Source organism: Mytilus galloprovincialis, chromosome 13 (genome assembly GCF_965363235.1).
Source record: "Mytilus galloprovincialis chromosome 13, xbMytGall1.hap1.1, whole genome shotgun sequence".
In the NCBI taxonomy this organism is placed as follows: Eukaryota; Metazoa; Mollusca; class Bivalvia; order Mytilida; family Mytilidae; genus Mytilus; species Mytilus galloprovincialis.
Window position 1 is genome coordinate 16,117,598 of NC_134850.1, and position 144,179 is coordinate 16,261,776.

General features: G+C 31.8%; 1 protein-coding gene across 1 annotated transcript; it reads right to left on the bottom strand.

Moving 5' to 3' along the window:
* Nucleotides 1-62,715: 62,715 nt before the first annotated feature.
* On the bottom strand, nucleotides 62,716-108,900 carry LOC143056366 (QRFP-like peptide receptor). The gene is made up of 3 exons (XM_076229454.1): nucleotides 108,788-108,900; nucleotides 88,616-88,677; nucleotides 62,716-64,100 (listed from the first exon to the last, which is right to left on the bottom strand). Exon 3 carries the CDS (start codon nucleotides 64,073-64,075, stop codon nucleotides 62,894-62,896), a length of 1,182 nt encoding a protein of 393 aa, XP_076085569.1. The 5' UTR covers nucleotides 64,076-64,100; nucleotides 88,616-88,677; nucleotides 108,788-108,900; the 3' UTR covers nucleotides 62,716-62,893.
* Nucleotides 108,901-144,179: the final 35,279 nt, after the last annotated feature.

The window sequence follows — 144,179 nt, forward strand, 5'->3', positions numbered from 1 at the left end:
ACCAGGGAATAAATTGTCAGAAAATAACTGTACATGTTTGTTGAAATTATTTCAATCCGTTAATTATGAGAATGAAAATTAACGAAAACCGTATCAAGACACTGAATTGTCCCTAAAAACGTTTAACTTCTAACGGAATGCATCAATCAAAATTTCTGAAATCATATGTCAAGTTACTTGTCAGCCAATGACAGGCCAAGAAAAGAGATGTAAACGCAAACATGAAATTGTAGAAAAGTTTATAACTAGATCTTTTTGACGTTTGACACCAATGGAGCTCGAATTTTGTTCAGTTAAATGGAGAGTTTGTCCAAGACGTTTATAGGTCATAAATCACCTTGAGATGTTACTTTGTTGACAAACAGCCGATCTATTGTCTAGATCAAAGTAAAGTGACGATGATTGAAATATTAAATGTAAGCCCCCAAGCCCCGGATGACAGCTAAATCAAAAAAGTAAAATATCGTGCAAAACACGTGTTTTGTAGTGTAATTACATATTTATACATATTCGTATTTGTCTTTCAAAAAGCAAAATCATTAAATTTCATGTCGTTTAAAAGGCCATATACATCTGTTTAAAAGTTATTTTTGGATTGTTACGCAAAAATAATAATTTTCGAAAGAATTGCTGTCTTGCAGATTTTTTTTTTATTATTGAAAATTGTTATTTCAAAGAATTTAACTGGGATACTGATAATTAACGACTTGGATACAAACGTAACAAACAAGTAAATATTGTGCAAAACATATGTTTTTTTTTTAAGTAACAACATATTTAGACAATGAGTTATCATGATGTAATATTCATAATTTTCATGTTGTTTTAAAAGTCAATAAATCTGTTTAATGTTTGATTCAAACTGTTTAAAATGCTGTCTTTCATAGAAAATTTGATTAAACATTTTTAAAACAGTAAATAAACTGTTTTCAAATAGTTTGAAATTTAACATTGTTTAAGTTTAATGTTTGTCAAAGTTTTCTCTGATGAAAGAAGGGAATGGTCAGTCATGTTTCTGTGTATACACAAGACACCAATTCAGTACATGCATCGATGCAGGTCCAGGCCCTGTATTAGCCTGGTTTCTTTTAGACGAATAACCACAATTGACCGAAACAATCGTTACCACTCGGCCATACTCGCTGCAAAATTATCGTAGGCAAAGCGAGAATGTCCGAACAATTTCGAATTTGAATTTGAAGTTGAAGATCAACGATTAGTAAATAATAATGCGACGTTGTATCTTTGTATTTTTTTTTCATATATAACATTGAATATGGAAATTGGGAATGTGTCAAAGAGACAACAAACCGATCATGCACAGAGCAAACAACAGCCGAAGGCCACCAATGGGTCTTCCATAAAATTTAAGCGTGTCTCACTGTGTCTTGCTTATTTTTCAGTCGATGAATAACCTCAGTGTTGTATAAGGCCTTTTTATTCAAAGAATGAGTCTCACATTTACTGGTTTCAATCTCCATTAAGGATGTAATGACATTTTTGTTTCTCATCGATTGATGAAATTGAGAGACGAAAGGTTGATGATTGTTGGTTGCTTAACGTCTAGTGGCAAATAGTTCATTCATGGTCAGGACGATAAGAAAGACTTAGGGACTCTGTTGGATAATTCTCTCATTGTTAAGCATTCCACGTACGTACAATGTACATGACCTTTTGTATATGAATATTCAGAATATATTATTTTTTGAAGATATTAAAACAACCTAAACATATCACACTAAAATGAAATAAATCAATTATTATAAATTAAAAAGATTCTAATGAAGAAGTTTACGTTTTAAAAATTATATAAATAAGAAGCTCGTGTGTTTGCCAAATTTGAACACGTGTCTTGTTAAAATGAAGGATGTACGTATACATGTATCTACTAAAATAAAAAGGACCCGTGAAACTTAAGTTATAACTTAAAGGAAATATTACACAACCAAAATAAAAATATTATGAGATTTGTATGTAAACATCCATCTCATTTCTAACACCGATTAATTGTTTGGTATCTGCCATAAAATATTGAAAAGAAATATATGTCTTCTGATTTAAATTGTAGTCTCGTCCGCTTAATAAAAAAGTATTTTTTATAATATTTAAAAATTTTCAACACTCTAAAATAATATAAAAAAAAAATTTATATGGTCATATATTGCGGAAGTTTGTTGCTTGCTAAAATTTATATGGTTTTCTACTTTTCTAGACACTTGACATTTGTTTTACTTCGGCAGGTCTGGCAATAAAATTGACAAAAGAAATGGGGAATGTGTCAAAGCGACAACAACCCGACCATAGAGTAAACAACAACAGAAGGCCACCAATGGGCAATGTCTACTTAGCTTAAGTAATTTTGTGTGAATCAATTTAGACAGCTACATGTATAATGTCATTGGTACTATAATGCTAATACCATGTGTGCCATACTGTGGATATTTTTGATACTGTGATATACTGTGAATACTGCAGAGTTTTGAATACATAATAGGTCATCTGAGAACCAGGCTCAAACTAGCAATCAGTTTTTAGATATGTGTACAAAACCAATTTGTTTTTAAACAACTTCAAAATTGGGATGGAACATCCTACTCTCCCTTACGAAATTATGAGGTCTATTTGAGAAAAAAAATTAAGGGTGTGGTTCGGTTAACTGGTAAATTTTTAAAAAATTAAAAATACTTAATTCCATCTCGGATGCTTTCGACATTACTCGTTACCTTTCGACATTACTCGTTACCTGTTTGTACAAAATTTATCGTTCGTAATTTAACCGCATTTGATTGGTTAATAGAAATACCTGTTCACTTCAGGTAATTTTTCATACAAATATTTCCTGGTCATTTCGAATTGTGTACTGGTCAATTCAACACGTTAAATCAACACGTCGCTGTTTGGTATATAAAGCGAATGATGTTGTCTTTAAATTAATGAATAGGAAATGAAACTTTAAAATTCAATTAATAGTGTTTCTGACTGCTGAATTAATGGTTATAATATTAATAAAAGCATTTCAAGTAAGTTTAGATCTTATGCAACCTTTGGGATTATAGAAATTTCTGAACACTGGCTGCTAGTGAGTGGCTGCTATCTTGAGCCTGGTCATCCGAGATAAAAAAAAAAAAAATTATGTTATTTCGAATAGACAGAACAAATTTTACAGTTATTTCTTGTAATTTCCAGTATAAACCGGAGAAAATTATGAAGTCACGGGTCACTTGACTAAATTATGTCTATGAGCAAAACAACGTCAGCCAATCAGAAAGCGCGTTACATCCAAAATTAAAGTATTTGCAAAGAGAAACACTCAAAGACAATGTAGGAAATGTGTAATTGATTGGTGTGTTAAATATTCGGAGAAAGTTGTATTTAATTCTGTTGATTTGTTTCGGACAAGGCGTAAATACGAATGTGTAAAAACTGTAGTGTTTGGGAGTGTTCAACCCTTAAAGTTTCCTAACCTGGGACAGTTGTGCAACAACGCAATACTAGAACAAAGTGTAAAACACAGATGGAAATATAGCTTGACTCATCAGATCGGTACAAAACAGCAAGTTAACACTACTATGACTTATATTGGCGACTTTCTAATTATTTTACTGTATTATTTTGCGTGTGAGCCATTATTACTATTTATGGCTCGTTATATTTCCCAAAAACTTGTTAGTTGACAGAAAACTGTTATTCGTTTTGATGAAAAAAGTGACGTATACACAAAAACAACAAATGTCTTGTGATGGGCACCATTCAATCTCCTTAATTAACCTTGACGATTTCACGCATAACATAGACCGCATTCACGTATAATAAGGAGTTAACACCGTCACTATAAATAAACAACAAAAAAATAAATGTATGCGGTGTTTCATCATAATAAATCAAGAACATATGTTTTCCTTGTAGATTTTCTTTCCTTTAAAATTGGTCTATAGCCATGTGATATTAGGTGCACCAGGTCCTTTTTTGTCACTGTTTATGATCATGAAGTGCACGTGTTTTAACCAAATCTGTTGGATGTGTGACAATTGATACTTTAGTCAAAAAGAACATGGTTAGTTTGTTTTATGTAACGATATATAAGAAACAACAAGTACTCTTGGATGAGTACTAAGTGTTCTTTTCGTTCGTTAGTTGATTTTTATTCTTCAAAAATTGGCAAAAAGCATACCGCGTAGTCAGCTATAAAAGGAAGCCATTTTCAACTGATTTTTTGTTGTTCTTATGTTGTGCTGTCACATCACTGCCCCAAAGTATGGGCGGGTTGATCGTTCATAAACACGTTACATCCTGCCTCATTTTCTTAGTGCAATTCATAAGTCAGTAGTCTGATGTCGTCGGTTGCTGTTTGTCACACATTTTTTTTTATATTGTAATTTCATTTATGGTTTGTCCTAAATCATGCCACTTGTATTTCGTTTGAACTGCTACACATATTTTAGCTTACTATACGGTAGGCGATTGGTCATTGTTAGTGACCTACCGTTGCGTACATCCTCTTCATTGGGATTTTTGCTGTCTCATTGCCATAGTACCACATCTCAATATTTTTATAAAAGTTCGAAGGTCATAGACACTAAAAAAAATATCTTTATTTGACGTCACATACATATAAAACAGACATGTACATGTATGCACAAAGTAGTATAGTAGTATATAATAATATATAATTCCTTTCAGAACAAACAAAGGCATACCCAGTACAGCCATGCAATACCTAAGTATATTAAGTCTGAATTTGACTTACTTTAAAACAAATAAGAAGATTGGTTATCAATTACGGATAAAGATAAGCTAAAAATATTGATAGGTCATGGACCTCCTTTTCGAGATATTTGAATTTTAAAATATGGCGGGAAAAGGCTGACTCGGACTTTTACCTTACATTTGCATTGGTATTATTTGGGTCTCAAAACAAAAGAAAGAAAATCAAGAATCTTCTAAATTTTGGAAAATGACCTTTCATGAGCTATGGAGTCTTATATGAAAAAATAAATGGGTGATATGTGGCAAACTATTTTACATTGTATTGTATGGAAAAACACCAAGGAGTCCGAACATTTGACACAAATTCCAAAACCTTGACATGAGTTAAATATAGTTTCGTTTTCATTTTGTATCAGTGGTTCAACTGAACCTTAAAGTTTGTTGAATGTAACGGAAAGCCTTCAAGGCAAACATCACACACTTCGCTATTGTTTTTTGTTTGCCAATTATCTAACACTAATATAGTTATACGTCATTATTACTCGCTGCTGCTATATTTAACCCAATCAGGGTTCACTAATGATGATGATCCGATGTATATTACCCATTACCGAAAGATGATCGCATTAACCATACTCGATGAAATTGATTAGGTGTCTTCTGCAGTAAATTCTTGAAAACGATTATTGTCGGGAGGGTTCATTAAATTTCACTGATATTTTACATTATAGAGACACATAAAGTTCCCTATTGTATTAAGCTTCTAATGAGGAACTAAACTATAGTAAATGGGATTTTGACAACCATTAATATGTATAATAAGGGTTATTAGTGTAAGGTTAACCTTGAAGGTTATTTTTTAAATACATTGCGTACAGACAATGACTGAAGATGGTATAATATGATGGTATATGATGATAATATGATGGTATATGATGATAATATAATGGTATATGATGATAATATGATGGCAATTTTTGCGGTCTTTGAATTTTGAAGAAAATTGTCAAATTGCATCTGTATGATATCCACAAAATTGAAATCTGTCATGTTACAGTAAATATTTGCTTCAAAATTTTACAAAAACATTTTCAAAATGAGGAGATGTTATTTAGCCTCATTTTGAGTTCAGATATCTATCTAAGATATTTTTATATAAGACAAAATACATACACATGTATATTGGCAACAAGGCATCGTATACAAAGATCCCAGTGTGAATACTGCCTGCCTGAGTTATGCTGTTAATATCAAATTTTTCCACTTCTTTTTGTTAAATTATCATTTTTGGTCACTTTTGACATGTAAATAACGTCACCAGGACAATCGGATATTATTATGTACCAAGTGACCACACTGTCAGACTATCTTCCTTTTCATTCATCAGTAAACAAATTATTGTTATGATTGAAAAATACTGTCTGGTAATTTCAAATGCTTTTATTATACATGATTATTTTGTACTTCCGCCTTTATTATACGTTTCACTGTCTTAATATTCATATATACATACATTCATTAGTTTAATAATGGTCGTTGGTATTTGATATATATTGAAATGTACGTAGGGACCTTGAATAGATTACTTTCCAGTATAGGTGTTGCTTAATGCTGAAGGCCGTACGGAAATCTATATATTAGTTTTTTCCATCATCATCGTTTGGTCTCTGGTGTAGCGGTATATTTAGCAATCATACCACATCATCTAGACCTGTGTTTTATATAGGTATAGACGCATTGAACTAGATACATTTCTATAATTCAAGACGGTGCATTTGATCGACAAACTATGTTCCCGGCTAAGTGTTTTGTTTATGCTTTTCATGTAGTTGGTGTCTTACTGACGTATGCTCAGCCAACTATGATCAATTAATCCAATCTTAATGTGTTTCTTTCTTTTGCCAGCTATATTAATATGTGAAAGGGAAAACACTTCTTGAAGTTGATTGGTCAAATACAAGAACTACGAGCCTTAAGGAAAGTATGATACATTATGAAAATTTAGATCAGGCTAAATTATCAGCGAATAGTGGACAAAAAGTCAAGAATATTTTAGGCAAAATAAATGAAAAATAGAGGAAATATAAAGAAAAGAGATCAATCGGTCAAAAAACAACAGAATACTGAAAAATGGCTAAAAAACTTTAAACTAAAGACTAAAAACTAAACAGAAATGAAGACTCTGTCTCTTTTTATGCAAAATCTCTCATTATTCATGTACATATTCTGTTACATTTATAGTTAAACCATCTTTTCTTATGTCTTCAAAACAGTAAAAAATCAATTTCGTGAGTAACATTGGTGAATGCTAGTGTATCTCTGTCATATTTTCTACTTATAAAAAGCAACACAAAGCACAAATATATTTCATAAAAGTAACGGTTTGCGCTTTATAATTTTAAACCACAGACAGCTTTTGTTTGTTTCAGAAAACAAAAGTTCTTGAACAAAAGTTTTACAAGTTTTGCTAGTATGATTAAATATAAATTATGAATATTTAGGAACGAATCAGGACTTGGGTTTGTTTGAAATATTGTATCTGTAGGTACACAGTTTTTAAAGAACTAATGTAATAGTGGAGTGACAAATCAGGAAAAGTCGCTTAGTTAAGGAGTTTAATGCACCGAAATACCTCACGGCTGAAAATGCACATGAAGATAGAGTTAACATTATACTTTCATTTTAGCCCTGTCGTAGAGTTTTCCCGCGGTGCTGTTTTTTGTAAAATTGCGATAAAGTGTGACTTTCCGATTTTTTTCTTTTTCATTTTCAAAAACGGGAACGTTTATAACTAATTCCCGAATGAAGATATCATCACAAAAGTTGTTATCAGATGAAAGAGTAATGTATCAGCTTTAATTTGATATCAAAATTTCTTATCATATGAACATATAAATTATGTGAATTGAATGATTTTCAAATGTTTATGTCATTTTTTTCAATGTTACCGTCTGACAAAGTATATAACATTTCTAATATATATCATCAGTGGTACGTTTTGACAAAAAACAATATAATAATCAATATGCAAGAAGTTTTAATGCATACAATTTCGAAAAAGCATGCAAATTAAGTTGTTCGGGCCGTTTTATAATTCTTATCATTTAGCAGTTTTCCTATTTGATTTTCACCTTATTAAGTCTTGTTGCTTTCCCTTTTCCTATTTTCCCCTCACTTATGATTTGCTGTTTTTCCTCAGAAAATAAAACTGTGTATTTTCTTTAATTTCATCTATAGTAAGACATATTTATATCATTGTCAATGTATAGTTTTTGACTGAGTATACAGATTTTATGTGTTAGTGTTTTTTAGTTGTTTTATTTCTTGTTGATTTTGTTGAATAAACTAATTTTAAACCACATTGGTACACCCCCGAAATAACCCGGAAAATAATGGGCACGAGTCCTGTTAAGTTTGCTCACTCAGTTCCAAAACGGAGTAGGCTTAAGAGTAATTGGGAATTATGCGTTATTTGCCAAATATCTAGTTATGAAAATTTGTCAAATGCAACAGAAAAAGGAAAGACTACTCTTTTAGACGCAATAGATGTCAGACAGGGTATTGTTTATCGCCGCCTTTATAATGAATTTGAGTCAACGAAAGTGATTCCATTAGAACAAATAAAATATCATAGGTCGTGTTATAAAGCATATACAAGTAAAAAAAACTTGGAAACATTTCAAATAGGGAAAGAAGTATGCTCAACATCGAGTGCAAACCATTCTGTGTTTGAACCAACTTGTGTTAAAACACGCTCAACGGTATTACAATCAGACTGGTCTAAATGTTTGTTCTGTAAACAAAAGTCCTATAAGCGAGATAAGCAATTACGGCGAGTCGAGTCTGTTGAACGTGCTGATAATATATTAAATGCAGCAAAAGACAAGTTTGACTATCAAATGGTAAGTTTACTCTCTATGGAGAACTTCAAGGACAAGGCACTGTATCATTCAACATGCATTGCTAACTATATGCTAAACTGGAAAAGGGAACCTTCTGATGATGTTCCAAATGAGTCGGAGCATGATATTGCTTTCAAGAACCTGACGGAAGTTCTACACGATGATCTGTTTTTTAATAAGAAAGCATTTGCGTTGTCGAATTTGTTAGACACATATTGTTCCTTTCTTCCAAAAGAAATTAGAAGTAGATATACAACTGATAAACTGCAACACAAATTGGAAAATCACTACGGTGATCGCATTGTTGTTCAGTCTCAAAGAGGACAGGGTAAATCAAATATGATTTTCAGTAGCTCTATCAGTGTTTCTGAGGCTATTCGCGCTGCCAGTAGTTTAAAAGCGGAATTAAAATTTTCTGAGATGAAAACCAGTTTTGTTAATGATTCCATACGTCAAGAAGATCAGACCCTACATGATGCGGCAAAAATTTTGAGAAGCAGTTTACAATCCTTCAAAATTTCGGCTGAATTTTATCCATCTCCTTCTGAAGTTTCTATCCCTACGGCTTTACAATTCATACCTACCTCTTTGATAAACTTTCTTGCCAGATTAATAGATGATAACTATTTTCATATGGAGAATGATTTCAATTCACTCTCAGGTGATACGGTACGGAAATGTATTGCTTTAGCCGAGTGTGTGATATCTCTGCATAAAAAACAGTTCACCCCTTTTAGTTTATCATTGGCTCTTCAGTTGCATCATGAATATGGTTCTAAAAATCTTATTGAAACTTTACATTCACATGGCTTTTGTGCGTCTTATACTGAGGTTAGACAATTTCTGACTAGTTCAGCAAACCATGAAATTATAAGTTCCCAAAATGAAACATACATCCCCAATGGCATATGTCCTAAAATTTCAGGTGGAGACTTCATTCAAGAAGGGTCTGACAACGTTGATATCAATGCAGAAACTATTGATGGTAAAAACACATTCCATTCTATGGCTCGTGCAGTTTTTCAGGTTGTGAATCATCCGACTTTTCAGACAGACTTAGCTAACGTGAAAATAAAACGCGGCCAAGAAAGATCCCTCGCTCTGGATGAAAACACTTTTAGTCTCATGTCATGTTTGCCTTTCTGTAAGCCTAAAGAAAGATTCGGCCCACCTAGATGTACCGAGCCATACGGCAGAATCGAATCATGTGCAACCAATAAATCTGACGTGTCTGATATGGCTTGGGTATTGCTCCGATCACTTACACGCGACATTGCTGAACTACCTTCGTTTCAAAATGATAAAAAACAAATAATACCTTTTTGGACAGGCTTCCACAAAAGACTTTCCGACCGAAAAAACATTCATGTCGTCGTTGCATATCCTCCAATCATAGACGCAAAACCTGCTGACATGGCGACAGTGTATACGACAATGGTGAAATGCCTAGAAATGTCAAAGGCCGCAGGTCAGAATAACCCAGTACAGACCTTCGACCAACAGCTTTATGCCATAGCTCAACAAGTAAAGTGGTCTATGCCTCAGATTTTTCACCCACACGTTGTTAGATTAGGTGGGTTTCACATGGTTTCGTGTTACCTTTCAGCAATAGGCAAAATATGGGCATCAGCTGGGCTTCGGGATTTATTGGTCGATTCGGGTGCATATGCAGGATGTACTGTAGATCAGATTCTCCAAGGCAAGCAGTTTAATCGCGGTGTTAGAGCTTACACATTAGCATATGAAACTGTGATGGCACTATGGTTCAAGAAATTTTTTCAATGGTGTTCAAACCAACGAAAAATTGCTGACATAGACGAAAAGTTCTGGCAAACAATGCTTTCTTGTCATGATGCATTCAGTGACCTTAATACAAAGGTATTAGATCTCTCTGAATTTTTAATTCTTTTCCGGGAACAGTTATCCCCGTTGATTTCGGAGTTCAGAGAGTTTTCTTATAGAGCATCTCCAACTTTTAAATTTTGGGAAATGTTTTTACGAGCCGTTGAAGTTATGCTTATGAATGTCAAAGCAGAACGTGATGGAGATTGGACTTTACACCTCCAATCCGTGTCTTCTATGTTGCCATATTTCTTTATTGCAAACAAGACAAATTATGCTAGGTGGACACCAGCTTATTTAATTGACATGCTGAATCTCCCAGAAGAAACTTATTCAGCTTTCATGTCCGGAAAGTTTGCAGTCAGACAAAAGCCTGGTGTTTTCAATGGCATATGGAGTGATATGGCAACAGAGAAGACTATAATCAAAGATTCGAAGGGAAACGGCGGTATAGTCGGATTAACTACGCAAAAATCTGCTCTTCTTCGTTGGACTTTTACTAGGCACATTCTTGCAAGGTACGCTTCTGAAATGAGGAAAAGGTCTGGAATTGCTATTGACTCTGACGAAAATCACGAAGAGAGTAGACCGACAGCGATGAAACGCGATGAACAGCAAGTGAAGGATCTTATTGAGCATGTTCAAAATAATATGACAGATCCATTCGACATTGAAGAATGTCCCAAATCGCTAATAAACATTGCAACAGGTTTGCATGCCAGTAGAGAAGTTGAAGATTCGCTGCTGAATTCTGTAGATCGAGGACAAAAATCGATGAAATCTTTTGTAGATGGTTGTTTCAGAGACAACGAAACTCGCGACTTTTTTTCCCCAATTTCTAAATCTGCACTCAAAACCTTTGACGACATGACAAAGCCATGCAATCTAAAATGTCGATCTGGCGATATTGTAAAAACTCATATTAATCCCGAGCTTGTCTTTCGAAGAGCTTTAGCCCTTGCAAATGTCCGAGACGAAGTTACCGTTGAAAAGGTTTTGGCTTACCCCATCGGTAGAATACCAACATCCATTTTCCATGACGATGGGTTGATGAGGAAATCATGCAAAGCAGATTTCATTCATCTATTGGAAAAAGAGGTGTGCACCTCTTTCACACTTCCACCGTATGATAAGAATCGATCAATCCTTATCAGAGATGGCATGGGTATTGTTCAAAGTCTTTTTGTAAAAAGGTACAATAGTTTTGGAGATTTGGCCAAGGACTACTTTAGAACTTTAATATCAAGTTTTGAAAATTTCGGGTGTGTCGTAGACGTGTTTGATCGGTATGACGTAGAACATTCTACAAAATCAGCAGAAAGAATGAGGCGGTCTATTTCAAATGGTGGTAAGATTTTTCAGGTCATTGAAGGCAGGTCAATTCCAGATTGGAAGAAATTTCTATGTGCATCGGAAAATAAACAAGCATTATTAAGATTTTTGGGTGACTATGCGCTCGCACACTTCAATGAATTCGATTTGAATGAGCATGACGAACTATTCTTAGCTGGATGTTTTCAAAACCCAGAGACTGTTAAACAAATTTGTGCCGGAACTGTTACTGATTGTATTCAGTTGTTCAGTACACAGGAAGAGGCAGATACAAGAATCATTCTACAGTCTCTGTTTGCTAATGAACAGCTAATAAAAAGTAATTCCAGAGGTCGCATTGTAATAAAATCATCGGACACTGATGTTTTACTTCTGTGTATAAGGTATTTTCCCAAAATGACAAACATTGATGAATTGTGGTTCCAGACAGGATGCGTTTCTTCAACCAAAGACGCCCGACGGTTTATACCTGTACACGAAATATACAATGCCATTGGACCAGTGGTTTCCAGTACTTTACCAGCTGTTCACGCTCTAACGGGATGCGACACGACGTCTTCTTTCTTTGGAATAGGCAAAAAGACAGTATACAAGACATTAAAACAACACCCATTAAGATATCAAAGTTTGATCAATCTAGCTAGTTCTGATATCGAAACATCTGTGACAGTGGGAAGACAATTTATCGCTGATCTATATGACCCCAAAGGCAAGGCTCAATCTGTACATGGTGATCTAAATAAACTGCGAGTGAAGTCAGCGCTATCTAAGGATGCTTCCTTAGTGAGACTTCCTCCTTCAGAAGCATCTTTCAGACAACACATATTTAGAGTATCCCTACAAGTGTACGTCTGGATGAATGCCCATATCGCAAAACCACCACCTAGATCACCTCTTGAATATGGATGGACAATGGGGAATAGCTCAATAGTTCCACTATATTTTGAGGGGCCAATGTCTTCTGACTTTTTACAAGACCTTGTTTGCACATGCAAAGGCAAATCTATTTGTGGTAAATCATGTGTATGTTATGAACAACACTTGTCATGCACAAGCATTTGTGGTTGTCAGGGCAGTGATGATTGTAGAAACCAGCTTACTCATCAGACTGTTTTAGAAGATTGCAACGACGCGGATGATGATTAGTATGAACCCCGATGCCCAATATTTCATGTGTTAGATGCTAGAAGCCTTTTAGCTGTTGAAAATTTTTAGAAAAAAAAAAAAAAAAAAAAAAAAATAATAAATAAATAAAAAAAAAATATTAAAAAAAAACCTGCCAGTGGTCTCCGACCTTGACGTGGTTGGTAGGCTTGTAAACCAACAGGAGACTTTATCGAATATTTTATAAGTATAACATGTACTTTTTTGTGTTAGTTTTTCGTAACCACTTCAAATCATCGGATGTGCATAATAATGTCAAGTGTAATTGAAATATACAAAAATATCTTCATTTGTATCAAAATTTCTGTAAATCGTGTTTGTGTGATATATATAGTGCTTTAAAACGGTAAAAGTCAAAAGTCTACTCTTGATTTTTTGTTGTTTGCGTTGGTTTATAAAAAAGGAGGATGCACAGCGTCATGCATTTTCAAAATGATATTACTCTTGCACTGGTCGACCTATTGTCATCAATAAAACTTCATATACTATCGTGTTTATGCTGACATTTATGCATCAAGACTATTTTGATAATTTCAACATTATTTTTTATTTAAAAAGGGAATAATGAATTTGATCATTTTTTCATTGAATCATGGACCGGGTCTAAACTTTCCAGTTCTAACTTCTCCTTTATTCTTTATATTATCTTAACAAAACTTTCCCAAAAATATCTTTATATATTGTAATACATTATTAAAAAGCTGAATATTGAATATAAATATTTTTTATCGATAATTTTTGTAAATAAAGATAATCTTTATCATTTTCTTCCATGTTGGCTGCGGGGGTGAACATCACTAATCTATGTCAATCTGGCATAAATATTAGAAGCTGCATTTGTACAGCACCCCTAGAGCTTGCTTCCATTGAAATTTTTTCTCAGTTATCATGAGCGAATACCGAGAAATTGTCCAAAATGTCCAAAAATGTCGATTTTTTAAAATCCCCCCTTTTTACCTTTAATCGCAATTATCAAAAATCTGCACCATTTTGGCATTCTACGACATGCCTTAATAGAAGGGTATTATATTTATCTTCAAAATAAGACCAAAATTAGCCGTGAGGTATTTCGGTGCATTAAATTTTTAAATTTACCTTAATTGTCACCGTACTATAAGCTTCCTTGGTTTGTTTTAATTATAAATTCGCCACGTTTTTTCCAAGTGGACCAACTTTGCAGAAACTACCTAAGTATTGAATTAATTTGTAGGTTATTTTCCTGATTATGTATCTTAAATTTGCCACTAGACGCTAATCAATTAATGACCTATCTAAGTAGGTCTTAAAACTTTTGAATTACTGTCTTCCTCAATCTCTAAACACATATACATATTGGAAATTTTACAACTTCCTGCAGTGTTTGAATCACTTCAATTTGTCTTCTAACTTCAAATAATTTTATATAAAACTCAAAGTCTGCGTAATTATTTACTTTCATCGGGTGCATTTGTTACAGCGTTAGATAATAACATGATAGGATCTGCTTAGAAAATGAATTTTAAGTGAAAAGCTGGATTAGTAAGAATAAAGTTCCAGAAGAAAATAGTTTCAATTAACAGAAAACGGTTTATTTATTGTGACAATGTTCAGACTTCAACCGTATTTGGATTGCGTAATGAGACCATGTATAGAAAACGATATCTAATTTCAATCAATTTCGGAGAAGATATTGCTCATTTCCGGAATATTTGTAATCAGGAGAATGTTTGAATTATACCAGTATCTATGCTATGGTAAATGCGTATTAACAATAGTTGATTTATATCAATATAAACGACGTCTTACAGAGAACGTACCGGTACTGGGAATATCTATAAATCTGTACATCCGTTTAATGTAAAAGAAATGTCAATATAAATCTTAAGCTGGGAATGTCACATTATATACCCCGTCTGACCGTTGAATAACATTTAAAAGTATGATAGTTGCGCTGAAAGGTGGCCGAATGTAACTTTAACGGAAACTGTTAAAATATTATATAAATAAAAATGTGTCTCTACGCGACAAAAAAAAATATACATTATTTCCGATTTAAGAATAGCATATAATTATGCTGTGCATGTATTTCGGCCTCCTATGGGTTGCCATAGTTGCATTACTATCTGTCCAGTCATACCTATACTAATTAAATTTTATTAAAAAATAATCCATGAAATGCCCTCCTGAAGTATCTGGGGAAATATGGTCATAATGATTGACTTCCGATCGGCCGTAATATTACCCTTGTCAATGGGGATTTTGTTGGCATAGGCAGGTTGTACAAGTAAGCAGCCACGTCCGGTCAAAATGAGGACATAAGATTGGACGCTTCGTGTAAAGAGATTGCCATGCGGTCTACACGTTAAGAAACCTTGCAACAACTCTTTGGGGTCTGTATGTGGCTTGTTGTAAAACAAAATTTCTGTTCCTATCCAATACACCGTCATTTTCCAGTGGCAGTCTAAAGTCCCTTGATATATGTATATGCACGGGGATCTAATCAACCAACTATCAATTAATCCAATCTTAATAAAATTGAGAAAGGAAATGGTGAATGTGTCAAAGCGACAACAACCCGACCATAGAGCAGACAACAGCCGAAGGCCACCAATGGGTCTTCAATGTAGCGAGAAACTCGCGCACCCGTAGGCGTCCATCAGCTGGCCCCTTAAAAATATGTATACAGTGATAATGGACGTCATACTAAACTCCGAATTATACACAAGAAACTAAAATTAAAAATCATGCAAGACTAACAAAGGCCAGAGGCTCCTGACTTGGGACAGGCGCAAAATTGCGGCGGGGTAAACATGTTTATGAGATCTTAACACTCCCCCTATACCTCTAGCCAATTTAGAAAAGTAAACGCATAACAATACGCACATTAAAATTCAGTTCAATAGAGGTCCGAGTCCGATGTCAGAAGATGTAACAAAAGAAATTAAATAAAATGACAATAACACACAAATAACAACAGACTACTAGCAGGTAACTGGCATGCCAGCTCCAGACCTCAATTAAACTGATTGAAAGATTATTTCTTCATCATATGAATATCAGGCACAATCCCTCCCGTTAGGAGTTGAGTATCATACTATCATAAAATATATGAGAAGAACATAACCCGTGTCATGCCAACAACTGTTTTTTTTTTTAATAAATGTGTTTAGTTCCGATGCAAAGACCCTATAAGTGAATCAATATTAAAGCCAACATATGCAATCTTTTAATGACCTGACAACAGTATCGTAACTATATCCCTTCTTAATAAGTCTGTTTAAAGGTTTTGTAAGCTTTTGAGGTGAATACTGACATTTTTGTGCTTTGTAAAGAATATTATCATAAAAGATTGGATGGGAAACACCTGAACGTATAAGATGTCTGCATGTTGAATTTTATTTACGAATTATTTCCTTATACCGATGATAAAATTTAGTAAATGTATTGACTAGTTTGTGATATCGAAAACCCTGTTGTTTTAATTTTTCAGTAAGATATAGCCAGACTATTTGCTGGGTATTAAAATGAAGATTCAAGTCGGTATAAAGTTTAACAATTTAATAAACGATCCAACAAGAATATAAACGATGTTACAATATTGATTCCGGTGTTGACGGTTTAAGAACCTATCCAAAACTGAATATAAATTATTTTTGAGAAGTATATAAAACAGAATAGTTTAGAAATACATGTAACAACGGATTAGGCAATTATTGTCCATTGTTCAGATAATCTGCTAAAAACTGTCTTTGACACGTAGATACGAAGTCCATTATTGGATTAGTAGAAACATACAGTTTAAACCAAAGATAATTGTGTGGGAATATTTGAGCTAAAAATGACAATTGAAAGATATAGTAATTAAAGTCAGAAAGATGATAGTCCAGATAATTAGCATGCATTTCGTCCGGTCATATTTGCCCCTCTCGTCCAGAATCACGTCCACGGGATTTGAATTTTCATAACTAATATCTTCTTCCACGGTATTGATAGTTACGTCTGTTTTGATGATTATTTCCTGAATTTGTTCGAGTGTTGTTTTTTAATTGTTCTAGTTCATGTTCGTAATTTTGCAAATTGCCTTTAAATCAAGTTCACTTTTTCTAACTACATTGTACATTTCTGAAACATCACTACAATGTAATTTCCAATTTTCTTTTTCTTCTTTTATCTCAGTGATATAGTCTGTTATTTTGTCGTGTCCTTACTCATATCTTTGTACGGTGTTCTCCAGTTCGATAATTTTAGCGTCTCGAATTTTAATTGTTTCTCGAAGATTTCGAGTATTTTCTAGTTCTCTTGTCAATTCCATTAATGTAGACGTATGGATTAAATTTTCGTCTTCCAATTGGGTTTTTAAAGTTTCAATTTGGTCCCTTAGAAAACAATCACTATTGATAGTTGAAATGAAGACAGCATTCCCGGTTTTGTTAAATGGAAGTTCCTGAAGTGTCCGTTTTCGATCAAAATAATCTTGAAGTCTTTTAGAATCTCTTTCCTTTTTCTTAATTGATTTCTTATTGTTACAATTTTCCGTTTGTGTCGAAATTGAAACAGATTTAAGTTCATTCTTATGAATTTTAACTCGGCCAACAGGAGTGAAGCACTGTCGAGCAAAATGTCCTGGTTTTTGACATTTGAAGCATTTTGAATTTCTAGCGGCACACAAACTCTTGTTGGTATGTTGCTTTCCACATTTTCCACACATTCTGATAAACTCTCTTCTTTCTGGATTAACTCGATACGGCATATAATTCCACATCCATGCTGGTCTTAAGGAATATCCGTAATAATCCATTGTATTGATATTACTGTCCAAATATAGTTCGTCCGAAATATAATAATTCCGGGGTAAACTAGTCACTTGTCTGTAATTTGTCCTTGGGGAAATTTCGCTTGGCTGCGGAGGTAACGGAATCTTGTGTTGATCTATAAAAGATAACACTCACGAGTCTCTAAACACCATGTATAGCCAGACTATTTGCTGGGTATTAAAATGAAGATTCAAGTCGGTATAAAGTTTAACAATTTAATAAACGATCCAACAAGAATATAAACGATGTTACAATATTGAGTCCGGTGTTGACGGTTTAAGAACCTATCCAAAACTGAATATAAATTATTTTTGAGAAGTATATAAAACAGAATAATTTAGAAATACATGTAACAACGGATTAGGCAATTATTGTCCATTGTTCAGATAATCTGCTAAAAACTGTCTTTGACACGTAGATACGAAGTCCATTATTGGATTAGTAGAAACATACAGTTTAAACCAAAGATAATTGTGTGGGAATATTTGAGCTAAAAATGACAATTGAAAGATATAGTAATTAAAGTCAGAAAGATGATAGTCCAGATAATTAGCATGCTTTCCGTCCGGTCATAAAGACATAAATTTCTCTCGCTTAAATCGAATACGTTGTTACATACACGAGCGAATCGTACAATTTGAGATATATAAACACCATAAGATGGTGACAAGGGAACGTCACCATCTAAAAATGGATAATTAACGATATGAAATGAAAAATCATTTCTTATATCATAATTTGTTGTATTAAGCTTCCCGTTAATGATGTAGATATCAAGATCTAGGAAAAGGCAATGGTCATTGTTAGTATTAGCTTTATTTAAAGTAAGTTCAACAGGATAAATTTCTTTAGTATACATACTGAAGTCGTCATTATTGAGAGCTAATATATCATCCAAATGTTTCAAATGTTGTTTCGATGGGTCTTTGCTAATTTTAGTCATAACTTGTAACTCATAAAACAGGTCCGCAATAAGTGACGCACAGTTAGTCCCCATTGGAATTCCAATAACTTGACGATATACGGAATCTCCAAAGCGAACAAAGATGTTATCAAGTAAAAATTCAAGCGCATAATTATATAGTATCAAAGAATGTCCAATTGACATAGTTCTTTTGTTTTTTGCTACTAAAAATGACCTAAAAGAGTTTGAACATATGTACTCGCATTGTGTCAAGTTAATTAGGTCATATATATGTTAATATATGTTTCTTTCTTATGCCAGCTATATTAATATGTGTAATAGGGAAAACACTTCTTGCAGTTGATTGGTCAAATACAAGCACTACGAAACTTAAGGAAAGTATGATATATTATGAGAATTAAGATCGGGTTATAGTGGAAAAAAATTACAGAATATTAGGCAAAACAAAAATGAAAAATATTGGAAACATAAATAAAGAGATCACAAGGTAAAAAACAGCAGAATACAGAAAAATGGCAAAAAAAAATGCAAACTAAAGAAACATAAATAAAGACTCTGTCTTTTCCCCAATCCAGACCCTCATATTTTGTCAAAATGAGTGCCGAAGTACTTATGTTTTTACTTGTTCGTATAGATTCAACCTTTAAAATCGGAAGTTGTACAAGAAACTTCAGTTATTTGTACATTAGAAACAACCATTAACATTACTGACCACGTGTTTTATGAAAATACCAGGATGATGTAGTATAAATTCAAACGGGACTTCCTTAACATAAATGTATAATAGTCATTTAAGTATGTTGCAGATCATGCGTTTCTCGACAAATCTTCCTCTGGCACACTCGAGATCAAAAACTTTTGAAAGCTTAAATATGTAAACATTTGATGGCTTAAAACGAAAAGGGCATAAACCAACCATTCAACTTTTATGAACTGGTAATGTATATTATGTACGGCTAGAATGTATAACTGTATTATATAAAACGATTCCAACACCGAAGCACTGTCTAAGTACATATGTACTTGTCTTTAATTATGCTAACCGAATTGTGGATTTTCATGACAAAACCCGGAAATATATATGATGAATACAATGCATAATGTTCAAGACTTTTGTAACTCTCGGGAATGCATAATTTGGGCACTCTATTTTAGAAATGACTTTTTGATTTTATCAATTGCATTTAGTTACAGTTGATAAAGATTTAATTTCTTACATATCTTCCTTTTTTGAAATCATATTGTGCATTTGCATTGTTTCTACTTCTATCTGTTTTATCATGATTTTGTTTTTCATAAGAACGAAATAATAATAAAACATTCATGACATTTTGTAAATAAAAATCTTGATTTGAATTGATAAGGATTTGTGAAATATGATGTCTGGATGCATGCATTTTACATGTCATGTTATAATTAATGATATTTAATATTTCCAATGTTATTTGTATCCTATCAGGTAATAAAAAAAATGTTATGTCATTGAAGCCATCATGCAGCAGCATATTCCAATAGTAAGTATCGACACTAAAATGACTTAAACATAGTTTGATATGGTTCATAAGTATTTCTCTATTCTTTTTGTTATATAGATTACACCGTTGGTTATTGCGTTTGAATGGTTTTACGCTAGTGAGTTTTTTGGGCCCTTTAGAGCTTGCTGTTGGATGTGAGCCAAGGCTCCGTGTTAAAGACCGTACTTTGACCTTTAATGGTTAACTTTTATAAATTGTGACATGGATTGAGAGTTGTGTCATTGGCACTTAAACCACATCTTCGTATATCTATCTGTGAAAAATGTCATTCTCTCTTATAAAAGTCAAGAACATTATTCTTACAGATCTATCATAGACCAGTTTTGGACAGTTCTATATCATATATAGTTTTGAACAGTTCTACCATCATAATATGTCAAACTGAGTGCCGAAGTACTTATTTTTTTACTTGTTCTTATAGATTCAACCTTTAAAATCGGAAGTTGTACAAGAAACTTCAGTTATTTGTACATTAGAAACAACCATTAACATTACTGGCCACGTGTTTTATGAAAATACCAGGATGATGTAGTATAAATTCAAACGGGACTTCCTTAACATAAATGTATAATAGTCATTTTTAAGTATGTTGCAGATCATGCGTTTCTCGAAAAATCTTCCTCTGGCACACTCGAGATCAAAAACTTTTGAAAGCTTAAATATGTAAACGTTTGATGATTTAAAACGAAAAGGGCATAAACCAAGCATTCAACTTTTATGAACTGGTAATGTATATTATGTACGGCCAGAATGTATAACTGTATTATATAAAACGATTCCAACACCGAAGCACTGTCTAAGTACATATGTACTTGTCTTTATTTATGCTAACCGAATTGTGGATTTTCATGACAAAACCCGGACATAAATGTGATGAATACAATGCATAATGTTTAAGACTTGGGGAATGCATAATTTGGGCACTCTATTTAAGAAATGACTTTTTGATTTTATCAATTGCATTTAGTAACAGTTGATAAAGATTAAATTTCTTACATATCTTCCTTATTTGAAATCATATTGTGCATTTGCATTTTGTCTGCTTCTATCTGTTTTATCATGATTTTGTTTTTCATTAGAACGAAATAATAATAAAACATTCATGACATTTTGTAAATAAAAATCTTGATTTGAATTGATAAGGATTTATGAAATATAATGTCTGAATGCATGCATTTTACATGTCATGTTATAATTAATGATATTTAATATTTCCAATGTTATTTGAATCCGATCAGGTAATAACAAAAATGTTATGTCATTGAAGCCATCATGCAGCAGCATATTCCAATAGTAAGTATCGACACTAAAATGACTTAAACATGATAGTTTGATGTGGTTCATAAGTATTTCTCGATTCTTTTTGTTATATAGATTACACCGTTGGTTATTGCGTTTGAATGGTTTTACGCTAGTGAGTTTTGGGGCCCTTTATAGCTTGCTGTTGGGTGTGAGCCAAGGCTCCGTGTTGAAGACCGTACTTTGACCTTTAATGGTTAACTTTTATAAATTGTGACATGGATTGAGAGTTGTCTTCTTCTTCTTCCGAATACGGGAGTAGACTCCTAGGTAGGAGTGTAAAACTTCCCGGACTTGTGTGTTATGTACATATGGACTTAATTTAAAAATAATATGACAAGAAAAATCGTTATCAATAACATATATACATTATGTACAGTGGCTTTAAAGTTTAATAAGTTGCTGTGGATCTTTCAAATGTTAGAGTGGATATGCCACTTTTGAAGGATTCCAGGGTGTCTGACATACCTATTGCTTCAGGTAGCGAGTTCCAGTCCGAAATAGTGCGAGGATAAAATGAAAATTTATAGAAGTCTTTATTTGTTGATATTTGCCTAAATTTATATTTGTCTCATTGGCACTTAAACCACATCTTCTTATATCTATCTATGAAAAGTTATAATCTCTCTTATAAAAGTCAAGAACATATTCTAAAAGATCTATCATAGACCAGTTTTGGACAGTTGTATACCATATATAGTTTTGAACAGTTCTACCCTCATAGTATGTCAAACTGAGTGCCGGAGTACAATTTTTTTTTAATTGTTCCTTTAAATTAGAACTATACAAGAAACTTCAGTTATTTGTTACATAAACAAAACCATTAACATTACTGACCACGTGTTCAATAAAAATACCAGGATGTTACAGTCTAAAATTTAAAGACTACTTCCTTAACATAAATGTAGAAAAGTCATTTTAGTCCGTAGAAAAACATGCGTTTCTCGAATAATCTTCGTCAGACACACTCGAGATCAGAAAAGCTATACAATTAAAACGTTTGCTGACCTTTAACAAAAAGACATTAACAAAACATTAACTTTTATGAACTGAAAATGTTTGTCATGTACGGACAGTTTGTATAACCTCTATCTCTAAAAAAATTGAATCTAAAAAATACTGAACTCCGAGGAAAATTGAATAAAGAAAAGTACCTAATCAAATGGCAAAATAAAAAAGCTAAAACACATCAAACTAATGGATATCAACTGTCATATTTCTGACTTGGTACAGGCATTTTCTTATGTAGAAAATGGTGGATTGAACCTGGGTTTTTTTATATCTAACTGAACCTCTTACTTGCATGGCAGTCGCATCAAATTCCATTATATTGACAACGATGCGTGAATAAAACAAACAGACACAATAGGTACAAATGTTTAAAATGTTAAAAACGATCACAACACCAAATCACTAACTTCTAAACTAATGCTAACCTAAGTATAGATTTTCCTGACAAATATGTATGATGAACACAATGTATAATGGTAAAGACTTTTGTGCCTTAGGGAAATACATAATTCGGGTACCGCATTTTAGAAATGACTTTATTATTCTATAATTTTACATTTGTTTAATTTTGTTAAGATTTAATTTGTTTCATTTTGCTTTTCGAATTCATATTGATATATCATATTTGATTACATTTGCATGTTTCTTCTTCTGTCTGTTTTATCATGATTTTTTCATTATAACAAATTAATAATAAAACTGTCATGACATTTTGTAAATAAAAAATTGATTTGAAAAGGATTTTTGAAATATAATATCTGGATGCATGCATTTTACATGTCATGTTATAATAAATAAAATATGATATTTCCAATTTTATCTTTTTTCGATCAAGTAATCGAACACTGTTATGTCATTGAAGCCATCATGCAGCAGCGTATTCCATTAGTAAGTATCGACACTAAAATGACTTAAACATAGTTTGATTTGGTTCATAAGTGTTTATCGTTTCTTGTTTTTTCTATGGATTAGACCGTTGGTTTTCCCGTTTGAATGGTTTCACACTAGTAAATTTTTGGGGCCCTTTATAGCTTGATTTTCGATATGAGCCAAGGCTCCATGTTGAAAACCGTACTTTGACCTATAATGGTAAACTTTTATAAATTGTGACTTGGATGGAGGGTTGCCTTATTGGCACTCATACCACATCTTTGTATATATATTGATGAATCTCTCTTATAACAGTCAAGAACAGATTCTAACAGATCTATCGTAGACCAGTTTTAGACAATTCTATGCCATAAATAGTTTTGAACAGTTCTACCCTCAAAGGATGTCAAACTGAGAGTCGTAGTACTTATTTCTTTTAATTGTTCCTATAGGTGATTCCTTCTAAATCTGAAGCTATACAAGAAACTATAGTTATTTGTAACATTAAAAAAACCATTTAAACGTGACTTCCTTATTATGATTGTATAATAGCCATTCTAGGCATAGAGCAATATGCGTTACTTGAAGAAGAAAAAATGGCATCAACAAAACATTTAACTTTTGTGAACTGGAAATGAAAGTCAATGTATGACCAGAATGTATCACTGTGTAGTGTTAAACGATGCCAACCCTGAATAATATTGTCGTGATATTCCACTTGTCTAATATTCCAAGTAATAGAGATGTTTACTAGTAAGATATATAGATATTCTATTTTTCAAAGTTGTGAATAGAGAAAATAATAAGTTTAAGTAGTTCTACTCATGGAGAAGATTTTGACAGTTATGTCCTAGTACAGATTTGAAAAGGTCTGCTCTTGTTAAGCTTTACAGTTTTATCCTATTACATATTTGGACGTATCTACGCTTTAACCGATCCTGGCAGTTCTACCATAGAACAATGAGTTCTATGACATATAATTGGCATGACAGTTATAAACAAATATTGGGCGGGTTGTTGTCTCTTTGACATATTCCCCATTTCCATTCTCAATTTTATTGGAACTTATCCCAACTGTATATTATTCATGAAACTAGATCCCTGTGTAGTATACGTGTTCATCAAATTTAGATTTCTGCATATCGTTTTGATAATGTTTTTTTTTTGTATTTTCGTCACTTTTCGTTTTGGCCATGGTGTTTTTTGTTTTTGTTTTTACTAATGACATTTTAATTGCTCCCTTGATTTGAAAATTGAATGATTTTAAGATAAACGAATATGAGCCTAAAAGATATAATTAGATCTACTCAATCCAAGAAAGTGATTTCCGATGTGACTGTGGTTTAAAAATTCTGTTTACTGCTGTTTGTCTTTTGTGGTTTTTTTTGCCATGGAAAATGTCAGTTTGTCATCAATTTATGAGTTAGAATATCCTTTTGGTATCGTTAGCCTCAATTGTACAACCTGTTCTCCTTGGGTCACCGCAGCATCAATAAAAATTGAATCCTATCATTGTTTTTGTGCAATTATTTGAGTATAAAATTGCATAGTTAAGATTTTAACTCCTTTAAATAATAAATTATAAGTTTTTGACTACCTATTTTTTGGCCAAAAAGCAAAAAATAATGATTATCGCAATTTTCGTGTTTCTTATAATTTAAGAAGGTGTTGAAAATATCAAAAGGAAAATAACTCTTTGTAAATTGCTTTGCTCAGAGATTTTCATTGATACACACAGAAAAGCTTCAACAAAAAAAAATAAAACTCACCGGAAATCAAGACCGTATAAAAACGTGAACTATAAGGTAGTATATTATGCTTAAATATCGTTTCACTATGTAAACACATTTAAAAAAAAAGGATTTTTAACGCAGAGTACAATGTTTGAATATATATTTATATATTAATTACACCTAATGTAAGAACCCTGGGTTTTGATTGGTTGATAGCCAGTGTATTTTAACCAATTTACTGTTATCAAATGAATATCGTTCATTTTTTAACGCCGCCGGGGTATATGTAAAAAGGATATGGCTGTGTTACCCTCTCTGTCGTGGTATTTGCCAAAAAACACTCTATCCGACTGGACGCTTGTAACGTCACGATCATCAATGCGTTTTTGAACGTTAACATTCGGTGTAATTAAACAGATATAACATGTTCTTAACATTCTCTCGACTGGTATTTTTCGCAAATATCCCTCCTTAACATGGTATATCTGTTTTAAATGATGCATCTACTCAACTTTGTTTGAGATATTTTTGAAAGTTTGAACATGAATTGTATGCAGACCTCGGTTATTTCATTTATGTCTAATATAACTGCTAACATTGTAAATGTATGGCTCCTGACTGTTTCACTACAGTAATGTGTACTTTTGTTTTATATGCATTTCGCACTTAATTACGGTGGAAGCCATTAAACCGTGGGCTCAAACAGATTTTGCTTTTATGTAGATGGCATATTTATAGAAGTGTTGACACTATTCATCTGATTTTGGTGCAGAGAAACGCAGTATATGTTTCCTGTTGGCAGAAGCAAAATTGACCCTGTCTAGAATATATTTCTGATAATATATCAAGAAGTTGAATTGTGTCAATACACTGTTCCTTCTTTGTTTTTATTATTCAATTAAATAAGAAATTCAATGTGTTTTCTAGTATTTACTTTTTGTCTTCTTTTTGTTTTCTTAATTTCAAATTATTTTTTATTAGATTTAACCCTCTCATCAAGTGTATATTCGTTCCGTGAATCATGGATACAAAAAGCGGATATGTATTATGACAACTGTGTCCGTTCACAAGCCTAGTAGTCAACGCTTTTGTGTGGAAATGAAATATCATTCATATGGTAATATCTATAAAATTAACTGCTTACAAAATGAGACAGGAGTTTTCGACAGGATCACATAGTTACAAATGTATAGACATGTTAGACACAGTGGCAGTCATTTTATATACCTGACTTATAATTTTATTCTGAGTAAAAACTCCAAACTGTTATATTCATGAATAAACACTTGGCTAGCATGTTGTAACAATAGCCACGTAATATCGGGAAAAAAATATCTGACAGATCTACAAAGCCCAAATACGTGATAACTCTTTAAAGTTGTTTTTCTCTAGGGTTTGTAATAACCAATCAAAGATGAATTAATTACACCAGACGCGCGTTTCGTCTATATGAGACTTACAAAATGTATCAGTGACTCTCGAATCAAAGCAGTTGGAATAGCAAATCAAAACAGTAAGAATGGCAAATCAAAACAGTATGAAAAGCAAATCAAAACTGTTAGAATGGCAACTCCAAAACGGAGTTAAGGAAAAGTAGTAATCTCAGGACTGGTCTTTTGGTTATAATTCAACATTTATTCTTTAAAATACAAAACAATATAAATGATTTCTTATAGTTTATTTTCCAATTTGATATTATAATAATTAATTATACGCACATTTCACGTTAAAGCAAAGGTAAAACATTTGCAGCCTTAAAAAAAATATTAATATTTTATGGACTGGAATTGACAAGAGTGATTTTTTGAAAAGCTGTGTTAAAAAAGACACAAACGACTCGATCCATGTTTTTGTTGGAATTGGGCTTTGAACTCTTAACTTTTAGTAACTGCAAGTAATCTCAGATCGGTATGTTGTGTTCGAATTCTGTACTGATACATTACGGTTTGAAATTGTGTGCGTTTTTGAGCGCTCACACACTTTTTCGACCCGCCATATTAACTAAATGAATATCCAGAGTCAAGAGTTTATTGTCTGTCCTATCTATGTTTGGTTCATTGATACATCGTTAAATCAGCCAGTGACATGTAGTTTATTTCAATGTCCTTTGAGAAACATTTGTTCCGTCGTTATCCCATAACACCTCCAGAGACAACAGTTGTTTACAGATGTTCAAACCTAGTAAATACATTTATAGAATTTCATCAAATTCCGTTATATTTACAACGATGTGTGAACAAAACAGACATATGAGATATGTCTCATTGGCACTCATACCACATCTTTCTATACCTATATAATAAATAAAATAGTCAAAATATGAGTACAGCATCTATCAAATTAAAAACACATTCATTGCTTCGCGTGTCAGACGTCAGAAAATTTAGACGTCACTTAGGAAGAAATTTTGTCGTTCAATGTTTACACAAAACAATTTTATAATTTCACATGGGAAATTTTTGCATTCAGGGTAAAAAAATTAAAATTATGTTAGAATTAATTTCAGAAATAGACCGAAATTTAAAATTGTCCAGAAGTTCTGTAGAATTATCAACAACGTGGTCATTTTTGTATATTCCTTGTTTGCAGAACTTTCAATTTTCTACAAACTAAGGATTTTCTTATCCCAGGCATAGATTACCTTAGCTTTATTTGGCACAACTTTTTTTTAATTTTGGAACCTCAATGTTCTTCAACTTTGTACTTGTTTGGCTTTGTAAATAATTTGATATGAGCGTCGCTGGTGGGTCTTGTGTGGACGAGGCGCGCGTCTGGCGTACTAAATTATAATCCTGGTACCATTGATAACTATTTACACGACTGGGTCGATGCCATTGAAGTTGGACGTTTCGTCCCCGAGAGTATCGCCAGCCCAGTGCTCAACACTTCGGTGTTGACATGAATATCGATAACGTGGTCATTGTTGTGGATTCCCTGTTTGCAGAACTTTGAATATTTCGACAAACTAAGGATTTTCTTATCCCAGGCATAGATTACCTTAGCTGTATTTGGCGCAACTTTTTTTAATTTTGGAACCTCAATGCTCTTCAACTTTGTACTTGTTTGGCTTTGTAAATATTTTTATATGAGCGTCGCTGGTGAGTCTTGTGTGGACGAGGCGCGCGTCTGGCGTACTAAATTATAATTCTGGTACCATTGATAACTATTTAGTTTAGTTTAATTTTTTTTTTAGTTTAAACAATATTTTATTCAAATAAATTGAATTGGATTGGCGCCAGGCATAGCCTATGTAAGCCCTCTCCACCTTTTTGGAATTTTGGAACCTCAATGCTCTTCAACTTTGTACTTGTTTAGATTTGTAAATGTTTCGATATATGCGTCGCTGGTGGGTATTGTGAGAACAAGGCGCTCGTCTGGCATACTAAATTGTAATCCTGATACCTTTGATAACTATTCTAAGAAACCAAAAAAGGTTAATACCACTACTCGATTAAAATAATTTTGTCGTTTGTCGTTCAACGTATTTTCTAATTTATAATAGAACTATAACATAATGACATTTAATAGAAGAAAAACATAATGACGGGAACTTTTAAAGTACAGAGTCACGTTATAAGAACCAATTAAACACAAAAAGTTGCATACACAAACCACACCTGCAAAAATGAAAGATTATACAAACACATTGACGGAGTGTATGAGTTCCGAGCCACGTCAAATTGATATCACAGAAAACAATACAAACAGTAAAGTAATAATAATAATAGAACAAAAAAATAAACAAGACTTAGTACGTCGATATGATAAATGTCTCCTGTTCTGTTATCGGCAACAACCAAGGGAAAACATACTCACTCAAAATGGAATAATTAAAATTTAGCGTAATTATTAAACTAACAGTTCAGACAATTGCGACTACTTGTCTAAGTATCCCTGTGTTAAACTATCGATGACAACAAAACATGTCTTATGTGATCATGAGTTGAGATAAAGATACATTTTTACGGTCAACCATCTATTGATAATGACCGCAAAATTTGTGAAGTGTCATTTCAAATTCTTAGTCCTTATAACCCAGCTGGATCAATTCTCAATTCAAATTATTTTCCACTTGCGTTATATATTCTTTGAGATATATAAAAGAGGGACGAAAGATACCAAAGGGACAGTCAAACTCATAAATCTAAAACAAACTGACAACGCCATGGCTAAAAATAAAAAAGACAAACAGAAAAACAATAGTACACACGACACAACATAGAAAACTAAAGAATAAACAACACGAACCCCACCAAAAACTAGGGGTGATCTCAGGTGCTCCGGAAGGGTAAGCAGATCCTGCTCCACATGTGGCACCCGTCGTGTTGCTTAAGTGATTACAAATCCGGTAAATAGTCTAATTCGGTAGGTCATATTCATGAAAGGGAAGGGGATTGTAGTTACGACGTAAGGAACATATCCGATATCATTTGTGAAACGGTTATTCCATAACGGTCAACCAACTCGTGATGGCGTCCGTAAAATTTACGAAGGGATGATTTCAACTTCACCATTTGGAACTCTTGGTTTAATAGCTTCCTTGTGAGCAGCAAACCTCTATCAAGAAAATCATGATAGGAAATGCAAGCACGGGAATATCGTATCAATTGGGAGATATATACCCCGTATGCAGGTGCTGCTGGAATGTTGCTACTTAGAAATGGAAAGTTCACAATTGGAAAGCTGAAATCATCTCTTTTGTCGTAAAGTTTTGTTTTCAACCGACCCTCATTGTCAATTTCTAGATGTAAGTCAAGATATGAAGCCGACTTAACTGTATCTGTAGTATCCTTTATCTCTAGTTCGATTGGATAGATGCGTTCCACATAGTCACCAAATTTTGAATTGTTTAGTGAAAGAACATCATCTATATAGCGGAAAGTAGAGTTAAAGGATATTGCTAACTTCTTATCTTTCTTCCTAAGAAGTTCCTGCATGAAGTCAGCCTCATAATAATAAAGAAACAAGTCGGCGAGTAGAGGGGCACAGTTTGTTCCCATTGGAATGCCGACAGTCTGTTGAAAAACACGTCCTCCGAACGTAACAAATATGTTGTCAATCAAAAAATCAAGCATCTTGATAATATCAGTTTCAGAGAATTTTTTGTTTGAATCAGAGTGATTCTTTACAAAGTAGGATTTATCCCTCCCTAAGACAAGATACTTGTATCTACGTTGGCCATTCTTTTTTATGAAGCAAAGTAATATCAACTCTTTCAATTTGTCTTTTAGTTTGGAATGTGGAATACTTGTGTACAGGGTAGAAAAGTCAAATGTTTTAATACTGTTACAAGATGAAAGAGAGTTAGATTGTATGTACTCTAAAAGATCTTTTGAATTTTTAAGTATCCACATCTGATTCACGCCACCTCTGGAATAGGCAGTTTCACAATAACTTTGAAGCCCGTCTTTGATTGCTGATAAAATAGATGTTAATAATTTAGAAAGAGGTTTCGTGGAGCACTTGGAAGACCCAGCAATATACCGTTGTTTGTAAGGACACTTATGTAGTTTAGGTATCCAATACAGTGATGGAAGATCCAGTTCTTCATCTTTGGTTGAAATTCCAAAGGAACATAGAACAGACCTATGATTATCCAGGATTTCCTCTTTGGTAAGTGTCGTGAGGGTATATGTTGAGTTACCAAGTGAATTGTCAATACCTAATTCGTTTATCAAGCAGTTGATGTAGTGACTTTTACACACAAAAACGATGTTATTTGGGGCTTTATCTGCAGGGACAACAACATATTTGTCATGGAGGTCGGATAGGTGTTTTGCAACATTTGGGTCTTTAATTCAGTGTATATAAAGTGCGAATCCAGCTAGTTCATTTTCACTGTCATATGCGGGTATGTCTATTGTAGAATAAAGGATCATGGGAAAACTGTATTTGTTTACGTTTTGAAAATACCAAATTAATTGATTTGAAGGAAAGTTTTTACATATTTTCATTGTGATATGTCTTTATTATATACAAACATAGCATTAAAGTTCAAATAAGTGTTATAAAAGCAACATAATATAGCATATCGATTTTTGAAAGCGATCCATTTTAACTATAGATGCGATGAATTATCACTGTTAGTGCAGTCATTTCTGATGTGGAATTTTCGAAGATGCGAGGAATTTTTATTGTAGAATTATGTGATAAATGCACTTGAAACAAATGAAAAAACTTAGTTGATGACTTTAGAATTTATGATAAATGTATTTTCAAATTGAAATACAAACTCCTCATTCATTCTTTATCAAATATATAGCTTTTCAAACTTGTAACAAAAAACGCTTCTCAAAATGTCATATTGTATTCTTCAAGTTACGTTTTTCCTTGATTAAAAAAAAATTAAAAGATATTTCTGTATTTTTTTGAAGTCAAAGATTGATATTGCGGAGTTTAAGTGCAGTCTGTGTAAAATAGAGACCAGTACATTTGAGGACGTTATCTTCCACGCAATAAATACACTTGCGAACAGAGAAATATGCATCTTGAAACGCAATGGTGACAGAAAAGCTTATAAAAGATTAACTTTCCCCAGTTGTACCCTCAACTGCTTCAATTTCGATATTCTGAAAAAGACAGTTTTGGTAGAACAAATGTTCTTGACTCGATTGTTGCTTGCATGATTTTAACTGTATAAGGTAAAACGGTATGTGACATAAATTATCCACAGTCATTAAAACATGAAATGTAAGGTGTGGGCGAACTTTTTTGTTTGCATTGGTACGTGAAGGAGAGCACCCTTGATACAAAAAAAATTATCCGTAATGAACAGCTCGATACCAGAGGAGGATTTAGGGGGACAGGGGGTTGCCCCCTTTTTGGGAAAACATTTGGTTACTTTTATATGGAATCACTGGAGCGGGCCCCCTCTTAGGTAGTCATTGGACCCCTACTTATAACAATTTCTAGATCCGCGAGTAGATACTACCACAGAGGTCAAACAATGCACATTTGGGTAATTGTACACAACATGCATGCTACAATTCATGTTTGATGATCTTAGACCCTTTGGACCTCTGTGTGGGCTATTTCGGTAACTTGGTAAAAATCCCCAAACTGGATACAAGGTTAGATTCAGCATGTCAAAGAACCCCAAATATCATAAGGTCTTTTGTCTATAAAAATGCATGCATGGGATACATGTGTTATTGAAGGCATGACTGTAACAATAGGATGAAGATAAAAAAAATATCTTATTCTGGGGTCTCATTGGGGGGGGGATCTGATCCCTGATCCCACTTACTGCTTTATCAGATTCCCGTATTTCGCTTATACTATGCAGTTCTCATTTTTTAAATTTTCCGTGTCCCGCTATACTTTATTTCTCGTTTTCACGACACAATCATTTGACTATCACGTGTCACGCTTACAAAAAAATCGGCAGTTCCGCGTCACGCTTATACCCCAACGCGACCCACTATTATACTTTTTCTGACTCATATTAAGCCCATTATAAATATACTAAAAAGTGTGTTTTTATCCCTTTTTATCGCGTCTCGTTTCGGGTTGAGCCACAGATAGATAAGATGTCATATGTGACAATGAGACAACTCTCAAAACGAGTCACAATTTATAAAAGTATACCTTTATACGTCAAAATACGGTCTTCAACATGAAGTCTTGGCTCACACCGAACAGCAAGTTCTAAAGGGCCCCAGTGTAAAACCTTTTAAACGGGAAAACCAACGATTCAATCTTTATCAAGATGTACGTAATTAGTGGTGAAGTGTCATGGAAATAGATAAAAAAAAACAAGGATTTGGAAATGGATAAAATAAAACAAGGATAAAGATCCCTATACGATTCATAAGAAATTTTAAAAATGGAATACATTTGAAATAAATGTTATTTCTATTGAATTTATTTAGAGTGTTTTAAAACCAAACTTTCCTCCGTAAGTTAAATTTTATCAAATCCGTCTCTTACTTTATCTATTGTTTGAGCAAGTCGGCTAAATTAAGGCTTTACACCTAATTTCCTAATGCATGTAAAGCAAAACTTTGGTTGACTTGATTGCTTAGTTTGTATAATTGTTTATGCAAACTTTGTAAATAAGATTGACATCTTTAAACAATATGTATCGGCATAGTTAAACCTGTATTTATATAATTATTATATTTGAATTAAATTGGGTGTTATCATAATGATTGTACAAAAAAAAAAAGCAAGCACGCTAACTAAAGTCTTGCTTTACATGCTTAAAAAAATACGCTGTAATAGATAAAAAAAAATATATCATACAGTGAAAATGCGCCGCATATACAATACTAATGAATCGCTCTACAGTGAAAATGAAAGAATAGTATCATTATTCGACAGTAAACATGACTCGCATAAAGAACGCATCATAGTGGAATTCAGTTCAATATGAAGAAACTGAATGACAAAACCTATTCTAAGTTATACAACTTTAATAATTGTGTTGAAATGAATATTTTTTCTGCAACAACATCTTACCTGTTAGTTATAAAACACCTGCACGATCTGTTCGTGAAATGTCCTAAATATTCACCTATTTTGGTATATATTTCACAGCTATTTGGATTTAAGGCGCGAAAAAACCCCGTTCGCATCTCTTACTTTGTTTTATTAGTATATGTGTTTCTTAACATATACTTTTTAACTAATTTTCTTCATTTTCTTCAAAAATAAAAAAAAAGTCGTCTTATAATATACTAGATTATGGAGTGTGTGTCCGAGCGAGAACTGCTCTAATCCATTACTTTAGGAATATTATCAAAAAGTAGTATTTCAATATTCAGCCCCATTCTACTATTTAATACTGATAGCGTTTGACATTTTTAGCCGAACAAATTTATCCATTTTATATACTTCAATTATTGTATGCTGGTTCATATTCTGGTCGCCAATCTTTGCTCCTTTATTATATAATTCACTAACAAAACAATTATGAAGCTTAGAAATGGAAAATTACTAAATACTAAACTTGTTCAAAGGGTATCCACACGTCTCAGTCTTCAAAATCGGTTATCTAAAAATACTACCATCGCTAACATTTTTAACAATAAAAATCGTGGTTACTCTTCTATCGATAAGTGTCATGCCAAAAAATGACTTACATGTCCCCGTCTTTCCACCAACAATACGGTAAGGTCCACGTTTAATGGTCGCACATTTTCTTTAAATTTTGAAACTGATATAACTTGAAAAACAAACAGTATTATTTATTTACTCACATGAAACAAACCGGGGTGTGGTATTCAGTACGTAGGAGAAACTGGACGATATTTATCTAAACGCACTCAAGAACATCTGTATCGTTTTAAAAGACCCAATAAATTCAAAAGTATCATTTACCAACACCTTAAGAAGCACAACCATCCTTTTAAATATTTAGCAGTTCAACCTTTAGAAGTAGTAAATAAGCAGCCTGGTGAATCGCATTCAAAGTTTGTACGATCACGGAAAATAATTGAATTAAATTGGATTAAAAAATTACAGACAGTTTACCCTCTCGGTCTAAATGATAATATCATGGGAATTGGTAATATATCTAGAACCAATTCCGTTAACATTTTGGAGATAGTTTCTAAAACTGTTCGTAAAAAACGTTCTCACGGTCGTAGAACAAATCGCAATCAAAGAAAATTTCGTTCCAATCATACCAATATTTCAGACCTAATTTCTATTTCAAAAAACAACGGCAGACATTATCTGTTAACAAAACTCTGTTCGTTACCGGTTAATAAGTTAAATAAAATTTTGGAGGATTGCAACACAATTTCATATAGCAGTCCTAAGTATGAAATTGTTCAAATTATTATGGCATATTGTTATTCTAAATTATTTCCCAAAATTGATCGCCCTGAAGATCATAAAAAACATTTTATTAAAATTAAGTATGTCAATAAAGGCTTTGATTTTGTAAATATTGCCGGTATATTTAACGACCATTCTGTTAAAGAACAAATTCCTGGATATTTTGACAATACTGAGCTACCTCTTATTTGTTATATTTACAAGAAATCTACCCGGAAATTTGTGTTTAATTATAGTCAATTGTGTAAAGATGTTAATATCAGTGAAAATACACCTACTTCATGTAATTGCAGTAATTCCGAATATATTTATGGACCCATTTCCCATGTTATAACAGGAGATCTTAACATCGTTCAAGACCGAGAGTTAAAATCATTCCTCAGTAAAGGACCTAAATATCGTCCCCCGTCAATTATTAATTGGAATGAGTGTCGTAATATCATCCACGACTCAATCCATACTTACTGTATGAAATGGATAAAACGGGAAAAAGCTGACAAAAAATCTTTGGACTCTTTTTTTAATTCAGTAATGAAGATAGTTGATATACGTATTCAACATTTTAAAGAACATTTTACTATAAACAATAACAACAATAAACCTATTTCTCGTATCAAACATAAACTAAAAGAACTAGCCAAGGAATTTGTTTTTGTCCCGGCAGATAAAGCTGCTAATAATATTATTATTGTTTGACGGAAATTTTACATTGAGGTTCTGAAAAAGGAAATCACGAATTCACCAACATTCCAACTTACTCCATTTTCAGAAAACGAAATCTGTAACAAACATAAACTTTTAGGCACCGCTTTACAAGCAGAGCCAAATACAATGAAAGTCCCAACTATGTATTGGCTTCCGAAGCTACACAAAACCCTTTACAAATATAGATTTATTTCGTCTTCAAGCCATTGTTCAACTACTAAATTGTCTATTCTTCTTACCAGCACACTTGGTACAATTAAAAACCTGATAATAAATTGTTCAAATAAGGCCTTCGAAAATAGTGGAATAAATTACTTTTGGAGTGTCAAGAACTCGTTGGAAGTACTTGATAAATTGCATGCTTATATTGGTGATTTTGAATCTGTTCAAAGTTTTGATTTTTCTACCCTGTATACCACATTGCCTCACATTCTCATTAAGAAAAAATTCACACACCTAATTAAATGGGCATTCAAAAAATCAGAATGTGAATATATATGTTCAAACTCTTTTAGGTCATTTTTTGTAGCAATAAACAAAAAAACTATGTTAATTGGACATGCTTTGATACTATATATGCCCTTGAATTTTTACTAGATAACATTTTTGTTCGCTTTGGGGATTCCGTATATCGTCAGATTATCGGAATTCCAATGGGGACTAACTGTGCACCACTTATTGCTGACCTGTTTTTGTATTGTTATGAGTTACAATTTATGACAAAAATAAGCAAAGACCCATCGAAACAACATCTGATAAACAAATTTAATAACACTTTTAGATATTTGGATGATATTTTGGCTCTCAATAATGACGACTTCAGTATGTATATTAATGAAATTTATCCTGTTGAACTTACTTTAAATAAAGCTAATACTAACAATGACCACTGCCCTTTTCTCGATCTTGATATCTATATCACTAATGGAAAGCTGAATACTAAAATTTATGATAAAAGGGATGATTTTTCATTTCCTATCGTTAATTATCCGTTTTTAGATGGTGACGTTCCCTTGTCACCATCTTACGGTGTTTATATATCTCAACTTGTACGATTCGCTCGTGTATGTAACAATGTTTTAGATTTTAACGAGAGAAATTTATGTATTACTGAAAAATTATTACACTAGGGTTTTCGATATCACAAACTAGTCAAAACATTTACTAAATTTTATCATCGGTATAAAGACATCATTCGTAAATATAGCTCAACATGCAGACTTCTAATACGTTCAGGTATTTCACATCCAATTTTTTATGGTAATATTCTTTATAAAGCACAAAGGTGTCAGTATTCACCTCAGAAACTTACAAAACCTTTGAATAGACTTATTAAGAAGGGATATAATTCCGATACTGTTGTCAAGTCATTAAAGATTGCATATTTTGGCGTTAATATTGAGTCACTGATAAGGTCTTTGCATCGGAACTAAACACATTTATTCTAAAAACAGTTGTTGGCATGACACGGGTTATGTTCTTCTCATATAAGTTATGATGGTATGATACTAAACCCCTAACGGGAAGGATTGTGCCTGATGTTCATATGATGAAATCATAATCTTTCAGTCAGTTTAGTTGAAGTCTGGAGCTGGCATGTCAGTTAACTGCTAGTAGTCTGTTGTTATTTATGTATTATTGTCATTTTGTTTATTTTCTTTGGTTACATCTTCTGACATCAGACTCGGATTTCTCTTGAACTAAATTTTAATGTGCGTATTGTTATGCGTTTACTTTACTACATTGGTTAGAGGTATAGGGGGAGGGTTGAGATCTCACAAACATGTTTAACCCCGCCGCATTTTTGCGCCTGTCCCAAGTCAGGAGCCTCTGGCCTTTGTTAGTCTTGTATTATTCTAATTTTAGTTTCTTGTGTACAATTTGGAAATTAGTATGGCGTTCATTATCACTGGACTAGTATAAATTTGTTTAGGGGCCAGCTGAAGGACGCCTCCGGGTGCGGGAATTTCTCGCTACATTGAAGACCTGTTGGTGACCCTCTGCTGTTGTTTTTTAATTGGGCGGGTTGTTGTCTCTTTGACACATTCCCCATTTCCATTCTCAATTTTATTTATCATTCTACATCAAAAATTTCTGGCATATGACAGTGAAAATGATATTTTAGGATCCGCACTTTACATACACTGTATAACTGCCATAACATTATGCTGAGGGTATGTAACTGCTGTGTAATTGAAAGTTGTATAGATAAAACTTGAAATCTACAGGCTTGTCATAGATTCTACTTTGGAGTCGTCAATCTGTTTCAATGTCAAAAAGTTTCTAATATGAAGATGGTCTACTTTTGGTAGTATTCCAAATGTCACATTTCTGAACTAAATGAGATACAAGCCCTTACCGAAACTTAATTTATTGAAAATCTAAGAATTCAACGTTCGTACTTGTTACGTTTTGCTCATAAGAATCAAGGAAAATTAGACAAAAAACCATTTAATATTTATATATTATTAGTTTACAGACATCAAAGTAAATCTGAAGCACATGCTGAGGTGAAATAAATACGGTTGTTACAATGTATAAGATAATGCTCTCACCTTATTTCATGAAAATGCAAAGTATTCAATGATAAGTCAAACTAGACAACAACAAAAAAGATTCGAGGACAATCTTTACACATCTTTGCATATTTAGTTAAAATTAACTTGAAAATCAGAGTATGAAATACTATTTGTTTTCCATTCATTGTATCGGAATCATATTATCAAGTTAAAGCATTATATGCATATACTTGAATATAGAAAAGTTGGTCTAGTTGATGATATACAGTTGGTCCCTTTTGTTAAATTTTATAATGATCTGAATGACAAAACGTATCATACAAACAAGGATTAAAATTGTTTACGCGTAAAATTATCACTGAAACCCATGGTTTCTCACTTCGCAATGTTATAATAACACTCAATTATAGACAGTGATTCGCAATGTGACCGGTTTAAAACTGATTATATTTGCCAACAAATAGTTATTTCAGGTAAAGTCTTTGGAAAAATTCAGTGTAAGCTAAAAGTACATAAAACGGTACCAATTTTACTCCATAAGAATAGCACTTCAAACATAAATGTGTCTTCAGTGATACTTGGTTCAAAATCTTTATTCTTCCCTTTTTAAAATATATCTGATTGATATGTATTATAGAAAAAAATCGTATTTCCTATATGTTTATTAACAATAGTTGTATGCCACGTGTGTTGTAAAAGAGGGACGAAAGATACCAAGGGACAGTCAAACTCATAAATCTAAAACAAACTGACAACGCCATGGCTAAAAATAAAAAAGACAAACAGAAAAACAATAGTACACACGACACAACATAGAAAACTAAAGAATAAACAACACGAACCCCACCAAAAACTGGGGGTGATCTCAGGTGCTCCGGAAGGGTAAGCAGATCCTGCTCCACATGTGGCACCCGTCGTGTTGCTTAAGTGATTACAAATCCGGTAAAAAGTCTAATTCGGTAGGTCATATTCATGAAAGGGAAGGGGATTGTAGTTACGACGTAAGGAACATATCCGATATCATTTGTGAAACGGTTATTCCATAACGGTCAACCAACTCGTGATGGCGTCCGTAAAATTTACGAAGGGATGATTTCAACTTCACCATTTGGAACTCTTGGTTTAATAGCTTCCTTGTGAGCAGCAAACTTCTATCAAGAAAATCATGATAGGAAATGCAAGCACGGGAATATCGTATCAATTGGGAGATATATACCCCGCATGCAGGTGCTGCTGGAAGATCTGTTTACTTTTCTTAAGCAGTTAAGATAACACCTTGTTTTTGCAGGGTTTCTAGTTGCTTAGTTTTAAATGTAAATTTATAATTCAAGACAGTACTGTAATGATAAATAAAAGAAATGTAACACTTTATACATTAATGAGTTCAGAGATACACCGTCTTCAGAAACGCTCCTACCAAAAGAAAAAAAAGAAAGAAAACGAATTGGATTTTTTCATACATCTAAGATGAACAAAGTTTGCATAGCTACGCAATTTTAAATTTTGCAAACTTTTTATCATTTACTTTATTCAGACTTCGCTTATTTCATTTATGTCTAATATAAGTGCTAACATTGTTAATGTATGGCTCCTGTCTGACTTTCGTTACATTAATGTGCACTTTTGTTTTATATGCATTTCGCACTTAATTACGATGGAAGTCATTAAAGCGTGTGCTAAATCAGAGGTTGCTTTTATGTGTATGACATATTTATAGAAGAGTTGACACTTTTATCTGTATTTGGTGCAGAGAAACGCAGTGAATACTTCCTGTTGTCAGAAGCAAAATTGACTCTGTCTAGAATATATTTCTAATAATACATCATGATTTCGAAAATTATCAGAACACTATTCCCTGCTTGGTTTCATTACTTATTTCATAAGTAATATTTTAAGTATTTATGATAAATCTTTTTTTATTTCTATATTCAGTTTTCCCCCCACTTTTTCTTTTTTTTTTTTTATTTAAAATATTTTGCACTCAAACTAATCCTCTCGTCAAGTGTTTGTTCGTTCTCTGAGTATCGATACAATTTATAATACCATCCGTAGCAAAGCGGATATGTATTATGACAATTGTGTCCGTTCTCAAGCTTAGAACTCAGCAATTTTATGTAGAAATGAAATATCATTCATATGGTAATATCTATAAATTAATTGCTTACAACAAAATGAGACCAGATGCGTCGACAGGGTCACATAGTAACAATTGTATAGCCATGTCCTCAAACAGTGTCAGTAACTGTAAATACTTGATTAAGATACTGAGTAAAAGCTCCACGTGAATATGTTGTCCATGTTGGAATGTCAAATCAAATACAATATCGAGGAGCCTGTCATAACCGCCAAGAGTTTAACGTCGTTTATTAAGAATTCAGCATTTGTTTTAACACAATAATTACGAAATCATTCATTCATTCATGTCATGTTCTATGCTAATTTTAACGGATAGGCATTATATTTGTTGATGTTTAAACTCAGCGTTAGCGATCGCGAAGTATAAAATATTGTCAAATTTAATGCCTTCCCATGTTAAAAAGCATTATTTGTTACATAGTGTGCTAGTGACCTAATACGGTATATATGGGGTCAGTAAATTCCATATGGGGTGAGAGCGAATCCCCATATGGAATTTACTGACCCCATATATACCGTATTAGGTCACTAGCACACTATGTAACGAATTTATCTTAACGACTATCTTAACGTGTAAAATTTATACTAGTGACCTATCAAAATGAGCAAATCTTCAATACAGTTAGCATTAACATGATTAAGAAACTACTTCCTTTGATCCTACAAAAGCAGATGCCAACAGTGACAACTTGTTAGATTTAAATGTGTTTTATGAATTTATTTCACTTTATCATCACTTTCTTCGTCTGTTGAAACCTTTAAGATTTTTTCTCAGTACTGTTTAGTTTTTCTAAAGGGACGTAACGTGTATTAGATAAGCCCTGCCTCCTTATTACGTTATATGGAATAAAAAGGGTACGTAACTCCTCTAGTACTAACCGTGTATGAAATAAGCCCCGCCTCCCAACTAACCTAATATTAAATATACACGGTTTTCACGAGGACGCTTTTAACCAATCATATTCCTAGAAATGTATAGGAGGTAAGATAAAGAGCATTACATGAAGGAAATATTTCGATTCTAATAAGACAAATACAGTTTTCTTACAGATCGAAGCATACGAAAATCTCTTAAAATGTGTGGCTGTTCTCGTTTCCTGAGACAAAACGCGCGTCTGGCGTATACACAAAAATTAGTCCTGGTATCTATGATGAGTTTATTTTCCTCCCTGTGGAGTCTGTTTATTGTACTTTCATATTTAATAACTTCAAAAACTAAAAGCAAGGTAAATATGTTCTTTGATAATCAATATATAATTAAAGTTTTTCTAAGCTGCTAAAATGTATATATTTCATTTAAAAAACAATTAAAATAACGAAAATATTAACAGTGAATTTGTGAGCATGTGTCAAACATACTTTGGGCTCATTAGAACAAGGCTTTGTTTACAGAGCATATTGACGACGTCATATTAGAATTATTAAATGATGTCTTATTGTCACTACAACTAAGATACTGTAAACCAACTTAATATCGCGATCAATTTATTTTCGCAACTTTCGCGAGTTGAAAAATAGCTTTTGAATATGTTAAACTTAGAGAATAGACTTATTTAATCGACATCAAATTAATTTGAAAATCGCGAGATCAAATATAATTACAAATTTCCAAAACGTTTAGCTTCAATTTTGGATGAGAATTGCATTGATGAATACAGCTCGGAAACATTTACAATGTAATGACAAATCAACAATTTTGTTTAATGTAAAAATAAGTTCATGTCTGTTTTGAATAATCTTTGACCTTTCCCTTAAATGTTTTCTCACTGTTGTCTTGTTTTGTATCGGTAAATTCACTTTCAAAGACATGAAATGATTACCTTTGTCTCCACAAAAAATCCCGAATTCATATCAAATGAAGGCAACCATCTCAGACAAAATACAAAAAGTAGTCGAAATTATACAATGTTATATTTTAGTGTTTTTTTTAAAGTTTTTTGCGATTAGATTTCATTATTACGATATCGATCTTTACCAACAACATATCTGTGCATAAAAGTCTTACTTCATACAAGACTTTATCAAAAAAAGTAGATAAGTGTTATTCCATATACACAATATATGATAGCCAAAATGTAAATTCATTTAACAGAATTTTCCCTTATTTCTGAAATCAACCCCAATTAAAAAGAAGATAGAAATTGGAAAAAAATGGAAACACAAAAAACGACTATGTACAATACTTTATCTATATAAACAATGAAATTGGAATTGAACTAAATACTCTTAGTAATCTTAGATCTTCAAGTTTTGTTCTTATGATACTGGTACATCACTGTTTGAAGTTGGTGCCAATTTGATCGCCCACAAACATTTTTGACACCGCCAAATCATTTGTGTGTCTATCCAAAGATAATAGCTTGTAGCCTTGTGCTTATATGTCATAATTATTTCTGATCAATGATACAAGCTTTAATGAACCAGTTGGTTGTTAAAGGCCAAATAGTGACATGTAGTTTACATCCATATCCTTTGGTGAATATTTGTCTCGTCGCTATCCCATAACACCTCTAGAGACAACAGTAGATTACCTATATTTAAAACTTGTGACTACATTTATATACTGTGGATTCATTTATTTTCGTGGATACCAATTTTCGTGGATTGAGGAAAACTTGCATTTTCGTGGATATCTAACTTCGTGGTTTCGGCATAGTGTGCATACATTACTTTAGAAAAAAAATGTGATTCGTTGAACATTTAAATTCGTGGTTATCCTGTACCCACGAAATACACGAAAATTGGTATCCAACGAATATTAATGAATCCACAGTAGTGATTTTAGAAAAAAACATCAATGTAATAGACAAAACTGAGGGAATCGCAAACCAAACAAGACCTGGTACGTCGACATGATAAGCGTCTCCTGTTTAACATTCGACAACATCCATTGGATACTCAGTCAAAATGGAAGGATTCCAAAATAGGCATAAACGGTAAATTAACAGTCCAAACTATTTCGACTACTAGTATTCTGGTGTTATAAAAGAGGGACGAAAGATACCAGAGGAACAGGCAAACTCATTAATCGAAAATAAACTGACAACGCCATGGCTAAAAATGAAAAGGACAAACAGACAAACAATAGTACACATGACACAACATAGAAAACTAAAAAATAAACAACACGAACGCCACCAAAAGCTAGGGGTGATCTCAAGTGGCACCCGTCGTGTGGCACCCGTCGTGTTGCTTATGAGATAACAAATCCGGTAAATAGTCTAATTCGGTGGGGTACATTCATGAATGGGAAGGGAATTGTAGTTACGACGTAAGGAACATATTCGATATCATTTGTGAAATGGTTAAACTACCAAAGATTACGAAAACATGTCTTTAGTGAGTTGAGATAAAGATATATTGCATCCGTCAACCATCTATTGATAATGACCGTAAAACTTGTGAAGTGTCATTCCAAATTCTAATGCAACAACGTTTGTAACGTTCATTTTGATTGGATAACATCACTTTCTTACATGGCATTAATTGACAATTGATGCTATGGGACGTACGCGCAAGCGCAGACGGCATATGACAGATTTTAAATACATGTTTTAACGTTGATTTCTGTCAGTTTCATTAGAATGGAGATAACAATATTGTATTTTAAGCTCCGACGGCATCAATTTGGGATTTGATGGTCGCAAATACCCGTTTACTGTCTCCGCTAACGCGTCGCCAGTAAACTTAATTTGCGACAATCAAATCCCCAATTGATGCCGTCGGAGCTTTAAATACAATACAGTTATCTCCTAATTCTAATTCCTTATTACCCAGCTGAATCAATTCAAGAATCAATTATACATACCATGGCGTTATGTTTGAACTGTGATATATAACTACAATAATATCATATACAAAGCTTATGCTGAGAAATTTAAGTTTGAAAAAAGCAACCTGAAATCATCATGTTGTAATAGAAGCTAGTTTGAAGTCGTCTAGCTGTGTCAATGCCAAGAAGAAATCTTGTAATATGAAGATGATCTACTTTGGTAAAGTCATTAATGTCAAGTTCTCTCAAATAAATGAGATACAAACCCTTACTGAAACCTAGTTTATTGAAGATTTAAGAATTCAACCGTCGTACTTGTTACATCCCGCTCGTAAGAATAAAAAAAAGATTTTTAGAAGATTGATCAAGGAAAATCAAATAAAAACATTTAATATCCATATATTATAAGTTTACAGACGAGAGAAGCACTTGTTCAAGTAATGTAAATACGGTTGTTATAAGATAATGCTCTCAAGTTATTTCATGAAAATGCAAAGTTTTTCAATTATAAGTCAAACAAGACAAAAAAATATTCGAGGACGATCTTCATACATCTTTGCATATTTAGTTAAAATTACCTTGAAAATCAGAGTATGAAATAACATTTGTTTTTCATTCGTTGTATTGGATTTATTCATATTGTCAAATTAAAGCATTATAAGAATACTTGATTTAGGAACGAATGATAGTTAGTCCCTATTGTTAATTTGTCTATTGATCGTACTGACAAAACGTATTATACACACCAGGATTAATATTTTATACGCCTATAATTATAACTGCTGTGCATTATCTAAAGGTTCTCACTACGTAAATGTGTTGATAAATTATTTTGTTTTCTTTCTTACTTGTACTAGCTATATCTGTTGTATATATTTTTAAAGTTGATAAATGAAAAAAAGAAAGAGAAAACGTATTTAGTGAAAAGACGTATAACTACATTAAATGTATATATCTCCAACTTTGTGTTCTTGTTACCGTATACGTATTTCTATTTGTGTACATCTGATGAGTTAAGCCTTTTTTATAGTTTGTTTTAATGTTGAACTGTTTCACCACTGTCCCATTTTAAGGATTGGAGTCCCGCTAATATGTATTACTCCGCCACATTATGTATGTATGTGCCTGTCCGAAGCCAGGAGCCTTTAATTCAGTTCTCGTCTGTTGATGTGTTACATATTTGTTTTTCGTTCATGTTTTTGTACATGAATTAGGTCGTTAGTTTTATCGTTTGAATTGTGAAAAAAAAGTAAAATGAAAAAATACCGAACGTCATGGAAATATTCCTGACTTCGTACAGGCACTTTCATTGTTGATTAAAACCTGGTGTTATAGCTAGATTAACCTCTCATTTGTATAACAGTATCATACAATTCATTTATAGTATTGTTCTACATAAGACAATGCATGTACCAAGTCAGGAATATGATAGTTCTTATCAATTCGTTTAGTGTGTTTAAGCTTTTGATTTTGCCGAGTAAATTTCCGTTTAGATTTTCCTTGGAGTTCGGTATTTTTGTTAATTACTTTTGACAACAATGTGTGATCTGTCAAACAGACATTATAGGTAAAATGTCAAAAAGCAAGGGATCAGCAGTCAACATTGATATATAATCTTAATCATATAAAAAAAACATGCCAACAAAGAAAAATATAAAGGTATACAGAAAGCACATTAGCAAATGAAAGACAACGAAGACCATGAAGAGTGAAAAGAATAGACAATTCCCAGGTTCTTATGTAATTAGAAATGTCAATTCGTCTTTTGACAACAGGAAATCGACGTTTCAATTTATGCAATAAAGAAATAAAATGTCGATATGAGTTAAAATTCTTCATTATAAATATTAGCAAAAAACTTATTTTACCCACGCTTTAACGGTTTCCATTTTTGTTCGAGTTAAAATACATTTCAAACAAAAGTACACAATAAAATAGCATGACTTGTGAAGACAATACTTTGTGTGAACCTTGTGATGATTTAAACATACTTTATCATTGCTAGAGACTTTCATAACTAGGTTTTAAGATTTCATAATCCAGTTCAACGTTTTACTTTATGATTTATTTTGACAGTATGATGCCCAACCAAGGAATGAGAAAGGAAATGAAATTCTATATCTCGATTTTCATGGTAGTTTCAACTTTTAGTATAAATGATGTCCTAAAATATACATTTAACTGTAAAGAATTAAAATATATAATTACTTCCCTGTTTAACTCGGTTACTAAGATCATCATTTTGTATACAGTAACTGTTTATGAATAACTGCTTTCTCTCCTCTTTAAACTGATATTGAAGATGTATTTTACATTTGATCTTACTGCCTTATATTTTTTCTGATCACGGAGAGGATTACGGAGAGGACTTGAGACTTTAATATTTATCAATGACGTCATTTAGCAATACATCAACGTCACGTGCTAAAATAAATCCGTGTAAATTAAATAATGAAATAAACGCGGCTATTATACAACTTAATTACTATCCCAACGTTTTTCACATGTAAAACGAGTCTTACCTACTATTCCATTTTCTTCATATTCTCAACCCGAAAACATGAAGTCTTGCCGATAAAAAGAATAATAACATTTTCATTTATATACAGACGTTTTCAGCTTGATATTCAGCTCGCCCTACCGGAATTGCTTGACATCCCAGCTTATGAAGTCAGTGTGAAAAACAAAAATCCCACAATTCTATATGTAAGCACCTTTTAATGATTTTCGACAATTTTTTTGTTACTAGTTACTTGACAGTAGTCTAAATTTATAAACTATCTTAGCACTTCACTAAATAAAGATTTTTGTTATTCTTTGTGATATCTTATTTACCAATGTCGTAGTTGTTTATATCAGTAATTGTCTTAACGCATATCCATTACTTGTTCTGATACATAGATAAAATTTCTCTAAGGAAGAAATAAGTCTCCTGGAAAGCTAGACTACGCCCACTTTATGGTATGGTATAAATCACTCTGATTAGGAATAGCAGGTGCAGTCCGTTGTGTCCTAAAAATATTTTGTAGAAGATAGGCGCAAAATACCAGAGGGACATTAAAACACACACATATATATATTGAAGAAACTAATGTGAGATCTTCAAGTTTTGTTCTTATGATACTGGTACATAGACAATAATAGTGCATTGACTTGACATATCAACGATATAAGGATGAGGCTTAGAAACGGGGAAAGCGAGGCTATGCCGAGCATTTTCCCCGTTTCGTGCCGAATCCTTATATCGTTGATATGTCAAGTCAATGCACTATTATTGTCTTTATACTTCAATCTAAAAAAAAAAAACATTTTCAATTGTTGTTTAATGTACGTGTTAATTCTATTATTTAATTTAAATATTGGGAAACTCCCCCTTTTATAAAAAAAAGGCCCCATATCATGCAGGCGGAGAAATATACAACACAATGAAATGTACATTTCCTTGTGAAACCCTTAATCGATGGTGAAAGAATTGTTTGAGAATGACCTAAAATATCAACAATAAGCATAAAACATAATGCTTTTAGTGAAATATTTTTTTTCTAAAAATTGTAAAAAAATAAGTTTGGGTTGTTGTATACATTGGAAACAAGAACAAGTTGAATAGGTCGCATGAATAATTAATTACAATTTCGGCAATTTCTATTTAAATATTCATGAGGAAAAGTGATATCGGGTCAGTGACTGTGTATGACATAGAAATATACAGTCAACGCATTTTGACTGCTCAAATAGAACGAGTGCAGTATAAATCACTGTTTGAAGTTGGTGCCAATTTGATCGCTCACAAACTTTTTTGACCCCGTCACATCATTTGTGTTTCTATCCAAAGATAATAGCCTTGTGCTTATATGTCATAATTATTTCTGATTAATGATACAAGCTTTCCAGGAGACTTATTTCTTCCTGAGAGAAATTTTATCTATGTATCAGAACAAGTAATGGATATGCATTAATATATTTTATTATATATATGTATATATAATAAACACTGCGCCGCGGCTAAAAAAAACAAACAGACAAACAATATTATAGTACACAAAACACAACATAGAAAAATAAAGACTTAGCAACGCGAGACGTTCCATAAAATTAAATTATGTAGATTATATAATGAGTTGTTGATTTATAGAGTGTAATGGATTTCTGTCAGCTGTTTTCAAGAATTGCGGATTAACAGACTGATATAAGCAGAAATTTGTTTAACTATCTCTTGGCATCACTTAGACCACAAACTTAAATAGCAGGTGTAGCACAGCATGTTCTTAAATCTGTTAAAGTTTGGTTGAATTCGGTCGGCTTTTTTCAAAGAGTTGTTGATGAACAAAGTTTAACGAAGACGATAACAAGAAAACAAAACGGCATTGTAGAAACAAATTCTAGTTCGCTACTGAACAATGCGTTCAAACCGATAAGGCGTATTTATTGTACAATACAATGGCCGTGTTTAATGTCTTTAGTTAGGAGAAAAAGACTTTTATAGCGACTGAATGTATCCTGGTATTTGTGGAATTTCTTTTGCTCGGTCTAAAATTATGTCTATAGTGTATGAAATATTGAGGGTTTCACTAACGCAGTAGTTAGAAATGTGGTTTGACATATGGTAAAGAGGACGATGCAATTTTCAGTAAATTTGTTGTTCACATAATTGTGAAACAAAAAAAGGTTTTTCTACTCCTAGGCATAAATGGTAGTAGCAGTCGTAGCTTGCAAACACTTACAGTATTTCGGTTTCCAATATTCTTTAAATTCATATTTGATTCTTTTAACTGATATGATTTGAGTGCCACTCATGAAGCAAATGAATATTAAACGACCGTATTTGGCGTTACAAATTTAAAGACAAGTATCTATGATGGTTTTTTTAACAATCGTTTTCAGTTTTTCCAATTTACGTCTAGTCCTTTACTTTGTTTGTCAATGATATTGACAGATTATTTGTTTTTTGTGTTCGAGGTCATCAGCTATTTTCTTAAGAAGATTATTTTACAATGTATAATTTGTATCTTATTTAATGATGTGTTTCAGGGCATTTGCTCATTATGGTATATCGCAAATGAACGTGAACTGTTAACCTCAACTACAAGGTTATGAGAAAAAGCATCTGACATCATCACTTATTCAGACCCAGATACAAATTAGTATATCATTAAAGTAACAGTCTCGGTAGCCCATTTCACTACTGGTGTTTATACTTTCGTAAATAAAACATCTTAAATTATCCCTCTATGAATTACATATGTCCTTAAAGCTTTTCTGGAATAACCTTCACCATTTTAACCATTTGAACTTCAGAGATGTATAGATGTGTAAAACAATAAGGAGCATCAATATGTTCATTCACTCACTAAAAGAATATTTGAACCTTGAAATGAAAAATAACAACACACCATTTTGTACATATATTTTTTTTTAAGTACTTCAAAATTTTTTTATAACGGGCTGTTTTCACTATACATGACCGTACTTGTTTAGGGCAGTTGTTTTTCACAACATTTGATTGCCAGCCTTTGCTGTTATTCAGCTTTTATGATCTTCCTCTTTTTGAATTTGCATTTGATTTAGGTATTTCTGTTATATGTTTTTATAAGTAGAAAACATATAGACGCCACTATGAGAAAGACGAAAATAAACAAAAGAATGGAAAAGGCAACAGTATGTAAAACATAACATGAACCAAACCAACACCGGTGTTAACTGAAATGGGTAGCCATCTACTAATTTGATAAGTTAAATCAAGTTATTAGTCATCAGTCAAAGGCGGATATATAATTGACTCTTATGCAAAAGGCAATCAACAGTATGGCGTCTTGATTTTTGTTTTCCATCCAATTATTTGATAAATTAAATCAAGCTATTAGTCATCAGTCAAAGGCGGATATACAATTGACTCTTATCAAGTCAGGAATATGACAGTTGTCCATTTGTTTGATGTGTTTTATCATTTGATTTAGCTATTAGATTAGGGACTTTCCGATTTGAATTTTCCTCTGAGTTCAGTATTTTTGGTGATTTTACTTTTTATCTTACCATATGTACATAGTTATCAAAGGTACCAGGATCCTAATTTAGTACGCCGGACGCGCGTTTCGTCTACATAAGACTCATCAGTGACGCTCATATCAAAATATTTATAATAACACATCATCGTAAACCATCGACCACGTACATATCGTACCCTGATAATTGACCGAGTTTGAAAAATGTTAGTGGTATGAACAAAATAGACATATTTCTCTCTTTTTATTGATCTTTATTTCTTTAACCTATCTTATTTCTTCTTTTTGTCACTGAGACGCATCCGTTTGTGGACGCATTATACATAGTTAAGAAATAATTAAGGAATGACTTTTTTTCTGTCTATGTATGTTGCCTTATAAACTTGCACGTCAACAACATGAACAATGTTCTTAGAGTTAAGGTTTTGGACAAAATGGTTTATAAGAATAATATAACAGTAATTTCATGATATACATGTTACAATGTTAAATCTATTGTGAATTTAAACCATTTGTTAATAATCTTTTTTTTTTTGTGTACTAAAATTATAACTTCTAATTATCATGATTATCCACACATTTTCCTAACGGATCTGAATAATTTGATGCATGATTTCTTTTTAAAAATAAAAAAAATTCTCAGTACATATAATATAAATGAACTACTTCTTATTTATGGTGATTTTCTACCTAATTTCTTTTACAAGAATAAGGAAATGAAATATGGAGCCTTGCAAAAATGAAAGCCAAGTTAATGTAGTTTACAAAAATGATTCTCTTGGATGATAGACCAGATATAATTTTATTATTCGCTTTACAGAAGCTAATACATACACAGGACGATGCGCTAATCAATTATTTAATTTTTTTTAAAATGTGCCAATAAATTGTTTTGACCAGCACAGTCTGATTTCTGATATTAAATGAAAGTCAGATGGTTTACATCATAAAGTTTCAACACCAAAAAGAATGAACAAATAACGATTAAAAAATATCAGAAAATCGCATGAAATGGAGCATGATTGAAGCAATCGGAACCTTTACTCAATCACAATTTTACTGAACTCCAAAGAATGTGCTGTTTCTACATTTAAACCGCCAAAAACTATCGTCAATTCCTAAAAGGTAATATCACAAAAATACTGAACTCCGTAAAAGACAGCTAGCGTTAAACATATGTACGTACAAATAAAATTAAAAACTGAACTCGGAGGAAAATTAAAAATTGAAGGACCCAAATCAAATGGCAAAATCAAGAGCTCAAACACATCTAACGAATAAATAACAACTTGCATCTTCCTGACTCGGTACAGACGTTTTCTGTTGTAGAAATGTTAAATGAAACCTGGTCTTGCGGTCATTAACCTTTCGAGCACGATTTACGTACTGTGACTCGAAAATCAACCAATCAAAATACTGGATTTGGTGTTTCGAGCACTAATTTTGTACTCAAAGTTCTTAGTAAAGTTTTATGACCGAGGACCCTGGTTTTATAGCTAGCTAAACCTCACATGTGTACATGTTGTATACAGTCGAAAAAAAATTCTATTATATTGACAACGATGAGTGAACAAAACAAGCAGTACAAAGAAGCAGTTAATAATATATCCGAATCAGCCCAGATAATCACAGTGTTGAATACAGTGTAATAATCAAACTCAGACGTTAATAATAGACTTAAATGTTTGGATTGATAGTTGATAATCATCTAATTGCCGAATGTTTCAAGGTCGAATGCAGCTTACACGGTATTATTTTGTAATGTTTATAATTAAATGTAAAGAGAGAAGAGTGTGTTTTCGTTATTTGACCTTGTCTGAAAAAAAATTAAAAAAATTGGTACGTAAGCAAGTAAATGTTTTAATCAATTATAAAATTTCCTGCAATGCACATATGTTGCATATAACATTATTTATTTTTTCATTCAAAGTTCGTCGTTTATGAGAATATGATTATATGAATGAGATGAGGAACAAATGTAAATGACACAGCTAGCAACTTACACACACAACCCAAAATAAAGTCTTTTCAGTTGAATTGAAAAATGTTAAGTGATACATTATGTTGCATAATGGCGGTTCCAGACACTGCATTTGAATGAGCTTTGCTTCAATTTCAGTTGATATCATGCACTTCAAGTTAAAATCAAGAGGCTTTTAACAAGTCTGACAGTATTTTAACGCTATATCAAAAATCTAGTTATTAGTCGTCTTCTCAGTTATATTTAGATTTTTTCCCTTCAATGATATGTCGTTGATGGCAATTTTGTCTTTGTTATATCATCTCTTGGTGCATCTTCACTTTATACTTGATTTTTGTTTATTTACAAAAAATAAAACGTACTGTGGATTCATTAGTACTCGTCGTATACCAATTTTCATGGTTTTAGAGGATACAGGTAAACCACGAATTTAAATGTTCAGCAAATAACTTATGTTCTATCAGGTTGTATGCAGACTTTGGCAAAACAAGAAAGTTACATATCCACGAAAAGGCGAGTTTTCCGCAATTCACGAAAGAAAAATAAATGAATCCACAGTATATAAACATATGCATGCATGGTTTTATTTTTTTTAAGCTGAGTTTTCTATCTCGTCATTGAAAAACGTCATCACATGTTAATGATGTTAATTATGCATAGAGTCAAGGTATGAATACTTTGGGATATCCTGTTTCACTTGTTCATGTATTTGGTTTTGATGTTATGTTTGTTAATCTCGCGGGATTTTGTCTGATGCTTGGTCCGTTTCTGTGTGTATAACATTGTGTTGTTGTGTCGTTGTTCTCCTCTTATATTTAATGCGCTTCCCTCAGTTTTAGTTTGTTACCCCGATTTTGTTTTTTGTCCATGGATTTATGAGTTTGAACAGCGGTATACTACTGTTGCCTTTATTTAGTATGTTATATAATGAAGGTTGCAACCTGTGAAGCAAAGCCTGCTTACCCTTCCGGAACACCTGATATCATGCCCTGTTTTTGGTGAAGTTCATTTTGCACATCTTTCTTTATTGCTTTTTTGTGTGTCTTTGTTTGTATTTTTTTTTTATCTGTTTTCTTTTTGCCATACCGTTATTAGTATATTTTAGACTAACAAGTTTGAATGTCCATGTGGTATCTTTCGCCGCCTTATTTCAGACAGCTTCAAAACACTTTTTGTACTCATTAGAAAGACCCTGCATATCTTAATATTCCTTGATTAAACTTCTATCGCAATTTAAGCTAGGTTTTTTTTAGTCAGATTCACGCAACTGAATGTTTTAACTCATGGTTTAATGGACCGTCGTATGTTATGTTGAGTTTGGGGTGAAACTTTTTTGTTTGCATAATTCTCTTTACAATATTTGTTTTAAGGATCGTATCTTTATAAATTGACGGTTTAGCTGAATGTAATGGAACACACAATTTCTGTAGAAAATCTTAGTTCCTTTTAGCTCTCTGTCTGTTTTTTAATAAATAGATTATTAAAGTTACAATATTGTCCTATGATTGCATTTTACAAAATTGTGTAAAATATGCAATGTGATATCAAAATTGTTCAACCGCAATGTAAAGCGCTAAAAAATATGTTTTTACCAAATAGATACTGTATATTACTAAAATTGTTCAAATATTCTTGAATATAAGAATATGTGGCATGAAATAAAAAAAAGGTCTCATTCCCAAATCTTGAAAACATCTGCATCATTTATATAATCACAGGACATTGCCCTGTCAGATAATGCATCGTAGCTAACATTAGCACAAGTGTTTTGAAAGAATTTTAAAAGGATTTTGATTGAATGTTATTGCTTTCCATTTTCATTGAATTGATTTGTTTACACTCGGTAATCTCATTGTAATTATCTGCACTTGCTTCCTTTAAGTCGGTTTTAAGTGTACCCACCGGCCGCGCTATTTATATCGACTTGCGGTATTCCTTGGTAATATTATGTCGTGTTTTGTGATTTGTGGACAATAAGCACATGTATGACAATATTTTGTTAAGTACTTTACCAACCGATCCAAATGGCAGTATCTGGATTTATATCTGGTTTACAGGCACTTATACTATAGTATTTCAACATAAAAATAATGCACTTTTATGTTCACTTTAAAACAATATGGCTACATATTTGTAAATTTGTACGCTTTATGACTGATGATTTATCTTTGAATATTAAAGTTCTTTGTAGAGTTCTGCGGAGACTAACTGCGGACACACTAGTATTAATGTTTGTTCATAGATCGAGTTGGAATCTTTTTTTTTTATCTTTCTTGATCTTATAGCTCTTCAACTGTTTGGCTTTATAACTTTTTTGATCTGAGCGTCACTGACGAGTGTACGGAAGACGAAACGCGCGTCTGGTTTATTAAATTATACCCCTGGAACCATTGATAACTATTTCCTTCTTATACATTTTTGGCTTTCGTTTATTCGACTATGGGCGTGACTTATAAAAGTTATTCCAAAAAAGCGCTTCAGACGTATGACACTTTGAAGAGATGTTTTCGATTTCATTTCTTCACAAGAGCTTTGTCCAGTTTTTAGACTAGGCGAGCACCTAGTATATTCAATTAGTAACAAAGAACAAGTGATAAACAGTACATGATTTGCAAAATTGCTTCTAAATTTCAGGTTTAATAATATCAAAAGTAATAGTATTAGAAAATTATGGTTAAAACTGCCTCCTTGCACTCCTCTGACCTGAACTTATAATATTTGGATTTTAGTAATCCTAATGAGGGGGAATACAGATACTCGCTTCCGACAATACAAAATGATATTGTTTTTCACCGAGCTGGTAAATTTTTTGACCTATAGAATTTAAATATGAAATAAATATTATTACGTGTGTCGGATTTACACAAAGAGTTCCTTTTTGTTAATCGTGTTGCATTTCAACTTCTCGCAACATTCGCGTTATTATAAGATTTTTACCAGATATCATTCATAATACATGTAATATTAAGATATGAACCTAATATTATTTGTTATAAAACGCCTTTTTAAAATGCTAATGGTAATGTTGATAAATATATTTCTGTCGGCAAGACAGTAGCTGATCACTTGTTTTGGCACAATTAATGTGTAAAATGGCAATATATATGACTTTATTTTTAAGCCATAATTATGCTAAATACAACTATTATTTCTGTAAAGTATATTGAATATATATTGCTATTAACCTATCAAAATAACTGACATAGATTTGAAATGCTGTTATGATTGTTAACCTTTTCGAATTTCAAAGGCCAGTTAAACATTCTATGATACCTCTTTGTCTATCTTTAAATTTGTGTTTTAGCGAACACAATAGCTATTTTAAAGTCATTACGTCAATACTGCTTTGCTTTATAATAATCCATTTTACAATGACCAGTTGATTTAAAAATAAAACTAGGCTTGTTGTCTCGTTGACATATTCCGATTTCCATTCTCAAATTAAATTTAAGCTACCATAAGCATTGTTGACATAGAATTTAGAAAACAATTTCTCTAATTTTTTCATATAGCTCCAAACGTTGCCACGTGTACAAAAATTAAGTGTTAAGTGTTCTTGATGAAAATCGATACAGAAAAAAGCGGTGGACGCCTGAAAACAATTCAGAGGTTTTTTATTTGTAAAATTGATTATGGAAATGGGGAATGTGTCAAAGAGACAATAACCCAACCATAGAACAGACAACAACAGAATGTCTCCAATAGGTCTTCAATGCAGCGAGAAACTCCTGCACCCATGGGCGTCCTTCAGCTGGTCCCTAAACAAACATATATATACTAGTACAGTGATAATGGACGTCATACTAAACTCCAAATTATATGTGCTTATTTGAAGACACATTTTTCATCTACTGATTAAGAATAATAGGTATACTTTAATTTGAGTACGTTTCGTATCTGTACGAATACATTTCGATGAAATATGTCAACATATAATGTATGTCAGATTGAGTTTAGGATTTCAATGTAACATGTCTCTCTCCTTTCTGAAGTTCATAAAATTTATTAATTCTCTTTGATTTTCCTCTTCTTTTTTTAAATTATTAGATTTGCACATCGTTAGAGTACATCTAACTCTAGTTAATATGGACGTAAACAAATGTATTTGACTGTAGATAAATGCATGTGTCTGCGTTGCGAATGTTGACTGAAGATAAACATTTAATTTCACAATTTTTCGAAAAATTCTATTAGTCCTATCTGTCATAAATACCAATATGCCTGTAAATTGCAATGATAAAGATTGATTTTGAGTGTACCGTTTATGAATAACGATAAAAGGTTCTAGGAATTAACTGTAAATGTTTCATCAAATATTATTTAAAATGTAGACATAGATTGGTAGATAAAATCAAATTGGAAAACATATCTACAAATGTACTTCGAGACGAAAATAAAACAGTTAAAAGACAATTGATGGATGTGACTCTCTTATCTTTTGAACGCTTTTTTCTCGCAAACTCTACTTAAAAGATCATATTCGTTGAATGAAGAATCCCCGTTCCAGACAACAAGTTACATGTAAATAAACAAATAATTGCGTTTCTCTCGTTTGTTTTATATAGTCTAAGATTAGACCGTTGGTTTTCTCGTTTGAATGGTTTTACACTAGTAGTTTTGGGGCCCTTTAAAGCTTATTGTTCGGTGTGAGCCAAGGCTCCGTGTTGAAGGCCGTACATTGACCTTTAATGGTTTACTTTTATAAATTGTTATTTGAATGGAGAGTTGTCTCATTGGTACTCAAATCACATCTTCCTATACTAGTATCTAAATAAAACGAAATCCAAGAAAAATTCAAATCGACCAGACCCTTATAAAATGGCAGAATTTAAAGCTCAAATACATCAAACAAATAGAAAACAACAGTCATATATCTGACTTTGCACATGCATTTCACCGTTTCGGAATCTAATGAATTTTGTGTAAAACTTTCAAAAGTGGCCAACAAGGTCCCACACACATGATATCCAACCCATGATGTGACATTATTAGGTCTTTCCACCTTTCCGTGGAAAGACCTATTGAATTTGTTCTGATTATTAGGTCTTTCCACCTTTCCGTGGAAAGACCTATTGAATTTGTTCTGATTATTATTATTATTATTTTTTTTTTTTTCTTCCGCCTAATTTTTTTTCTTGCGTATTATTGATGTTTCAAAAGATGTCGCTTAGATATTTGGAATATGGTATCGTATAGTTTATACGCTTTAAAAATTTACAACTGTGTAACAAAATACTTTACGTTGTAAGAGTTATCTCCCCAAACACTGTTTTTCTTGTGGCCACTACTCCTTCGCAACCGTTAAAGATTACGACAAATTTATTTTACCAAATTGCTCGTTACATCTTCAGGATTAGGATATTCATTTGGATCGAAGCTTTACGGAGACTCCATATGAGAGTTATTCCCCCTTTTCCATTTAATTAAGTGATATGCATTTCTAAATGGTAAACCATAAGTGATAAAGACATAGGGTCTTTAGATTTGGGGTCCTTGGTCGAAAATAATAAAAATGAGGTCAAGGTCAAAGGTCAAGGTCATATTCTAAATTTTGATTTTGGCTTATTTTCATTTATTTTCAAATACCTTATGACATATCGACAAATAATTTTTCATAAATTGTTAGTTGCGACATGTCCTTACTTGTATATTTTGATTGAAAGGGTGCGCAGACAATAAATGGGAGTTTTTGCCCATCTTACATTTAGAATTACGCGTAAAGTGATATTACTAATAAACCAAACATATTAAAGACCTTGGGTCTTTTGATTTAAGGTCCTTGGTTTGTGAACTTGAAATTGAGGTCAAGGTCATAGGTTGATATGACGTTCTAGATTTTGACCTTTGCTTTAAATTCATATAAATACATCATAAAGCCATAGGAACTAACATTTTAAACTGATTTTTAATATTTCAATATCAAAATAGATCTTTACTAGTGGAAAGACCTACAATTGTTCTCTGAACAATTGGTTTTTAATTATTATTATTTTTTTTTTTTTTTTCTTCCGCCTAATTTTTTTCTTGCGTAGTATTGATGTTTCAAAAGATGTCGCTTAGATATTTGGAATATGATGTCGTAAAGTGTATGCGCTTTTAAAACTGACAACTGCGTAACCAAATACTTTGCGTTGTAAGAGTTATCTCCCCAAACACTGTTTTTCTTGTGGCCACTACTCCTTCGCAACCGTAAAAGATTACGACAAATTTATTTTACCAAATTGCTCGTTACATCTTCAGAATTAGGCAATTCATTTGGACCGAAGCTTTCCAGAGACTCCATATGAGAGTTATTTCCCCTTATGTAAATGATATAAGTAATATGCATTTCTAACTGGTAAACCATAAGTGATAGAGACCTAGGGTCTTCAGATTTGAGGTCCTTGGTCCAAAAAAATGAAAATGAGGTCAAGGTCAAAGGTCAAGGTCATGTTCTAAATTTTGATTTTTGCTTATTTTCACTGATTTTCAAATACCGTATGACATATTGACAAATAATTTTTCATAAATTGTTATTTGCGACATGTCCTTACTTGTATATTTTGGTTGAAAGGGTGCGCAAATAATAAATGGGAGTTTTTGCCCATCTTATATTTAGGTTTACCCGTAAAGTGATATTACTCTTTAACCAAACATATTAAAGACCTAGGGTCTTTTGATTTAAGATCCTTGGTTTGTGACCTTGAAATTGAGGTCAAGGTCATAGGTTAATAGGACGTTCTAGATATTAATACATCATAAAGCCATAGGAACTAACATTTTAAACTGATTTTTCATATTTCCATATCAAAATAGATCTTTACTAGTGGAAAGACCTTCAATTGTTCTCTGAACAATTGGTTTTTAATTTATATTTGAGTTACGAACAACACAATTACCAATAGTCCTTTATATTACGAAGCAAGAAAGGATTGAATGAGTAAAATGATTTGCTAAAAATGATTCGTGTTCGTTAATTGTACAGTCGCAAATGTGCCATGCATTTTCACAAAGATAAAAGTCAAAAAAATGGTCGGACTTGTAGATAGGTGCAAATTTACGGATATGTTCCTTACGTCGTAACAACAACCCCCTTCCCTTTCATGCATATGACCTACCGAATTAGACTATTTACCGGATTTGTTATCACATAAGCAACACGACGGGTGCCACATGTGGAACAGGATCTGCCTACCCTTTCGGAGCACATGAGATCACCCCTAGTTTTTGGTGGGGTTCGTGTTGCTTATTCTTTAGTTTTCTATGTTGTGTCATGTGCACTATTGTTTGTCTGTTTGTCTTTTTTATTTTTAGCCATGGCGTTGTCAGTTTATTTTCGATTTATGAGTTTGACTGTCCCTCTGGTATCTTCCGTCCCTCTTTTTTCTATGAAAAAAAACAAGATGCTGTTTTGTCGAAGCGAAAGTCATCTTTAAAATGTCCCGAATGGACAAATGTAAAACAAACAAACAAGAAAACTAGCGGCCTGTTTTATGTAGAAATAATGAATAAAAAAAAATATACACAACAACAAACGACTGTCTGACTTTGGACAGACACATGCAGAATCCAATAAAAACTTATATTAATAAAAAAATAATCATTCATTCTTGACTGAAATCATGCATTTTTGACTAAAATCACGTATCTAAGATTAAAATCGTGCATCTAAGAATATGCGTTGCAAAAAGTTCCCCTCAGACAGTTACAAGATTGTTAGTGTGTCTTTTTTAACGTTTAAAATAGTAGGAGAATACAGCCTTTTCCCTATTCGAGATATTGAAATGAACATCACCATTTTGAGCGGAAGTGGTGCATTTTATACACCAATAAGTCAAACGGGATATTATCTTTATTAAAGGTTTTACTACTGATTTGGTGATTCACACGTGACAATATGTATATACCTTAGTGAACTCATGTTGTTAAGTTGAATACATGAGACTTGACCAACATTATCATATGAAAAGCAGGAGCAAAAACAATGTATCAGCAAGGTTTTTTTTATCGATAGAAGGTCAGTAGTAATTAGCAATGTTTGTTTTTTTATCGATAGAAGGTCAGTAGTAATTAGCAAGGTTTGTTTTTGTATCGATAGAAGGTCAGTAGTAATCAGCAAGTCCTTCAATACTTGTGTCCGTCTGCAACTTTAAAAAAAAAACTGGAGTTCAGTATTGTCATTTGACATGGGAGTACACATTACTTAAAGACGTGTCGTATATAGGAGAAAATAAAATCGAACTTAAGCAATATGTCAAACAATCGTTTTCGTTGTAATTTCTTCTTCTTTTAACACTGAAATTGTGTCATGTAAATCGGGGAAACGCGTACATTGATTATCATGGTCAGAATGTGATTTCAATTTAGACATTTTGTGCAAATACACACATCTGCAATTAGTTATCCAGATGCAGCAGACATATCAAACATAAACAGTAAATGATCTCTATATTTTACAATTAATTGAAAGATTTCTACGAAGGTGTTTTAGCTTATTTCACATTTTTTTCATACATTCATTGATTCTCAATTTCTTTGACAAAACCAGTCTGTATCATTCATGTATGTTTCTAGTAATTCTATAAACGATCCTTAGAAATATTTGCTGCTGTTGTCACTTATTACAAAGTTTTTGTGGTGTATAGATTTTTTTATTTTATATGTGTTAACTACAATCCTTGTATATATTTATGGATTGTATACTTACAATACCTGTCTTTTCCTAAATACTAATATTACTCTTTACACAATTTGATTCGTTCATTGATGGCATGTGATAAATAGTATACTCATATACTAAAGATGATAACATATGGTAGAGAAATTCAGTGGTTGTCGTTTGTTTATGTGTAACATATTTGTTTTTCGTTCATTTTTTTTTTCTACATAAATAAGGCCGTTAGTTTTCTCGTTTGAATTGTTTTACATTGTCTTATCGAGGCCTTTTATAGCTGACTATGCGGTATGGGCTTTGTTCATTGTTGAAGGCCGTACGGTGACCTATAGTTGTTAATGTCTGTGTCATTTTGGTCTTTTGTAGATAGTTGTCTCATTGGCAATCATACCACATCTTCTTTTTTAAACATTGGCCTTTCTTGGTTTTTAGCGGACATGCTGATGTTGATATCCAATGTGCTCGCTGGCAGGGAAACAACCTCGAGGAAGACAATTCCCATATACCCGATACAATATTCTATCATCAGCTTAACTTTTGTAAAATTTGTTCTTACTCCTAAATTCTATATGCTTGGCACGAAAGACTTTGTTTTGACCCAAGAAAAGGTCGAAACAGAAGAACTCCTACAATATAGGAAAGCAAGAGGCCATCGAAATCGTTACTTATAAAAAACGTTAATAGAAAGACCATTCAATGTTTCGCCTGGTATAAGTAGCTATTGGTCATATATCTTTTCATTTTTAATTTAATGTTTTAAGATCTGATCACTCTTTTATTTTTCATTTTTAAACCCAAAATTTTATTTTGTTTTCAGAGAAAAGATATTTAGTATTTACAAATTAAACATTGATTTAATTAACAAAGATCAGTTTTCCTCGTAGGATAAAAGTAAAGACCGAAACTATGATTGTTATCAATCAAATATGTTCTCCGTCCGATTGAACATGTAGTATCACTCCAAAAACACCTGGTTTTTTTAGACTAAATTCTCTTTTTTTTGTATGACTTACGTTGCTGCTATTTTTCGCTGTTGTTTGTTTTTAATTTCTTTTATATACCACATTTAAACTTTTAAAGTTTCTATATATCTATTAATCTTCAAGATAAAAGACAAAATTGCAAACAGGAAATGAGATTCGTTATTTAAAGGCAATAACTAAAATAACCCATATTCATGAACGGACGTATTTTTATGAAACTTGCCTCATAGTGATCATTTGGGCTATTTAAGTATCTTTTCAATTTATAAAAAGAAGATGAGGTATGATTGCAAATGAGACAAATCTCCAAAAGAGATAAAATGACACAGAAATTAACAACTATAGGCACCGTACGGCCTTCAACAATGAGCAAAGTCCAAACCGCATAGACAGCTATATATGAGTAAAGTTTACATGAATATAGTCATGTTTGTAAAACAGCAGTCGTTAAATACATGTAGTCATTAAAGTGCAAAGTTGTGACTACTCCACTGACGATTTCGGCCATCTGACTCTTTGTATATCTTGTCATGCTGATATTTTTTTTCTATTTAAAGTGAGTGCTTCTATATTATGATACTCAAACATTAGGCAAAATTCATTAAATAAGGACAATAACTCCTATAAAAAGTCGTCTAATAGGTTTGATGTAAATAGGTAGATCTCATTGTTTCAACATTATTTCCCACGTCAGATTTTTTTTCCATCTGTGGTAGTTTTCAAATGTGAGAACATAACAGTTATCGAATGACAACGATGGACTGAAAAAAAAACGAATGAAATTTTAGTCTGAAACGGTAATTTTGATCTGAACAATTTATAAAAAGTCTGAACAGATCTGAATTGAAGCATATTTTCCATGTCAGTACAGGATTTAATACAGTAACGAAGTCTTCGGATTGCATGAGATACTGAAAATAACTTAATGGTTTATTGTTTCAGAGCGTATAGTTCAAATTGACCGTTTCAGATCAATCTTGGTTGACTTGTGCAAATAGAGTGGTCAAACATAAATAAACTATGATAATGACAGCAATTTGAAAGAAACGGATAAAAACTCTTTAAACTAAATATCATTAATTTTTATTTTTAAATTGAAACCTCTTATTGCGTGACCTACTTTCATTTTCTTTTTACATTATTAGTATCCACACCACTGAAGCGTTTCTATGTATTGTCATTGTCATATTAAATACTGTTTATCTGTTATGAATATCACTACAATAATAAATATTTGGCTTTGTTTTTTTCACTTCTTTTTTAAACATTTTCCAAATACCTTTGTCAGGTCTGTTCGAAACGTTGGATTCATGAACGCGTAAATGAATGGATTGACAACGTTGTATACGAAATACGAATAAAATACAAATTTGACATACTGAACAACCATGAGAGCCATTAGCCAGGGTGGAAGATAAGCTATGACAAACACAACAGCCACTACGAATAGCATCAAAGCAGTTTTTATATTTGCTAATGCATTGTGGTCCCTTTTCTCTCGCACTGACTTCCGCTGTCGTCTCACCTGTTCTTCCTGATGGTCAGGTGGTAGTAAGGTTGTACTGACTCCGTTCTCGTTCACTTCAACCTTTGTAGGATGCGGGTGATCATGACTGTCCTTGGAGTTATCAATTTGTGACGCTTCTGTCTGAACCATTGTGGTTGAAAACTGTTTGGCATTCTTCTGTTTTTGGCGTTTTGCCCTTCGTGATGTGACATATCTATAAATCATTATATAAAGTGTAAACACTAAAAGTAGAGATATCAAAAAGAAGGAAGAATATACTTTTTGATAAAATAAATTAAATTCTACACTGAAAACTCTACTTGTATGCTTGCAAGTTCCTGTGTAAACTGATTCGCATTCAGCAAAACTGATGTTTTTGTGATATGGATATTCGAGATCCAAATCTAGAAGTTCTTCTGGTAGGGCATACACAGAGTGCATCAGAGCTGTTATCAAACCGAGTATTCCAGCAAAGACTAGCTGTAGTAGCAATATAATTTTTGCTCTTGGAACTGTCAAAAGATGCAGGAATGGATGGCATATACAAAGATAACGATCCACGGCTATTGCCACCATAATAAAAGCCGACAGTGGCACATTCGAGGTAACGAGAAAATAAAAGATTTTACATGGTATGTCAAACAGTACCTTTTCTTCTAAAAAGGTAAACACCACAGTATATGGCATAATCAACAATGATGTAGTAAAATCAGTTAATGCTAAACCCATTATAAACACGTTAGATGTCAACTTATCACGTTTTTTAGAGTACACATAAATGACTAATCCATTTCCAAACGTTCCCATGACACTGAATACTGACAGCATACACATCACGCCAATGTTTTCAAAATCAGAACCCGCTTGTGGTATAATTCCAGCTGTGCAATTGCTTTGGTTTTCCATGGTGACGTTTTTATTCATGGTAACTTGTCATTAAAGTTTGAATCTGAAAAAGAAAACTGCATGTCATTAATAAATATCTATTGTGCGAATAATAATAGAGCATTTTAAATCTTCAAAACGAATTTAATGTCCTGATTTGCAAAAGTCAAATTGATGAATGCATGTAGTCCTTTGTAGATGCTTAATATCTAACTTGCTATTACTTTTGAAATTTAAGCTCCTCTTTTAATCTGCAATACTTAACTCCTTATTTGTGTTTGCTGTTTATATGAGTGTCTGGAAAACGTTTCATGAAAGACTTTGAGACCCATTGTTATTTAAGTGATTACAGTCATGTACGTAGTAATGACATTTATTAAGGTAGATATTGTCCGTACAAATCATATATGAAACAATAATATGTTAATTGATTATATTTCAATTTTTGATAAATTTCCCGGAAGTATCTCAACATTATTATAATAATAAAGGAAAGCTCCTATCAGCTATGTATTTTCACAAAATCAGCGGTCTGCAGCTGCAGCCGCAAGGGATATTATTGTATTTTGTCGTCCATCTTATGACAACAAATATTATTTTTCAATTTTTCTAAGGAGCCACACTAAATTGTGGCGAAAAATACATAAGGGATAAAAGCGGAATTATGAATAAATGGTTGCAAAAACTGTTAAAAACACTTATTATTGATCATTTTAACAGTATTATCGCAAAATAATAAGACTTCATCATAACAAATAATGCTTCCAAACGCAAGCGTATCTGTGACATGTTACCATGCATGAATTATATGCTACATGTTCCCAGGTTTTTGAAATAACATTTGGATTTACTTCTTTGCTTAGATTATCACCGTTATTAATATTATGATGTTTTTTTTATATCTACAATTTCGGGTCAAGCGTTGACGGATTTTTCAAATACATTAAAAAAATTTGATAAGAATTTTTAGCAATGTAAATTAAATGTAAAATAGCCCTACAAAAGAGACCAAATTGTTTCTATGATAATATATATTTTATACATCACTGACAAATGAAAAATAAATATCATATATAACTCTATGAACCTCGTGTACTAGATGGATATAAGAAGCTGTAGTATGCGTGCAAATGAGACAATAAACTCTCCATCCAAGTCACAATTTATAAAAGTATAACGATGAATGAAAAAGACCCATGAAACATTTATATTTCGTGTTATTTCTATAAATACATTTTATAAATCAATAAAACTTATTGAATGAACATATATATATATATATTGACAAACCTATCCAAGAACTAGGAAATTCTTTGTTTTATAGTGGAAAATACATTCATTTACCAAGGATAAGATAAACCCTAACATATAAAGACGCAAACGGAATGGTTGCTGCACGTGTACTGGTATATTATTCCCGAGGGTATCAAGAAGTCAGTGATTTAGTACCTACACATGTAATAATTTTCTTTTTTTTATATATAATTTCTCTGTTGGTATATTAATACATCAGTTCCCGGGGTATCAAGAACAGTAGTGCCTATGAACAAACATGTTTAATAAATTGCTACTTATATGAATTCTCTGTTCGTTCACTGTTCTATAAGTCCCCTATGGTATCAAGATCAGAAGACAATGCCCGAGAATTGACATGACCAATAACTTGTTTTCTTATATAACTTTTCTATTGGTGTATTATTAAATTAATCCCATAGGGTATCAACAGCAGAAGACAATGCCCCAAAACCGACATGATTAATAACTTGCTTTTTTCATATAAATTAACTGTTGGGATTCTTATATTTTAGTTTCCGGGGTAGCAATAGCAGTAGACAGTGTCCAAGAACCGGCATGTTTAATAATTTGCCTTTTTATATAAGTTTGATGTTGGTGTTCTATTGTTTTAGTCCCCTTGGGTATCAAGAACAGACGACAGTGCCCAAGTACTGCCATAATTAATCAATTGCTTTTTACAAAAAATGCTCTGTTTGTGTACTTTTAATATAGTCTCCTAGGGTATCATGAGCATTAGCCAGTGTCCCGAAACCGACATAGTTAATAACTTGCTTTTTATATAAGTTATCTGTTGGTTTACTGTTATACGAGTCCCCTATGGTATACAGTGGTCATTAGCCTGTGCTTAAGTATCGATATTTTAAATAATCTTGATGTCCCTAAATTCATTTTCTGTTACATTATTCCCCTCGGGTATTTAGAGCTCAGTAGACAGTGCTTCAGATATTATCAATAACTTGCTTTTCTTATATACAATTATATGTTTGAGTACAGCAATACTAGTCTCCTTGATAACCAAGAGCTCAGGAGACAGTGCCTCAGTCCAAAATGATTAATATCGTGTTTTTCTTATATAAGACATATGTTTGATGTTTGAGTTCTGTGATATTAGTCCCTAGGGTAGCACGAATAGTAAACAGTGCTTCAGTACCAATAAGTTTGATATCTTTTGTATTCTTTGCCGATGAACTGTTATATTAGTCCCATAGGCTATCAACAACTCAATAGACTTTTCGACAGCACCAACATGATTTATAACTTGCTCTTTTTTAATAATTGTTGAAGTTCTACTATACAAGTCCCCTATGGTATCACGAACGCAGTCAACACTGCTTCCGACATTCTATTCTTTGTTGGTGTACTGTTATAACTATCCCCGAGGGTATCATAAGTTAATTGATATGTTTTGATTTAGAGTTATGGACTTCCTTTTTTAATATGCCTTGGAGTTCAGTGGTTTGGTTATAATTTTTCAGCAGTCAGTGCATATAAATATACTGTTTGCAAAAGTATGAATTAATCGAAATACTAAGGATTTTCTTATCCCAGGCATGGATTACCTTGGCCGTAATTGGCACAACTTTTTGAATTTTGGGTCCTGAATGCTCTTCAACTTTATACTTGTTTGACTTTCTAAATATTTTTATCTAAGCGTCACTGATGAGACTTATGTAGACGAAGAGCGCAACAGGTGAATCAAACTATAAGCGTTGTACCTTTGATAACTTCAGTGCTGACATGATTGATAATTTTTTTCTCGTTGGTGAACTATTAAGGAACTAAGATTTCGACTACTTCCTGCGAAATAAACCTTATACGAATTTGGCTAAATTTTGATGTTCCCTTCTTGTCATAAAAAAATGTCACGTCTTTTAGTATTGATACATTTCTTAGCTTTCGAATAGCGTGTTGCTTAAACTGAAAAGCTCGGACGCAGAAATCTATTAAGTTTTGCTTTTCTACCATTTTCTACATTAAGAAATGCCTTCACCAAGTCAGATATATGACAATTGTTTTTTATTCGTTTAATGTATTTGAAGTTTTGATTTTACCATTTGATAAAGGACTTTCAAACTTAAATTGTTCTTTTGTTCTGCATTTTTTATATTTACTTTTTTTCTCTAAACGCTGACATGATTTACTCCCATAGACACAATTGACCAAAGATGAACTTGCTTTAATTCTGGGTCCAATTTGGTCATAAAGCTTCCGTGTATTCGGGTTTTCAAACATATCTATTATTGACCTTTTGATATTTTATTTTGCTGGTTATATTCTACTCTTCGGTCGGGTTACTGTCTGTTTGACAAATTCTCCATTATCATTCCCAATTTTATTTGTATATTACATACTGATGGTAACAAAACCAGTAATTTTGCGTTTTACAAAATCTTAAAAATAAAAAATATAATGGGCATTTCATATTTTTATATTTTTTACACAATGATATACCTATACAAGATATGCAACTTGCGTCCTGATTCAAAGTTACAATCAGTTAACTCATTTTACTATTGTCGTCTGAAGAGCGTTTACCAAACAATTTAGCTAACTCTTAAAATATTCTAACGTCTTTAAGTTAAGGAAGCGTCGTTTTGATCTATATAAATTACATAATTGATCAATGACTGAAAACACATGAATCTTAATATAAACATGTGCCGTGCAATATAAAGTAAATTTCCTTCACTTTAATATCATTCATTTCCTTTTCCCGTTTACTATCGTCACAACTATAAGCATTATCAGTTTAGATCAGATAGTTTCCGCTCACGCAATGTTTACAGTTCAGAATAGGAAACAGTCTCCTATTTCTAAGACATCTTTTATATCTATGTTTACCTTCTCGAACACAAAACTCGGAAACGGCGTCATAACATTAACAGATTTAGTATCAGCATACGTAAGTTGTTTTATTTAAAAATGTAATGAAACTTCTTGATACCCTCGCTGATATGAAAGACAATTGGACAAAACATGCTAAGTTAAGGATGTTGTTACGTTGATAATAATGGAATCGCATAGACACTTTTGTCGAACCCGTTACGATTCATCATATATTCCATATACAGTGAAACTTGTCTAAACCAAATCTCGTATAACGTAAAAGTCTGTCAAAACAAAATGTGTTTTGAAGTCCAGTATTATAAAATTTTAAGCGTTTTGAACCTAATAAACAGAACATCTGCCAAATCCGAAAACAAATCTCAAGTTTCGAAGAAGTTCGGATTCAGACAGGTTTCTCTGTATTCAATTCAATTTTGTCTCCTTGAAAACAAAGAGACAAAAACCTTGTATTGTCTTTCTCAAAAGGTAAAGAAAATAAATTGCAGTAAAATTTATATGATACTTTGACTTCCTAGTTACATAAACAAATGCTAAAAAAGCAAGCAGTATATAATTGTAAAGAAGACTATAACAATTAGGAAGCAGAATGTTATATCATGGTGTTCTCTTATTCTTATTGGAACTATGTTTTAATAGGCTCATTATTGATAGTTTTGTTGCTTTTGTAGATAACTGTAAAAGAAAACATCAATCATTAAAGAAAAGATTCCGTCACCGAATGTCGTGCATTACGCGATCTTTCTCACAATTGATAGCGGTTCTAAGTTTGAAAAGTGTGCTTTTGAACACTTCCAATAACGTTGACAAGAAATATAACATATTGGAACAAAACATGTAGTGGATATAAAGCGACAACACACTTTCACTTTTGATATTCATCGTGCGTCATGGCTGTATTTACGTCATTTTACTTTGTCTGGTCTGTCGCGATAAGCCTTCACAAATGCAATTTAATTTAAGTCACTGCTTTTCCTTTCACCATCTAGCTCTATTTACAATATATCGTTAATGGTGATACAATTCAATTATATAAATGTAACAATTGACTGAATTGTTGGAATAAATGTGGACAAAATTCTTAAAATGATTATAGTGTCTGTAAGAAAGTACAGTGGTTCAAATAAAACAGACGATAAAATCTAAATTGACGCAAATTGATAAAGGAAAACGACATTATTTGCTTTCAAAATGAACTGACGATATATTTTGTTTTAATTTGATCAAGAATATATTCATAAACTACCATAGAAAGTTCATCAATACGCATAACACGAAGTCCTTTTTTTAGAAAATAATAGAAGAAAAACATTAAGGAATACAGATTGTACGTGTGCTACTGAATCACTAGTATGTAGAACTAGTATGTAACCGATATACTATGAAAATATATACATCGCTATGTTTGAAAGAGCACAATTCAATGTTTAACATAAATATTTAGGATATAAGAGGTACAATATATACACCTATGAAAATGAAACTTAACCGAGCAAACAAATCAAAAAACACATCAAGATATCGAGTGCCGACTTTTTTTTCAATTTTTATTTCGCTTAATCGATTTATGACTATTGAACAGCAGTATTCTACTGTTGCCTTTATTGACATACTGAGGTTTGAACAGACTTACATAATGTTTTTAAAATACTTTACTATTTTTTTTTCATATATAAGATTGACGGATTAAAACCACAATATGAAATTTAAAACAAACAGCTTGATTTTAGAAACATGCATTTTGCACATGTCTATGAAGTAATCTGATGTACAGTGGTTGTCCTATGTTTATGTAGTTCATACATGTTTCTCGTTTCTCGTTTTTATATAGATTAGACCGTTGGTTTCCCCGTTTGATTGTTTTTACACTAGGATTTTTTCTAAAATAAAAAGCTATTTTCTTTGGGGGCCCTTTATTGCTTTGCTGTTCGTTGTGAGCCAGGGCTCCATGTTGAAGGCCGTACCTTGACCTATAATGATTTACTTTTATAAATTGTTACTTGGATAGGGAGTTGTCTCATTGGCACTCATACCACAGCTTCCTATATCTATTTATATGTGAAACACTTAGTAGCAGTGAAAGGTAACATGCATTGTATTTATCAATAATTTTCGAGAGAGAAAAGGAGGACATTAGAAGTAATTGCCTTAAGTTATATTCAGGTATGAATCAATACGTGTAATGGATCATCAGTTGAGGATAACATCTTTACGTAAGCCCATTTAAGACTCTTCAAAAAGATATGATTTAAATTCGTAGTTGTTTTCTTAAAAATATGCAATTTCAATGAATGCATATGATGTGTTGTTTGATTTAAGAACCTCCTATATTCAGTGTAAATGAAGCGAGGCGTATCTCTCTTGGACATTTTGTTAATTGTACAAAAAATAGAGTTACTTTCAAAAATTCCTAATGAGCAAGACAGCGTGCGGGTGTCACTCATAAGGAAGACTTTTTAACCCTTCCGCAGCATGGAAATTTATCTTCAACTTTGTACTTGTTTGGCTTTATAAATATTTTGATATGAGCGTCACTGATGAGTCTTATGTAGACGAAACGCGCGTCTGGCGTACAAAATTATAATCCTGGTACCTTTGATAACTAATTATCCTGGAATGTTCGTGTTGCTCCATCTTTGGTTTTAGTGAAGTTTTTTGCGAAAATTTAATTTCTATTGTCCTCTTTTTCTCTCTCTTAAAGTTTTCAATTATGACACATGTCTTTCATTCAGTTATGGTTTGCTTTTGTCGTTTAAGTTTCTTCTTGTAATTTTTATTATCTGGACATATCCTTCATAGATATCAGTTAATATATTGTATAAGACGATGTAGTATAATTGCCAATGAGCAGCACCAATACAGTATAGTCAACTAGAAAATGCACCATTATTGCAAAATATAAACCCATTCAAAGAGAAAAAACAACGGCCTCTTTTATGGCTAAGCAACTAACAAAAACAAATAAGGCAGACAACCACTGATTTGCTAGCTCCTGTATTTTAAACTTGAGCATAATATATTATAACTGTAGATATCGTTAGTCAATCCAGCTTTTTCATCATGATTTCACAATATGAATGGCACCTGAGTTACATGTGTGTACCATATTTAAATGTAAGTACAAATCACCTGTCAGCCCTTGAAAAAAAAATCGCCATTTGTAATTTTTGAAGCTAAGGCAGAATTGATTGCTTTTAATGTTCGTTGCTTAATATGCTCTTACACGTTTCATATTGTTCTTTCAGGATTTTTGCAGATTATCGAAATAATATGAAATATGTGTAAGGAAAACGTTTACCTTGTAGTTATTCTTGGTTTGGTTTATTTTTTGTTTTGTTTTGTTGTTATTTTATAATTTGCAGTTTCTTTTCTTGCTTGGATTTTTATACTGTTATGATACTATATGAAATTTATTTATCTACAATGATTTCTTTTAATCGCTAAAATGGGCAATGGAAATTACACTTAAAGCGCCACTAGTAAAGATTAATGAGCTAAAATGGGTTATACTTAAGCGCATAAACATTCGGTTTTCTCACTCGATGAAATGTCGTATCAATGCACTAAAATGTCCTTCGCCAATACAGAGACCGTGAAATTCAAATACAATTCTAATTTTCAAGTCCAACTTCAATACATGATTTGATTAAAGATCTTGGCCAATATAGGAACATGTGCCGGATTTATTTTTATCCAATGCTAATGAAACGAAATGATTTTGTTTAATTCTTTTTTGAATTGACAGAAAATAGAATAACAGGCGGAAGGTTATTTTTCAATTATTCTTAGCACTAAATCTCATTTGAGGTTTAATTTGTCGGTATAGTGATCTTTTTTAAAGTAATGAGTTTTCAGAATTCGAAAAACAAGGAGTACAATATAATACTATTATTATCTTTAGCTTTTTACAATGAATGCAAATACGACTGAATGCATAGACAATTCAAAAGACCAAACAAGAGTGAAGATTTAATATATTTGATCTAAAGTTTAAGTTCGCAATCCAATATTTTTGATCAAGATGTGCCTTCAACTAGTCCATTATCTTCTTAATTATATTCTTTGTCTGTGATATTCATCTTTAAGCTGTATTAGAAAGTTCAGAGTAAACAGATACTGTTGAAATTGAAAAGACAGAGGTCTTCATTTGTATTAATTATTTATACAAGTTAATATCGTGAGGTTTTTTTTCTATTAAAGAGTTTTGACCTCATTTTGAGGTATCGCATTCGCTGAAGATTAAAATAGGCATGATATCTTAATGAAGCGAACGAGATAATCACACTTTTATAATGTTTAATATATATCCTTAGACGAGATATTATTGGTTTCAATTTATAGTATTTTTTTTGTTTTTGTTTTGATTGAACACATTGTTGTAAACATGATTTTTTTACGCGACTGTTATACAAGTGAGAGGTTTAGCTAGATATCAATCAGGGTCAATCCACCATTTTCAAAATCAGAAAATGTATGTTCCACGTCCAGGAACACAAATGAGGAATACGACATTTGTTTTCCATTCGTTTTATGTCTTTGTGATTTTAATTTTTGGATTTGATAAGGGACTTTCCGTTTTGAATTTTTCTTTTTTCAAATCTGCCTTTAATTTTTTTCAAAATATAAGTAACGTATATTGAAATTTGTTAGTTGTGAGATTACTGTGTGTTTCATGTGTATGAGTGCGTTTGTAACTTTGTTGTTTTCTTGTTGTTTCTACTAGAAAATGATTAACGCTCTGTACTTTTTGACATTCCTAAATTGATGAAATACAGTAATTGCAACATAAGTTTTAACGCTTTACAGTGAATTGAATGATTATCGTTTGATAACGTAATTTAAATTTTAATTTACAAAGCTATGAAAGATATTAAATATCAATTTGATATGCAATAAACCTAGACATTTTAATTAATTTACATAAAAGTACATGAAATATAACATTTTAAAGGAATTAGATTGAAAATAAAAACGGGGAATGCGTCAAAGAGAAAACAACTCGATTAAAGAGCAGAAAACAATCCAAGGCCACCAATTGATTGTCAACACAGTACGGATATCACACATCCTCAGGTTGGATTCAGCTGGCCCCTAGTTCAGCGAAATGGACGTCACACTTAACTCCGACAAAAATGAATGAACCAAAATAAAATTTAAAAAAAAAACAATTATAGCAAATACACATGACTCACAAAAGCCTTGGAAAGGTATGCATCATTCTTTTTATAAGCTTACTTAAGATTTAATTGGTGAGTATGCTTAATGTTCAGATCATTTTCAACGGCATCAAAAAAACATAAATATTTAAGATAATTTGCAACAAAGTTATGTTCCGTTATCAATGTTTTCACAGTTTTAAAAAATAAAGAGGTTCGAATGAAAATGTTTTATGTTTATATGCTTACCATCGTATATAGACATGTATCTATTTTCCTTCCTATTACGCAGTTTCTGCGATTGAGCTGTATTTTTATCAAGAAGGCTTACAATTTGGACAATAAGAAGAGCGTTTAATTTTTTATAGGATTCATCAGTGGCCATCCAATCAAAGTAGTTTGTATGCCAAAGTAATGATTATCTAACTTAATTTATTTATAACGCTGCATCCTACACCTGTACATTAAGACCCAGCCGTAAATATACGTGTATGTATTTCGTTACTCTTACATCCTACACCTATACATTAAGACCCAGCCGTAAATATACGTGTTTGTATTTCGTTACTCTTACTTCGTTTCTGTGGCTCAGCTGTATTTGAAAATAAATAGCTGAACATCAAACATGAATCATAACTTATCAAAGATAGCAGGCTTACAATTTGGTCTACAAGACGCGCGTTTTGTCCTTATAGGAACCATTAGTGACGATTCAATAAAAAAACAGTTTGAAGGCCAAATTCATGGTTTTAGAAATCAAATAACGTATAGCCATGCATCCTTCTCATTTACACGAAGACCCACTGTCAAAGTTTTAAGAAAACTATTCAACTTGTTTGCAAATGTTGTATATATATATATATATATTATTAATTCGTATATTTTAACAAATTTGATTCGTTTAGGGATAGTCAGATGTTAAACTATATTTTCGAAGGTAGAGAGAAAACGGCGGATAGCAAAAAGCATATTGACCTGCAAAAAGCATATTGCACGGTTATTTTTAGAATATCTAAGAACCGATATACTTTGTGACGTCATGTAATGAATTTCAGGATATTGTTTAACGTTTTGAAACAAATGATATCTGTGATCGATCATTTGACGAAAATAAATCTTCAAATACATAAAATGTCCAAAAAAAAAGTTAAGAAATGACAATTAATATGTTGTTATTGTCAAGGAGACAATGTAATATCTATAAAGTTCCAACAAACCTAAATGACGATTTTGATACAAATATGATCGGAAATTAATAATATAACAAATATAGCCTTTGTATGAGGTCAATACAGGATATATCGACCCAAAGAAGTATATCGACCTCGGACTTCGTCCTCAGTCAATATACTTCTTTCAGGTCAATATATCCTTGTATCGACCTCATACAAAGGCTATATTTGTATAATATATATATATATATTTACCATCGTATGTAAACATAAATATATACTCGCTCATGTTACAAAGTTACTGTGGCTGAGCTTTATTTTGAAATAAACAACTAAATATCAAACTTAGAGAAAAATCATCATAGATAACAGGCTGACAATTTGGTTAACAAAAAGTAAAATCACAAAAATACTGAGCTTGTAGGGAAATCTAATCGAAAAGTCCATAATCACATGACAAAATCAAATAATAAAACACATCAAAAACGAATGAACAAGAACTGTCAAATTCCTGACTTGGTACAGGCATTTCCAAATGTAGAAAATGGTGGATTTAACCTGGTTTTATAGCGCTAACCTTCTCACTTTGATTACAGTCTCATCACATTCCGTTATATTTACAATGATGCGTGAACTAAACAGACATCAAAATTTGTAAGGGTTCCGCGGAACCCAGTGTCTCGCCTACTTTTGCTGTTAATTACACACTCAACAAAAATGATGAAAAAAAATAATAAAATTATTCCTCTTGATACTATGTTTTGATTGTCAGAAGCTTCTGTCCAATTTTTGTAAAAATCCAGGCTAGTTTAAGAATCTTAAAAATGTTTTAAAAACTTTAACTGCAGACTGTATGTAATGTTAACTTGAAGAAAAACTAAGTCCATTTATAAGAAAATACGGGAAAAATTGGAATTTTATCTTTACAGAACTTTTCTTCTGAATATTATCTTCTGATCATAAACAAGCTTCTTTCCAAGTTTCGTACAATTCCAGGATAGTTTAAGAAAGTTATTAAAATTCTAAAAACTTTAAACACAGAGTGAATGTAATGTTTCCCCGTAGAAAAACTAAGTCCATTTATAAGTAAAAATCGAAAAAAATGGAATTTTATTTTTACAAAATTTACTTCTGGATACTATCTTATGATCATAAACAAGCTTCTGTCCAAGTTTGGTAGAAATCCAGTATATTATAAGAAAGTTATTAAAATTTCAAAAACTTTAATCACAGAGTGAATATTTGTGGACGCCGACGACGCCGACGCCGACGACGACGGCACCGACGACGACAGAATGTAGGATCGCTTAGTCTCGCTTTTTCGACTAAAGTCGAAGGCTCAACAATAAATAAATTAGTCAAAATATGGGTACAGCAGTCATCATCGTGTAACAATTTTAAAAGGAACAATTTAACAGAACACAAAAACATCTTTCTACAAACACATTCATTGATTCGTGTGTCTGACGTCAGAAAATTTTATACGTCACATATATTTGTCGTTCAATGTATATACAAACAATTTTAAAATTTCACAATTTAAAATGTTAGCACACAGGGTTAAAAATCAAAAGTATGTAAGATGCACGTTTTGTATAGGCTAACCGGTGACGCTCCAATCAAACGAGTTGGAATTAAGGCCAACTAAATATTTTTCGAAATTTATTAATAGGACACCAGATGTACTAGATTGTACCAATGGTTCCATGAAAAACCCGGAATCATAGAAAAAAACAAATAAGCACAGTAGGTCACGATAGTAAGATTACATTTTTGGCTAAATTGATGTTCTTCGTTACATTTAATTTTGTCATTTATGATGGAGTGTTGATGAGGTCACATGTAAAAAAAATGGCTGCCAAACACAAATTGATCAATCATTGACTGAAACGACTTCAGTGCTTCATTTCAATACATCATACTAGTTAAGAATCAATTCTTCATAAAGATCCAAAGTAAACTTTGGTTTTGTCGAAGTGTCACTCTGAATTAGAGAATTCATTCATGTGGAAACCCATTTGCACGAATTTAAGTTTCTATAATTTGGATTTTCTACGTTTCCTATTTCGTTAGCATTACGTAATGTTTTCCTGTCAAAACCATTTCTTAACTCTTCAATGAAGTGATATTTGAATGAATATTTATTCCGATAATAAGGTTTTTGTGTCTGTAGAGCATTACATTTTATACTGTTTTATTGGAGAATAAATCAAAGTTAAGTAGTTATTGTGAATTTATGTTGCTTTCTGATTGATAGTTTTTTTTACAAATTTTTATAAAATTGCATGCTTTGTAAATATACAATACCAAGAAACGACTGATATATGACAAATGATGTCTTGATTTTTGCTAGGGAAAAGTGTGTTTTTATAAATGAATGATACAAACTTGAACTATGAAGACTTTATCAGTACTTATGTTTTTTAATCCGTTTATCTGACGTTAGTGTTTAAAGTTCAGTGTAGATTTATTCAGATTCTACCACTTAACCTACAAAGAGGTTTTGATCGAATATTTAAACTTATTACAGTTTTCCTTGAATAGACATCACACATGGTACTCGTGGCCGCGCGTTATTGCAGTAAAAACAACAAAACAAAACAAATATACTAATTTTATGTTCGTTTTTTTTTTGTCGTATTCCAGATAAGTATTAAAACAAAATTCACATGCTTTAACTTGCTCATCTGGGTGTTGATCAGAAACAAATTGGAAAAGGGTGAGGTACAGGGGAAATGAACAGAGGGAGTAAATAATAGCGGGGAGACCGTAATCGATGATTGCTTTGCTGAATTTGAATAAAAAGTTATCTTGAGGTAAATTTTCTGTCATTAAAAATTAAATGAGAACAAGAAAGTTGCCTGAAATTGTGACAATATTGATACATGTATTTGTCTCATTAGACAGTGACTTTGGTATCGTGAATTCATTGCAACAGACGTATTGTGGTCTCTGTCATCAAATGTACCTGGTTAAATCAACTTTAGAAACCACATTCTTCATAATGGTTAGCTTGTCTTCCTTGGAACGAAATTATTATTAATTCAATGAAGATTTGTGCAATGCCTTTTTTGAAACCATGTACTACTATATCATAATATACTTGTTGTCCTCCTATAAACCAAGTTACTACATTTTGTAATGCCGGTGCAACGCACTGTTGAATCCATATCAACCACGATGCTTCATACTGTTTTACGTGCCTTCCTTGTAACCGAACCTGCTAATCATATTGACTTGTGAAACTTGTGAAACGCGCTGGTGAAACCCAGCACACGTATTTAGCTTTTTGACATGATCTTAACATACGTTTGTTTTAAGTTTCCGATGATAAACCACAACGAATATGTGTACCCAATTCAGACATACATCATTCAGTAGGTTTTCCTTATATGTGTACTGCAAGTCCATAGAGTATCAATAGCCCAGTAGTTTTTGTTTTGCTACTGACATGATTTAATTATAACATAGAAACAGTTCTAACATTATGTATAGTTGATATATTTGTGATCCTAAAGAAACGGATGCCATCTAATCCAGGCAAAGTTGGCATTCAATGTTTTTGAGCTTTTGATTTTGTCATTAAAAATTTTGATAAGGGACTCTCCGTTTTGAAATTTTCTCAGCGTTCATTATTTTTGTGATTTTAATGCTTAGACTATATAATATATTTTAAGATCCATTAAGGTAAAATGAATTTTATGAAAAGAAATACGCTTTGGATGCAACAAATTTAGATTTTTATATTTTGATATGAAACTTGAAGGCCTTTTGGTTCTATTTAAAAAAGAAAAAACCCTTCAATTTCTTCTTTTTTCCCCTTCTCTTGTATAAACGGGAAAAAAATTCAAAAAAAGTTGCAGCCGTTTACGGAAAAATAAAGAAAAGGAGAATTGTGTTTACGGAAGAAAGAAAAAAACATCTGTTTACGAAAAACAAACCTTTAATAATCTTACTTGCAAACACAATACTTTCTATGTTTATTACTTAAATAACTCTTAAATTTCAATGTCGTTAAAGTTTCCTCCATTTGTATTATTTGTTAAAAACAATGAAAACAAATGAAACATAAGTATTGATGAGTCGTTTAGTACAAGTCATACAATGTAACGATATGTCACCATTCAATATAATATGAATTAAGATAAATGAAATACGTGTTGAATAAATAAACTGAAAACAGTAATTTACTGATGTTAAAAACTCATAAATCCATTATTATAAATCATGACCGTACCGAAGATTGAGCTGGTGATACACTCTATGATCAACAGTGCGACGGGAGCCGTGTAGTATTTTTATTTAATTAAGTGTTTTGCTTACTAGTTTTATTAAGGATATTAAGAATATGAAAAAGAAAACATAAACATGTACTTATAGGCGATGTTTGGTAAAAGTCGGTGAGACTAGGGCTGGCATTTCCAGTTATACTGTCATGACGTCGCTAAACAAAACACTGGAACATCATGATTCACCACTGTGCAGCTTGACACATGCAATAACAGATTTATGAAAAATAAATCTTTAAACCAGCCATAAACAAAAGTTAACACGGTAATGTTTGTACTGTTCGTTTAAGGTTTACTGTACACATTTCGAAATCAGGAATGGTTTTGCTTTCTATATTCTTTACTTTTCCTCATTTCTACTATTCTTTTGAACCATTATTGTCCGTTTTGTTTCTATATTTCAACACTCAATTATTCACTCTTTCCATATTTCAGTATCTCGTTATAATCGATTTTTTTTGTACGCTTTTTAATTTAATTTTTATTTATTCACCACTATTTTCAATTAGCTGTTTTTCGATTTCAATGTTCACGACTGTGTTTCTATAGTAACCATCATTAGATATCGAGATATTTGAAGTCTACTTGTTAAATTGAATGAGTAAAACGCTTGAAAGAACCAAAACAATAAAGATCAAACGATCACCCTTTTGAGAAAGTTCACTGTCATAATTTCACTAATTTTATTGCACCATTATTATAAATTATTTCAACACAATTCGCTATAATTGATCACATTCTACCATGTCTACTGTGCTTTTAAGTACTGGTTTGTCTTAACTTTCTTCGAAGAAATTAATCAGTTACATTTAAAATCATAATTTCATTAATGGAGTTAATAATTTTATTATCACGTCTACTACAATCAATATTTATTAAAATTGAGAATTGAAATGGGGAATGTGTCAAAGAGACAACAACCCGACCAAATAAAAAACAACAGCAGAAGGTCACCAACAGGTCTTCAATGTAGCGAGAAATTCCCGCACCCGGAGGCGTCCTTCAGCTGGCCCCTAAACAAATATATACTAGTCCAGTGATAATGAACGCCATACTAATTTCCAAATTGTACACAAGAAACTAAAATTAAAATAATACAAGACTAACAAAGGCCAGAGGCTCCTGACTTGGGACAGGCGCAAAAATGCGGCGGGGTTAAACATGTTTGTGAGATATTGTATACATTTGAAATTATTAAAAATTTTGCTTAACCTTTAAATTTCTGTTTTGTCATGTGTGGCCTTCTTTCCGCGTCTGGTAGTCGTTTTTCAATCAACTGATGAATTGTCATGTACATGTACATGTAAAAATTTACTTCTAGCAATATACATTCTTTGAATAGTGTTTTGATTTAAAAGCTTATTTATTATCAAAGTATAGTCATTTCTATTTAAACTATCAAATTATGCTCAATCTCTTAAATTATGTTTTGTCATTTGTGCCATTCTTTGTGCGTCTGGTAGTTTTTTTCAATCATTTAATGAATCACCATGTTCATATGTACTTCTTAGAAATTGCATTATGAAAAAAATGTTTTTATTTAATATTATTTTTCTATTATCAATAATATTATATAATCATTTACATTTTAAACGATCCAGTTTTGCTAAATACTTCAATTTCTGTTTTGTCATTTGTGTGCTCTCTAATGTTCATGTCGTCTTATTTTCTTATAACTAATCATTTAAATTTGCACTTCTATGAAAATAAATTGTTAAATTGGTGTATGAATTGAGCATGACAGCTGGCTAATTCGTTGATTACATATAAATATAAAAAATCAGTTTTTACATACCTTGATGTGAACAAAAACACCATTCTGAATAAACATCACAGAAAATTGTGTTTACAATAAATAATCAACAGCTTCCATTGAACGTCATTGACAAAATATCCCTTCTAACGACAGTTTTACTGCGATGTTAAAAACATATCGAACGACTCTTAAGACTTGATAATTTGAACAATTGAGATTTCTCGCTGTGTTATATTTGTCGTCCTTTTAATGAAACTTCAATTTATAGAAAACTGGCTCCCGGGAAACAATCGATATCTCTTTATCAAACAGTATACCATATATTCTGCTAATTCACTTTCTTCAGATTTTTCCTACACGAAAACTATCAAATGTACTCCCAGAAGCTACAGAACTAGCAAGAAACGTTTATTTACAGCACGTTTGAAAATACCATTAAATATTAATTATATTTTTCTACATGAAAATATCTTATGTTCACTAGAAGCGACAGAACTAGCAAGAAACGTTTATTTACAGCCCGTTTGAAAATACCATTAAATATTTATTACATATTTGTATATGAAAATATCGTATGTTCACTAGAAGCGACATAACTAGCAAGAAACGTTTATTTACAGCCCGTTTGAAAATACCATTAAATATTTATTACATATTTGTATATGAAAATATCGTATGTTCACTAGAAGCGACAAAACTAGCAAGAAACGTTTATTTACAGCACGTTTGAAAATACCATTAAATATTAATTATATTTTTCTACATGAAAATAGTTTATGTTCCACCAGAAGCGACAAAACTAACAAAACGCTAAATTACACCACGATTAGAAATACTGTTGAAACTTCATTTATTTTATAACAGATCAGTGATTTATCCCCTTTGTTATACTTTTTGCACTGTTTTCCAAGGTAAATTTGAACAAATAACTTTAGTCAGCTATTTATATGAACTTGCAGAATAAGTGCACACAAAAAATAAACAAAGTAGGAAAAACAATCAAGAATAGAAAATACAGGAGAAGATAAATTACATTTTTATACAGAATAAAGAATAACGATCAAAATGGTAAAATAATAGAGAGAAAATGTATGACAAGTTTGAAAATAGAGAAATTACAGACGTTCTTCCAGATCCTCTATTATGTAGCCAATTGACAATTATTCCATCGAGCTCGCATCCATTTGGTACGTCTATCAACCATCTACATATGTGCGTCAAACAAATATACACATTATATATATAAATTGACATTTGTTTTCGGTGTCTTATCTGATAACGATTATGTAATTATACATGTATCTTGAGTGACGATTATGAGAAAGCAAATCTTCAATTTGTTAAAATAACGAATTCTTTATACTTTATGATAATTGTTAGTTTTAATAGACGTCTAAGAATACCGTTTAAAGTCTATTATATCCATGATTAAGAACAGGGCCCGTATGCATAAAGCTACTTAAGTTAAGATTTTCCTTAGTAAACACTTAAGTTAAGGAAACTCCGCCCTTTTTATCTAAGTGGTATGCATAAAAAATCTTAAACTAAGTATTTCCTAAGTAAAATCTTAGTTGTTTTAAGTCACGCCCACAAAACTTAAGTGGTATGCATAAAACTCCTTATACTAAGGAAACGCCTAAGATAACACTTAAGTCTAAGGTACCTATAGAGCTTCCTTAAATTTTCAAAAATAGTTAAAGATCAATCGAAAGTATGCGTTTTTTGCAGATCATTAATAGGTTACCTACAATTAAATTGATTAATAACTATATCAGTAATGAATACTAATTATTCGTTCATGTATTGCTAAATATTAACGATCATCGTAATTTTGTTCAAATCACGTATAATCAACAAATCAAGAGATAACAGTGGGTAGTTATATACAATTTCCCATATCTCGTGTTATACCGCAAAGTACTCAGTTTTTATACTCATGTAATTCATGGTTCTACGTGCACGTTTTAATTTTTTTTTTAATGAACCGCTGGGGGATCATTTGTAACCGTAAGTTAAAACAAAATTAAGGAATGAAGAGAGGGCATGCAAAGCCACATTTTTTATATCATGTGTTTGTGGGTTTTTTTTTGGGGGGGGGATGGGGGATCATTTGAATTTTCAATTTAGTTTTATTTTAAAGATGTAGGGCATACCCTATTTTTTTTCACTTTACAGGAACAAAATCAAAAAGTTTTAAGACCTACCCAGGGTAGATTTTCTTTCATAAAAAAGGGAGGGGGATGTGGACATGGACCTCCATTTTGTTTAAACAATAAGTTAATTGTTTATGGAACCACTGTTACGGCAGTCAGAAGTCCACACTCCTACACCCCTATGGAATTCGAAATTTATATAAGATCATATAAGTTATTTATGATACCCGGCTTACTCGTATCAAATTATCTTTTTATATTTCCTTATATATTCAATGAGATATATTGCGGCATCGAAAATATTGCTAAGTACGTTAATATGTTGAGAATATACTTACTGTAATAATTTGGTTTAGTAAAGATTGTAGGACTTTTGAAAAATGCCCTAGTTTGTATATGGATTCCTGGAAAAAAATTCTACCCTCCCCCTTTTTTGTTGTAAAAGGGGAGTGATAAAAATGTGAATTTCACATCAAAATAGATTTTTTCAAACCATAAGCAAATGTAAGCAAGGGGTCTGGAAAGAGAGATGTCAGTGCATAATAAGCTGAACTATTATAGTAAACATTTTATTGAAAAAAGTGTATAATGATTTGTTTTGTAAAATGATTTGCTTACAATGATACTCTTAGTCTTGTGCTACGCCACTGAAACCTTGATCATGTATTGTTAGAGTTTAAAACATATTGTTGTATCCAGAAAATATTACACCTATTAAAAGATGATTAAAGATTAAGAAGAGGAAAGTCTTGGATTACCGAAATATTCTCCTCCAATGCTCATCCGTCAAAACACCAACCTTAAAAAGCGTTGTCTTATATGCGCCAATTGTTGATCATTATACTATACTGAGTGCCAATGAAAACGCAACACTTGGTTTTTCAAAAATAAAATTTATATTAGAAATGATAATCTTTCAAAATAAATTGTTCTTGAAAATTAACAATTTTAACAATAGATCGATGTCAAACAAAAATGTTTCATTGTCACCTTTCGGGCAAAATTGGTAAACGAAACATCCAATGTCGAATCATCAACTCACAGTCATAACAAAAAATGTTACAACCCCGTGGTACAGCGAAATCTCGACAGCGCCGTGGAAATGATCATCCCGGACGTTTAATGTGATCCCAAGGAATGTTATTCCACTTGTCCCGCAAAGCAAACTCAAGCTGCTTTTATGATATTGGTGGTGGTTTTCATCGTCTCAACCATGTCAAATCTGATGCAAAATTTGCTCGATCGGGCCAAAATCCGGCGAAAAGCATGACTATTGGCCAAGGCGGGTGCCAAATGTCTATGTAACCACCACTGACGGTTTTTGGTACATAATGAATGATTTTTGGTCTACAGAATTCGATGTTTACGCCAGACGGCCGTTTAGATGTCACTACGGGAAGACTGTGGTGCGCTTTAACAATTTCTGCGCAAATGGTGCTTTACTGAAATTGCTCCAAAGGTTCTAATGTGACCACCATTGAACTCTCGTGACCTTTGGACAGCCATCAGAGTCGATATTCGATATGTTAAAGACCAAATGTATCGGTCTTGCTGAGCGTTTCTTGCTTTTTGTACCCCGGGATGTGGCTTATCATTAAATGATCAATTTTGGTTGAATTTGTGGATGATTTGGGTTATTGTAGAGGCTACAACTTCAGTCTTCTCGTTATTGTATGCTGTGAAGGGCTTCATTGGATCATGCCCAAAACTGCATGTCGCTGGTTCTCAGAAAGTCCTGGCATTTACTCAGGTGTTTATTGCAGTTTCTTTACAATGGGGGCGGGAAAATTCATGACATTAGCCAAGCTTTAAATGACAAATTCGTGAAAATGGTGCGTATGTCGAAAAGCGGTGAACTCGGTTTATGTCCATTCAAAATAACCCTTACTTCGCATTTGTTCCAAAAATCACTCAACCGTAAAGTTGTCGATAATTGTCTTAAAAGTCATTTTCAACCAACTATACAAAGTTCTAATATAAATAAAATAAAAGTTATAAGATTTTTTGAAAAACAAAAGTTTGCGTTTTCATTGGCACTCAGTATAATATGTTATGGTTCTATTGAATTGTTTTACATGTATACCAATATCAATTTAACCCCACTCTTTAAAATAAAAGCATGCATTGATCAACAAATTTAAATAATCATAACAAACTTTTACACGGGTGAGTACATGTGATGAGCTAGTATATATCATACGGTAATTAGAGAAAGGTTCCGATTTAAGTATTCCTTAGTTAAGTGAAGACTTAAGTAAGTTTATGCATACCACTTAAGAATTTTACTTAACTAAGGAAATTCTTAGTGAAATCTAAGTTTAAGGAATACTTAAGTTAAGATGTTTTATGCATACGGCCCCTGCAGCTGAGCTTATAACGGGTCCGTTGTCGTTATGATTTTCCTTTCTAGATTCAAAATAGACCTTAACGAAATGTGTTAGTCAGCATGAATGTTCTTATTTTTTCAAAGTCGTTTGAGATTACCAATGAAAGTCTACTGTATGATTTAAGATTGATTTCAATGCTTAACCCTCGTGTTTATGCTACACACCACTGGTTTCCAGGTAAAATTGGGCGTAAATTATATCAAAAGTAGTCGGTATATTAAACAGATTATGATATTGGGTACACGTCAACAGCAAATAGACGAAAAACATAAATGTTCAATTGAGTTCGCCTTCACGTGGAATATCGTTCAATCAATCAAACACACAGAACCTCGTCTATTTTTCACTTTCCCTTTGGTAAATATACTTTATAAAAAGGCAATTACTTTCCGTGATAAAATGTTTTATAATGTATGTAAGATTTTTCTTCAAATAAATCCCTTTGTAAGACTGTGAACTCAAACTGCACAAAATAGAAGTTATTAGAGTTGATCATACTAAAAGCGTCAAACATTTTACTGTGAAAACCACGTCCTTCAATAGATTGATATTTTTTTCAACACCTTGTGTTTTAATTGGTTTTATTTGCTTCCTTGTTTCATGTAAGATTTTAATTTAGATAAGTGTCTATTATACAATATGTCAATATTTTCCATCGTACAGAGTCTGAAGGTTGTGATTAAACTTGTAAGAAATCACCAAAGGTCTGCCTACTAAACCTGATTTGGTTTATAGTAACTTCCGGTAAGAAGATACTATGGAACTATGGGTATTGATGCTGAGTAAGAAATTTTCACTTCATATTTTTCAGCTTTTAAATTACGAAATGAATTGACATCTTTTGAAGTTTCGTTATGACGATTTGTTCCATTTACGTATCTTCAGAGTACATTTTAGTACTCATTCCCTGACGATACATTTTAATTTTTATTTATGCATGACATTTCAGTCAATATCAAATGATGAAATACATAATGGTAATATACTTTATTGCGTGTAACCTCTTGCTGCATAACAACGTTTGAACCATTCTTAACCTTGCGCGTAACACCTCAATGGTATTCATCTATCTACCTATATATATATAATATCATATCTTGTAAGCGCGAATAACATAGCCTACTGCCATCTATGTACTTTAATAAAGTTTCAAATTGACGAGCTTAAAACAGTCATATTTTTTTAAGGTCTTAAATCAAATGTTTACTGGCTGTGTATTTTATGTATGTCTGTATTTCTTCTCTAGAAAACATTTTATGTTTGTATAAGTTCAGTTCGAAATTCTGTTTTAAAAGTACACATTTATCCGATATCAACTTTCTTTTCGTTTGACTGAAAAACAGATTTTCATTTTGGCTTACGTAAATGTCTATACAGTTGTACTATTAAAAACTAGATTCGCTGATCACCGATGGCACTAGACTGGAAATATGTGTAATATTATCTCGTGTTTTCTTTTTTAAAAGGATGATCGGTATATATTTCCCTTAAATAGAAAATAGAATGTTTTCTTAAACTTTGCCAAGATCACGGTTTCATGTGTGTTTGTTTTTTTCAAACGTAATAAAAAGTATGGTTCACAGTGCTATTTTTCAAGATACAAGTCGTTCCAAATTACCCAAATTTGTATAAATTATTCATAAAAAAGTACATTTTTGTGAATAAAAGGAAATCTACGAATTAGAATTTAGAAAAAAATCAGGTGGAAGTCTAAATGTGAAAATAACTTATTATGATGATACGGTGGAAACTATAAGTTGCCTTTACACAACCAAATAGGGGGATCGGTATCCCTTTTTTTTTGGTACTTTTTGGCAACAACATACGGATTATGCATACTTTATAAAAGTTACAATTTTGCTTCGGAATTGTGATTTACGTATCGATTTTAATAATTAAAACAAATCAAAGACAAAAACATAATAAACATAAAACATACACTGTTAGATTCAAGTACTAACATAACATATAAAACAAAAATGCCCACCATAATATAAAAGGTCGATACAAAAAAGAACCATTGTAAAACACTAAATTAAAAAATAAATAGCAATCTAGGTTAATAGCATGCAAAACAAGCAAAAATCCTAAAAAGGTATACAAACAAAATGCATTAAAAGTTTATACAAAACTACATAAACTAGTAAAAACCCGTAAGAGAGAAAGGAAAAAGTCTGATTAAAAGGCAATGCGATTAAAATGAGTTTTTAGTTTAGATTTAAAACACTCTAAGGACTTGCATTGTCTTAAACTGTCCGGGAGATTATTCCAAAGAGATGCCGCTGCCAAATCGAATTGTCTTTCACCGTATGTCTTTGTCCGCACTTTTGGAACTGTAAGTAGTTTAGTTGAGCTTGAACGCAGAGATCGGTTTGGTACGTGCAAATTGACCAGTTTCTGAATGTAAGCAGGACCAACGCCATTCAAAGCGCAGTACACATAAGTAAGTATTTTTAATTGTGGTCTGTATTGGACGGGTAACCAATGTAAATCGGCAAGTATCGGCGTAATATGTTCATGTTTTTTCTTGTCCTGGTGATAAGACGAGCTGCTGTATTTTGTACTTTTTGTAATCTGTTCATCGTAGTCTTGTTAATACCGTTCAGCAGAATATTCCCATAATCAAGTCTGGATGCAACTAGACTGTTCACTAGTGCCTTGCAAGCGGATGTTGTTATAAATCTGCGAATACGTCCAATGTTACTGATATAAAAATGACAAGATTTTACTATGGTAGAAACTTGCCGTTCCATCGTAAGGTGTTGATCAAAGTGTACACCTAGGTTTTTCACGCAGGATACACTACTTATCACTGTATAACCGACTTTGAGTTGGAGATTTGGTACACTTGCTTTTAGATGTTTCGGTGTGAATATGATAAGTTCGGTTTTATCTTAAATTAAGTTTTAGCATATTTGTTGACATCCATGAACTAATGTCGGAAAGACACAATTCAAGTTTTGAAGGCCGTACGGTTACCTCTATATAACCTTTATGTAATTTGGTCTCTGCTGGATGATGGTTGTCTCATCGAAACATACCACATCTTCTTATTTTCATATCCAAGACATGCACTTAATATCTGTCTAAAAACATTATATAAGGACCCGGTTGAAACGCAAGCTGCAGTTTTTTTTTTTTAAAGATACTAGATACTGTCTGAGTTTAGGTTAGGATTTTAACCTGTTGTTCAGTGGTTGTCGTTTGTTGATGTAGTTCGTAAGTGTTTCTCCTTTCTCATTTTTATATATTAAGTTTGACTGTTGGTTTGCATGTTTGAATGGTTTTACACTAGTCATGTTTGGGGCTCTTTATGGGTTGTTGTTTGGTTTGATCCAATGCGCCGTGCTGAGGGCTTTACTTTGACCTACAATGTTTTACTGTTTACAAATTCTGACCTTAACAGAGATTTGCTTCATTGGCACTCATACCACATCTTCTTATATCTAGTAATAATTTGATGTTGCCAATTGAGGTTTTACTGTTCAATTTTCAGAATGTTATAATTACAAGAAAAACTACTTACGCAATATGTCTTCCAGATCTTTTATCTGATGTTCCAACTGTACTATAACGTAGTCACTGTAACTACAAATAAGAGGAAATTAAATAAAATATTGTGATGTAACAGAACTATATTCTATAGAAATGCATCTCTCTTTTAACAATCGTTTTGTCAGTCAAGTTAAACTTTTATGGTAAATAGGCAAGAGTAATTATGGCATTACAAGTGCATGTAATTAAAAAAAAATACAGACACGCATAACACTAGAAAATCACCAATGTCATCTTAAAAAGTAGAAATGTACTCTGTCGTCAGCACAGATGTGCGGTGTCATCAGTAAATTGGTCGAGGAAAGAGGGATATTTTGGCTCCATATACTAGTACATAGGCAATATGTTTGACGGTCTTTAAATATCAGCTGTTTTTGTACGAGCCGACATGGTTGAAATGAAGAAAGTTAAGATGGGATATGAATGGTTAATTAAACAATTTTTTTAAAGAATCAAATTACGTAGATGGTTAGAAACTACTTCATAACTGTATCCTTAACTTCAGCGAACATTTCTCTCGTTTCGAACCGACCACAACATAAACCTATTATGTAATAAACACTTATTGTCCATCTTCCATAATTTTATATTTTGACCTGCTCATCTAGACCCTTACATATTGATTCCTGTAGCATGGACGCGTACCCTACGCCTCCTACTATTTTAAAACCTGTCTGTGAAAAAGCTTTGCGTTGTCACAATGTATTTCACGCATAACTTTAACAAGTTCTTATATTAACAATTATTGCAATCGCTTTTCCATGTTAAGAGCAATTTCATTGCCCAGCAAATTCCAACATTAATTGAACAAATCAATTTGCTGATGTAATTACCAATATATAGAACAATGAATTTAAGAAATTTTAAAACCTTGAAATGACTTCATGGCACGAATCAAACCTTAACCAATAACTATTTTATAATATTTCAAATACCAAATTTTATTCCGTCAGAGTAACTTAACCGTATAAGAAAAAGATAAATGTCATGGCAATTCCACTACTGATTCCCCAAATTATTATTGCTGATTTTTTTGTTTGACGCGAAGGGAACATTCTATTTCAAATTTGCGGATAATCAAGACTAAAAGATCTATATCCGTCTTGGATCTAGAATGAACGTGTCTTATAAATGTTTCTTTAGCGGGTATTAACAACATGTTTAACAGAATTGGGCCGACAGATGAAGAAAACCGGCAGATAAAAGTTTGTCATTATATATAGGCAATAACTGTTTATTGTCTTTAAATATCAGCTGTATTTGTACGAGGCTAGGAAACAAGGTGTATGCGAGCTTAAGCGAGCTAATACACCTGTTTCGAGCCGAGTACAAATACAGCTGATATTTAAAGACACTAAACAGTTATTGTCTTTATCCTGCAATTAATTCTGTATATTATTTGTGTTTGAAAGACACAAAAACACATATTTTGCATTTATTTTCGATTTGAAATCCATTGAGGCCCGTGTAGTAATACGATATGTAGTAATCACACATGCAGCAGAAGACGGGTTCGTAAAAAAAGAATCTCGAATGGTCTACAATAATACATCGCTCAAGGTGAATAATTATCTATTTTAACATAACAAATAATTTCAACAGTAAAAACAAATAATAAAACATTGTCCAACTTGAGACAGGAGTGTACGAGTTGTCCTACGCTTCAGACTCGACATTCACTAAAATGCATGCTGAAATTGACATGATTGTTTTTGTTACACAATCATACACATTCAAGTTTTGAAATTGGTAGTTGTCATCGTAGAAAAGACTGCTGTTCATGTGTGTATGTTATCAGAAAATTGGTGTGATTCTTATTGCTCAAAAGAAATGTTTCAAAACAAACAGATTGTATAAAAATAATCGTTACTTCGCAATTGATACGTCATTGGAATGCGACTCCTATACACATTCTGAGATCTCGTAGGTTCATACAATACTCAGTCCGGCAGTGGGCGGAGCTTTTAAGCGATATCTGTAGGGCTGTATCTGTATAGTAGAACACCCAATTGCAGGATAAATGTATTTACCTGTTCAATTAGCAATCACTTCAATACCTGGCAAGCCTTAAGAAAAATCGTCAGTTTCTCATTCAAAGGCAGCTGCTGCTTTCAAGGACAACTAATGGTCTTATGACATTACAATATGATCAAGATAAGCAATTTGTTGAAGAATTCGTAATTTCAGCATGCGAAAAAGGGTCATAAATCTAATAATTTAGTCTGTTCTCAACAAATATTTCATGAACAATATCTGTACCTTGTGGCAACAATTTTCGGAAAGAAAAAAAAGTGACTTGATTCATTCTGCGATATTTGCACCGTTAAGAATTATGATATATAAGGCGGAATTTGCACGGAATCAAAGACATGAAATAACAATTAAAATATGCTTAGGTGATATTAAAAAAGAAAAGGAATTGATCTAAATTCTGATAAAAAGACTAACATGACTTTGTCTGTTTTTTCCTTACTTTGTTTTTTAAACCACCCAAAAGAAAAATCAAACGACGAATACCATGTAGACATTCCACTACACAGAACCAACGAGCTTTCTTGGTGTTAACACATATATTAACAATATATTCGATTATGTGTGACAGTTCTGTCGGGACTATGCAAACATCAGTTGATAATAATACATGCTCCAAATAAAAATAATAATGGAAATTGGAAATATGGCGAAGAGACTACAACCCGACTAAAGAGAAGAAAACACCCGAAGGCCATCAATGAGTCTTCAACCCACTATGACTTATGTTATATTAAAATACACGTGCAAGACAAAATTAATAGTTGTGTTGTTCCTGTATCGCTGTAAATTGCTACAATAGTGCAAGGAACCTACATAGCTATTATAAATGTACCAGATCAAGGACATTCTTCTTAATGTGTATGTGTTTATATTTCGTCGAGATGTCAAAATTAGCCGATTGTTATCAATTTCTTTATAAATTGCTCATTACAAATAAGACGCAGAAGATCAATTTGCTAAACGAATAATTTTAAAGTCACTGCAATAGCATGTGATGTACTTCGTTAATTTACAGCAAGCCTCAAGCACATGGTAATCTATGGAAAATATATGTTATTTTCGTTTGACGGGAATAACCTTTAGTTTAAGGAAGTTACATTTTAAATGAGCAAAGCGCTTAAAGGGATAAATTTAGGGAATAAATATACGCCGTCAAGGTCCACCCGAATTGTTAACAGCTTTCTGAATAACGCCGAAAATCTGTGCTTCATTGATATGTTGATAATGTTTGATTTGAATATTTTTTGACACGATAGATCGAATCAAGGGTTGGAAAACAAGTGAGAGAGGCACTATGAGTTATAAATTCAGTCAATAGACATGCAAACAATATAAAAGGACCTCAATCAGATTGGGGAGGGTTTGTGCTCCATATGTTGGTAGATAATGTTTGCAATGAATATGTTTTGATAAAATGGCTCAAATCCAGGGTTAATTTTTTTTTTCAAATGTTGAATGACTGAAAGTATCTGATTCCCAAGGTAAACCAGTTATACATTAAATTCATACATGTAAGATTGCAATACCGTAAATGAGAGATTAGTTAGTCAATGCTCTTTACACAATTTTATGATACAGACGTAATTTTGCTTTGTTATACATAAAGGCTTTGCGTGCATTTATGAAAATGGTTAAAGCAAACCAATCAGTGATTTTGAAGAGTGCTGTCTTTTTACATATTACTTCCTCCTTAAGTTTACAATATTGTTTATACAAACAATGGTTGATGCAATCCGTGTGTGGATTCGCTTGTCAAACGGAATCGACCGGGTTTAGACGATTGGTTTATACATGTGCCTTTTTTCCGTGTGCCTAATTTGAAATCTTTGAATTCAATAGAAAAAGAGACAAATAGCTGCTTGGGGTCTAGTTACAAATAGTATATGCATATCCATTACATAATGAAAAGATCATAAAGACATGACTATCATTGATTTATACTTAATCATCGAGCTGAATCGAATTTTACCGTGGAGACTCATAATGTAACATACAGAAGGAAATAGTATATCTCTATTGGACCCATTGCTATGACTCCAAGCCGATCCGATCCGTCTTTGTTTCTTAATTTTCTTATATAAGAATTATTGTTTCTTATTTCAGTGTTCCTTCCAGATTACAATAAAATTGTAAAGACATAATAGTTCGCGCTTTGATGTCATCAGGGACGTACGCACGATCTCCGGCAGTCGAAAAGAGCATGGTACCAAGATATAACGAGCAGTTACATATATAGACAACGTCAATTATCAAGAAGAAATAGACAGTTTCTACTATAACAACAGATTCCCGTTGTTGATTGCACTGCAATCTGTACCATATGTTTATTTTACTTGTAATGGGATTTCCTCGTCTAGAAATCTGTCCATAGAGACCATTCATAAGGCTTAACAATATGTGTCATATCAATACAAAGATATTCTCAGGAGGAAAAGAAAGTAAGTCAAACCGACCGCTAGAATTAGACATAACACGCAGAGTGTTAAACGCTTAGCCTAGAAATTTCTCAAAGCAGATTAATTTCACTCAGAATAAGCGCAATCTATAAATGAGGTGCATTTATTTCTTATTTATACTTTTTACCAGGATGCAAAAGAAAGATTGACATTAAAAAATGCGAAGATTAGTATGTATTACTACGACTGTCTATAGTCTTTTTTGCCCATGGGAGTTGCAAATTGAGAAGATAATTAAATGTACAAATGTATATAATTTCTATCAATGTGTGACGGGATTACTTCCTTCAATAGAATATACTGATCAAGCCGTAAGCGGTTGACCTGCGTAAGTGAGTGCTATTTTTAGTTAAGCTCATTTTGGTAAGAGCGCTAACCGCTGACTTGTATCACAGAAAAACAGGGTTCGAGTTCATTTGGTAAGAGCGCTGACCGCTGACTTGTATCACAGATGTACAGAGTTCGAGTTCCGCAGGGTGATACTTCACATGATAAATTCAAAATAATAAACAAGTTATTCGTAGTGGCCGTGTTTTGATGGTTTTTGTAGTCTATTAAACTAATATGGTCAACTTTGCGGTAAAAAGTAATGTCGGTGATTCATATTATTTATATCGTGTATCATTAAGACATACAGATTGTTTATCACGATACACATAACAGTCACGCTGTACAGTATATAACGCATCGTTCTTGGCTTTAATATGACGTCCATGTTAATATCGGTGGAGGAACCGGTTTACTCAGAGAGAACCAAAACCCTTTAGTAGAAAAACTATCTATCATATAGTCAATACAGGCACCTTACCGAACCGACGTTCGAACTCAATCGTGTTATCAATGTAAATAAACGACTACCAAAGTGCCTCGGCTATATTAAGAATTCAAAGAATGACACTAGTCAGACAAATCTATCAAACATCAATGAAATAAGTTTTCAACTTTTACATCAATAAAACAACATTCCAAGCAAGTTTTTTGTTCTCTTTCTAACTGTTTCCTTGTGTGCATGTCGCAATACTAGTGGTGCTGCATATGAAAACATGAAAATTTCGACTTCACACGTGGCAAGTGCCTGCGACTCCAATCTTCATTGACAAGGATTTCCAGATTTTCTGTGGAAGGTCTCCAATCCAAATAAACTTTGGAATATAACACTTAAAATACATCAATTAAATAAACAATACATTTTACATTTCTATAATTCATAAACAGTCACTATATATTTCACCGTGTCGGGTTTCTTCTTAATTTCTCTCTCTCTCACACTTGTATCAATGAATTGATCAGAACCGTCTTAGATCCATGTTTTTATTATGTTTTTTTAACTTTTGATTTTTGATTTAAAGACAAATCAGCGTAAACCAATCAATTAATGCAATTAATCGTGCCTTAATCTCCTGCTGTTTAATATTGAAATTCGGTTATAAGACGTATCAATATGACAGCTTTTTCGTGTTATACAATAATAAGCGTTGGAAATCAATTTCACAATAATTGAGGGAATAATGATGCATCTGGGATAGATAGTTATCAAAGAGAAATGAAAACTTTGTAAAGATTAAATCCAGAAAAGTTTTAAAAGATCAAAGATTTTCAATCAGCCATTGCTTATTATATGCTTTGATGGGTTTATATTCAAATAAAAAGGGGATCATTCGCTATAATCAAGGTTTATTTCACGAATGAAAAGAAACATTGGGATTTGTTATATTGTTATGCATTAAGGTCTTAGTTTTCTTGCAAGTTGATCAATAGTTGGTTATAAGAACTTCAAAATAGAATGAAATTCAAAACAGTGTGGCTGTTGCCATTGATTGACACATTAAATTCATCCATTGACTGGGACAATTTACATGAACGTTTGTCTGTAACGACCACTGTTCACGACGTACCTACGATAGATATTTAAACTGTGGGGTCACCAAAGGTTTCTTAACGCCTTTAATTATAAAATAATTCAAAAAATTAATCAAGAATAACCTTTATGTTTTGATTTCTATAATTGATATAAATCAAAACATCGTGTTATTTCTGATTAGTTTTTCGAATTACTTTATTAAGGTGTTGAGAACCTTTGGTGACCCCATAGTTTAAGTGTCTTTAAAAAGTACATAGTGAGCAGTGGTCGTTACATACAAACGTTCACCTAAATTGTCCCAGTCAATGGATGAATTTAATGTGTCAATCAATGGCCACAGCCACACTGTTTTGAATTTCATTCTAGTTGCGCATTACTATTATGCTTAGAACAGAGAAATCTGTTTTGTCAAATGCCAACATAAAAGACAAAGAGAATATATAAATATATATATATAGTAAAGATTAAACATGTTTTGAATAGATGGTTGATTTAAAAAACAGTAGTTTGAGGAGTATATTGGTACTTAAAACATGTATAAGACTAGTAAAAAAAAATGTAAGGTCGTACAATGAGCAAACTACATACCATAAAGTCAGCTATAAAACTAAATAATGTAGATATAAGAAGATGTGGTACATGTATGAGTGTCAATGAGACAAATCTCCATATAAGTCACAATTTGTAAATGTAAACTATTATACTAAAAATGGTGGCAAAAATATGGCCCTAACCACTGAGCCTTGAAGTGAGAAAATATGAAACAATTCAAAGAGAAACCAAACGGCTTGATTTATGTCAAACAAATTTAATGAGACTATCACCAACAAAAGATAACCGACGAATGACAGCCTCCTGTCTTCGGACAGGTACATAAAGGTTTTGGCGGGGTTAATCAGCATTATGAGTGCTCATCCCTAAATCTAATCTGGGATACAAATATAACAGTACAACATAAAAGCTAGAACAATCAGTTGGAAATGGCTTGACTCATTAAACTTGTATTGCATTATGCCCACTTTATAATTACCAGAGCCAGAACAGTAATAAATATTAGAATCAATGTATATCAATGAGAGATAAACAAAATTAATGCTAGTAAATAATGTATCCGATGTCAGACTAGTTATGGTCGATCGTCGCGGTATCGCCGAGGGGAAACCTCATCTAATAGACCTAATCAGAAGATCCTACTTTTTGTGGACATTTCGTAGTGATATGTCCGCTCTGGATGATAGGGGTCATATCTAAATTGTCTCCGAATCTCAATTTATAATCAGCCTTATTAATCTGCCGCCATTATATCCTGTCATCTCATCATAATTGGTAGTAAGTACCAAAGATATAACTATATAATTTGAATAGGTAATAAAATCTTAAGATTCGTAGCTCCATTTATACTTTTTTTATCTGTTGCCTAGATTGTTTGAGAATGGAGATGAGTTTTGCTGCGCGATGCATTATTTGTGAATAGATAATAAAATCTTAAGATTCGTAGCTCCATTTGTATTTTTTTTTATCGATTGCCTACTAGGTTGTTTGAGAATGAAGATGAGTTTTGAGGCGCGTTGCATTATTTGTGAATATTTTCTACGGATTAACTTTATTTGTGAGTGTCAATGAACTGTTTGATGTCGCTACTAAGAATTATAGGATATGCGGAAACAACCACCATAAAACAAAACAAAAATGACAGTCATGGAGATGTTTACAATGAACAACAAACAATTATACCTTATATCATCGTCTTACTCTGAGAAAACTGAGATATGTCATTGAACTACATGTATTTAAATTAGGTACATTACATTCATTAAGAATGCACCTACTATTTGTGATGACTCTTACTGCGGCAAAAAGATTATTAATTTAATTTAGAATTTTGTTTTTATATGAAGGCACCCATTTCTTATACCCCCGCCTCGAAGATGGTATAAAGTTCAGTACATGTCTGTCCGTCAATTGGAAATTTGGTTATTTAATAACAGAATGTAATTAAAGAACTTTCTTCGAATTCAATTGTTTTGACATTTATCTTTTAAAACGTATTCCCCTGACATGTAGTAACCTTAATATAAAATTATTATTATAATGGTTTGCAGGTAATTTGAAATACAAATTTTAAACACAACATTTACATTTAAAGTTTAGTAAGCACGCGGGTATCATCTCGACCTTGGTTGATTTAAAAACAGAAAGTACGAGCTATCACGATCAATTACATGTGATAATGTTATCATGTATTTTTACAAATATGTAGGCTTGCTTATTTCAAAGAAGATTATAAACGGATGCAACATAAGGACATGTTGTAAAGTCTTTAGTTTTCTATGCAGTCATGTGTAGACTACATGTATTTTGTAGCTTTAATAAAATATAGAGTTGAAATGGGGAATAAGTATATAAAGGGGACAACAATCTGACCAAAGATCAGATCACAGACGAAGGCCATCGATGTCGTTCTGCATTTATAGCAAAAAGAGAATCAAAATATCATGTTGGAATCTAAAAACTACGAACCATATAAGTTACAAAAGAACAATTATATTATCTCAACGGTTATTAATTACTGTTTTCTATATCATATTTGCGATGCAAAAACGAAAAAATTCGAACGAAATTTCTGTATTTTTTTTGCTTTAATTGTTAACAGCAGGAGGCTTGGGGATCACATTTCTAAAATACCAATCACGGACAAAAAAAGCCAAGCAGTGACCATAAAATACCAATCACGGACAAAAAAGCCATGCAGTGACCATAAAATACCAATCACGGACAAAAAAGCCATGAAGTGACCATAAAATACCAATCACGGACAAAAAAGCCATGCAGTGACCATAAAACTGTTTACTGGAAATAAACAAGCTAGTGCCAATAAAACTGTTGATGGAAAATAGTTAACCATCATTCAGTTAACTATATTGGGGTTAATTTATTCTTAATTGATAAACATTTTATTTCTCATAAAAATAAGCGAAGGTTATAAATGTTATATAATGTTTTTCTTTTGTCTTTTCTATATGATATGACATTGGTACTCTGTGAGGATCTGAATGGATCGAGTTTACAGAATAGAGAGAATGATAGGCCAGGTTCAAGAAAAATCGACAAATAAAATAAATGAAGAATAATGGAATGCTAACAGGATGCTAAAATATAAAAAAAGGGAAGGCTGGATAAAACGTAAAGAATTACGGAACATGACCTTAAATTTAAAGAATTACAGACATGAAGTACATGTAACACATCGCCCAAATCCAAGATTTCCTTTATATTTATCCCGTAACTGGTATTATTTTAATTGTGTGTTTAAAATTTTACGTAACACTCGAAACTTATAAAAAGAAAGATAATAGACACCAAAGTTCATTGCTTTCAAACTCAAATTAAGTTTAAAATGAATTAACACCCCTATTGCCAAAAAAGATAAAAAAAAAAAAAAAAAAAAAAAAAAAAAAAAAAAAAGCCGACAGACTAACAACAGTAACTACAAAACACAACATAGAAAACTTTAGACCAAGCAATACGAACCCCACCCAAAACGGAAGGTGATCTCAGATGCTCCGAAAGAGTTAGCAGATTTTGATCCACATGTGGCATCCGTTGTTTGTTAATATTGATTTGATACAGTACCCTTTAAAAGATAATTGAAAGTTGTTTTAAAGTACCGATACAGTAAACATGCACGAGTTCTTTATTTCATTTTAGTGTTGTTGACAATGGCGCTGGCGTCAGAAACATGAGTGCAATCAACTCGAATATAAGTTTTTTAACTGTTTATCTGTCCACAGACTTTTAAAGGTACCCCTCGCAAAAATCATCAAACAGCCATTCAAAAACTAGTAGTCGAAATCGGGTTGTTACTGCATCGTACAAATTAAGTAATTTATGTTCGGTCCATTTGTACTTTATAATATTTTGGAAATTGTAAGAGCATGCGAGCAAATATATTTTAAAACAAAGGACTATAGCAACATAACAACAGGTCAAAAATAAAGGCAACAATAGTATACCGCTGCTCAAAATTCATAAATCGATTGAGAAAAAAAGAGGGAAACACATCAAATATAAGAAGAGAACAACGACACAACAGAAACTCATTTCAAAGAGACGGCGAGAGAACCAAAGAAAAAACACATATACGCCACAACCAGACGTAAATTGATAAATTATACTCTTTATATCAAATTTGCTATCGAAAAAATCAATGTAAATCGTTTTATAAAATGTAATCACAAAATAAGAGGTTCTGGAAGGGGACTTTCTTTTATTATTTTTTCTTTATTCTTTATCTATTTTGCCCATTATTCTTTTCTTCTTTTTTTTTACTTATTTTTGCACCCTATTAATCTCTATTTATTTTGAATTTTTGCCCATTTATTTACTATCATGAAAATGCAATCCAGACTCTAATAACATGATTCTGACATTCGCAAATCCGAAATTACCTTTACGATAGAGACTTCCTTTATTCTTATTTATTTTGCCCATTTTTCTATTATATTCTATATCATGTTTGCTTATTTCTCTATTCTTGCTTTTTGCCCTTCATTCTTGCCCTTTTTTTCTATTATGTAAACCCCACCCAGGCCCTCTTATAATGATGTAAGCGACGTTCGCAAGTCTGAAATTACTAGTATCTAAATGATTTAGACTTGTCTACTAGTTATTCTACCCACTAGACATCAGGCTAAATCGACCATCTACAAAGATAAAGATTACAATTATAGCGCACGTCAGACCGGAACCGGAAGTGACTGTTATTAATATACCTTATGGTATTTTCGTCAAAGGGTTCACATGGTTCAGACGTATAAAGATTTCAATTAGAGCTATTTCAAAGTAGAAAGTTGATGAAAACCAAAATATTTAGAGAAATATAATAACTTTTAATTAGTTTCTGTGTTGTATAAGAACAATTTTGATCTCTGGAGCTATCAATTTTGAAATGATTTTAATGAAAGTTAATAATAATTATACTTGGCAATTACGTTGCCTGAAACTTTTAATGAGGTTGAAGTGGGGTTTTGTTTATTTTAAGTTTTAGTGCAAGAGCATTTATTCGATATGTTGAATGTACGATCAAAAGAAACAATTAATTAAAAAGTGCAAGGAAACTGTATAACAGCTCGAATATGACTAATTACTTCCATTAAATATTTAAAAAAATAATTTAAAAACAAAATACCGAACTCCAAGGAAAATTCAAACGGAAAGTCTTTATCAATTGGCAAAATGAAAGGCTCAGACACATCAAACGAATGCAAAATAACTATCTTAAAAGTTATGTGTTTTGACTAATTGCTCTCTGTAAATATCATGACTATTAAGAGTACAACTCCAAAGAAAATTTAAAACGGAAGGTCCCTTATCAAATTGAAAAAATTAAAAGCTCAAACACATCAAATGAATGGAAAACAACAGCCATTCCTGACTTGGTACAGACATTTCCCTACTGGCGGGTAATTCAGTGTGCACCATATTTTTTATGTTATTTTTTTTGTATAGACTAAAGGTCATTCCTTGACGGTTAGCTATCTTATTTCTTATTACATACTATACACACGATAACGTCAGGTCTTTATCATAAAGTCAGACACATTTATTCAATATATGCTATTGAGTCGACGAACAACGTCTTTTCAATTAGATTATGCAATAGAGGTTTGTGAAGACGAGATTTAGAAAATCATTATCGTCAAACTCTGACACTCTAATCCTCAAAGGAACGCACCTTTTCCAAGATTTTAACTGAAGTTGTTCAAAGATCTTGTGTATACATTTGTTCCTGTAATTACTCACTGACAGTAATGTATCATATATATATACACGTATGATCAGTATTGTTTCACTCACAAAATTCAAATATACGCAAGATTTTATATAAAAGAGTCTATATATTTAGCATCAATTTTACATATTAAAAATTATTGATATTGAAGTCATTTTTTCTTTTAATTTTTGCATGCTTTCCTAGTTATTTTGTGTACGAACATCCCACCTGTGCAATATATTGAATACATTTTTGAAAGATATAAAAATTCATCTAAATTGTAATCTTGAATTATTTTTTGGTTTTAATTAACCGTTACTTGAACATGTTGAAATAGAGAGCGAAGTGAAACTATTCAATACATTTTGAAACATGTGCGTACATTCTATACTTTTAAGGTGGTACCCAACACTTTCACTAAAATTAATTTGGCTCGTTTAATTTTCATAAAATTTTTACAAAGTATTTACTTTGACCCTTTAACAAAAATATAAAAAATTGAAAAAAATTGAACCAAGCGTTTTGTTAGAAAAATTACACTGGTTATATAGCAGTTTGACAAACACTAATTTTGATCATTGAGAAGCTTTATATTGCCTTCACAACGCAACATAATTAAAACGTTTAGCTGATATTACAGAGTTATCTCCCTGTAGTATTAGGTACCACCTTAAGTCGAGATTTAAAGACCTTTTGTTTAAAACGCAGGGGAATTTAGACATTTTAATGTTCATGGTACTACAGCCTTACCGTTAAAACACCCATATTAACTGAAGTTCGTTTTCTAAGTTAACCAAAGAAAACAGTTGACAGGAAAACATAAAAACAGTGTACTTTTCTTAAATAGTTTCTATAACGAATACGCTGAGAGTTTTTGGTATTAAGTAAATGAGATGTAGCAATCCAACGACATAAATTACATGTACAAAACTACATTTAGAGGTCAACCTACAAGTCTTTATGCAATAAGTCAAGCTCTTAATGGGAGTACGTCATAAAGGAAAGATATTTGGTCGGTATTTCGCAGGAACAAAACGTACATTAAATCCCTTGGGTATGTGATAAATGAGACATATAGGCATTGGTTATAATTTGCATTGAAATACATATATGTTGGGACTTTAACAAAACTTGCAAATTTTGAAATTATAGCTAGCCTGCACGTGTGTACCCTAAACATTATGATGAGATCTCGCGTGATTTCACTATTATGGTAAAAAGTCGTAAAATCGACAATGTTGCTTACTGATATTTAATCCGATGTAACCTTTAACACGGTGAATTTAATATTTTATAGAATGTTTTAGAAATGATGAAGTTTGATTAATTTTGCAAATAGCTCACAGTAAATATGCATGAAGAAAGCGATTTTAATACCACAAATATGTAAATGCAATGACTTTTGAGCTATATATTTTAATCATGAATTCAAAATCTGATCAGACAATCAAACCGCTTTTGATATAACATGAATTATTGCTCTTATTTTTCATCATCAAAAAGTATTCCTATTTAATACGAAAAGGTTAGAATTTATTTGTCATGAGACAATCAACGGGCTTCATTTGTTTCCTTTTTGATATCGAACATGCTGTAACAGACATTGGATTTACTGCCAGTGTCAGTTTTTATGTTCTATGAGTCAAATTGGCGGGAAAAAATCCAATTTTCCATATCCTGATCAGAGCAATAAATCAACCGCGGCATCTTCGCCGTTATAAATCAAATAATAGCAAATTACATATATATAAATGATAACATATGAACTTAAATGGGGAATGTTGTGACAAAGTAAATTGGAAACAGTTTGTGATTATCATGTATATTAATGACATGGCATCACTCTATAAACATCCGATTAATTTGTCATACCTGCCAATGTCTATAGTTTCCAGAGCAGTGAAATGGATTAGGTATGACAGGGACACGCATGTAGAATAAATCTGTGTTGTAAAACTGCTTTTACCATCGTCGCTGTTTTGAAATAAAATGCTTACAGGAAACAGTAGTAAAATATCGGTGTATTGCATTAGCGCGCTAGTATTTTCGGTCAAAATTCCTCAAACCGAAGATGCCAATGATATTATAAACATAAAGAGATGAGGTACGAATGCCAACGAGACAGCTATCAACCACAGTTCAAATATGGTTGATGTAAGCGATTATAGGAAATCGTAGGGCATTCAACAATAAGAAAAACAAACATACCGTATAGTCGGCTTTAAAAGACCCCGACATGAAAAATATGAAACAATTCAATTGAGAAAGCTAACCTAATTTATATAAAAACAAAACAATAAACGAAAATGCAAATAAAATATGATAGACATAAACCAACGACAACCACTGACCTAACTACAGGTTCCTGGATTGGACAGGCACATAAAGAATGTGGAGGAGTTAAACATGTTTGTGAGTGCTCTTGGACATGTCGAAGGGCGGTCTACGAAAATCTGTATTACACACAAAGACTAGTCTTATAATTGAGTACTCCAGACGCGTTTTTCTTCTACAAAGGAAGCATCAGCTGGGCTCGAAAGTCAAAACAGTTGGAAGGCTAAATTATTAACGAAGTTGAGGATTATTGTACACCAATGTTTAGCTATAAGGACATTTCTACTTATTGATTTGTATACTATATAAGAATAAAAATTATCTATTTTGAGTAGTTTGATATCTTGTATAAAATATATAGTATATATCTTTTTTTCTCAGTTTTCTATCAAAATGTTATTCAATCTTCCTATGTTTTATCATTGTAAACTTTTTAAAAAGTGACACCCAAATGCAAATTTGGAAATGTGCGCAAATGATTAGCGAGAAATATATGACGTCTAAATGCATTATCTTATAACATCTTAGTATCTCGCTTTTCCAAAACGATACGCCTATACTCTTCTGAATTAATTAATATCTGGTTGAACCTAATAGTATCATTATATTTTCTGTTCTTTATCCAGAAGAAAAACCTTTCCGTAATTCTGTTTCAAACTCGTTCCGTCATACATTATCGTTAGAGGATTTACATACACCGGTGATTTGCAAATCTTGTTATGACAAGAGATATTTTACATGTCCGAATCTATTATGTCTTGTCATAGAAATTATTGCTTGGAACACAGACAAAACGGATATCAGAAGCGAAGCCACAATCTCTTGATCTTCGAAAACAAGATGATATAATCCCCGTAGTCAATCATTATTTGCATTTTTATATGAAAAATATTTGAAGTAAATTTCCAGTTCCTAAAATTATTTTCTTTATACCTGTTATTCAGTGGTTGTCGCTGGTTGCTGGCTGTCATATCTGTTTTCTTTTAAAAAAATGTTAAAAATCAGGCCGTTGTTTTTCTTGTTAAATAGTTTCACATTGTTTTCATGCCGAAGCAACTCATAATGTATCTGGCAAAACGATATGGGTTAGGTTCATTGTATAAGTCCGTACGGTGGCCTTTTAATTGTTTCTGACATACACGCCAATCCATCTCCGGTTGATATCTGTCTCATTGGCATTCATACTGTCTCTTCTTATTTTTATACGTTCCTTCAGTCTAACAATTATGCTCATGAAACGATATTTTTCTGTTATAAAAGTTCAGGACGGTCCCTTGCACCGGATGTTGGCGATTTTTTTTTTTTTTTTGCGATATGTCGATCATAAGCAATGTAGAACAGAGCTGCTGGGTATTATAAACAATTTATGAATTTTGTCGTTCACAACTCATTACAAATAATAGACGGTCCCTTCCACCGGATGTTGTGCATTTCTTTGCGATATGTCGACTATACTTCATCTTATGCAATGTAGAACAGAGCTGCGGGGTATTATAAACAAATTACGAACTATTTCGTGTGAAAAAATCTGGCAATTACAGATGGCATCCTCTTTTATTTCTTTCTGGTATGTTGTTTAAATTTACATAAGCTATAGCCGTACGCGTGCTCCTATTCAATTAATGCAATATTGAAATCGGTAAATATTGATATTATCTTTAATAATTTTTATGCTGAATACACATCAACACGGAAAATCACTACACGAGTACATTTTATGAATTGATTGAGAATTACACAACAATTTTTATGAATTAATCGGGAATTACACAACACATTTGGAATGTTCATTTCATTCATTTCATTAATAATGCATGTTAATATTTATAAACAAATCAATAATAAGTAATATAAATAGATCTGTATCATTAACGAAATAATAATGATCAGTTTCTCGGATCTACAGCAATGCAAATGAACAATTATAGTTTGTCAAAGAGAGAAATAATAATGGCTTAACTGTTACGTGATTATTATAACAAATCAGCAATGCAAGGATACAGACAAAACTATTCAAACAATGTGCGAATGTTTATCATACAAAGGATATTAGCTGATCTGTTCCAAAACAACATTTTTTTTTAAATTTTGCCATTTGATTGGATACTTTCCGTTTAAAAATTTTCTCGGAGTTCATGATCAGTATTTTATGATTTTACTTTTTAAAAGACTGTTATGAATTGATAGTATGTAGATACCGGAAAAAAAGCAGAAAAAAAAGAAAGGTCCATGTCCTTGTTTTAGAGATATTAGCCATTATAAATTAGGCGGGTAAATGATTCTTTCTAGATTTTTTCTAAAAATTTGGAAATGTCAGACACCCTTGTCTATTTCAAAATCTAGTATAATAAAAAATAATAAAAGGTTTTTACAAGAGTTATAAAAATGACACTTTTAACTATATTTAATGAAATTATAAAAGGAAAATAGCAGTGAGTTGGCAAATGCTTTAACGGCACTACATACATGTAGATAAAACCAGAGGATTCCAAATACCAAACATAAAGTCAAAAACAAAATCAGCGAACCTCTCTTACACCTAATCTATCAACACAGACACATTTAAGCTCCGATTTCTTGTTTCGATTTGGCTATTTCGTAGCTCCTTTTTGGATTCATCAGCCGAGGTTATCACATCAGGAGTCTTATGTAGACGAAACGCGCGCCTGATGTATCTAAATTAGAAGCCCGGTTCCTTTAATAACTATATATTCCACGTTTGCGTCTGGCGTTCTAAATTCTAATCCTGGTACCTTTGATAACTAATTGCATAAGTTTTGATTTTTCACATGTTTGATCTTGCACTGAAGAGACATTAATTTGTAGTCGAATGCACATCTAGTGCAGTAAACTTGATACCGTTAGTGTTATTTAATGTTATAGTCTCTATTGAACGTCATGACTAGGTGCTATTTTTTTCTTGTTCATTACATGAAAGTCAGTTTTGTATCAATATTCATGTAGCTAAGGTATCGTTTCTCTAGGAAATTTAATTTGTTCCAAAGAGTGACCGATTATTTCGACAGTGATCTGGAAACTTGTTCCAATTTGTTTCAGTTAAACACTATTTGTCTTCTTATTGCCAATTTCGTGTCCGGTTTATACAATAAACATAATTATTGAAAGATACCGGGTCGCTGGTTTTTCTCGTTTATTTATTTTTTATATATGTCATTCCGTGACCTTTTGTAGCTGACTGTGTAGGATAGGTTTAATTTACTCATTGTTGAAGGCCGTACAGTGATCTACAGTTGTTCATTGCTGTGTCATTTGCTCTATTGTGGAGCGTTGTCTTTTTTACCATCATACCAAATTTCTTATTTTATATTATAATTACGTCTAAAAGACTCACCAATAACGCTCGAATAAAAAAAGTAAAAATCAAGTACGTAGTTGAAGAGCATTTAAGACCGAAATCTCTGAAAGGTTTTGCTATCTACATCTACAGCCAAGGTTATATATATCTTGGGTAGAAAATAACATAGCGAACATGCAGTATTTTTAGACAATCTATTTAATTATTATTTGAGACTTTTTACTGTCAGTTTTAAAGAGACATTTTCCCGATAATTCATTTTACACCAAGGCTACTTTCTGACAAAGTCTTGAATCTTAACTAAAATTCATAAAACCATAAATGGTATAAAGCTGATGAACTTTTATAGCTGATCATGTGGTGTGGGTTTTGTTTATTTTTGAAGGCCGTACGCTGACATATATATAGTTGTTAATTCTATGTCATTCGGTCTGGTTGAGATTGGTCCCATTGGCTATTACTTATACAACATCTTATTTTTCTCTGGTGGAGAGTTGTCTCATTAGCAATTACGTATACAACATCTTCTTTTTTTATAATAAAGGTTCCAACAGCATTTTGGCGTGTTTCGTGATAGATATATATACCCGATCATATATACATTGTAAAGAAAAAAATGATGACTCACAGCAACAATAGATAAAGATTTTGACAAAGTTAACCAAAAATACAGGACGCTTTAACCAAACCTAAAACTCGTAAAGAAATGTCATATTTAACACCTTATCAAACTTTTTTTAATATTTCAATATATATTATTTTAAGTCTTTGAACAATAATAAGTTCATCCATCATTCAAAAACATATAAAAAGTCATTCTTGACAGAAATTAAAATGTGTACGAATCGGTATTTTCGTACCAATTCCACTCATTTTGATAAAATATACATCCTATGATGCAATTAATTTCGTTACATAAATCTGAGTTCCATTAATGTTATCAGAATTTTTGGTTCAAATAAACGACCAAACATCACGAGACGAAGTCGAGTTATATAATTTGTTCAATAATTGTTGAAAATTACTCCGTTTTACTTAGTTGCAATTCATATTAGCTTTTACGACCTTCTTCAAGTATATTGATTTTTAAGAATTATATGCATGACATGTGCAAAGTGTTTTAAAACACTTGAATATGCGTACGTACACGTATATGTATGGTACCGAATGCAATTTTGATGTATAATTTATAATAATTAATCTCTAAAAACTGTGTATTATTTAGTATGAATAAAATGTGCAGATTTCAAGCTATTTTTGTATCATTTTTATTACTTTTTTTGTCATGCATACTGACAAATTATATCCAGTTATCAAATTCACTCATTATTATTCCTTAATAGGTCATATGTAAACCACATAGTATACTTAGTATAGAAAGTTCCTGTTTTAACTAAGAAGACAGATTCAATGAATTAATAAAGAGGTTGGGCCAATTTCTCAGTATTTCTTATTTAGTGCCACTTATTGCTAATTAAGATACATTGTATACTAGCAAATTTTCTGTTCAATTTGTCATTTGAGGACGTCTCTTTCAAAATGTAGTTAATTACAATACATAACAGCTATGCCTCTCACATAATTTTGGATTTTGTTAAACGTGTTCTCATATTTTGTTAATAAATACGCTCGTAGTTGACAAATTAGCCATCAGCATTGTCAAACATTACCCTTGAATATATACTTCTCCCCAACAATGACATACATTGCCCTATCTCGAAGAAAAACGTTAGTGATATAAAGCACGTGCAGATCTAGCAACTTATTGAAATGTTATTGGTCTCTTAACTCATGGTATGGAACTCTTTTCCCATAACTTGAAATTACATTTGTGTTTGCTATATATGTTGCACAACATTGTCCCTTTATTTATTGAAAGTTTCAATAATCATGATAATACACTCTATATTATTTGTATTCAATTTGAGAAAATAAAAGAAATAAAAAAAAGGATTTAACATAGCAATCAATTTGTTGTCCTTAACCTTAATCATTGCAGGTAAACAAATTAGACATTTTTACATTTAATGTTTGTTTTTCATTTCCTTATTTGGATAATTATAATAATATAATAAGAAAATCAAAACAATAACCATTAAAACTCAACGCGTTCAGAAAATAAAAATATACTTACCATTTAAGAAATACCATCAACATATCATCTAAACGTCTAAATAATCTTATATATAAATCACAGCCATTTTTATAATTATCTCTTCTAAACATCAAATGCACTTTTTCGCGTTTAGAAAACAAAAATCTTACCATTTAAGAAATACCATCAACATATCATCTAAACGTCGTACTAATCTTACATATAAATCACAGCCATTTTTATAATTATCTCTTCTAACAACATATGCACTTACCTGTTTATAGATAAAGAATCCTACACAATTCTGCCTCTGATTTCTCATTAGAGGAAACTTTTCCGTATGTTACCTACTGTAGGGAATACGCTGGCTTTATACCTTAAATTACAGATAAATCAATACAGCAATGTACGCGCCTTCAGCTGTTTTATTGCCATAAAGGCACGTGTTTAAGACAAAATAAGTGAAGTGCAATCATTGATTTTATTGGATAATATTTCTTAAGAGACCGGGGTAAATATTTAATAATTAACCTTTTCCGATACATGATAGTCCAAAAAAATAATTGCTTTTAATTAATTAGAATTTTTTTTTTAATCGTCATTTAACTGGTTTGAAAAACAATTACAACAATATAACTAATCTTCCCTAAATGCTTTGGTATCTGGTAGGAAAGAGAAAGGCGCGCAGTTTCTCTCTTTTCTTATAACCTTTAATGTTCATGTATGCATGTTTTATTCAAACCAACAAATACACAGATTCATAGTTTGTTCTCTCTAACACCTTAAGATAGATCCCGACAATGCTTATGGATTGAGCTCAGTACCCGAGATGAAGCGTATGTTTGTTGAAAATAAAAAGGAACCATGGATATGTAGTGACCAAGAAAGGAACTGAGGCAGTATATCATACAGTGACAGTGCAACATATTTATTTCATTCCATGATCCGTGAAGTCATCATGGTCATTAACCAAAAAGAACACACAGAACCTCTCGAACAGGAAGCATGCCTGGAAATCAATTGACATGATAAATAGTTATGAAGATGCCATCATTGATGGTGAATTTGTTTTCAATCCATTTCATGCGTTTTAGGGTACAATAGCGGAATTGATATCTTTAAATTCCAGATTGATGTGTCTACTGCGCGTGTCTGGCGTACTAAATTATCAGTCTGGTTTGTTTTCATACTAGGTTTACCTGAGTGATATCAAACGCGCGATTCTACGTCTCTTTCAATCTTTTATGGTTTGATTTTACATACATAAATAAAAGGGATTGATAAAAAGCAAAAGGAGGCTGTTAAATTTGATGTGTGTATTTTTGTGCTTCTTTGTTACATTGGTTTGTTTTGATAGTGATTAAGATGATAACAGTGTTGACTGCTGTACTCATATTTTTTGACATTTGTACCTATTGTATCTGTTTGTTTTGTTAACATCTCTTTGCCAATATAATGGAATTTGATGCGACTTTCATACAAGTGAGAGGTTTAGCTAGCTATAAAACCAAGTTCACTTCCACCATTTTCTACATACGAAAATGCCTGTACCAAGGCACGAATATGAGAGTTGTTATCCATTCGTTTGATGTGGTTGAGCTTTTGATTTTGCCATTTGAGGAAGGACTCTTCTTATTGAATTTCCCTTCTGAGTTCAGTATTTTTGTGATTACACATTGTGTTTCCTTCAATGTGTAAGCAGTATTCTGTTATTCTGTTCCATGTCGGGTTACAGAATTTGGTTAATGAAGTTTACTATGATCATCAATTTCTATAACAAAAAGGTTGCCATTCGAAAGAATAGATTCAGATTTCGAAAAAGCAAACAAACATGATAACAAAGAGCTTCCGGAGTACTTAAACAAGAACCCAGCATATCACCACTTGTAATCACTTATCATGGGAGTGTTGGCTAACCACAAAACCAGGTTCAATCCACTATTTTGTTCTTAAAATGTCCTGTACCAAGTCAGGAAAATGGCCATTGTTATATTATAGTTCGTTACTGTATGTGTTACATTTTAGTGTTGTGTTTCTGTTGTGTCGTAGTTCTCTTATATTTGATGTGTTTCCCTCAGTTTTGTAACCCGGATTGTTTTTTTCTCAATCGATTTATGAATTTTGAACAGCGGTATACGTATACTACTGTTGCCTTTTTTGACCATCCTTATTTCAAGAATGTGTCATCCATTCTTTGAAGACCTTGAAAAGCGTCTCTCTAAGCAACCAACTCCTTCTACTCCTGCCCCCTTCAATCTGCCTATTCCGAATTCAAACAGCTATTCCCTGGCATAAATGTCATTCAGTACGTGGGAGAAACAATGGAATAATATAACATGCATTCGGCTATAAACCATCGACCATGGTACACAAATAGCAAAAACTGTTCCCTTGATAGACATCGTTACTCAAAGATACATTCAATTGATAAAATTACTCCAAATTTGGAACCCGATGTGATAAATTAAAGTCAAAACTAGTTTAAATTTTTTTTAATTTTTTTTTTTTTGGAAGCATGGTCCTTCATATCTCTGTAATATTGACCAAACGGCACTGTAAACTTACATGTATCTTACTACAAAAATAGATTTTGGTATATCTAACCAATTTTCGTACCTGAACTTGATTTCACCTGGACAGATAAAGCTAGACAGAAATGTTGTTTGATATAAGAAGACGTGGTATGAGTGCCAATGAGACAACTATCCTGTTTATTTTCGTATCACATTGTAAATATACTTACTGCAATGTAAATAGTGTGTTTAATTAGATTGTTAAGTAAACATTGTCAAAATAAGTATGACGTATTTAAAGCCTATTTCATTTTTTTTCTGAAAAGTCTTAGAAAGGCGTCACAAATTGTTTTTTTTTTAAATAGCATTTCAATATATATATAAGGACCAGATAAACTCATTATAGATACCAGGATTGAAATTTTGTATTGGCGCCAGTGACGTTCGTATCTAAAACTATGGAACGCCGGAACTGTCTTATAGTGTAAATATTTAATGTGTTTTGTCGATTTGCCTTTACATCCTGTCATTTCTTCTTTATGTTATGTGCAGATGCCTTTATTTCCTGACACGGCATCTCTTTGTTATGTAAAATTAGTAATTTGTTTGGTCAAACAATTGTATGATATGTCATTGGTAAAGTTTGTTGTGTAAAATATGCATTACATTATGCTGTAACTACTATATATTCTGTGAATAGCTCGAAACTTTATGATCAACCACCTTTTCATTCTCTTATATTTTATCTATGCTGTGTCTATTCTTCTTTTACGTAAGTCAGTTAATAATTGCGTCCTGTCTCAAGTGTTATTGTTATGTCAAATGTTCTAAAGCTTTTGTTTTGATACACCTTTGTTCTATGTAAATCTCATGATATTATAGTATTTTGGCATTATGTTTTGTTTATACATATGTATCTCCAGTGAAAAACCCAATACATCATGGTATAATTCATATGCGTTTTGCCGAACAATTGATACTCTCTGTGAGCATTCATCACGTCATGTGCAAATGCCTTTTACATTATGTGCAAACAACTAATACGTTTTGTGCAAACCTCGTTTACCTTATGTGCAAACATCGTTCACCCTGTGTGCAAACATCGTTTACCCTGTGTGCAAACATCGTTTACCCTGTGTGCAAACATCGTTTACCTTATGTGCAAACATAGTTTACCTTATGTGCAAAAACCTATTAAGTTATGTATAAAAACTACATCATTATGTGCAAACACTATTACGTTATGTGCAAATACCGCTTACATTATGTGCAAACACCATGTAAGTTATGTGCAAATGCCTATTATATTATGTCCAAACATATATTACGTTATGTGCAAACACCTATTACGTTATGTCCAAACACCTATTACGTTATGTGCAAACACCTATTACGTTCTGGTAAACGCTTTTTTGACACAGATTAAAACAAAACGCATCAATGATATGCATTTTGAAAATGAAGAAAATTAAAAGTTTGACCTTTCTAACAAACTGTGGATTTTTATATTAATTATATTGATTGGTGTAAAAATGCTATATACATACAATGTATCTAGTTTTATGGGAAATTATTTTGCTCTACGCAAGAGTGTGCGTTATGCATCAATGCTTTGAAAATTTGTTTACTTTACTTGTTGAAAATTATAACAAATATACAGACACGACTTTAGTTTTCAAGAGGTGCAACCGAAAGGAACAATACAATATAAAAAGGAAGATGTGGTACGAATGCTAATGTGACAATTCTTCACAAGAGACCAGGATGATTTGTTATTACCCTCCAACTACGGTTTTCATCTAGCGAGAAACGTGTACTAGATTAATGCTACAAATGTAATGACGTCTCCCACGATTCATGTAGCAGCTAAGGAATCCTACAAATGTATAAGATTTTTTTTTTTTCATATTAAAAACTGCATTATCCTGTAATCTACAAAAATGACGCATACACATATTTTTTTTTTTTTGAATGAAAGGGTTATCAGCCTTGTTTCACCTTCACTGGCCATACTCGAAATTATATCCCGCAACTTGAAACTCCAGATAATGACTTTCATTTATCCGTATTTGGTCCGGTAACTTTTCGAACCGTGTCATCAAGAACGATACAAAAAATAAATATTAAAGTAAATTGAAATGTTTTCTTCTATTATTTTTTTATAAGTGATATGCATATCGTTTATTTTGTTGTCTATAAGAATAATAAATAATTTCGTTGCTAAAATGGTCATCTTAACATAATTTTTCCTTTTGAATTTCAGAAAAAAAACCGGACTATCTATAAAAAAATGATGTGGTATGAATGAGACAATTCTCCTGGAGAGACCACATGACAAAGAAATAAATAACAATATATAGATCTTCGTATGGCCTTTAACAAAACACCCATACCGCATAGTCATCTAATCTATTTATTTTTCTACCCCATTTAATTTTTCACCAGTTTAAAAAAAAATGGTTACAGTTAAGTAATTCGCTTTTATCCTGCAATTAGCTAGTTATTGTATACAAATAACAGATTCAGATTTACATCGTGTTAATATTAAAGCAAATCCGGCATGCAGCTGTGGCCACCCTGTTGAGGATAGTATACACTATTTTTTAGAGTGCGCTTTTCACAACGAAGCAAGAGAAATACTGTTTTCTAAATTAGAACGTTATGCTATATCCATTGAGCTTCTGTTAGCTGGGGACGGTGACCTTTCTTTTCAGCAAAACAAAGACATTTTTGAGTCAGTACAATCTTATATCAGAATAACACAAAGATTTAAAACAATCAATTAACGTTCTAAATTTCTACTTTACAACCTTTCACTCCAGTCCAGTTGTTTCATTATTATTCCTTATTATATTGTATTTTTTTTTCTTTTTATTTCTAATTTTTGTTTGAAGTATGTATTACATGCATTACTACTATGTTGGTTTTTTTTTCTTTTTTTCGCCATTATCTAATGTACTTTGTGTTTATATTTATATTGGGAAAGGACGTCTCTAATGTTGTTATAACTTGTGTCCAATCCCTTTTGCTACTTATGCAAATAAAATATGTTTAAACTAATGAGACAACTATCCACAAAAGACCAAAATGACAAAGACATTAAAACAACTATAGGTCACCGTACGGCCTGTTGTTATAAATTTATCTTTTTGTTCAATATTTCAACGAATATCGTCGTATAAACTAGAAACATCAACCTATTTTCCGAACGGAGAGTCATAAATTCAATGAATATTATTGCGGGATATACGGTATAAACGGTAAGCTTCGATGCGTTTAGTTATGAACGCGAATGGTTCGATAAATATAGCTAAATACACAATTAAGCCAAATGTTCATAAAAGGGATTTGCTGCACATCATTATTTAAGAAATATTCTGTTAAAAAATATAAAATTTCATACAAATATATTCTTTTGGATCTAAATGTTAGACGTTACGACCGATGTTCGTGCATACAAGTGTAACACGACGTCGCGACTTTTTCAGTAAATAAGCTTATCTTTTAAAAAAGTTAAACTTTAAATGACTAACGTTTATGTTATTGACAAATGATTAATGCGTGTTTGTTTATTTGTTTGTGATCAATTATACATTCCATTTCATTGGTGTGTACATGGAAGGCCGTACGGTTACCTAAAGTTGTTAATTTCTGTGTCATTTTGGTTGAAAATGAGGTTGCATTTTGTTTTTTACATGTAGCTTTTTTTGTTTCGAATAACAGGACAGAGCTTTTAGTTTCAGTCTATATACACGCCATCTTGAAATAATAAATTGTCACATATAAATTCTGTTTGTTTGCTTCATGGTGTGGCTGATATTAAGCAACAACTAGTGGCTTAAATGTGATAAATAATTACAAACGGTTCTCTTCCGAGGATATTAAGCCATCAAATGCCGGAAATTTAACTATGTGTATTATATTTCAGATCAAATGTTATTAATTCATGGTCGTTTTATTATGCATATATATTACACACTGAAATTGAAAATTGAAATATCAATCTTTAACAAGTGTTTATTTGCATTGCTAATCTGCAATATGCACGATTTGTTTGCTAAACAATGTTCCTGTCCAATGTTTTCAAAAATACATTAAATGTATTTTATGACTTTTGTCAATCTAGGCACACCCCCAGAGAGACACACCTCGAGAATCGTGTCTATATATTTGTAAATATTTTAATTTTCAACAAGTAAAGTGAATAAAATATAAAAAGAATGGATGTATAACGCACACTCTTATAGTAGAACAAAAAACTAAATATTTATATAACATTCTTATATCAATCAATATATAAAAATACTACATTTCCAATACTAAATCAACATCCCGATGCACATATATAACCTTCAGTTCACATTTAGCATCCAATGGATATTACCTTGAAAAAGAATACAACGAAGTAGTTCAGAGCTTTTTAGAAAGCTAAAACTTATAATTTTCTTAATTTTCAAAGTGTATATCACTGATGCGTTTTGTTTTAATATGTGTCAAAAAAGCGTTTACCAGAAAGTAATAGGTGTTTGCACATAACGTAATTGGTGTTTGAACATAACGTAATAGGTGTTTGCACATAACGTAATAGATGTTTGGACATAATGATGTAGTTGTTATACATAACTTAATAGGTATTTTCACATAACTTACATGGTGTTTGAACATAATGTAAGCGGTATTTGCACATAACGTAATAGTGTTTGCACATAATGATGTAGTTGTTATACATAACTTAATAGGTATTTGCACATAACGCAATAGGTCTTTGCACATAAGGTAAACTATGTTTGCACATAAGAGGAACGATGTTTGCACATAAGGTAAACGAGAATTGCACAAAACGTATACGTTGTTTGCACATAATGTAAATGGCATTTGCACATGACGTAATGAATGCTCACAGAGAGTATCAATTGTTCGGCAAAACGCATAGGAACTATACCATGATGTGTTGTGTTTTTCACTGGAGATACATATGTATTAACACAACATAACGCCAAAAGACTATAATATCATGAGGTTTACATAGAACAAAGGTGTATCAAAACAAAACCTTTAGAACATTCTGTATAACAATAACACTTGAGACAGGACGCAATTTTTAACTGACTTACGTAAAAGAAGAATAGACAGAACATAGATGAAATATGAGAGAATGTAAAGGTGGTTGATCATAAAGTTTCGAAGTATTCACAGAATATATAGTAGTAAAAGCATGATGTAATGCCTATTGTACACAACAAACTTTAGCAATGACATATAATACTACTGTTTGACCAAATAAATAACGAATTTGACATAACACAGAGATGCCGTGTCAAGAAATACAGACATTTACACATAATATAAAGAAGAAACGACAGGACGTAAAGACAAAGTGACAGAACACATTAAATATTTACACTTTAAGACAGTTCCGGCGTTTCATATAAAACAGTTAAATAGGCCAGGTATATCGACTTCTGGAATCCGTTCAGGTGCCTGATTGGAGAAGACAAAATATTACCTTATTCCTTATATCCAAGTCAACTGTTTGCCTTTTCTATTTTCGTGTCTCTTTAATTTTGTTCATTTTCGATCTTTTGGGTTTTTTATTCCAACGTTCATAATGAGTATCTGTAAACGAAATGTGCGTCTATCGTATAAAATAATAAACCTATTAGATAATGTATCTTTGATGAGTGTTTTCCCCATGATTGCATTGCCGAACTAGCAAACGAATAAGTTTTGGTACGGTATAAACCGTGCCGTATTTCTACCTTAAGAGTTAGATAAGAATTTATGAATGATAGCGTATTCATTGACTTAAAAGAAGGTATGTTTAATTGCAAGAAAATTCAATACAAATGTCCATTTTGTTTCTCGAAACAGAGCACATGCGTCGACAAAAAAATCTTTAAACATAATGTTTGTTACGACAAATTACATATCTGATTTCAATATTTAGTTTTCCGAAACCTGCGCTCTATTTTTCCTAAGCCTAAATGTGGTTGAAATCAAGACGAATGTGTAAAATTTTACAAAGATATCTACTCCTGTCCTAGCTGCGATCTTAATATAAACGCCTTATAATAGAAACTACACAAAGCTATTTCTATTTTACTATCTAACGTGTCTTTTCGTCAACTTGAAATATTTTTTTAACATGAAACAACGGACTTAATATTCGGGGCCAAATACCAATATTCACTCTTACATATTGTGACCTGTCTCATGCGTGTATTTATTGAGACAATTCAGAGAAGGCAATTTAATAATAAAATTGTAGAGACTATTTTCTATGATTATATTTGAAAAAAATAAGAGCATGTTATTTTTATATAGATAAGGAGTGACATAATTGCCAACGAGACATCTCTCCATCATAGACCAAATTACGGCCAATTATGACCACTCATGAATTTGAACAAGCAATACATTGAACATCAATTACATATTTGATAATGTCAATCTGATTAAACACAGATGCTGAATCAACGATTTGCTTGCAATTTATAAGTACCATTTCATAAATGTTAATTCAATTGTACATTAAATTGTTTGCAGTTAGTTTTATGAATTAGAAGTCTACGATCGCCTTGTGTTTGCAAGCAAAAATGCCCGTCCTTATTTTAACACGTTTTAAATTATGTAGCACTGCCCTTTTTCTGTAAGAATAACATAATTTAATTATGCAACAAAAAAATTAAACACCTCACCTACACCATTTGAGCAAACAGTAACTTAATAAACATGCAAGAGATTTTTCACAAATATGGACTCCTCAATTAAAAAATACTGCCTTTTAGGCGCTGAAACTCAACCGAGTGTTAACCAATCATAACAGAACTAAATTCTGAACCATTTGAACCAAAATGAAACATTCACACATTAATAATACAGGTAGATTTGGTCATTTACAAGACGATGTCGACATTTTGCTTTTAGTAATCTTTTTTTCCATACCTACATACATGCAGTAATCAAATGTATAAACAGAAAGGTAAAATACATAATGAATACCAAATGTTTCCAACAAGACATATAACACATTTTAAGTGTTGAATCGGTTTGCACAGACAACAAAAAATAAAACAATATTGGTAAATAAATGGACTCCTTGTAAAATTATTGAATAGTATTCCCCAACAAATCTGCGTATTACAAAAGACACATTAAAATGTTCGCTTCTCACATTAACAACATAAACAATGTGATTACCTCTATGTAATTAAATAATGATATGTATTATTATTGCCAATGACAATGAGACAACTATCCACCATATTAAAAGTTTAAATTAATTCTAAGTCACCGTATGGTCTTCAATAATAAACCTTTTCAGAATCTGAAGGACTATGGGTAATCTCATTGTTCGTAAACCAAAATGAATATAACATTACGTCATTGGTTGAATTTCCATTGTTTAGAACGTTTTAAACCTATGACAACGTTTTTGTGTACGTTTTTTTTTAAATATTACCCAGAATGCATTATATTCTGAATAGGCGAATTAGAAAACTACTGTTCGTCAGCTTTACATCTTGTATTTTTGGGATGTGTTTACATGTTGGTCTTATGTAGCTATTTGTTCATCTTTGGCTACATAATATTTATGTATGCAGTTCTTATTAGGGGTAAGCCCAGAAAACAGCTTCTTGAGCTTTATAGAGGTTTGTTTTTTCATTATGAAAATATACCCCTTATTCACATGTTCAAAGATACAAGTATAATCGGGAGATGTGATATAATTCCAAAATGCAATAAATATACACCAAAGTCAAAATTAAATGCATGTAAGGAATATAAGTCACCGTACGTTTTCTTTTATTAGAACATTAATACCGATATGAAAAAATCCTCGAAACACTCACATTCGGTGGTCAGCTGGATCATCCGACGCTATATATGTACCCCAATGATGATCATGACCAAGTTGTGCTTAGTTTCAGAAGGAAATATTGTTGTGAAAATTACTGGATGATGACAATAAATAGATGCAAAGTGATGGTTAAAACACACTCATTTGTACTGTCAAATTTATAAATTAATCCTTTACAAACTTGGAAAATACTAATGATTACATGTATCTACATAGAGAATATACCTTCTAAGCTGTATTTGGCAAAACCTTACGTAGTTCAGGGTTTTTACTTCTCTTCGTACTTTATTTTTTTATTCGAGCATCGATATCACTGATGTGTCGATGAAGCAGTCGTCTGGCCATTTAATAACACATTAGATTTGCATCGGAGACACATTGCTTGTACATTTAATGCATGGAAATGTTTACGACATAAACATGCCGGCGCGTATTCTGTGTATCTATAAAAGAAATTGGTGTCCCGTATATTTGACCAACACCATCTGCTATTCATGCAATGTCGTATAGACCTTCTCTGTTTTTCTGTACATTTTCGCTTAACTACTGAAGTGCTCACGGTGATATTTCATCAACTATCACTTGTCTACGCAAGATTAAGAAAACTTGTTTTGAAGGTTGTAGAACATGAGACCTGTTTGTATCATGTTTGATACCTGTCTCTATTGCTAAGTCAACAGAATTAAAAATGGCTCTATCAATCATATATCTACAAATTTTATCAATATCATTGAAGAAAGGGTGGCCCTGTTATAAAATAGGGTTGGTCTTCTTGTTTCGTCTTTGTTGACTAGAAAAACACTGCATCTATTTTAGTTACGATTTAATTAATATTCGTGCAAAAACTTCGATTAAGAAACGACTGGATATAGCTTCAGTTGTTTACGCCATGGTTTACATTTTTTTACGACCATCTTTGTGAGGCGCTGGCCAGGTATCTTTGATTTTTCTTCTTTTTTTTAATAAAAACAAAAAATAATGTGAACGAAAACCACTTTTTACAAGGATAATTTGAATAATTCAAAAAAGAGTAGATGCAGGATTTTTTTTTCAATTAGTTGTTTTTGAACTAGTTTTCAGTAAATAAGAGTACTCAGAGATCAGTACGTTGAGTAGTTTTGTTATAGTTTTGTTAACTATATCACCGTAAGCCCTTCAGTAGTTAACTGATTTTTGTTATTAATAAAGTCTGTGTTTTTGTTGGATATACTTCTAATTTGTATCGATCTGATGCATTTAGCCTATTCGAAAAGAAATATACCGTTTGTTCTAATTTTGAACTGTTGAACCACTTTCCGAAGTGTGGGGAAGGTTGACGCGCCTTTAAACTAGTTTACAATGTAACCCCGCTACTTTCTCTCTTTGCCTGTCCCAAGTCAGTAGACCGTAGTTCAGTGGTTGTCGTATTCATTCTCTACTCGAGTACACTTGTAAATGAATTGTATTGTTACATGAAACGTTTTGATCTTAACATCATCAGATAAATATGAATACTTACGTTAGCCTTGTGAAGTATCTTTTAAGATATACTCACTACAGATATTATGATCGTGTTTCTTTCGGTTTTATTTTGTAACCCGGATTTGTTTTCTCTCAATCGATTTATGACTTTCGAACAGTTGTATACTACTGTTGTCTTTATTTATATTTGTAAATTCAGGACTGTTTATGAATCTGTCTAAGTAAGTCCAGTTCTGTTTAGTAGCTTTCATTTGAATTCAGCATGTTTCTTTTTTTAGAGCTAAAAACAAATACCGAACAGTTGTCTGATTATTTATGACTTCACTCAAGTAGCTAAGTCTGAGCATTTGCGAACATAATGATTGTTGTAGTCTTTTGAAAGTGTTTAGATAAACAATTGCCGTTTCCGTGCAAAATTAAATTCCAAGTTGCAAGTTAGAAACAGTTGTGGTTGCGTAAAACATTTTTAAAGATCAATGAATAGTTATATGAGTATAATTAAAAAAAAATGTTTATCTTATTACACCAATACAATAAAGATTATGTTCCGTAGTACTCCTGCTCATGTACGAAAGGGGCAGATACTACAACCTGCGTACACTCATATAAAACAGACTTCAACGCGATAAACTATACTATTTAATCATTCATCAAAAATATTCACGACCAACTTGTAATTCATACGGTAAATTTATTGAAATAATGAATTGTCCCGGTCAAGTATTTCTCTTTGTAATATTAATACATTTTTTTTTCTGGCATAACAAAACAATATCACAGTGGTATAATGCAGTTTTTATGTAAAATTTGTTTTCATTGGCGAAAAGTTACCGTCAAATCCACAGTTAACCAGTTATAAAACCGGAGGGACCCGCATTTTGAATTGATTGGATCAACAAATGTTCAATTATTACAATATTATCGAAAATAAATCACTTACCTCAAAATCGCAGTTTCGATGTGGTTTTATCTAAATTGTAATCGTAGAGGTAATGTAATAACCTTCAGTTTGTATATTGATTGTCCATTGTAAGACATCACGTTTAGCCATGTCGTCATTGCGCCAAAATCATTCGTGAAGTTTCGTTAAATTTTGTTTTATTTAAAATTTATACATTTTTTCAATCTCTAAAGTATTATTTCTTTTTGTAATGCATTAGAATTGAAATAACCGTACTGAAGTGGAAGAGTTGCGACAGTCAAATCGCAAAGTGACGGAGGTAATTCTTCAGCTATAGTACTGTTATTCTTTAATTTTCATTTAGTCTAATAGTCTAAAGGATAATTTAGAAAATGTTTAAAGGATACAAGTTTAATTTTTTAAGTTGTATATTGAAATATATTGTCAAGTTGGAGCAATTTCTATTCATCCAAGTATTCGGTACCTTAGTGTTGGCATGCTTACACAAGCTTTGAACTGTTAGAAATACATGATATGTTGTAACCCTAGCATAGATGACCGTATCTGTACTTGGTTAACGTTTTATAATTTTGAATAGTCGGTGCTCTTCAACTTCGTACTTAAGACTTTTTTAATTCTATCGTTATTAATAATCGGAGACATAACGAACGTTTGGTGTAATAGAATATACTTCTGGTATCTTTGATGAGTTTTTAAATGGTAAATTTTAAAAAGGTTAATGGATACGTTTTTAATCAGTTTTTAAAGTGTCTCGTACATCGTTTTTGATGGCTCGATACTGACTATTTTATGTGCATACATTTGTGAAATTGTGATTCTTTTGTATGACAATATAGTAATTGACACTTTAATAAAGTATTTTCTTATCTTATCTTCTTACTTATAAATATTGCAAATATTTTTCAGTTGCAATATTCTTATTACATCACAAAATCAGTAGATGTTATCAAGTTAAAGAGCGGCGTGTTTATTTGTTTAATAATTCAGTATAAAGATAATAGAACAAAATTTTTAATCACCAAAAGCAATCACAATGATTTATTTTGTTTTTATTAGGACAACGCATGCTCAGTTAATCTATGAATTGGCTATTACTTTTAAATGAAATGACAATGTAATGAATTATTCGTTTACACAGATTTGGTTTGAGATTATTTTGATTAGAATAAGCTAATAGATCAGAAAGGTTGATATTTATAATGATTTAACAAAAACAAACAATAGTCTTAATCAAAACTTTAACATAATTTGTTTTTACTGATGATAAAACCAACCAATTAATATTTTGTGATAAAAGTGAAAAACAGATTTTTTTATAAGTTTGTTACATTGTTATTTGCCAAAGTTTTAACATTTTATACAGTTTATTGCAAAAGTTACACCATTTATAAGTAATACTTAAACGCACAGAACTGGAACCGAGTTAAAGGTTTGTCACAAGTTCTCCAAGTCTTGTTTACTGTGTCATTTTCATAGTTCTTAAAAGTATGCAAATTTTTTAGATGAAACGCGAAGAACATGTATATGTAATCATGCTTGTTTTGAAGAATAAATTTAAGAAAAAGATAAACAATTATCCACTTGTCGGCACAATTTCACGGGAAAATTTATATTTCAACGTTCTTAAACATTTTGTAAATAACATCTTCGGCTTTATTTTAGTTGCGTTCCAGATGTGAGCGAAACTGCTCCATTAAGAAGGAATTAAATCAATATAAAGCTGCAAATTTGATAAAACTACAATTTACTCTTTGGACTTCTGACTATCTCTGCATGTTGATAAAGTCTCTATTTTGAAATTTACTTCTTATAACCCGGTATCTTTTTAATCTTCCGGAAGTGTGTAAAAAAATACACAAGTATTGATAAGCTTGGACAGTGTTTTTTTTATTTTTTACACTTTGGACTCCACAAGACTTCTTCAACTTTATGCAGCCACTTTTTAATGTGTAGACAATAGGAAAGGTTTTTAATATGGACATAATATGAATGGTTTTTAATATGCAGTAATCATACGGTATAAGTGATTGCAAGGTGAACATAATCTGAGAGGACGCCATTTTATTTCGGTTTGCAAACAACTTTGATCAGACAGTTACCGAATGTTTGAAAAGAGGGGCGAAAGATACCAGAGGGACAGTCAAACTCATAGATCGAAAAAAAACTGACAACGCTATGGCTTAAAGTGAAAAAGACAAACAGACAAATAATAGTGCACATGACACAACATAGAAAACTAAAGATCAGGAAAACGAACCCCACAAAAAACTGGGGTTGATCTCAAGTGTCCTGGAAGCAAACTTCACAAGCACATAAAATAATGTCGAAAAGAAATATATATATCAATGTCGACAGAGTGTGAGCGAAAGTAATGCAAAAACATACTAAAATGAAACGAGTGCTGAGGATAACGGAGAAATTACGCATGTAAACAAAGCAATTCAAGGGAAATGGAAAACAATAATAATCAATCACAAACCATTTTAAAATCATTTAAGTGCTAATTTCAGCTACAATGCATCATTTAATGGGGCAACGTCCTGTGATAATGAAGAATGCAGACAAAATAGAGTTACTCGAATGACAACGAAACACATCATTGAAAATGAGAACAATCAAAGTCTATAATAAAACTGAGACCGGCATAGCCTTATTTGTAATAAAATTCTGTCTGTTGAGACTGTACTAAAAAACTCAGACATGTCTCTGTAAAGATGTATTTTTTGTATGTTTTTTTTCAATAGAATGGAACAAGTTGTATAAGTGCGTCACTGTTTCCTGATTCTAATAGTATATGTGGCGCCACAAAAAAAAATGTCTCGTTGAAAAGATACGGATACTATACAGATTAGTTTAGCAAACATGTTTGTGAACGAGAGATAAAGCTACCTTTTTTTGTGGAAAACTGCAAAAATCCAAAAAATCATCTTCATTTATGACGTCACACATACATAACAAAAACATATCTGGTGGAAACCTTGTTTTATAAGAAAGAATTAGATATTTAAACAAGTGTATAAATACAGTGTCCACCACTTCGTTGCAGTTAAACATATCTTACATTTAGTTCCAAATTCTGAGTTAGTGAACCAAATTTAAGCATTATATCAGTAAACGGAGCAGTCGTTATTCCAAGAGATGAGATAGCAAAGCAATGATTTACAAGATTAAGAGACATCTATTGGTCATTCAATAGTTTTCGTGAATCGACGAAGTTCTACAATATGTGGGTGAGAATTCCGCGAAAGAAAAATTAAATAGATACAACGACAAAACTGCTATCAACACCATATTCTCTGATGGGAAAATATTACGATAAAACTACGAAGACTAACATTTGCTCGATTCTTTATTCTGTCTTTAAATAATGTAGGAATCACGTAAAGCCTTGTTATTGTAACATACTGTACAAGATGAAAAATTGAAATAGAAAACACTGTTAATTTGACTGCAATGTATTGAAGCACTGATATTTCATGCATATAATTCTCCGGGTCCCTATTGCTTATATTTATATGAAGTAAGTGTTATTATTTCGCATTTTCAATTGGACAAATTTGGATATAACCGAACTAGATAATAGTTCAGGATTACAAATATGCAAGAATAATTTACCTGAAATGGTATTTTTACGCAGACTTCAGCTTGTCCACGAACTTTACGGACAACCCTCGTATCACTTTAAAAAGTATCATGTAAATGGATTGTCTTTTATTGCTCGCATGTGTAAAAATGGCTTGCTGTTTCATTAAAATATTTACCACATCTTCATTAAATATAGAACGAGTCTTTTATTTACTAAATACGTGCACTGTTGGAAAATGTATAATTTACTTGTACGATTACAACATGTGTATATGTACTGTTTGGCGTATGATATCTCTAGCGATGAAACTTCAGCCATCATTGGTGTCTACCATGTGATTGTATAGCTAATGGACTTTTAACTTGCTTACCGAGAATAATTTCTCAACAAAGTCGCCAAATATCAAACAAAAGTGTCAGTCTTTCCAGTTGCGTTTTGTTTTTTCTGCACATACAAGTCAACAAACTCTTTTCTCTCATTTTGTTTATAGACATAACAAAATCTTATAGCTTTTTAGCTGTATAGACCTGTTTATCCTTGAAACATTGACAGTCAGACGGTTATCAACTTTCAATTCAAACATTTAAGTCTATTATAAATGCCCGAGTTTGTTTCTTACACTACAATGCACACTGAGATGATCTAGTCTGATATCGAAATGTTATTAACTGATTCTCTGTTACAGTATTGACAATACAACTATCGTATGAATCGTGTGAGAAAGTTTTTAACTATATCATATCCAAACATATATAGTGTACATATTACAGCATTTTATAAAAACATTTAAATATTGAAAACAGGTCCTTATTTACAATTTTTTTAGAAACTGATTTAAATGAAAATGAATTAAAAAAAGGCAATGTATCTACTTCTTTTCAATATTAGTGTTAAATATGAATATAGCTTATTTTAGCACTGCATCAAGTGTGAAATAAGAAATAACATTTTGAAAAACAAAACGCGATGCTGGCGCAAAAACCACATTTTAACATGTTTAGCAAGGAGTATGTCTGTGCTAATCTAGGATTATGACAGTTGTTTTCCATTCCAGATATTTAATTTTCCTTGGAGTTAGTTATTTTTTTGTTGTTATTTGTTTTTATCTCTGGTGCTCTAGTAGTGGAAGCATATACTGCTTTACGTGTGGCTATAGTTGTGTCACACATATAAGTACAAACTCGATGGTATGTTTAACTCAGTGATTTCACATTTCAAGAACAGAGGATATTAATGTGGTTATGATAGTTTGAACATAATACGTTAATTATGACGTATCAAACAAAAAATCTTCTTCACTGTAACCATACATTCATAGATCTTGCTTAATTGAGTTCGCACATACATAAAGTTATTGAAGATTTCAAGGCACTCTATAACTTTTTTCTCAATTTTTACTTATCTTTATTTAAACAAAAGAAGATGTGGTATAATTGCCAATGAGACAACTCCCCAAAATAGCCTAAATAACACAAAATTAACAAATTGTATACTTTAGTGGAGTAAAAAGAATTAAGATTTGTATGATGGTATACACTTTTGTCGACTGTTCTCTAATATGGGAAATCAAGCTTCACTGGTCAAAACAAATTATTTACACATTCTGGTTTTTCTTTTGCAGTAAAATATTTGATTCAGACAAGTTTAACGTCCTGTGTATGTATTTACTTCTGTCGGTCGCATGATCAAGTTATATCTCGTCTATCATCTAAGAAAATTATTTCGGTAAAACAGATAAATTACAGATTGGTCGCACTTAATATTGAAATATTGATAATTTAATTGATGTTTTACCTCTAACGGAGGAAATTATTGTTCGGCCTGGTCAGAATAAGTCCTGATATATAAATAACACTAAGGAAGTAATTAAATATAAATGTTAGTCTGATTGAAACAAAATCATAGTTTTATTTCCGATGAATCTAATCAAGGGGGTTTAAAGATATTATGGGTTTTTCCAATGATTTATCATTAAGTTCTAAAACATAACACTGATACTTAATGTAACCAAATTGTCAAAATTTAACCAAATGCATATGTTATAACAAAAAATGGAGATTTGTGTAGTTCTACGATGAAATATCAAATCAGCGACTTCAAAAGAAAGTCTGCATATGATTCTCGTGTATCGAAAAATGTTTACTGTATGTCAGTGAAAATGCATCGAGAAAAGAAACTAAATGAATAGCACGACGGGATTGTTATCAGCATAAAATTCCCCGAAGGGAAAATATTACATTATAACTATGAAGACAAACACTTATAAGATTCTTTATTTGTCATCGCAATACTGAAAGAATTGTTGAGAGGCTTGTAATTTGAACTTACAGTGCATGACATAACATCGAATAGGAAAAAATGTTTATTCAAAGGTCGTGTCTGGAAACGCAAGAATGTTACATAATGTATCACTTTATTATTTTATTATCTTGCTAGATGTTTTTCTTTTAGTGGTCTTATTTTTATTCACATTTTCTACATTTTCTTTTTTCACACTCCCGGTCACGCCGACCAAATATTTTGAATAAATGTATAATACATGTATACAATAAACGTGCATTGATGCATTATTTATAGTTTATTTGAATTATTACTTACTCGTGTTTCATGTGTTTTGAAGCATTATTAATTGTTTAAGTCGTTATGCTCTTTTTTAATCAGCCATTTGAACTTATGGTAGAAAGCTTGCAATTTTATATAAAATGATATTTTATTATTAGTTGAAGTTATTTCTTTTTTATAATTTGTTTCCATTCTTTGTCACATCTAACTACATGTTTACATGCCTAACAAATATCAATATTGAATTATAACGAAAAAGCACGAGAGGTAGATTATTTTAATTTTAATATTTTTGCAGTCCTGTTATAAGACAATCTGACAGGTACTGTACATAGAGTGCAACCTGTGTTATCCAACAAACTAGGGGACCAGAACAAATGTCAGATTAAGCTGGTTGTCGAAATACTCATGGTTTTTTTCTGCAATGAAAGGTACATTTTATGACCATGATAATGTGTCGATTAAAGCAGGTTGTTTGAATACTCAGGTGCCGAATAAGGCAGGTTATACTTTATTAAGAATGTAAGTAAAAAGATTGTAATCGATCAAAAGCATTTTGTGATTTTCGATTTAACAAAAAGTGTTCCGACCAATTGGAATCTTTGGTTTTCTTCAGACACTGTAAAATACTGAAATACAATCACTTCTACAATTTCTTTTTTTATAAACATAACACAATGATATGACTTTAACTGTACTCGCCCTGTGTACCCTTGAACTATTTTCTATCAGAAGTTTATCAACCAACTATCAATCCAAACAGTTAAGTATATTGTAAATGCTCGAGTTAGTTTATTACACTTTAATGAACACTGAGATGAACTAAGCTGATATGGAAATGTTATTAACTGATTTTCTGTTGTAGCATTGACAACACAATTATTTTCTTCTTATATCGCGTGAGAAAGTGTTTAACAATATCCATATATAATCCTAGCATATATAGTATCATCAACCCTATTTATTTTAGTGCACCAGATGAGCATTTCAACACGAGGCCAACATATTTGAAAGTCTAAAACATATAACAAACGTCTAATAGTGTACTAAACTAAAAAGAACAAAAGTGAAGCCAAACTCGGACAATGAAACAAAAGATTTGCAACCGTAAGATACACTCTTTAGTTTGAAATGACACAGAAATCTTTTTCAGTAGAATTAATTAAACAAATGTCAAAAAACCTGGCAATTAGTTTTCAAATTAAATTCATGATTTTTTTTTATTAAATCATGAAAATGGTTCTTCAATTTTTAATTTTAATCTAAAAAAAATTTAGTATAAAAAAACTATTTATGAAATGCTTTCCGACATCAATTTTAGATATAAGTATACTAAAGAAAAAAAATGTATTGACCACCATTGCTGTCACCAATTTTACGGGTAAAAAACAATTTTGAACTTGATTTCTGCTTCCTATAATGTAAAAAAAAAACTGCTCCTCATGTCACAACCGACAAAGTGCTTACATCAGTACAAACACGTTGATATCATATTCAAACATCGCTGTTTATAAAATGAAAATGGATGTGTGTTATACAAGTAACAATCGAATCAAAGAGCAGATAACAGCCAAATGCCACCAATGGACCTTCAACACAGCGAAATAAAAATCCTGCACCCGGAGGCGGCCAAAATGTGTACTAATTCAATGAAAAGGACGTCACACCAAACTTATAAATAAATTAAAATCATAAAACATACAAGATTACCAAAGGCTAGTGGCTCCTGACTTGGGATAGGTGCACAAATGCTGCAGGGTCAAACATGTTTTGTGATATAAAGATAAACACTATACGTATATGAATATCGCTAAATGTCTATGAATTGCCAAAAGTTTTGGGTTCGAAAAACGCAAATTAAAAAAAAAAACAAAAAAGACATCAATCAATTGTTTATAGGTTTGAAGAACTCGGATTTGTTCCGGATCCAGTTTGAATATATACGATTTTCTTAAGTTGTTTTATTCTTAATGTGTATGCTTTATACGGATTTGTAAGAATTAGGGATCTCTTAGATGGTATACACTGCGGTGGCGTCTAATCTGATATCGGAAATCAAACTCTGCCGGTCAAAACAATTTATTTACACATTCTGTTTTTGAAGTAAAATAATTGATTTAGACAAGTTTATCGTCCTGTGTATTTATTTTATTCTGTAGATTGCATGATCAATTTATATCTCGTCTATCAACTAAGGAAAATATTTTGGTGAAAAATATTTACTAGTTTTTCATTTCTTTTGTGGGGCATTGTTCTAAATCTCAATTCTGGTTTGTACTAGAAATGAAGTCGATAACCCGATTGAGGTGCAAAACACCAACAATATGCAGTGATTAATGAATATTATGTAATAAATCGTGTAAAAAGAAACAAGGCATCAAACTATATAGTTCTGTATGCCAAATTTGTCAATCAATAGAAAGGAATTCGATCACTCGTTATGGTATTCATACAAAATTAAAAACCAAAGATTACCAAACAGACTTTTTTTGCTAGAATTGTTTAACATTTCACAGAGGTATAATACTGGTTTTCCCGTTTAAATTATTTTACTCTGGTACTTTGTATGGCCCCTTAAAGCTTGCTGTACGGTATGACCTTAGACTACGTGATAAAGACCGTACTTTGACCTATAATGGTTTACTTTTATAAATTGTGACTTGGATGGAGAGTTGTCTCATTGGCACTCATACCATATCTTCCCGTAGCACATTTGTGTTTTGTAAACCTGTCCTGTTATTTTTTGTTTTGTTGCACATTCCTAAGTTAGTTTTCGTAGTTGTGTGTTGTAGATTCTTGTTTGTCCTTGCGGCGATTTTGAGTTGTATATGTGTCCTTGACGAATTTACTTTATATTGCACATTCTCTTTTAATACATAAGTGTAATTAAATATCTGCTGTTTTGACATATAACACTATTGCACGGTTAGTCTAAATATCCGTGTTATTAGTTACACAAATTACCAGGGAAACAAGCTCAATGAAAGGTATTTAATTATTATGAGTAATAACATATCAAATATACACTTTCATGGTATATATCACATTATTTCGGAACATCAATTTGCTTTCCCAAATTGGTGCACATTTTTCAATATATTTATTTCAAACTTTGTATAAATATAGGAAGAAGTGATATGGGTGCCTATGAGACAACTCTCCATCCAAGTAACAATTTATAAAAGTAAACCATTATAAGTCAAGGTACGGCCTTCAACACGGAGTATTGGTTCACACAGAACAGCAATCGCATTTGTATTGTGTTCTTGACCTTTTGTGCTGGATTGGTTAATATGGTTACTAATAGAGCATTATGCACGTATTTGCTGTATCGACGTATCATATAACACGTTAATGAAGAAAGGATAAATTGAGCCGAGTCCGTCCCGATGAAGATATTGTATAATGCAATTAATTTTAATCAAGTCATGGCTGAATCATAATTTTATACAAATCGTCCCGATACGTAAACGTCGATTCGTGAACGTATCCAGATACGCAAGTAATGTAAATGCTCTAGTTCATTGTCATGTTTGATATTTCTTTGCAGTTAACATTTTTTTAACTTCGTATTTTTTATATTTCTATCGGTAATACTTTGTAAAAAATACATAACTGGCGCATGTTCAGTACCACTTCGTAAACAGCAAAACTTTGTTCTATTGATAATGGTATAGCTTAATTATATTTGACCAAAAACTAAAAAATCACTAGGGGACATCCGTGGTCCAAAAAGGTCACCACTTAATTATGTCTTATATGAAATCAACAAAATTTCAGGTATAGCAAGGCCTTATTTCGTCTATTCAAGTCAGATTCTTGTAAGATATATTCTGAAACCAAAATAACACAATGTGCTGCAAGGCATTTTAGAGTAAAAACAAAATTATTGTCTAATTGACATACCTACTACGTCAGGGAGAATTGACAGCAGTAAGCTTTTGTTTCCCTTTTATGGGTTTCTCTTTGGTCATAATGATCCTTACGTATAAGAATTAACCGACTTTTGCACCTGGTCAATTCATATACTTATATATATACTTTAGAAATTAAAATTTACGAGGCTGTAACGGCATAGTAACAACAAAGAGTAAAAGAAACATCTTTAATAAAAAAAAAAAAAAAACCCAAAATTGACAATAAACATAACCTTGACGACATACGTTAATGATCAATCAATCAAATCTTCGAAAAATACCCTTATCAATTCAGAAATATTTAATCAAAAATATAAAATATTAATCAAAAGACAGGTCTGCAGAAACATACAGACTCTCTCTTTTTTTAAAGGAGCTATAATATAAAAAAGGTTATTGTTTCCCCGAAATCACAATGGAATAAAATTCAGATTTATATACTTTTAAATATTCAGATTTTTTGTCTTTTATGAGCAACAACATACTGATACATGTTCAATTCATCTTTTAATTTATTTAACAGTCTTCACTTCAGAGTTATAACGTTATTTTTGGCGATTTATATGGTGAAAAATAAAGCAAAGAATATTGGCACATTGGGTGAATTTGGACTTGTTCTTTACAGTTCGTTTTGATTTGATTCACAATAAAGAAATACATTTACATTATAGTTGATTTTAAAACACAACTTCCGGGTTGTTAACCAATAAAACGACAGAACCCAAGGGCAAGTCAGTCTTAGAAAGAGCGATTTTGACATACAACCGTATGATTTAATATTTTATATTAACAAAACTTAATGCTTTAACTATATATAAGGATAACAATATGCCTAAACATACCTTATAGAAAATAAAACCTTGAAAATTGAAAGCGGTAAAAAAAAAACACATGACAAAAACAAAATATGACGAAACAGTCTACAAAACAATTAATTATAAACTAAAGACTGGGTAAAGTACCTGGAAGATCTAATTTTCCGAAAAAGCTAAAAAAGATCCTGCTGCACGTGTGGAATACGTTGTGCTGCCATTGGTATTTCTTGGATAGTTAACTGCATGTTCATCTCTTTTTGATAAAACAAGTTAATATATATCCCATGATTCATGTTACCAGCTGTATATTTTCTGTACTTTACAAAAGAAATATTTTCTTTAATCGAGTCAAATTTTTAGAACAGTCAAAGTATTACACCAGACGAGTTTATTTGTAAATGTATTTCAGTTTGAAAAAAAACCCAGTAAATAGTAATTAAGAAATTAATGGGTCTGTAACAAAAAATTTGCAGCAAGCAGCTAAAACAACACTTTTTTTAAAGGAATAGGGGCAATAAGGCCCTTATTTGGCCCAAATATTACTTCAAATTTGTAAGTTATCATACATATTCTTAAATAACTAAAAACTTGACTAAGGTATAAGGAACTAAGAAAAACAAAACAAATTTGACCTCGAACAAGTTACCATGGCAAAAAATCATGACTTAATTTCCATATTATGTTAAATTTCGTGATTTTTCGTGTTTTTTCATCATATTGTAAGTATATTTTAGATTGAAAAAGTACGTGGGCACCCAAGAAACAACTTTATATTTGGTGAGATTATGCTTCAGTTAAATTATGTTGTTGTTTCTCGGCTGCACATGATGTTTCCGCAACGGAAATAAAGATAGAAAACTGCATAAATTCTGTAGTTTTTAATCGATTTTGTGAAAACAGTACATATTATGACGTAATTGTTACGTCATCACAATAAAATCATTAAGTTTTTCATTTATATTTCTTGACCCGATGCATTTCTAAACATTATGTGCCAATTTGAAATGGTTATCAAACTTTTTTGTTTTCGTGGGCCAAAACTAGGCCTTAATGCCTCTACTTTACATAAAAAGTCTTAAAACATTGGTTTTTCTTAACGCTTGTCCTTGAACATATTCAACAGATGCACGGAAAGTATATACTGTTTAAATATTCTTTTGATACTCACAATGATTTAATATAACTGAAATTACATCTATTGCAGTTAAAAACACTATACCTTTTTAAATAAAATCTAAATTGTGTTTACTCATGACCAATATAAATTGAAAATAATGATAAATGATTTGAGCAAACATTGAATGCTACAAAAGAATATTTTGTGACAAAATCCGTTTTGTAGTTAAAATTCCATCGCATGCATTGTGGTATGATAACCATTAACTAAAACACATTAACATGCTTCTAGTATGCCTTAAAGGAGATGCGTGGTATACAACAGTGCGATATCAACACAACAAAAACAACGAAATGAAATCTAGACATCAAGATACGCTGTGCAGGCATAAATTATTAGAATAATATTCTTCAATCGTTATAATTACCTGCATTTAAAAACAAATTCGAAATTTTTTTTTGAAGTGAAAGACAGTTGATTGTCCCTCGCATTACTAATTCAGCTATGCTTCTTTTCTTATCGAAAGTTTCATTTTGAAAATTAAAGACAGCGATTATTATAATTTTCTCTGACTGTTTTTGAGATCTTTGAAGAAATTCATTTGTAGGATTGATTGATATTTCAGTGTTCATGTGTTTGATGTTGTCGACTTTGAACTAGCTATTTGTATTTGGGAGTGCACTCAGATCGCTAATCTGTATCATTTTGCTAGTAGTTGATGTTTTTAACCTGTTTTATGAGTCAAAGATGTTTCAATTTTTTACGGTTTCTTATAGTGTTATCAATGCTATTTTAATTTGTTAAAACTATTCTTCCAATAGAAAGTAGGGTGCTCCCAAAAAGGTTTATCCCTTCGCATTCTTTATAGACCTACCCTAGGTAATATTAATAGCTTGTAGTTGAGCGTTTGTTGTGTGTCAAAATATTTGGCTTGTTGCGTTCAGCTTAAATCAAGACGACAATTGTTTACTGATGTTTAAAACCAATAATGGAAGTGACAAACAAATATAACAAACAGAAACTGAAGGAATCTATGAACTTCATAAACAGCGAGATTGGGAGCGTCGACAAAGTAGACGATTTTTACTAGACATGCATCATCCGTCCCATTCAGTAAAAATAAGAAAAAATATGGAAATCGATCGCCAGTGACTTGTGATATCAACAAATCGTATCAGTTCACAAATTCATGATGATGACCGCAAATTGTTTTCAGTGTAGATTGTATTCGTTCTGCTTTATAAGTATGCTGAAGTTTTTCATGCATGAGTTTTCCCTTAAATAGAATAATAGAATTGTTTAACCTATTATCTTATTAGGAAGCTACGTATAGCTTGTGATACGGTATATGGTTTTATTTGTATAGACGTAACCTGCACAGCTTTCATCTTCATCCATTGATCTCTGTGAATAATTTTCTCTGTTGGTAATCATATCACATTGTTCAAATTGAAAGCACATAGATTCAGAAATTTAAAGAAAGTATAGAGTTTCTTATGAATTTCCGTTATGTAAATCAACTCATTCTAGATTAAATCATAGAATTGAAATGTGTTTTGTATGTCAACCCCTTATTTGGTCATCAAAAGACTCATCAGTGACCCTCGAATCAAAATAATTTACCAGAGCCCAATGAAGTAAGAACCTGAAAAGCGTATTGGACTTTTACCTAATGTTTTCTTTATTATTATCTATCTATTGGGAGTGCTTCAAAATCCTCTATACTCTTCAGAAATGAAAACTTGAATATTTCAATTCGTTCACAGTTAAAGAAGTTAGATATTTTTTACTCTGAAATATGTTTAATAACGATTTTTTTGGATTTTTTAGTCTTTTGTAATATTTATTTTATATGTCTGCAATTTCTTTAACTTATCGCCGGTACACTTTATAAAGTTGATTATGTGTGCGAATATGCTTTCCTGTATAACGCATGTAAGGTTTGTCTGATTATTTGACCAGTATTATCGCAACGTGACTAGTAGTATTCACGTATACTTAATGCTGCCACGTAACACAGGAAATAATAGTAATTATTGCAGTAATTATAATGCTCCTTTTACATTGGATGCAATCAGTTTGTTCATGTAACGATCTTAGGTGAATGTATGGACAACTTTGTTTATTCCAAGGAACATCATGATTGACTCTGTGTTACAGGCTGTTTTTATCTCCGTCGTAAACATAGAAAGCTGATCTTATAACCGGCTAAGTTCGTCTGTTATTCCGACCAAAAAGCCTTGGCTAGAAAATACGTAAAACATTTATGGGCTTCTAAATCGATATTAAATGTAACGATATTATATTTTGTATGCACATAGATAAATTGGATATGTAGCGTGTAAGAAAGTTCTGGACCTGACTTTCACTTCCTGTTTGTAAAATATATGAAAGTTGACAACACTTGTTGATCAAGGAAAGTTTTCTTCGTGGTTTTACTTGCTTTAATGCAATGGAATGGTTTTATATTTAGTTTGTAGCTTATTAATGTTGTAAGCATGTAAGTAATGTTGACATCTGCCGATAATGTGAAAATGACAACACCCATTGAATTAGAAAATATTTTGTAATGCCATTTCTTTGCTTCCAGAGGCATGAAATATGAGGTTTTTATTTGATTTGCAGCTTATTGATATTCAGTTGATGCATTTAACAATGTTTACATCAAGATCTGCCATGCAGTCACTTCCGAGTATAAATACAAATGAGCGATGTCGTCCACCCTAGTTCCAGATATTTAGTCGAATACCAATGTTCTATAATGTCATGTCCACCACATGATTTACTGTTATAGTACTGTGGATTCATTTATTTTCGTATGTATCAATTTTCGTGTATTGAGAACTTGGATTTTCGTACATATTTGATTTCGTGGTTTTATCAATTCCTTCATACAAAACCTTTAGAAAATTTGTTATTCGTTGAACACACGAACAATTTAATTGGTGGCTCACTTTGCATTCACGAAACCCTTCAGTGCAGTTTAAATTTCGCTCTGTGTATAATCGTGCATCCACGTTGTTGTATCAACTAATTCGCGCAACTGTTTAATTGTATTTGATTTTGAACATGCATCAACATTAACCAAGTCAAATGGTCTTACATAAAAAAGCAATCAAATAAATTAATTTGGGTGCACCTCAAATCTTCTGGTATTAATAAGAAACATTTGTCAAATGTCAGAAAGCAAATTAATATCACGTGGTTAAATTTATTATACGCATGTAGACTGATAAATGTCTTTAATGGATAAATTGTGTTGTAAGGTGGGATGATATTAGAATTTTTACGAACTAAGCATTAATAGATTGGTACAAGGTCAACTATTATATGTGCAATTGTATTTTTTAAGTTATACAATTGATTTAAAGTAGCGCGTCGACCTGTTTATTTGCTTCCAAGACGCATAAAAATATGTGAATTGTTTATATGTTTTACAACACTTGGACGATACTGCTAGTAGACTATCAGTCTCCGAGGGTTCTATAATCAGCTCAGTGATCAGGACGTCAGTACTAGCTTGAGTTTTAAGGTGGGATTATATTAGAATCTTCACATATTGAGCATTAATAGATTGATACAAGGTCAACACATCTAGCCGAAACATTTTATATGCAATTGTACTTTTTAAGTTATACAATTTATTTAAAGTAGCGCGTCGACTTGTTTATTCTCTTCCAAGACGCATAAACATTGTTGAAATTGTTTACATTTTTATTTTTACAGCATGTGGACAAAACCGCTGGTAGACTATCAGTCTCCGTGGGCTATATCATCAGCTCAGTATCAAGTACTTGATTTATAAAACACTTTTCCAAGATTTTTCAATTATAAATTTGAGAAACTAAACCCTAACTGGATTTGGCTATTATTTTTTATTTTTATTTTTAATGAATGGCTGTTATTTATTTTGAATTTATTGAACCATAAAATAAATTTTTGACTCTTTACATTGAATAATCCGCGAAGCGGATTATGTAAAATGTGAAGAGTCAAAAATTAATTTTATGGGTCAATAAATTCAAAATAAATTATTGCCATTCATTATAAATAAATTTCTTTCAAAAAAAAGGCTCAAAGAACTTTTTATTTTTTTTATATTAACAATTAGAACGTACGTACACACATGTTGGCGTATGAATACATAAGGTCAAAGTTGGCGTGTCGACATAAAAATTGACAACATTGAAAATAAAACTAATACTTTTAACCAATCAGAAGACAGTAAATACACCAAATTTATTTATTTGGTCATAGAGCTTTTCAATTTTAAGCTTTATTCAGAATATTGACGTTGCATGGTGATGTTTTCATTTTTTGGAAAATGTCAATCGCACGCGCAAATCCTATACCTTTCATTTTTAAGAGCTTGTAAAAAAAAGAAAAAAATATTCAATTTTCATAAATATAAAACATTTACTACAAAAATATTTAAATTTAGAAAAGTATTTTGGTCAAATGTGTATTTCCATCCGTTTCCTTCAGATTCCTAGTTTTTACATTAGACTCATACATACACCCACAAATCAGTTAGAATCTTATAAAACAAATGAACATGAAATGATATAGCTGGTAATCATGATAATCATGACCTTTAATTTTAGAACGTACGTCAATGTATTAACTAAAAACGCAGTTGGTAAAATACGAATGTTAATTGCAAGGATTGATGCTATATTTACTTTTCATTGAGCCAATTACTTTACAAACACAATCTGTAATACTATATTTACGACAAAAATACGTTAATTTAAACCGAACATGCTAAATGTCACATAATGAAACCCCAAACAGTTAACAGGAAAATTGTTAATATACTCTATTTTAACAGGAACAACAAATTGTTCTAGAGCATCATTAGTACTTTTTCTGCCAATTTTTTTATTTTTAGATATCTTCATCAAAAATATTTTTTTTAATTACTAACTTCTACAAATAATCATGCTATATTTCTTGCAACTACTAGCTTTCACACATGCTTTCCATAATTTACAGAAATGAGACACATTATAGCAGTGCGTTTTTGGTTGGTAATTTTAACTGAACCATATCATGTAAAATTGAAAATCATGCAGTAATTTTCGTTATAATTATATTTTTTATTCACTTATAGAGAGAACAAACGAGTTAGCTGAGTTGAGTTTTTTTAATAGTTTCTTTATAGAATTATTGATATCTTTTCTCTTTAATGGAACATATATATGTTTGACTCCGATGAAACCAGAAAGTTTTAACTCCTAAAAACATGGAATAATTCATTGATTTAAATTTAAAGTAAGTAGTTCATTTTTTATATATATTTTTTTAAAATTGAACCATGCCAAGTAAAAGTGAAAATTATACAGTAATTTTCGTTTTGATTATATTTTTCCCCCACTTATAGATAGAATAAACGAGTAAGCTGATTCTCACATGTTTTAATAGTATCTTAATAACTTCATTGATATCGTTTCTGTTTTAGAGACCTACAATATGATTGCCCAATTTTACCAGACAGTTTAATCATGGGATAATTCATCAATTTAAAAATCATTTTCACCTTTTTTGAAAGGTTTTGTTTTATTTCGAAAAAAAAACATGTTTATGGTATATTTCAGTTGGTTTTAGATCACTTCTTGTTAGGGAACAACCATGTATCAAATAACCAAACACCAAACAAGTTTACAGGAAAGTTACTACACTCCAATTTGACAGGAACTATCGACCGTTCTAGAAGATCATTCATAATATTAATCTTCTATTTTAAGATTTCTTCAGTAGACGTTTTTTTTTAATAACTTATCTATAACAACTCGTTCCATTTCCTTGCAATATTAACTTGTTTATACTTATGAAAGTTATGTTTACAAACATGCTTTTCCCTCAAATTATTCATAAACGAGTCACACTATTGCAGTGCGGCTGTGATCGATAATTATAATTTAACCTTATCTTGTAAAATTGAAAATTATACAATAGTTGTCGTTATAATTATATTTTTTAGTCCACTATACATGTTATAGATGTAATAAACAAGTAAGCTGATTTAAGATTTTTTCAATAGTTTCTTGATGAAAGTGTTAGTATCTTGTCTGGTTCAAGGAACAACAATAAGCTTGACCCCAATTTTACCAGACAGTTTTAATCTTTAAAACATAGGATAATTCATTGATTTAAAATTAAAGTAAGTTCTTCCTTTTTGTAAAAAAAATAACTAATTCTTTTTTAGATAAATACTTTGATTAAATGTTTATGGTATATCATTGTATTCTTCCGTTTCTTTCTGATTCTTGATTGCTGTATAGCAATCACATACCAACAAAAGTCGGTATCGTTGAAATCACATGAACACAAAGATAAACATATCAAAATACGGAAATAATATAGCTGTTGATTGTTATAAAGCCTTCCATTTTAGTACGTTCCCAATATATGTGTACCCGTATAGCGGGTCATTTTCGCGGGTTGTAAATTTTCGCTTATTTTTGCGGGTTGAACAAAATCGCAAAAAAAAACTCCATCAATTAAAATTGCACATTCTATAGATAAAAGTTTTGAATCCACCTAAATATAACCGTCAAAATATTTCGTATACCTTATTCAATGAAAATCGTGTATTTAACACCCGCGAAAATAACCCGCTATACGGTACTACATGTAACTTTAAACGCAGTATACACTTTTAACGGAATGGAAACGATGTTGTTATATTTATTTCTCATTGACCCAATTATTTTACAAACGCAAACTGTAATACGATGATTACTTTCAAAACAGTAATATAATAGTTAAGCAAAGGTACCAGGATTATAATTTAGTATACCAGACGCGCGTTTAATATAGGACATAAAAAAGGACGCAAACAAGTTTAGTTAACCATTTTAACTGAAACTGAATGCCACATAATAAAACACAAAAATAGTTAACATTAAAAAACCGTAACTTGACCTATAATTGTTTACTTTTATAAATTTCTACTTGGATGGGCAGTTGTCTCATTGAAACTCATACCAAATCTTCTTATATCTATCAAAATTGTAACGATACTCTATTTTGACAAGAATTATATACCGTTCTAGAGCGTCATTAGTATTTTTGCTGCAAAATTTTCTATTTTAAGATTTCTTTATCAGAAGTTTTTTTATTATTACTAACCTATTCGAAAACTCGTTATATTCCCTGGCAATATTTAGTTGTTTTCACAGATGCTTTTTCCAAATTATTCAGATATGAGTCTCATTATTGCAGTCATCTGTGGTGGATAATTATAGTTGAACCTTGTCAAGTAAAATTGAAAATTATCCAGTAATTTGTTTCGTTGTAATTATATTTTTTATCCACTTAAAATAGAATAAATGAGTTAGCTCATTTTAAGATTTTTTAATAGTTTCTTAAAAATAATACAGATATCTTTTCTGTTTCAGAGAACAAAAATATGATTGACCCTAATTTTACCAGACAGTTTAAACTTTAATACATGGGATAATTCATTGAATTAAAAGTTGAAATTCTTTCTTATTTTTTGTTTTATAAAGTTTTATTTTTTATTTTTGAAGAAAAAAATCATGTTGAAGTGCTTATGGCATACTTCGGTGTTTTCCATATTTTCTTTAAATATAGAATAACATAACTTTACCCACACATAAATCGGTATTGTAGAAAATATACTAACACTGTGATATAATTGTTAATCATGTTAGCTCCTATAATTGTAATAAATATGTCAATGTTTTAACCAAAATCCACAGTTGGTAAAAACACCGTTGTTAATTTCAACGAGAAGTGCTATATTTACTTTTCATTGACCCAATTATTTTACAAACGCAACCTATATTACGATGATTACTTTCAAAGCAGAAATAAATATGTAATAAATGAAAATGACGCGAATAAGGTTTTAAGCTACAAATGTAACTGAATGCCACATAATCAAAAAATAAAATCACAAAAATACTGAACTCCGAGAAAAATTCAAAACTGAAAGTCCCTTATCAAATGGCAAAATCAAAAGCTCAAACACATAAAACGAATGGATAACAACTGACATATTCCTGACTTTGTACATGCATTTTCTTATGTAGAAAATGGTGGATTGAACATGGTTTTATAGCTAGCGAAACCTCTCACTTGTATGACAGTCACATCAAATTCTATTATAATCAAACACATAATCAAACATTCAAAACATTTAAAAGGTTAATTCTGACTATACCCTTTATGAGACGAACGATTGACCCTTCTATAGCATAATTGGTATTCCTGTTTCAAAATCTGCTATCCTTTATAGTTCTTTATTATGATATGGGTGATATTGGTCAATGAAGTGTAAGAATTGAAGATGGCTAGCGAAAACTACCACTTGATACATGAATCTGAAATCCGTTGAGTATTATGTCATGTGTGATATTTTCAAAGTAGTGGGATCAGGAAAATAAAGCTGTTACAAATTTTCTTATTTTTATGTCCAATTTATGGGCATTATGTTTTCTGGTTTGTCCTTCCGTTCGTCTGTTCGTCCGTCCGTCCCTTCGTCAGTCTGTCCCGCTTTAGGTTAAATTTTTTGATCAAGGTAGTTATTGATGAAGGTGAAGTCCTTTCATCTTGAAACATAGTACACATGTTCCTTATGATATGATATAATTTTACTGCCAAATTAGAGTTTTGATTTCAAGGTCCGCTAAACATAGAAAATTATAGTGCAATTTGGGCATCCATGTACTATGGACACATTCTTGTTAGTTAAATAACACTGAATGTCACATAATCAAACACAAAAACAATTAACATGAAAGTTATAACTAAAACTTTGACTAGAACTGCCGACCCTTCTAGAGTATACTTAGTATGTTTGTTGCCAATTTGTCCACTTTAAGATTTTTTTACTATAATATATGGGATATTGGTCAATAATTAGTTAATGAAATAGTTTTTGAATTGGAGATCGTTCTGAAATTAAATGCATCTTACAACATACAATTTTCAAAAATAGTAACTTTCCTAGTCTGTCCTGATGTGTGATGCCTGCTTACATGAGGCAAAATATGCTTACCTAGATAATGTTATAGTTCTTGAGATTCCTCTTTTTTCATTTTGATGTCTTGATTTTTTTTGTTTCATGTACCATTATTGATATCTTTTCTATTTCAAAGATCAACAATATCAATGACATCAATTTAACCAGATAGTTTTAATCTTTAAAACAGAACATGGTTCATTAATTTAAAAGTAAAGTTAGATCTTCCTTTTTTATATAAAAATGTAAATGTATATTCTATTTTCTTTTTTTAATATTCAATCAAATTTTAATAGTATATTTTCGTTTCTTAAAGATTCTTTGTTGTTATATAGAAATTGCATATCTTCACATACACCAGCACATAAACTCTATGTATTTTGATAAAACACATAAGCAAATAACACCATGCAATGATTTATAAAGGCAACAGTAATATACCACTGTTCATACTGTTTATCCTGTAATTTATAAAGTACGTCAATGTACTATTTAAAAAAATCTTTTCTTTTTTTAAATATTTCAATCAAATTTTAATAGTATATTTTCGTTTCTTAAAGATTCTTTGTTGTTATATAGAAATTGCATACCTTCACATACACCAGCACATAAACTCTATGTATTTTGATAAAACACATAGGCAAATAACAACATGCAATGATATATAAAGGCAACAGTAGTATACCACTGTTCATACTGTTTATCCTGTAATTTATAACGTACGTCAATGTACTATTTAAAAACGCAGTTGAAAAAAATCCGAAGGCTTTTAATATTTATAGCAACAATAAAAGCTATATATACTTTTATTAACAAATAATTTGATAAACGAAACCTTTAATACGACGGTTAATTTGTCGTCAGAAGTATAAAATGGACAATGTCCAGAATTAAGTTAATGAATACCTCAGGCTGTGTTAGTTCTGTCATTCTTGGATATCAAATTTGGTGGTTAAGCATAAATAAACTCGTGGGTCTTAAATTTGTGGATTTGACTTTTCTGGGAAAACATACTGAGGGTACTGTGGGGTTGATCTAGTTATAAAACAAGATTTTCTACAATTTTCTACTTTATGACAGGCCTGTACTCAATCGTTCGATTGATGTGTATGAGTTTTTGATTTTGCCATTTGGTAAGAGACTTCAATTTTCCTTTGAGCTAAGAAGTTTTTGTAATATTACTTAATACCCTATATATATGAACACAAAGATATAACAAAGGACAAGAAGTCTATATTTTAACTGACTCTTCCATCATTTTCTGATTTTATTGTTATCTTTATTATTAATTGACCATAATTTATATTGGCATCTTTTCGTTGGTGTTAAGATAAGACAAGACAAGACAAGGCATATATATTTTTATTTTTTTTGATAAATGAATGTCCCAAGTCAGGAGCCTGTAATTCAGTGGTTGTCGTTTGTTTATGTGTTATACATTTGTTTTTCGTTCATTTTTTTTACATAAATAAGGCCGATAGTTTTTTCGTTTGAATTGTTTTACATTGTCTTATCGGGGCCTTTTATAGCTGACTATGTGGTATGGGATTTGCTCATTGTTGAAGGCCGTACGGTGACCTATAGTTGTTAATGCCTGTGATATTTTTGGTCTTTTGTGGATAGTTGTCTCATTGGCAATCATACCACATCTTTTTTTTATAATTAATACCATAGTTTTAATATATAGCTTTGATTTTATTCCTCCTAATTGACTAACGACAAGTGAACATCGGTAAATTACTGTTACCTTAATCTCTAGTGTAGAACAATCTCAAATCGTTGAAGTCTAGAAAAAATAAGTCAATTCAATAAATTTGATATCAAAGAACTGCCTTCAATACCAATACATTATGTATGACAAAACACATTCTGACTCTTCTATATTTTTTTTATATCATTATCATCCTAATCGTTAATTGA

Coding starts and splice junctions, on each gene's coding strand:
- LOC143056366 (XM_076229454.1), bottom strand. CDS start 64,075: ATGAATAAAAACGTCACCATGGAAAACCAAAGCAATTGCACAGCTGGA.